This window comes from Calliphora vicina, chromosome 2 (assembly GCF_958450345.1).
Source record: "Calliphora vicina chromosome 2, idCalVici1.1, whole genome shotgun sequence".
NCBI classification, from domain to species: Eukaryota; Metazoa; Arthropoda; class Insecta; order Diptera; family Calliphoridae; genus Calliphora; species Calliphora vicina.
Genome location: NC_088781.1, coordinates 104400566 through 104544744, shown reverse-complemented (window position 1 = coordinate 104544744; position 144179 = coordinate 104400566). Strand labels below are relative to the sequence as shown.

The 144179-nt window shown below is 31.3% G+C and overlaps 4 protein-coding genes across 5 annotated transcripts; 3 read left to right on the top strand and 1 right to left on the bottom strand.

Annotated features, from left to right (window-relative positions):
• The first annotated feature begins 40350 nt into the window (after positions 1 to 40350).
• LOC135949865 (eukaryotic peptide chain release factor subunit 1-like) lies at positions 40351 to 43037 on the top strand. Its single transcript, XM_065499312.1, has one exon. The coding sequence runs from the start codon at positions 40401 to 40403 to the stop codon at positions 41715 to 41717; it is 1317 nt and encodes a 438-aa protein (XP_065355384.1). The 5' UTR covers positions 40351 to 40400; the 3' UTR covers positions 41718 to 43037.
• Positions 43038 to 51135: 8098 nt separating this feature from the next.
• prg (piragua) lies at positions 51136 to 53417 on the top strand. Its single transcript, XM_065501329.1, has 2 exons — positions 51136 to 51471; positions 51528 to 53417. Exons 1-2 carry the CDS (start codon positions 51235 to 51237, stop codon positions 53280 to 53282), a joined length of 1992 nt encoding a protein of 663 aa, XP_065357401.1. The 5' UTR covers positions 51136 to 51234; the 3' UTR covers positions 53283 to 53417.
• An 8431-nt stretch (positions 53418 to 61848) lies between these two features.
• On the top strand, positions 61849 to 141512 carry Agpat2 (1-Acylglycerol-3-phosphate O-acyltransferase 2). 2 transcript variants are annotated; one of them, XM_065501175.1, is made up of 4 exons: positions 61849 to 61867; positions 139305 to 139495; positions 139568 to 139701; positions 140551 to 141512. In XM_065501175.1, exons 2-4 carry the CDS (start codon positions 139320 to 139322, stop codon positions 141054 to 141056), a joined length of 816 nt encoding a protein of 271 aa, XP_065357247.1. In that variant the 5' UTR covers positions 61849 to 61867; positions 139305 to 139319; the 3' UTR covers positions 141057 to 141512. The 2 variants fall into 2 exon arrangements, with proteins under 2 accessions (XP_065357247.1, XP_065357246.1); XM_065501174.1 differs by lacking the exon at positions 61849 to 61867 and adding an exon at positions 127003 to 127108.
• LOC135950766 (uncharacterized) lies at positions 100684 to 105786 on the bottom strand. Its single transcript, XM_065500296.1, has one exon. It carries the CDS (start codon positions 105784 to 105786, stop codon positions 100684 to 100686), a length of 5103 nt encoding a protein of 1700 aa, XP_065356368.1.
• Positions 141513 to 144179: the final 2667 nt, after the last annotated feature.

The following is a 144179-nucleotide window of genomic DNA, read 5'->3' as shown; positions in this document are numbered from 1 at the left end:
GAGCAGCTCTTCAACTAATGCAGCTGATGTTCAAGCTGCAACTAATGACGATCGGACACCTGTTGTTAGGAAGAAGGCTAAAGTTAAAATTGGCAACAATGTATATAATGTTAATGAATATAAAAAATTGGTTGAAATACTTATTAGTATTTTTATTGAGGCCATACTCATCCTTTTTAATCAAAATGCATTGGGTAAAATTCAGTTAATTCTTGAATTGCATTAATCAATATCTTATTTGATTTTATGCAATATTTTATACTTTTTTTTTCTGTGTATGCTTAGCAAATAGTTAAACTGACAGTTTTCATACAAAAATAATTTTAACCGACAGTATAACTATTAGTTAACACCTAACCAGACTTCGTGTTAGTGGTTAGTGGGATTGGTAGTTTTTCCAAATCAAAACTCATATGGAAAAGAATTATTTGTTGATTGTACTCTTCTGTTAGGACATTTTTACACAAACAAAATTATTACCCAATCCATGCCATGCAGTTAAGCAAGTAGACAATGCATCCCTTATAGATAGTAATTGTCACTAATGTCTGACAATTTGGATGATTCCAATTTATATATTTTTGGTCATTTGATACGTATGTGCTTTTGTAGTGCAGATAGAAGTCAATTGGTTACTTTATACATCCCAGGTAATCTAACGTGTAGACAATTGTCACTTAAGTGTCTCTTAGTAATATAAGAAGCCAATTGTTCCTTTAGTGTCTGTAAGTATGTACTGCAGAAAATACTTATATTTCCCATCAGAAGTAATCTATTGAGAGTTGTCGGAGGTTGGTTTGTTTACAAGCAAGTTATTGGACTGTCTATGAGATGACTTTTTTCATGTAAAAATAATTAGTTACGTAGCCAAAAGACATTCGAAAACAAATTCCATCATAAAATTTTCATCAGAAATATTCTGATCAGATTCCCTCCCGAACAGTCTACAAAACAGTTGACTGGCAAACTCTTTAGTTTCCGTATCTTTTAGGCTTTGATAAATCGAAATATTTTCATTTTGTTCGAGTTCCTCATCTGAGATAAAATCAATTTCGTTTGAAGAGGATTTAAAATGAGTTTTCTTAGATAACTTACAAAAAAAAAGTGAAGAATTGATTTTCCAGAGCCCCACTCAAGGAAAACCAAAAATACGACTTTCCTTTATTAACTATGTTGTAGTAGGAGTTGAGCTCTTTGCGATATTCGGGAATGTAGAATGTCAAAATGCATGAAAATGGAACACAAAAACGACAATTTCCCCTATTTATTTATGAAAAACGGGATTTTGAAAATCTCGAAAATCCCGGGATTTAAAATTAAAAAACCCCGGGAACGGGATTCCCCGTTTGGCATCTCTAGTTGTTACCCTAAATGATAGTTAAAATCACTAGTTTGGGTCAGTCTCCCAGAACTGCTGGATATTTATAAATTTCTACCACATAGTTGAGTTCTGTCATCACTTCAACTCAAACTGCAGGTTATAAAATAACATAAATCCTCTATATTTGTGGTGAATACACAGCAGTGTATCACTCATTGTCTTTTACTAAATAAAATAAAAATCAAATCCAATTATATTTCAGTTATAAACGCTTATATAGAGGAAATTATTTTACAAATGCATGTGACATTTAATCCAATGGTTAAAAAAAAAATGTGGTCACAACTCCAGCATGTGGTCACTGCGGGATTTATGGAATCGTATAAACAGTTTTTTCTCTCTCTCTACTAATCGTATATTTGTTTTCAATGTTACGCAGGTGTAGAGATGGTAAAAATGCAGCCAAAAAACGTTTAGCTATTGATTGAACAGACATTTTTTGATGAGAAAATGTAAAAGAATTAATGTAATGTTAGCTAACATGACTTTTAAATAAAAATTGTGTGATTCTTTACACTGTCAAAGCTTTAGCTGTCAAACATTGATGGAAATTTACAACTATAATTAAGTAGTAGTTTAAGAATTTTGTTTACGTATAAATTAAAGATGAAGATTTAAAATGTACTTCATAAGTAGAGAGAGATCTCCACATTAATATTCAGTCAGAGTCAGAGTGGACTATATATTTTAAATTCATTTAAATTCACAATGCATTTTTAAGTCTGGCTATTGCAATGAAACGAACAGATTTAAAATTGTCCATTGGTTTTCGCAGATATCGCTCGATCAATCGATATGTATTTGATCAAGTTTAGGAATCACAAAGTGATACACGTATTAATTAAGCAATATATCCAAGTTCAATATTCGTGAAATTTAAAGATCAAAATGTTATTTCCAACTGTTGTGTGATATTTATTAAAACTACTAAACTAATTTAAGTTTTCACATCATTTCCAATACATCGCTCTGCAACATTATTACAGGATTACTGAACTATCAGATTACTTCTATGACTCCTCTCAGCAACAATTTAAAGTCAATGATAGGAAGCATATTTTGTAATATTATATTTCGTTATATTTTTATTTTATTTATAACCATCCTCCAAAGTCTAGATTATTAAGTGTTTTGTATTTGTCTGTTCTACTAAGTTAATACTCCAAGAAGTGCATTGCAAGATACCACAACTCATAATCGTATGTATCGCAAAGACAAGGTATTGAATTCTGCATTCCGAAGAGGCATGTGTTGACTTGTGACCACAGGAACTGGTTCCCTCAAACGCATACGAACATGAAAAGAGTGTGACACTTGATGCCAGTAAGAGTCTTTGTCGCTGTGCAATGAGGATTAAGTTTAATTTAATGAAAATGGAAGTTTTGTTGCAATTACATTAATAAACATTGACAACAAATGGCGGAGGATTAACAAAAAAAAGAACTGAAGAAGAAAAACCAACAAATGAATAGTTTGCAATTTTGTCTTCTTTGAAAAAGAGCTAAGCTGGAGGTAAAGTTAAGGACAATTATAACACATGAATGCAATCCATTTGCGAGAACAAATGGTATGAATGAATTCAAAATTATTTGTGATCATTTTGTAGTTGATGCCTTAAATTGGATGTACGAAAAAAGATATTTCAAACACTCATAATTATTTTTTAATTTAGCGTCATACTAAAACGATATTCTTTGTTTAGTACTTCCCTAATCTTTTGATTCCAATCAAACAATGAGATCTTTTGAAACATCAATGACTTCATTGTTATACACAGATCTCTATTTAGTCATAAATGTGAGTAAGTATATGTCTGCTTTGTAATGCTTTGTTTCTTAATCAGGACCTTAGTAAATAAATGATCTTTCATTAAGCACTTCATATCATATAATTTAAATAAAACAAAGATGTGAAATATTATCAATATTTTATATGCGTTTGAAAGGAATATCGATGTCATTATGTATGGAAGATGAGATCATGCAAATGTTCCTCTCGGCTTCGTTGTGTTGCGCTTACCCGAAATATCAAATTTCTATAACTCTGGAATTTCTTTGCTACTTAAGAAAACCCTCACAAGTCTAACTGGGTTAAATCGAACGATCTCGGTGGACAGTTCACATTATCTCCACGTGAAATGACCATGCCGTCAAATCACTCGCACAAAGTATACAGAGGCGACACGGCAAAAAAAATATATTTGTCTCTTTCGCTCGAAACAATTTCAACTGGTTTGGTTTTGTGCTTATTTATATAGTTGTTTGTTTTAACGCACTGTCTGTATTAAACCGCAAATTTGTTTTCTCTTTCTATCGAAACAATTTCAAAAAAAGCTGATTTTAGTGTTTTTGAACTGTCAAATTTGACGCCTCTGTATACTTTGTGTCGCTCGTGCAGAATGTCCAAAGTGACATGAGCTGTTTAGGACGTATCTCTGAATTGTTGAAACCGCATGTCGTTGGTGTCCTAATCGTTGGTGTATCATCCAATTCAGGTAAAGTTGGTAAACATCGACCTATAGCGCTCGCAGTCGCTCTCAAAGAAATGTGTACCGATGACGCAGACAGCCCAAGATCTACACCAAATATTGACATTTTCGGGATGCATTGTACGCTCTTGGATCTCCTATGGATTGGTAACATCCCAAATTCGATAATTTAGTTTATTAACATACCCGTTCATCCACAAATGTATATCATCTCTATAGATTTTCGATGAAAAGCACACGGAACGTTACCTGAACTGAACACCCATTTTGATGAAACAATTTTATCATTTACTTTCCTTTCGTGTCAGAATCAATGTTGACTCTTTCCATATACCCCTTCCCTATCTTAGTCCCACGTTACTTCCGTTTTCACCTTCTCCTCCAAGTCATAAATCAAATGCTTCTTCCAAGTTTTTTACCTTTCCTTACAAGTTCTAATCGAAATATAAACTAGTCGTGAACCAATATATCCTTCTTTCTGAACATATTTTTCCTCTCTTCTCTTTGTCACACTTTCTTTCGTTTTTACCTTCTCCACCAAGTCATAATTCAAATAAAATTTTTCAAAAAACTAAAATTATTTTCTTCCAACGATTTTACCTTTTCTTCCAAATTTTATTCTATATATAAACTAGTCGTGTCCTTCTTTCTGCACATATATACTTTCGAGTCAGAATCAATATATACTCTTTTTTATATATTTTTCTTTGTGCCACCTTCCTTCCTTTTTCGCCTTCTTCTCCAATTCAAAATTCAAATAAATTCTTTTCGGATTTCAGAAATTTGCTTCTTCCAACCTTTTTACTTTTCCTTCCAAGTTCTATTCTAAATATAAACTAGTATTCTTCCTTCTGTACATATTTCCCTTCTAATCAGTATCAAAGTTAACTCTATTTACATCGCTCTCTCCTTTCTTTGCTACATTATGTTTAGCATATATAACCCATCCTTCTATTTCGTAAACCCCAACATTTTGGGCTTAATTCATTATGAATTAAAACCCAAAAGTTCTAAATGATATAAATCCCCAACAAAAGGAACTAAACCCCCAAACCAAAATGACAAAAAAAAACCGGCTTCGCATACTAAAAACATTTTTGCATTGCGGGTCTTGAGGCAATAGAAAAAGTGAATCTTGGTCTTAGGCGGTAATTTTTATGGACCTTTATAATTGCTGACGTAAGTTCTCATATTATCGATGCTGATTTCTTGTGCCACTTTGATTTGCTCATCGATCTCAAACGAAAAAGGTTAATCGATAATTTAACCCAAATTAATTCGGTTGGCATTCTTACACAATGCAAAAAAATCCTCAATAAACGTTTTGCAATCCTCAACTCCATTTGTGGAAATTTTAAAAGATTTTCCAAATATTACACGGCTTGTTCAACTTGGAACACCTGTACAAACTTCTGTGGTCCACCGCATTGAGACAACAGGGTTCCCAGTATTTTCACGACCGAGGCGCCTGTCGCCCGAAAAATTAGAGGCAGCTCGCGCCGAATTCGAAAATCTTATTAAACTGGGTATATGTAGACCCTCAAATAGTTGCTGGTCTAGTCCGCTGCACATGGTGCGAAAGCCAGACGGAACCTGGAGACCATGCGGCGACTATAGGGCTTTTAATGCCATAACCGTACCAGATCGCTATCCTCTACCATATCTCATTTAAAACTAGTTTTTGAACGCCTACAACAACACCATTTGGCCATAAATGTGTCCAAATGTGAGTTCGGAAAATCCGAAATTTTATTTCTTGGACATAAAGTAACAGCTCAAGACATACAATCGCTGCTAGCACGTGTGGAAGTCATTAAAAACTATAAAAAGCCAACACAGATAATGAGCTAAAGCGATTTCTAGCTATTATAAATTTTTATAGACGATTTATACCACGAGCATCGAAGCCCAAGCGCCACTTTTAGCTATGATTCATGGGAATATAAAAAATGAACGTACACAATTGACATGGAGTGAAGAAACGACCGCTGCTTTCGATGAATGTTAAACACAGCTCGCCGACGCTACTCTTCTGGCACATCCTGCTCGCGATGCCTCCAATACAACGGCTGAAACAACGGGAAAGAAAACATTACCGCATGCTCTCTAGAATTTCAACTATTACAACTAGCCCGGCCATAGATTTTGAGGAGCTTGCACGTCTTCAAGAAACTGACGAGGAATTTGAAGCAATTCTATAAGGTAAATCGCCATATAAAATGGATTTAAAAACGTTCGCCATTCCAGGTAGTGAAAGCCGTTTGTATTGTGATTATACCACAAACTACACACAACTTGTCACACCCTGGTACTCGGGCAACGGCCAAATTGATGACCAGCAGATTCGTATGGCCAAATATTCGCCGACAGCATAGAATTTGCTCGCAGTTGCATTCAGTGTCAACGTTCAAAAATAACTCGTCACACAAGGTCTCCACTTCAAAAGTATGGTGAGGTCGACAGTCGTTTTACACACATAAATATCGACATAGTAAGACCTTTTCCCCCTAGCTATGGATAGCTCGATTTCGAATTCCGGCAAACGTAACATGTGACCAAGGACGACTATTTGAGTCGCATCTTTTCAACGAGCTAACAAGATATCTTGGCATTAAACATCTTCGAACTACATCATATCACCCTCAGGCCAATGGGATAGTTGAAAGGTGCACAGAACATTGAAAGCCGCAATTTTGTGTCACGACCCAAACCAATGGACAAAATGTTTGCCCCTCATTTTACTTGGTCTACGATCAACCTACAAGGAAGACATCAAGGCTTCTCCAGCTGAACCACGTTACGTATTCCATCGGAATTTTTTGCCCCACAGTCTGATTTTAAATAGCAACCAAGCCAGAGAATTTCTGAGATATTAATGTATGAATGGTGTATGTAAGTTATTTGGGGGCTTCGAAAAGTTGATTTCAACAGACAGACTGACGGACATGGTTTAATCGACTCCGCTATCTATAAGGATCCAGAATATATATACTTTATAGGGTCGGAACATTATATTGTGGAAATTACAAACGGAATGACAAACTTACACAGAAAAAAAAATTCATAATTGGTATGAATTTTGTAATAAATATTATTAATCGAACTTGACTTTTTTTTCCCAAACTTATTTCATTCAAAATAAGAACATGTTCATAAATATTATAAAATTTTACATGACCGAAATTTTTGCTTTTTTTACTTAATTTTTTTAATAAATTGCATTATAATTGTATTGTATAATGAATTAGTGCAAGAATATTTGCATAATAGCCATATATTGGCCAATATTTTAAGATAAAAAGGAGAATATCTGAAACTTAAAAATTATCATTAAACATAATAAAACATTCATAAATATAAAAGCATTTCATCCTCTTAAATCAATTTAATCATTTTCGCGCTTTTTATATCATTTTGTAGCTGAAAATCATAAAAAAACGAAAAATTTTCCATGAAAAATTTCAAACATTTTTGAACAACATAAAAATAAAAATGAAATTTAAATTATATTTTTCAAGCCTTCTAAATTTTATTTCAAACCATAAAATATTAAAAAAATCATACTATTTAGGAAATTATTTATAAATGTTATGAATTGAAATCAATGAAATCGAATCATAATATTTATGTTGAAACTTTTTTCTGTGTATATATACCTTTCTCACGAAGGTGAAGGGTATAATAATAATTCTAAGATTCTGATATTACCCGCTTTAGAAGGTGTATTAATATATCCCCCTTTTTAAGCCACATTTACTTATAAACAACTTAAAATTCTTGTCCACAGAAAATACTACACTAAATTTAAAAACTTGTCAGATTTGTTCAATAATGTTCATGAAAATTTATTAGAAATGTAGCTTAGACTTAAACACAATGTTGTACATCCCATGGAAATAATTCATGTTATAGACAACAAACAACACTTGGCAAACATCTAATTCATTAACAAATTCTTTGTTAGTCAGTTAGTTGCGATAGAAATCCCACATTTCAAAAAGTTTCAATAAATTTTGTTTCTGCCTTAGCTGCCAGTTTGGTATGATCAAACATTTGTTGTTAAATAAGTTGTTGCTGCTTGAGACAAAACTAGTTGTAAGGAGTTCTTATATGCACGATCTTCAGTTTTGGTTTTGCAAAGTAAACATGCAACAAATGTTTATGCATGATTTACGTGGCGAATTGAACTTTGAGAATACATATTTGTTCAACGTCAACACTTCAAATTGTATAATTTCAATTAACAATGAATATTTTTGTTTTGAAAATATAGAATCTCTAAAAACTTAGGCAAAACAAGGGGATCCTGAAACATAATTAGGTTTTATTTTCATTATACAGAAATCCAATAGAAAACTTGGTCTAAAATAACCGAAAGCAATTGAATTTAAGTAGGTTTATGTTGAGACTAGCTGACCCGGTTCGTTTCTCGACCCCAATCGTAATTAAAATTTTTGATTATAAAATATGAGTGATCAAAGATTGAGCATATTTTCGCTTACATCGTAGTATTTTCGAAGATATTAACGATTTAAAACAATTGAGTTTTTTATACTAAAATCGATTTTTGGTATAAAATACAAGTGAAATTAACTTCGTACGAAGTATTTACGAAGTTAATAAATTTGATGTCAATATAATATTTAACAAAACACTTTAAACATTTATTTATGTAGGCTTAAACAAACCGTTTACAACTGTATTTATTAAATTTTATTGCTTTTGTCGATAATGAATTGATACGATTACGAATGGCATCAATAAATGTATCGAATAAATACTGATAATAAACAGACAAACCAACATCGATCGATTTAACGATCATCATCATTTTGTTTATACAACTGAATGGCAGTGGTCGTCATACTGTTAAGTATGTAGGAACCAACCAACCAATCCAACCATCCTACTTGACATACAAAAAAAGAAAATTTTCAAATGGACAGCAAAGAATAACTTGTTTGGAATAACTTCAATTGGGTCTAAAGTACAGACAAAAAAACTGAAGAAAAATGTATTAAAAAAACTTTACACAAAAACGGAATTATTTTATTTAAAACCGGTTAAGGGAATCTCTAACTAGAAAACTTTTGCTTTTTAATTTAATGAATTTCAGTTGATATTAAAAATAACCCTGGAATAAAATTAAAGAAATATTCTGTATTTACTAAAAGCTGCTTTAAGCAAATATTGCAAAATTTTTTCTTATTTTCTAATAGGTTTTTATTTCATAAACACTAGATAACAGGAGAATTGTTAAATTCACATAAGAAAGATGAAAGTTCTTGGAGAACATTGGACACTAATACGAATGATCGCTAAAAGGGAAACCTGATAAAAAACAAAAAAAACATATTAATTAAAAATGCAAGCAACTTCAAAACCCTTACAAATTAATGATGATGCTCAGATATTGACATCTCATAACTAACAATTGCTTGGAAGGGTCAATTCTGAACATCGATATATCAATAAATCTCCAGGGCACAGTGGGGCAGAATCAAAATTTGCATTTCTAAACGGCTCATCCAAAAATTAACTTATCTAAACAATTATGATACAAATTTTAGTTTTAGAATCACAATAAATATGTAATAAAATCTTTATTTATTAACAGAAATCAATGAAATTTTCAACGTTTTTAAAAATTGTCATTTTAAATAACAAATTGTAAAAAAACCTGTCAAAAGGTCAAAGGGAATCCCGCAATTCCTAAAAAAAATCCAAAAAATTATATTTTTTACAATTTTACCCATAGGGTCCACATTTCCTTCGGGGCTGGGAAAATACTTTGGGGCTGAATAGGGAACACATCAAGGTTTCCAAAGCTGCTTTCCGTTTTTCATCCCAGCTTTGGGATTTTAGAACATGTGGCCCAAAGTTGAATGTGTACTATCACATTCCGAAGAGCGTAGGGGCGACATACTCGAAAAATGGGCCATGTTTTTTATACCAAAATGTTCTTCGTAAAGATACTTTACAAAAAATATAAAATTCTTATATGTATGTTCTTAAAGAAAGTTTATTTTTAACAAAAAAAAGAGTTAAGTCACCTTTTCTCCCAAAAAACAGCAAAAATCTAGTATTTTTTTTAATTTTTAAATTGAAAATCGTTTATTTTTGGATTCGTAATTGATATTGCTCTGAAATTTAGTTGTCTAACTAACAAAAAAAATCGAGTCCAATCGGTCCAAAAGTACGGCCTATATTTTTTAAAAAGGGGACTAAGGTATGGCAAAATTTTTTAATTTCAATTTTCAAATTCCTATAACTTGGTAATTTTAATAGATAAATGGAAAAATCTTAGAAATCGGATGGGAAACAATAAAAGGTACCCTAATTTGAACCCCCATATCGCCGCCGCTGGAGCAGGGTCTATTTTAATAACTTTGCCCCACTGTGCAACGTGCGAGAGAAGGTTTGTTCGCTTCAGAAGTGGTGATTTTGACACGGAAGACAAAGATCGCCCAGGACAGCCAAACAAGTTTGAAGACCAAGAATTGGAGGCATTACTCCAAGAAGATTGTTGTAAAACTCATTGGGAGATACTCAAGCAGCAATTTCAAAACTTTTGCGACCAGCCAGATTCATCCAAAAGCAGGGAAATGGTACCCAATACGAATTGAAGCCGAGAGACCTTGAAAGACGATTTTGCATGTCCGAAATGATGCTTGAACGCTATTAAAGAAAATAATTTTTGCACCGAATCATTTGCTATGAAGAATGGATCCATTACGATAACCCGAAGCGTAAGATATCGCATGGGAAGCCCGACACCAAAGCCAAACATCCATGGCGATAAGGTAATTCTCTGTATTTGGTGGGAGCAAAAGGGTCCTATATATTATGAGCTGAAATCTGACCAGACCAGCACAGATAACCCGTACCGAACGCAACTAATTCGTTTGAAGCGAGTATTACTCGAAAAACGCCCTGAATATGTGCTCAGACATGAAGCCGTAATATTTCATCATGACAACGCTCGGCCACATGTTGCAATACCTGTTAAAAAGTATTTAGAATGAAGTGGTTGGAAAGTTTTGCTTTACCCGCTTTATAGACCAGACCGAGCCCCGTCCGACTTCTATTTGTTTCGATCGATGCAGAACGCTCTCTCTGGGATATGATTCACATCAGAACAGATTATCCGAAATTGGCTTCAATCGTTCTTGTACTCAAAACATGAGCAGTTTTTTTGTCGCGGAATGCATATGTTGCTAGACAGATGGGAAAATGTCATGGCTAACCGCATTTTTAAGTCATACACCCAACAAAAGCAGTGAAGTGCTATAATTTAGCATTTTAACTAATTACTTGGTAATTAAAGTTTTTGACTTAATGTCTAATGCTCTGCCCCAGCGATTGTTATATGTTTCTAAATCAATTTTAATTTAATTACACATTTTGATACAAATATTTAAGGATAACCTTTTAATTGTTAACAACTTTTGCTGGATTACGTTATAAAACGTCAACTGATTGCTATTAATCCTAAACAAATTCACTGGGTTATATTACTATTTTAATGGAGTTTTTATTTGAGTTTAATTACTGCAGGATGAGAGCTGAAGAACAGCATGATCTCCAAATTAATTGGCTCAAAAAGTGTTGCTTACAGTAAATTTAATGAATCTAAAGTGCATGTACAATATCTGCAAGTTTTTTTTGTTTTTATGTGCTAATTTGAGTTTTTTTTTTAAGTATTTAATACATATTTAAAATGAATGTGCTGTTTTTCTATAGCGAACGAGTACTTTGAGTGGAAATTTAACATGTGTTTTGTTATTGTAACAAAAACAAAATACATGTGAAACGTCCACTCAAAGTACTCGTTCGCTATAGAAAAACAGCGCATAAAAGTTTTTTAATACTACATATTACGTATATTAAATAATAAAACTATTTGCAATTCAATTTACGGCTTCCTTGAAAAAATTAAACAATTTAGAAGTAACAATTATACAATATTATTATCATATAATCTCATATATAATCAAAGTGGTCCAAATAAAAGATAGTTTTATATAATAAAACAATTATATATATAGTATTATTAAAACCATTAAAATCTATTTAGCATCATAAATAGTTGAGGGTATAGAAGCAAAGGAAGCAAAAGAAGCAAAAACTTGTATCTCTAAAGATTCTTATATTTATTATATTGTATGTTTTATTCGAAAACAAAATTATTGATAATTAATTACACAAGGCAACAAAATCGAAAAAAAGACTTTAAAGACTTTTTAAACCAGAGTTTCAATCGGCTCAGTAGTTTCGGAGTTATAATAAATATTGAAGCAAAAAATATATTTTTTACGAGAAAATATAAATTTTTTTTGTTTAAAAAAAACTCATGAAAAATCGAAAACGGCAAAAAAATTTTTACTTTATCACAAAGCCACATGTAATAGAAACAAAATAATATATCAGTCATAAATATCGATTGATTCCTTTCGAATTTATTCACAATTAAGTGAATACACTCATTTTCGCAAAATTTTAGTTTTTGTTTGATTTTTATAAAATTTAGTAGTTAATATTCTTCTTTCGATTGATTACATTTTGAAAAGATTTTCCCCGTGCTATGTAGAAATTTTCTTATATATATTGCGTTTCAATCGTCTCATTAGTTTCGGAGTTATAATAACAAATTGAAGCAAAAAATATATTTTTTACATAAAAATATAAATTTTTTTGTTTTAAAAAATCATGAAAAATCGAAAACAGCAAAAATTGTTCAGATTTATTACTTTATCGCAAAGCCACATGAAATGGAAACAAAATAAGATATCGATCATAAAAATCGATGGGTTCATTTTGAATTTATTCACTATTAAGTGAATTCACTCATTTTCACAAAATTTTAGTTTTTTGTTTGATATACATAAAAATGAACAGTTAATGTTCTACTTTCGATTGATTGATTTAATTTTGAAAACATTTTCCCCATGCTATATACAAATTTTCATATATAAATTGCGTTTCAATCGGCTCAGTAGTTTCGGAGTTATAATAACAAATTGAAGCAAAAAATATATTTTTTACGTGAAAATAGCAAATATTTTTATATCAAAAAATCATAAAAAATCGAAAACGACATAAATTGTTCAACTTTATTACTTTATCACTAAACCACATGTAATAAGAATAAAATAAGATATCGATCATAAAAATCGATGGATTCATTTCGAATTTATTCACTTATTATGTGGAGAAACGTCCAACAAAATTTGTATTTTACTTAAAAATTAAAAAAAATATCTCCATAGCACTATAGTTCAAAGTATCACTTTTTCCGTACGAAATTAATAACTATTAAAGTATTCTACTGTTTGATACCAAAATTGGACCAAATAAGTATTTCTACCTATATATTTTCAATAAATTTAAGAATAAATTAACCCTTTGTCGACCATTAACCCATCAGGAGAAAAATAAAAGAAAATCCATTGCTTTTGATTAGAAAAACTTTATTTCATATTAGTTTTCAGTCGAATTAGTTGAATCAGTAATTCATTTTGTAAACACATTTGATTCAAAATATTAATTGAAGTATCAGATAAAACTTCGCACATTGGTATAGAAAAAAAGAGGGAAATAGGAATAAAATTGGAATAAAATTGGATTGGAATAAAATTTGACATGCGCAAAGAAGTGTTGACGAGTTTAAATTTAGAATTTTGACCGCATGGGCACACCAAGGTTGCGGCCAGGGGTCCCCATAGTAGGACACCTCGGGTATGTTCAATTTTTAAAACGATCCTATTTCTTCATCTGTGATTTATATCATCTGCTTCAAATGTATTAATACCGTGTGTACTGTGGATGTTATTGGTAACGGAAGATACAAATATGAAAGCATATATCACCATTAAGCAATATAGTGTTTTAATTTCGAAAATTATCTACCTTTCTTCTGAATTTTTGATATTTTACTTTTAAGTAATTGTAGACAAAATGAAGGACTTTTTCATCCAATAATTTCTTACAGCTCTTAGGAATACCAGGAGCACTAATTTTCTTCACAATATATTTAATAATAGCCAAATTTCAAAAAGTTAATTTTTTATAGAACAGTAACCTAGAAAAAATTTAATTACTCAGAAAGCGCAAAAATGCGCAGTATGAAATAAAGTGAAATGAATTCACAACATTTCAATATATTTATTTCTTTTTATTTCAAGTTTAACAAACGTTAACATTTTTTTAAAAGCTTCTATAAAGTTAAAGTTTTGTAATCAAAAGAAATTACTTTAAGGTTATGTTTAAAAATTGTAATTTTTAATATAAAGGGAAATAGTTTCCGAACATTTAGGAAAGAAAAATTATGTACTTAGACGTCTCATTCCTTTCCATTTTAAACTTATTTAAATTATAAACACTTTCCACAATTAACGGTTAAAAGTTACAATACAATATTGATACTATTCACAAATTTTTAAAAATGTATCGAACGAAACTTTGACTTTAAAGGCATGCTGTCAAGCAGTATTTTGTATTTTACAAAAACCAATTGAGAATTTGATTGCATTGGAGTTTTAGTAAAAGGGTGACAACAAAAAATAATGAATAATAACAACTTCGAAATTTTAATTTCGCACGGAAAAAGTGATACTTTGAACTATAGTGCATAGAATTGAACAATTTTACCATTTTTGTAGAAATTATGCATCAAATCTATATAGTGGTTATTCAAGCCTTTTTTTCTGTTGAACTGTATTATCGATAAAGTTAAATAAAATAATGTAATACTTCAAAACGAATTATGTAAAGTTGTATTTCAGTGTTCATTTGAAAAATAAAATATGTTTATTCATCGATCAAAGATTAATAGTCGAAAAAGTAGTTAATTTCGATTACTTCCTATAGCTGAAAATATAAACTGTAAAATGTTCATCATTAGCATGACAATGACTATCTAAAAAAGAAATAGATTTAAACCAAGGAACTGCATGTTGCACTCAGATTTGTTAGTAAGTTTAATAGAAGCAGTAGCACATGTGAGTTTTTCACAATCATTTATTTTATTACCATAAAAAAAACTTGGAAAGAGTAGTTTATTTATTTTATAGTTGCTTTATACTTCCAAATAATCTAGTAGAAAGTATGAAATGCGTTTGAGTATTGAAATGGGAAAAAATTAAGTTCTTTCAACTTCACAAACAGCAGTAATCGACAGTTACAATATTACACTGGTGAAAGTTCATAAAATAAGTTGTTATTAACCTTAGAACTATTCATTCACCTGTTTATGTATCTAATTGGGTAAATATTTGGCAAATAATATTGTTATGTTTTAACCTTTTAAAAACGTTTGTTTATTTCCTTTAAATAAACCGGATACTTTTGATTGCAAATAAAAGCCGTTTAGTAGTTTGAAAAATTGTAACAACTATTTTTAAAATGTACAACAACAGAATTGAATAGTCACTCAATGTTTTTTATACACGTTTATAAATTCGCAGAAATACAGACACACTTTACAATGTACACGAATTCAATTGAAAAACACAGCACTCAGTTGATGTTTATTCAAATAGCGTCTCTGATAAACTCACTAACGACTGCAACCTCTGCCATTATTTATAACACTGCCATTTGCACTCTAGATTTCTCTTTAACTGTCTAGAGGTTTCTAATACATACGCCATCTGTGGTGTACTTTCTACAATGTTCTTTAACTGAATATTCGAATTCGAATATACGGTCGCAGCAAACAGCGTTGCCAACTTACGATCAATGGTCAACTGAAAGCTTTTATTCAATGTTAATAATGCCCACAGATATGTTACAATTTGCTATTACAGCACTGTTATTTGAAAGCATTAGGCTACTTTATAATCAGCCGTTAAAATCGTTATATTTGAATTCAAGTACAATTTCGTAACAATATGCTGAAGTTCTTAACCGATTCCTTACAATTATATCACAACAATGATCAAAATGGTTTTATCTGAAACTTCTTCGGTTAATTTCTTTTCTTTTAGTAAATTCATACATAAATAACTACTGTTTGTATATCTTAATTAGTTGTTAAGAGTACTGCAGAATATTTATGAACTTTCTTTACTTTTCCGTATCTCAGCATTAATAAATTTCTGTACTCGTACGACTAAAACGCCATGACGCAGTTGAGTAATAAATTACGTACAAGTTAATAAAGGTTAAATATGGTAGTTTACAACAAAATAGGAAAAACTAAATGGAAAATAACTTGCACGAACGTAAAATACCCTAAAATTTTCTGTAAATACACTCCAATATTAAACGAGCAAATTATTAATAATAGATTAACAGGTAGCCGCCTACGATTTCCATCTTTTGTACAGCTTACGTGGATACATTTGATTGTTCCCTTTGTGTTACATGAAAATAGAATAAAATAAAAAAGAGAAGAGAAGAGAGCGATAAGTGAAATAAAGAGGGAGGGGATAAAATATATAAAATAGAAATTGTAGGTAGAAGTTTAGGTTTCAGAGATACTAGAGTAGAGAACAAATTGCGAAGAGCGAAATTAGTGGCCACTTGAGGTGCTATTTGTATGTCCGGCATTATTAACCATGCTCTGTTCCTAATAAAGGCATATATGCATCTAATTCATTTCCAGATAATTCAGAGAGGTTGCTAAAGCAGCGTTTCCCTAACAACCTGACACGCAGATCAGGAAGTTTTTTTTAAACAAACACAAACTGCGAAGCGTTTTGCTTTCCTGCAGCTACACCCAGAGTATCTGCTGGGAATTGAACCCGCAACCCTCAGAGTAATAGTTCAGCACGCTATCGACTGTTATATCGGGGCACCCAAGTCATCATCTTCAGACATCAATGCGCCTATTTTCGCCAAGTTATCAGCAATACAATTGCCTTAATTATCCCTGTGTCCACATATCCAAGCGAGTAAAACTTTTGAATGTCTTGCCCTCTCATTTAACGATGCCCGGCATTCCTGGACTATACTTGATGTTGTATAAACACCTATCAGTGATTTAATTACACCTTTACTGTCAGCATATATACGAATATCCCTACCAGATATTCTGTAATATCTGAGCCTCTCGATGCCTCGGCCTTAAGAATACTGCATCCATTTGGGAGTCTAAAAGTCTTCTTTTTCCCAAATTCAGGAATGTAGATACCTCCGCCTACTATATCGCTTTTTTTGGATCCATCCGTATAGATGGATAGTCCCATTATACCAGGGGAGAAACCATCATCTAGCTCCATACTGAACGGATTTGAAAAACCAAAGTTCCTCAAGAAAAAGGGTCTAGGAGTGCAGTAATCAATATGATCGGGAAGATTTTGTATACTTCCAATTATACTAGCGTGTCTATAAGATATGTAATTCCATGCGTTAAGCTTCTTGGCCATTCGATCCACTGGTAACCATTTCAGTAATGTGAAAAGCGACTTTGTCGTAGTAGTAAGTAATACCCCTGTTGTCAAGATTGCCATACTTCTTAATACTCTTTCAAAGAGTATACAGTTTAGTAACCGTATCAACTAGCCAGTTGACGTTCCACGTTCTACGGTCTAATACCCCATCTCGTACCTATGGCCTTCTTTCAGACATACATAGCCATTATAGACTTAGATATTCTTGGCTATCCTTGAGTTTACAGAATAATTTCCCCTCCAGTATTATGCCCAAGTAGTTTGCACAATCCGAGAATGTCAATTCAATGCCGTTCAGTCGGGGTATCGGAAAGTTAGGAATCTTACTCTTGGAATTACACTCAATAAATCCACTATCGATCGCTGCGATATCGTGCCCACATAAATCCCTGAAACTGTCACATCATCATAGGCGACAATTTTATCGTTTAGTAAATATAACGTCTTAAGCAGACAGACTAAAGAAAGGTTCCACAGAAGTGGATATAGGACACCCTGGGGAGTGCCACTTTTGGCAGACCTAGAGATCGTAGTCTCTCCGATTTTAGAACGAATGGATAGGACAAGTCCTAAATCATATAGGGATGATACTGTGGTTGCAGATTTCACGTTTTTGAAGGCCACGAGCGTGTAATTGCTGTATTCGATGGATCTCTCGATGCACCCTACTGATCTTCCTTTGGTGTAGGCATATTGAGAGGTAGATAATGATCAACCGACATTCATATGTGAGTGTCAATGATTCTCTCCAAGGTTTTAAGCAAAAGAGATGTAGAGTTATTGGTCTGAAGTCCTTTGCCTTAGTATTTGAAGCTTTTACTCCTTTCGGGATGAAAATCACATTACATTCGGTCGAACCATGACAGACAGGCATGATCAATTTCTATCAGTCATGGTGTGATTAGCTGTGCGTTGTTCTGCAGGTCAGCCGGTATAATATCGATTGTATCGATCAAAGCTCCGTATGGCCCAATGTACCTTATCTGCGTCAAACCTAATTGAGGATGAAGTCCAACTATACGGTTGGAAGTGAGAGCACAATCTCGCTAACACTAAGTGACCATTTGTATAATAATTGGCTATCTCAATTCCAGTTACTAATCTAGCTAAAGAGATTGAGACCATTTGTAGAAAAATGTATCACTGTTGTAAAAAACAGTATCGCGAGTCCAGACATTTCTTCAACCTATCCCAGTCCGATGGAAAACTGAAATCTCCACACGGAAATTTTTCGATAACTCTGGCGCATAAACCAGGCTAAATATAACCGATGGCATGGGTTATGTTGATTTTGAGGGCCGCTGTAGTTTGTGACTTATTCGCATAGACCTGAGACTTTAAAAAGCCATACAAGAAACAGTCTAACGGTGTGGAATCGCATGATCTCGATAAACAATTTGCATCATATCTGCGTGAGATGACCATCTCTCTTGCAGAATGTCCAATGTGGCTTGTGGTTGTCTGACACGTAGCAACGTCCTGATGAATCGACATGCCGTTGGTCAAAAGAATTTGGTAATCTGGCCACTTGGTATTTTCGACAACGCGAGCCAAAAATCCACAACAAACTGTGATTTTCTAGAGATGCATTGGACACTCTTGGATCTCATGTGGATTGGTATCGTAACAAATTCGATAATTTTGTTTGGGCTTCACCATAAAATGGACTCAACAAACTCAATAAATGATAGCCAATGTAGCATCAACAATACGACCGCTATAAGCTTCCGACAAAAGGTAAAGATATGGACTATAGGTACTAGGGTGATCGGCCCGGTTTTTAATAACCGCTTTGGTATTTACCCGGGGAATCGCAGTTTTCCTAAATAAAATATCAAAAATATCAATTTTAATTTCAAATTTGATCCGAAGACTTAAAAAATTAAAAGAAGTAATCAAAAAAGGCTTATTTTTTGTTATTAGAATGTTTTGCTATGTTTTTCCATGAACTGTTCTTGTTAATTATTTTAATAAATAAAATTAGGTTTCTTCTTATTTCTCCGGTTATTATTAAAAAACCGAAACCGATTTATATTCAATTGCAATTTTTCGAAGAAACCGAAACCCGGTTTCTAAAAAATGTCGAAGAATCGATCACCCTAATAGGTACCCATCTCCCTATGTAGATCCACTGAGAAGGGATTTTTGGAAATTCGAAGGTTTATTGAGTGAATTCCGTAAATATTTATCTTCTAAAATAATACCGAAACAAACAAAATTAAAAATCCATATTCATCTACATAAAAAGTGGTACGTTGCGTTACATTACGAAACAAATTTGTTGTGGAATAAAGATAATTTCAAATCCAACCATTAAAAGGATTTTATAACTAAATTTTTTGAAAACTTTTACTGAGAATCTTACTTTATAACATCACCAAAACCACCTGTAGTAGGGTAATAAAATAAATTCTATTGCAGGTTGTAATGTATGTTGAAAAATAAATACAAAATTCGTTCACTAACAAATAATTAAGAAAAACGTTGAATGGTAAAATATTTTTGTTCTCAAATTAATCTCATACATTCAACCTTCCAACTATTGTTTGTTTCTGGTGCAAACTCTTTGCAAAAATAAACGAAATAAGCAACTGTTTTAAAATACAAAAAAAGACAAGATACTTATTGTCATTAATGTCAAAGTGACAGCTGTTTTGACGGCATAAATTCAAAGAAAGAAAGAAACAACATTAACCTGTTTCGTTAAAATATATCTGTGTGGATTACCAGCCACGAAGATACAGCTTTATTGGATAGAAAAGTCATGTACGAGTAAGAATATGTGGGAAAGAATCTTGGTAACATGTGATGAAAATAGTTTAAAGATTATTTAAGTGATAGGGTTAAATGATTTAAGGCGGCAAATATAAAGTATAGGGTTTTACAGTTGTATTCATTAAGAAGAAACAATACTTTGAACCACAAGTGTCTAAATTTTATTGTGTCTAAATTCCCTTAAATAATATTTTCACCAGATGTTCAGAGTATGTTTTTTTGTTAAGAATAACAACCACGGTATTTAGATCAGTTTACCAATGATAGAAAAGGGCAGAAACTGAGAAACAGTTTGAATGTAGCCGGGTCGTATTATCTTAAGTAGCCAACCAACACACATATTCTTAAGTTTTATAAACTCAATGACAAATTAAATACACCTTGAATCCAAAAAATGTACATACATATACATTTATCAGATCGTGGTTAAAACAGCTTTGTATGATACTGACATGCCGTCTGTGACATCTCTAAAACAACACTTTTCACTTTAGTCACGCCACCAAGCAACATTTCCTTTATAACAAACCATCTCCAAGAACTCAAAAATATTTATAATAATCATTTTTGATTGCTGTTCCATGATCACAATAACAACTTCAACTTTCATTAACGACACTGTGCCGTCAAACGTCATACAAAATATTCATAAATTTAAAGATTGGAAATGAAGGTGGTCTTCCTTACGATTGGGTAAATGTCATTTCTCATTTGTTAGAATCAGCAGAATCTTTGGCAGCCATAATGGGATTTATGTGTCGGGTTATTAATGTTAAATTATTACACTGTGCAACAAGAAAAACCAGCCTCAGCAATTCCAATGGGAAATGAATGTAGACCATTAAGTAAACAAAAGTTAGCTCAAATTATAAAAATATAAAATATATAAAAATATTTAATGGAATGTCCATTGTGGAAAAATATATATTTTCCTTTACAAATTTTAAAAACACATTTTATAATGTACAAGAATACATTGGTAATGCAGTTGATGTTAAATTTGACTACAAATTTTTAAAGAAAAACGTAATCAGCTGTTTGCTTGATTGAAAATTGAAACACTAACTTGAAAGAGAAATTGAAAGCAAGTTCGTTTCAATTCATAAAAGTGTGAGTGAATTAGTAAAGACGTGTGAGTGCATTGAAAGGCAAAACTTGAACGTGTAACCCCCAAGTAACCGCGCCTTTGATAAACTGACTGCAATCTTCTGCCACCATCTTCTAGTAGCTTCATGAGTTATCTATGTAATTAGAATGTTATATTTCTATAGCTTTTAACAATTAATAAATAATGTTAATAAGAGCGTGTTATCAACATTGTTGACAAGTAGAAGTTTCTAATGATAGAAATGTTTATAAACATGATGAATGTTGCAAGCAGTTGTTACATACTGTTAAATTGAAATTGATAGTGCAATTTCGTAACAATGTATATCTTCTATATAAATAAAAATCAAATGTCGTTCGTTGGTAATTGCATCAGTTGAGAACGGCTGGGCCGATTTATAATTTTTTTTTTTAAATTGATGGTCATAGTTCAACTAAGTTTTTATGGAATTAAAAATTGACCACGCCCACTTTTTTGATTTATCCAAAATCGGAAAACGGCTACACCGATTTGGGTAAGTTTTTGTTTAAACTTAAATTGGATCGTTATCCAATTTAAGTTCGCAATAGCCCGCAAAAGTTTTTACATTAAAAAAAATTGTCCACGTCCACTAATACGCCCATTTATTAAATACATCTGCAAATATGTGACCAAAGGCAGTGACATGGCTGTGGTTGGAGTTAGTGTGGAAAATTCTAACGATGAAGTCACTCAATTTCAAATTGGCCGTTATGTTAGTAGTAACAAAGCTATTTGGCGCATTTTTTATTTGATGATAGATATCCAACTGTTGTTCATTTAGTCGCTCATCTGGAAAATGGTCAAAGAGGAGAATGTATTACAATGAGTTGATCGACCGCCATCTACAACATTGAACCGATTTTTTGAAATGTGCCGAAATGATAATTTTGCCCGAACTTGAAATCAATCGTCAAAGAAATTTTAACGGCGGAGACAATTAAATCCAGCTCCAGGTTTCCCCCATTTATTTTCCTACGACGCATTAGGTCCATCCAAGAAACGATGAGTGTTTTTATTTGCGTTTGCAAAGTTCACAAACATTGCACAAAATTACAATAATCACGATTGGTTGAACTGCAAAAAACATAGATGTCGACGAATTGAATTTTAAGATTCAAATTGAAATTGCTGTCGAATTGATGACGTACAAATCGGTGGATTCCAAGATGATGACGTCAACTATCCAATCGAGTTTTTAAACTCGCTGGAATTATACGGATTACCGCCTTACAATCTCCATCTTCAAGTTTGATCGGTAACCATAATGTTACGAAACATAAACCAACCACGTATTTGTAATGGAACCCCACTTGCGGTAAAAAACCTGATGAATAAACTCATAGAAGCAACATTACTTAATGGAAAGTACGAAGGAGAAGCCGTTTTGATACCATAGATCCAAATGGCTCCGACCTACAGGCCATTCGATTTTAAACGCTTGCACCATCAACATTATTTGTTTACGCGCCAGATTTTTTATATAAATATTTAAATTAGCTAATAACTTGGCCAATAAGCGTTTAATCAAGAAAAGGAGCTCGATCTGTGATCATATTCATACAAAAATCGTTTTTTTATATAAAAACTCAAAATATTTAAATTCGATTATAACTTGGCCAAAAAGCGTTTAATCAAGAAAAGGAACTCGATCTGTGTTCACTCATCTTCTGAACAAAAATCGATTTTTTATATAATGACTCAAAATATCTAAATTCGTTAATAACTTGGCCAATAAGCGTTTAATCAAGAAAAGGAGCTCGATCTGTGATCACTCATCTTCTGAACAAAAATCAGTTTTTTAAATAAAAACTCAAAATATCTAAATTCGCTAATAACTTGGCCAATAACCGTTAAATCAAGAAAAAGAGCTCGATCTGTGATCACTCATATTTCTGACAAAAAATCCATTTTTTATATAAAAACTCAAAATATCTGAATTCGCTAATAACTTGGCCAATAAGCGTTTACTCGAGAAAAGGAGATCAATCTGTAATCACTTTATATTTCATATAAAGGAGCTGTATTTATGATAATTTTTATACCCTGCACCACCATAGTGGGGAGGGTATTATGCGTTTGTGCAGATGTTGGTCTAACACCCACCTTAAAGTATACCGATCGAATTAGAATCACTTTCTGAGTCGATTAAGCGATGTCCGTCCGTCCGTCTGGTCGGCTGGCTGGCTGTCCATGTAAACCTTGTGTGCAGAGTACAGGTCGCAATTTTGAAGATATTTCGATCAAATTTGGTACAAGGACCAAGCCTATTGAAACTGGCTGAAATCGGACCCTTATTTCACCTAGCCCCCATACAAATGTCCTTCCGAAATTGGACTTTATCGGTCATAAATATTTAATTTATAAATGTATCTCCACAAATTCCGCCCCAAATAAGTTTTATATATACAAAATTCATGTTACCAAATTTTGTTACGATCGGTCCATAATTAGTCATAGCTCCCATATAGGCCTGCTTCTGAAAATCACTTTAACGTGCATAAATCGCTTAAAAATGTTGGTATACACACAAAATTCAACATAGTTAACTTTTATATAGACACAAATCACACGACCTAATTTCATGGTGATCGGTCCATAATTGGTCATAGCCCCCATATAAGGCCCACTTCCGAAAATCACTCAAAAATACAAATTATTGAAATTTTAAAAGAAAAATGTTTTTAGTCTTTTACTTAGTGTAGGGTATTATATGGTCGGGCTTGACCGACAATACTTTCTTACTTGTTTATATAAAATCTCAAAATATGTTTAAAAAAAATTTTAAATTTTAAATTTAAAAAAAAAATTTAAAAAATAAAATTTTAAATAACAATTCGAAAATTTTTTTCCAAAAAATTAAAAACAACTTTGGAAAAAAAAAATAAATTTTGTTTACCTAAAAATATTTAAAATTTTTATTTTGAAGTATAATTTGTTGAAGTGTATATAAGATTCGGCACAGCCGAATATAGCTCTCTTACTTGTTTTTATTTATGTCGTAATTTACGCTATTTGAAAATCATTTTTCTTCTCGAAACCGCTTGAAGAAAATCTCAAACCTTTGCCAAGTAAATCATTCGTCATCTAAATTTGTGTAGAATATGAATGCAACATCCTCCAAATTGTTGAAGCAATTTCAAACAGTCTACATGTATGAGTTGGCTTCATACAAGCAGCATTGTTGGGTGCAAAATAAATATCTACCAAGATCAAGGTCATGTTTTTGTGTCGAATTATTTTCGTGTATTGAGCCAAAATGTTATTAAAATAACAGCTTACTTCTGTGTCGAATTGGAATAACTGACACTGACCAAGATATTCCCTCTACAATGTCAATTCAATTGAGTCACAAAATGTCATTACTGTTAAATGTTTCTATAGCGGTATTCACTGTTAAGTGCGAATGGTCTAGCATCATTGCAAATGCAAAATTTTACCGTAATCCAATAACAAAATACACACAAAAACATTTACAATTTTGCATTTGCAATGATGCATTACCATTCGCCCTTAACAGTGAATACCGCTTATATAAGCTTAATTCTGTTTTGCATTTTAGGTACTAAATAACGGATTGTGGTACATGATTGTAAAGAAAAGTGAACTAATTTAAATCGAACTTGAAATTTGGTCGAAGTTAATTTTTGATGGCATTTTGAATGTAGGATCTGGAAGTGTAAGTACAACCCATTCCATAATTTTAAATTCTATTGGTTTTATAACTTCTCTTTGAATTGATAAATATTAAAATGTATTTGATCATTTAATATGCATTTCATCAAAGTTTTCATCAACCGTCAACTTCCTTATTCTTTCAATAACGAGCTACTACTAAGTTTAACAAAAATCTCAACAGATCATCATCGGATCCATGACGTCACATAAATTTAAAATTTTATCGTTAAATCTACAATTCAAATGGACAAGTTCTATAGTTAAAGGAAAAATATAATAAAACAAAATGTCAATAACAAAACAAACAGAATTTGGAAGAAATCTTGAAGCAAAATCCCACCTGCCTTGTTTTTAGACAAGACAATGAATAATGTAAAGATTTCTCTTGGCTCTATTATCAAGACTCTAGTTTGTTTAAACTTTAAAGTAAAATACACCCTTTTAACTTGGATAGTGGTGGGAGTTACAAATCATCGTTGTAGTGGAGCATTAAGAGCTACATATGATGACAATACTTCTTTTCTTGATCGTAAAGACGTTCAGTTAAATCATGAATGTTGTTGATGCATTTTAAATGGTGGCAATAAAATTGTTGCATTGCATGTAAAATATGTTTGCATTGTATTTATACCCTACACCACCATAGTGGAGAAAGTATAATGCGTTTGTGCAGATGTTTGTAACGCCCAAAAATATTAGTCTAACACCCACCTTAAAGTATACCGGTCTTATAATCACTTTCTAGTCCCCATACAAATGTCCTCCCGAAATTGGACTTTATCGGTCATAAATGTTTAATTTATATAAGTATCTACACAAATGTCGCCCCAAATATGTTTTATATATACGAAATTCATGTCACCAAATTTTGTTATGATCGGCCTATATAGACCCGTTTCCGAAAATCACTTTAACGTGCATAAATCTCTTAAAAATGTTGGTATACACACAAAATTCACCATAAATAACTTTCATATAGACATCAATCACACGACCTAAATTCATGGTGATCGGTCCATAATTGGTCATAGCTCCCATATAAGGCCCACCTCTGAAAATCAGTCACGAATATAAATTATTGATATTTTAAAAGAAAAATATTTTTGCACATTTACTTAGTGTAGGGTATTATATGGTCGGGCTTGACCGACTTTACTTTCTTACTTGTTTTAATTTGAGTTTTTTTTACAAATATTCAGTTTCCATTTCACTAACAGCTCTTGGCTTTGAAGCCAAGCCACACCCAGCAGTTAAGCAAGTAGTAAATGTATCCCTTATAGACAGTAATTGTCTCTAATGTCTGATCAATTGGCTAACTCCAATTTATATATTTTGGGTCACTTGACACGTACTATGTGCTATTTGTAGTATAAAGAGGAGTCAATTGCTTACTTTATACATACTATCTAATCTAGCGTGAAGTCAATTGTCACTTAAGTGTCTCTAAGTAATCTAAAGTGTAGGCACTTTAAGCGTTTATTTTGTACTGCACTTTTTTGTGAGTAATTCGTATAAACTGGTTTTATACAAATTGTATTGATATAATTCTCATACAGTTTATTTTCTTTTCGTTTATGTATGCTGTCAACCCATGTAAACTAGCGAAAAGTCAATTGTCACGTTAATGTCTCTAAGTAACTTAACTTACTGCACTGTTTAGAATCAATCGCTTATTGGACTGTCTATGATATGACTTTTTAACTGACTATTTGTGATCAATTAGCAACCGTACATGTTAAAATAACTAGTTATGCGGGTGATAAGTAACCAGTTATGTAGTTAGTAGGGTATTCAATCGAGTAACCGATTAATTTTGGTCGGTTAACCCTTAAATGCATGATTTTTACTTTTATTTTTCTATAAATTATCAAATATTAAGTTGATTTTTATTTATTATATTGTTACATTTTAACCTTTTCAAAACGTTGGTTTATTTCCTTTAAATAAACCGGATAGTTTAAAAATTTTAACAACTCTTTATTTATTTAAAATGTACAACAACAGAATTAAATAGTCACTCATTTTTTCTTATACACGTTTATAAATTCGCAGAAATACAGACATACTTTATAATGTACACGAATTCACTTGAAAACAAATAAGAAAGTATGGTCGGTCAAGCCCGACCATATAATACCCTACACCAAGTAAATGAGTAAAAATATTTTTCTTTTAAAATATCAATAATTTATATTCGTGAGTGATTTTCGGAAGTGGGCCTTATATGGGAGCTATGACCAATTATGGAACGATCACCATAAAATTAGGTCGTGTTATTTATGTCTATATGAAAGTTATTTATGGTGAATTTTGTGTGTATACCAAAATTTTTAAGTGATTTAAGCACGTTAAAGTGATTTTCGGAAGCGGGTCTATATGGGAGCTATGACTAATTATGGACCGATCGGAACAAAATTTGGTGACATGATTTTTGTATAAATAAAACTTATTTGGAGCGAAATTTGTGTAGATACATATATAAATTAAACATTTATGACCGATAAAGTCCAATTTCGAGAGGACATTTGTATGGGGGCTAGGTTAAATAATGGACCGATTGCAGCCAGTTTCAATAGGCTTCGCCCTTGGACCGAAAAAATTATATATACCAAATTTTATCGAAATATCTTCAAAATTGCGACCTGTACTCTGCGCACAAGGTTTACATTTAATCGACTCAGAAAGTGATTCTAAGTCGATCGGTATACTTTAAGGTGGGTGTTACACACATCTGCACAAACGCATAATACCCTCCCCACTATGGTGGTTTAGGGTATAAATACAGCACACTTTAAGGCACTCAGTTGATGTTTATTCGAAAAGCTAAAGACTGCAACCTCTGCCACTATTTATAACACTGCCATCTGCACTCTAGATAGTTCTTTAACTGTCAAAGCTAGTATATTCTAGATCTTTCGAACACACACGCCATATCTGGTAAACTTTCTACAATGTTCTTTAACTGTCAAAGCTCGTATATTCTAATTCGAATATACGAGTCCCGTTGCCATACCTACGATCAATGATCAACTCAAAGCTTTTATTCAATGTTAATAATGCCCACAGATATGTTACAGTTTGAGAGGTACTGCTGTTTGAAAGCATTATGCAACTTTAAATCAGCCGTTAAAATCGTTATATTTGAATTCAAGTACAATTTCGTAACAATATTGAGTTTAGCTTTAGTTTGATGTAGAATTTCTTTAACTGAAACTTGTCGTACTCCATTTGATTTTTCTGAATTAGTATCAAGGTTATTGTCGTCTAAAATTAATTGGAACTGGAATGTAGACAATTGGCAACAATATACATTAAAGGGTTAACTGTTTGAATTTGGAATTTGGAAATGACCTTTTTTCTAAAACGTTCTATGATGAATATATAAGTATACAAGTACACAAAGTTTGTGTTTTTCTTTTCAATTTCAAATTAAAATAGAAATTATTCGGTTAATCGAATAATTTTTTTAATTATCCGATTAAAACTAAACCCCCATTAATTATTTGCTCGATTAACCGATTAAACCAGAAACCCGATTAATTGAATACCCTAGTAGTTAGTAAGGTTATGTAACTAGTACGTAACCGGTATGTGTAGCCAATGCATTGACTACTTTGGACCAGCTATCAGACAATGTCATTGTAAACAAAAAGGGTTAATTACCCCCAGTTTAGGATATACACGTGTTAAAATAGAGAGGGAGGGAGTTAAAAAGGAAAACAGAAAAATGTTAATACAAAAATGAAAAAAAGAAAAATATAAAATAAATTTTACTTTATTTTCCTCCCCCAAATGGATGGCCTGGATCCGTGCCTGCCCTAAGTGATAGATCAAATCACTAGTTCGGGACTGTCACCAAGAACTGTTGGGCAATACTACATTTTATGTGCAACATGTATGTTAATGTGCTAATTATGAATTCATTTTATTCGTTAAAAATTCAGCAAAGTACTCATTAATAAATGTAAGTAAAAAAAAGTCATACATACATTAATGTATCAAGAAATGTTGGATGTGAAACAAACTCAAAACAAGTAGATTTACAACTTTATATAGTAAACTAATTTCTAGATTCCATGAGTAACATAAAGTAAAAGTAATCGACCCATTTTTGTAAAATTGTTATATTTCGTCAATATTCAAATATCAGGACTGATGAAAATTGATTATGCCGTTGGAAAGTTTGGGAATGAGCTTTATCAGATACAGATCTTGGAATTAATTAATTCAATTTGAGCCTAATTCACTAAAATCTTAAAAATGTCAGCCATTCGTTTCATAAATCCATTTTTTCTTTTTGTTTATAGGTACACCCAGAGTCTCTGGCGGAAATCGAACCTTCAACCCTCAGATTAATAGCACAGCATACTATCGTCTTGTCTAACGGGGTACCCTGAAACACAGGTATCTAAGATTGCTGATCCACAGGATTTCCTTATACCTGGGATCACCTTTTATCACTTTTCAATTTCCATCGAGGCATTGCAATGTACATACGTGATGAAGTTGCGTATCAGTGCCAGCAATCCTTAGACACATATGATGTAGAATTTAACTGTCTCTGTGTTAAATTCAAAATCAAGGTACTCTATTTGCACTTCGGGTTTCTTCACTATCAAGCTTCGATGCCCTTTCCAATTCCATATTGAAAATTCTTGAGAGTTGTCCGAGCAATGAAATTGTAGTTGCTGGTGATTTCAATGTTCACAAATCCTCTTGGCTCTGGCCACACGACTACAGAAGGCCAATATGTTGAGCTATTCGCCGCGCACAACCATCTTGCGCAATTAGTGAATGAACCAACACAGTTCATGTGTAGAAGGGCAACACTGTTGACCGTTTTCTCACCTCACACCCTGAATAATATGAAGTGGATGTTCTTGCACCTCTCGGTAATTCGGATAGGAACTTCGAAATGTTTCACAAACAGCTACGAAACATTCAATTTTTATCTAGGTTTCTATTGGAAACTTTGTTTCCTAGACAATAACGTTAATGCCATGACGAAAATGGTTGAGAAAGTAATCATTTTGGGAATGAAGACTTTCATTCCATCAAAGCAATCTTCGATTAGACGTAGACAAAAATCTTGTTTTAATCAGATGTGCAAAATAGAAATCAGATTCAGAGAGGAAGCATGCAGAACTTGGCGCAATAAGCAAAACGCAGAAACTGATTCGCTACGAAAAAAAGGAAGATATTCGTGATATTCGTGGAAAAAGCTCTATACGTGCAACGCCTTCGTATTTAAGTTCTTACTGCTCCCCGGGGTAGTAAAAGCTTTTGGTCATTCGTTAAAAGAGTAATGCTAGTTCCTCAATTCCGACTCTTTTAAAGGATGACGAAACATTCACTGACCATTTTGATAAAGCTAACTTTTTAGCTGAATTATTCGCAAGTAATTCTCACTTGCCGGAAAGTGATCAACCACTGACCGAACTCGAAAGAGTATTATTGACTATGCCAAGTATATTCTTTCGAGCTCGAGCTATTAAAAGGGTTTTAACGGATCTCAACGTAAATATCAGTACTGGTCTTGAAGCAGTGTTCTTCGAAGCTAGCTCGTCCATTAGTAAATTTTTGCAACACTTTATACCGTACCGGAAAATTTCCTGTTTGTTGGAAGGTTGTTAATGTAGCGTCAATTCCTAAAAAGGGAGAGACTAAAAACCCTGAGAATTATCGCCCACTAGCAATTTGTTCTGCACTTTCCAAAATTAAGGAGAGTATGGTTAATTACCATCTTGTGAAATATTTAGAGTCCAACAATCTACTCAGCAATTAGAAGTATGGCTTTCGTATAATAGCCTTCCTATCAGAAAAATGGTGTCGTTCTAGATATTTGCAAGGCGTGCGATAGAATGTGGCATGGTTCACTTTTATCAAAACATATTGCTTTTGGTGTCGATTATAAATTCTCTAGATTTATATCGAGCTTTCTCAGAGATCGCATTCCCGTTGAAGTTTTTCTTCTCCTTTTCAATGTTGTAAAGTTCAAATCGAATGTCCACAAAAACTACTCCCTCTTTCCTTCCTCCCATAACCTATTTTTCTAGTTCCAACACAATGCTTTGCATGAGTAGGGTTCATCCCCTGAGTGCTGGTCCAAGAAGAAAAAAAAATACTTAGCTTTACTCAAATTATTTTATTTCAATAGAATTCATTCATCGTTGAATTAATACAACCTTTGAATGATCCGATTTAATAAAAACTACAACCAATCATAATTCAAATTCATTATAATTTTGATTTTAGTTAATGGTGTGTGCATAAAATTCGTTGCTATCAACTCAAACAAAAACATTTATGGTATTTCTAGGACTTGTGTTTAAACATATTTTATAATAAGATAATATGACACGCTATTTTCGTTTAAGTAATTTTATCTTAAAAACATTTGCATTCTGCAGGCATATAAAGATGTGGTAGCCCATCAGACGTCACCAATCAGATTTGGTGTGATGATTTTTCACTTAATAGATCCGGTAATTTGCGTGTTGGATTCAATTATTCCATCAACTGTTTTTGAATTTGTATTTAAAGGACTTTTAAGCAACAGATATAAATAACTCATTTCACTCATGTGACAAAAAGTACATTTTTAAACAAGTTTTCACAATTCTGAGGGTTATATGAAATATAGGGTAAACTTTTTTAGGTACACAGAGAAAACTGATTCGTAGTAGCAACCGTATTTGTAGCCAATCGACAAACAACAAACAAATTTTAGAAGGAGTAACAAAGATTTAACCGAAATTCTACATTACCAACTGATTTGCAGTTGATAGAACCGAAATTTTCTATGTTTGCAACCAAAGCATACGATTGGCAACACATTTGGTTGCTACTACGAATCAGTTTTCTCTGTGTAGCAAATACAAAGATCATATCCTATACCTTAATATAGAAAGACCCTAACTCGAGTTTAAGTTGTTAAGTTTTCCCTAATTAATTTGCCACGTAAAAAACATATTATATATCAATGGATAGAGATTTTGTCTACTTTTCAAAAATGTATATGTATATATAACTTTTGACAATTAAAAAATTCATGCAAGACTTTTTTGAAAAATATGACAAAAAATGTTTTTTATTGAATTTTTGCATAGAAACAAATTTTTCAAATTGAAATTAAATTTTTATTTATGAATACTTTTTAGTGAAATTTCACAGTTATGCAGAATTTTCTATTTCAAATGGAAAAATAAAAACTAAAAAAAAGTGGAGAAATATCCCAAAAATGGGAATTTTTAGTTTTTTGACTATAATATCCATACCAGGATCGTGGTTATCGGAACCCTTTACAAAATAATTAAAAACATATTGGGCCATCTAAAATTGGTTACTATGTTTTAATATTGAATACATCCTCTTAGAAAGTTTTTGCGATAAATTAAAAAGAATAAAACGGATTTTTTCCCAAAAAATTTGCGAAAAATCGCCTTTTTAAATTTTTTTAAATTCGAATGCATCATTCTTTTTAAACAATTCTTTATCTATTTGACACATACATCTGTTGTTACTCCATTAATGGAAAAATTGGAGAAAATCGGGAAATATTTGGATCAGCTATTATTAAAAAACTGGAGTAGGGTGGGTAAAAATTTTGAATAACTCCTAAGCTATAAGAGATAGCTACGACGAGGTTTTTTGTAGTGCTCGATGAGGAGATTCTATATGTGTAATTTTTTTGAAATCGAACTCATACCAAGAAATAGAATCGTTTTAAAAATGTAACATGCCCGAGGTGTCCTACTTTTTTTAACCCAAATTTCCAATTGTGACTCAAACTAGCATGAGTTGGACCAAAAAGAGAATAAATTTATTTAGCCTGAGTACAATATATTGTCGTTTCTCGATGACTAGGAAAAATTCGAAGAATTTTTTGGAACTGGGGTTCTCGATTAATTAATCCTTCCTCTAGGACAGCTGTATAAAGTACTTGTTGATCGTATAAATGACTTAGATGTCGTATTTCCTGGTCAACCCATCTACTGGCAAACTAATCCTAGGAAAATTCATGGGGCCAATTCTCGCACTCGTAATCGAAATAAATTTCTATATATTTTATTCGATATCGAATAAGAGAATCCCAAAAATATAAAAAAAAACTCGCACGTTCGAATAAGTATTTGATTTCCAAAAAAAAAAAAAATAAGTCGTAATTCAATATTAATGCAAATATCATATGATCTGTCTGCCGACTATTCCTCTGTTCATTCGAATTTTCAAATTCCGATGAAACAAAATTGCATATTTCTAATTCAGATTTCGAACGACTTCTTCTAGAAAAAAGACAATTTATAAGAGTGTGGAAAACAATAGATCACCTGCTGCCATCTACCAAGAAACTGAAGAATGCCCTTCATTTGAAAGAGGATCGCAGAAATAAAAGTTACATTGAAAGTTTAACGAATACAAAATATACGTTTCCCTTTGACGAGTAGCAAGGAGCATAAAAACACCGATAAAGGGACAAACTCCATTGAGAAATTGTGATGTCAAGTTGGGCGCGAATTGCCGAAAAGAAAGCATTGATCTTTGCCGAACATTTTAGAGACATATTTAAACCGATTGTTTACAAAAATTTGAACAAAAACAAAACACATGCAAAATGTACACTCAAAGTACATAAAATTTTCAGAAAATTAGCGAATTCACCTAATCTATATATGGGGGATTTCATGTCAAGTGAACCAACTTTTGAAATCGATGTCTTCCGATCGGGATGAAATTTGCACCAAGGTTAGCTCTATTGGATAGTAACTCAGACACAATTTTTCAACAACATCGGTCGAGAACTCTCTGAGTTATAGGGGGTAAAACTTTGACAATTTGGTCAAACAGGGGTTTTTTCTTATCCATGTAACTTATTACCTATTGTTCTTAGCAAAATGTGTTCCAAATAGTATAGATAGCTATTTCTTCGATCTTTCGAAAAAAAATATTTAAAAAAAAAAATAAAAAATTTTTAATATTTTTTTTCCGAAATCAAAAACTTTTTTGACTTTTTTTTAAAATACGCTATTTTTTTTTACTTTTTTTTTTTCTTAAAATAAAGTTTAGATATTTTCCTTGAACACCTACTTGGTCGCTTAGTGGGATGCGAGTGGGATATCTATCAAAATAAATATTTTGTAACTCAAAACATAAAATTTTTGACTTTTTTTGCAAAATCAAAAACTTTGTTGACTATTTTTTTCAAAATGGACCCTTTTTTAATCTTTTTTTTTAGGTCAAACAAAAGCTTAGATATTATCCTTGAAGACCCTTTTGGTCGCTTAGTGGGATGCGAGTGGGATATCTATCAAAATAAATATTTTTTAACTCAAGACTTACAATTTTTGACTTTTTTTTTTGCAAATACGATTTTTTTTCCAAATGGGCCCTTTTTTTAAAATTTTTTTTGTAGTCAAAAGAAAGCTTAGGTCCATTCCTTTAAGATATTTTTAGTCCCTTAGTGGGATGCGAGTAGGATATCTATCAAAATAAATATTTTGTAACGCAAGACATACAATTTTTTAATTTTTTTTTGCAAAATCAAAATTTTTTTCCAATATGGGCCCTTTTTTAATTTTTTTTTTTTGCTCAAAAGAAAGCCTAGGTCCATTCCTTTAAGATATTTTTAGTCCCTTAGTGGGATGCGAGTGGGATATCTATCAAAATAAATATTTTGTAACGCAAGACATACAATTTTTTAATTTTTTTTTGCAAAATCGAAATTTTTTTAAAATATGGGACTTTTTTTTAAAAATTTTTTTTGCTCAAAAGAAAGCTTAGGTCTTTTCCTTTAAGACCTATTTTGTCACTTAGGAAGATGTGAGTAGGATATCTATTAAAATAAAAATGTTGTAATTCAAGACATTCAATTATTGACTTTTTTTTTGCAAATTCGAATTTTTTTTCAAAATGGGCCCTTTTTTAAAAATTTTTTTTTAGTCAAAAGAAAGCTTAGGTCCATTCCTTTAAGATATTTTAGGTCCCTTAGTGGGATACGAGTGGGACATCTATCAAAATAAATATTTTGTAACTCAAGATATACAATTTTTGATTTTTTGGCAAAATCAAAAACTTTTTTGACTTTTTTTTAAAATGGGCCCTTTTTGTAATTTTTTTTTTTGCTATAAAGAAAGCTTAGGCCTATTCCTTTAAGATGGTTTTGATCGCTTAGTGGGATGCGAGTGGGATATATATCAAAATAAATGTTTTGTAACTCAAGACATACAAGTTACATGGATAAGAAAAAACCCCTGTTTGACCAAATTGTCAAAATTTTACCCCCTATAACTCAGAGAGTTCTCGACCGATGTTGTTGAAAAATTGTGTCTGAGTTACTATCCAATAGAGCTAACCTTGGTGCAAATTTCATCCCGATCGGAAGACATCGATTTCAAAAGTTGGTTCACTTGACATGAAATCCCCCATATATAAAAATGAAATGGTCCATGTATGGCCATTTTGGCTGATTTTTTTTTATTCGATTCGAAATTTTCAGGAGATGGTTTGTAAAGAAAAAAAATTCAAAAATTCCGGGTAATACTCGGAAATTCTTTTTTTTGTGAGTCCAGTCAACTGTAATAAAAAAGCTCCCTAAAGTATGCAGTACAAATTTAGATATTGTATTTACAAATAAATAAGAACAGGCTGTGCGTGGGTTGGAGAAACTTGAAGAACTAACATTAGTAAATGCTACCGGGCGAAGCCGGGGCTATCAACTAGTTGTGAAAAAATAAAATCGATATCTCATTTTGTTCCTATTACATGTGGCTTTGCGATATTCAATCAATCGAAAGAAGAACATAAACCATGATACAATAATTGTAGAAGGTAGAATCACTAGGGAGAATTTTCAATATTTAGCCCTATAACGTCAAACTTTGATTTTGATTTTTTTCATATTTTTTTATATTTTCTTTTGTTTGACGTTACAAGAATTGTATAATTGAGAATTTATTTTCTACTGGGTGTACCTTATGTTGTTGTATCATGAACATAAACTACTCAATTTTATGTATATCAAACAAAAAAGTTAAACAATGTAATAAACCTGAACATGTTTTGTCGTTTTCGATTTTTCATGAGTTTTTTAAAACACAAAATTTTTGTATTTTCACGTAAAAAATATATTTTTTGCTCCAATTTGTTATTGTAACTCCGAAACTACTAAGCCGATTAAAGGTTATGCAAATTTGAACTTTTCTAAGTTTACTTTAATAATATCGGACTAAGCCTAAAATTTAAAATTTGAACCATATTTGTACTACTGGAACCACAATACATCAAAATTGTGTAGTGGTTTAAAAAGCCCCTAAAATTTGTTCGATTTTGTTGCCCTGTGTAATGAATGGTTACCATTCCGAAAACATCCATCTAATTAGTAAACAGATTCATGATTGTAACTAAATATTAACCTTGACAACAAATACCAAACTTAACTGTCACCGGTTACTTTACTTGCAGTTCAATCAAGTTTCTCAAGATTAATTTAATGTCATCTCGAGACAAAGTGAAAATACTATGACTAAAAAAACTAACAAACATCTTTTACGGCAGATGGCATGAGATTTATATGTTTTCTTTCAAATTGTTCGCCATCGAAATGATCGTAATGTGTACGAGAATCCGTTGTTACAACTGTGACATTCAGATTGTTGTGGCAACATCGCTGTTAAACGACTTTGTGTAGTTCATTCCAGACATTTCTCTAGTTAAATACAATTAAAATAGTTTAGTTTTCATTTGATTTATGGCGACCATTTATATGAAAGTAGGATTTTCAAGACATACACGTGGCATGTAAACTATTTAGTGTAATGTACACTTGAGAGGCAATGCTACAATAGGAGTACTTGTATGTGACATTCATCGTTTAACAGTCATGCTCCATCTTCATATGAGAATATAACAAGTAAGAAAGCTATATTCGGCTGTGTCAAATCCATAATCAAAAATGTTTCACAAATTTACAAGAACTAAAACGTGCGAAAAATTATTAAATTGTATTAATGTACTTAATAACAACAAGTATTGGCGATCTATGCAACAAATCTCCTTAACTCATCTTAAATTGAAATCCAACAAATGGCAAGACAAGCAGGAAACAGAACTAATTGTCCCACAAATTGTCTGCCATTAGTATTGGCTTCAAGATAAACCGTCAACATCATAGTTAACAACATGTCCCACGGGTTCGCAACTCAGTTTCCTATTAACCGTTTAAACTACTTTAATCGAATTATAATTGAATTCCCTTTATAGTTAGTATCAATAGATAGCATCAGTAACAACATTGCAACAAATGAGATGTGAATAATGATCAATGGAATTAATTTATGTTTTAATATTGTTTACATTAGAGGATGATCACAATCAATGATCAGATTTTCTGTAAATGGAAAAGTAAAATACTACCTATGAGGTAGTTTATTGGTTGTGGATTAACTGATGAATTAAACTTTGTTTAAACCTATAGGTTTAACTTTATCATATGACCACCTCATCCGCCGTCATCTGGCTACAGATAATAAGATTTTCGGGTGCGAAGTCAGGTCGGAGGAGGCCGTGCTTTAGTTTTGTCCGACACTGTATATTAAAATTGAGATCGAGATGCAATATAAAACAGATGTTTTAACGGGTTCAGTTAGTTGAAGTTATATAAGTTGTCTTTTAAATCTATGTATGTCCAACTTACTTAAGACAATTTGAGTAACAATTGTTGGAGTTACAAATTAAAAAAATTCTTTAAGAAATCTCCAATGACATTGTCATTTACGTCGAGTTCAAATGAATAATGACAACATAAAACAAAATTTGGAAAACAATTTATTTGCTGGCTCTTAGAAACATCTGTTTTATAATACATCACGATTTTAATATACAGTTTCGAACAAAACTAAAGCACAGATTCCCCCGACCTGACTTCGTACCCGTAAAACATATTATCTGTATCCAGATGACGGCGAATGAGGTGGTCATGATCAAGACATAACGGGAACTGGAGCTGCATGAATTCAAATGATAAGTCGTTGGAAATCATCGGTAAGAGTGGAATCAGCACGTCTTCGCCTTTGCATCTGCCACCGATATTTGTTGCCTCAATTAAATTTGGTGAACATTTTTATTGGTCAATCTTGTTCCGTTGCATAATTTTGGCGCATTATCGATGATCCAACCTTCAATGTTAATACATGTGGTGGCATTCCGACTTGATGTAATTAGCGGTATAATGTAAAAAAATTTGATTTTGCCATGCCCCTCCGCAACCAGACCGAAATCAAATCCAGCCGTTTTTGAGTCCATACGGAACATACATACCCAAATTTTTATATATACATACAGATTATGGGTTGTCGACTTTCATTACCCTATGTCTATACCTGATAAATTTGTGTCATGATAAACGTCAAAATGGTTGTCAAGATAAAATATTATCAGGTATAGTCTCCATTTATTAGTATTATTGCTTCGTTATGACAAAATTGTTAGTCCTTTTGCTCAGTCAACTTTGTCTTGACAACAAACGTGATTATTTGTTATGGTAAATATTTGACATTTATTTAGGATTTACAATCTCCAATAATTCTATCAGACATGCTTTCGAGAAGTATCCTACTTAAAATCGGTCCACAAATGGCTGAGATATGAGGAAAAAACCAGGACAACCTAGATTTTTGACTTATATCTGGATTACTAAATCATTAATACAGACAATATGGATATCTAATGATAGATATTTCAAAGACCTTTGCAACGACAAATATAAGACCATAGTACGTTAGACCTACAATGGGTCAAAATCGGAAAAATATTTTTTAATCCGAAATTTTTTTTTACCAAAAACAAATAATTTTTTTCTTAAATGTAAAAAAATAAAATTTAAATAACAATTCGAAAAAGAGGGGGTAAGAGTTTTATAAGAAATGTCGTTATATGAATTCCTGGCATATCATTTTATGATCCGATTCTCACAATAATCGGTAATTTTTGTTTCTAAAGTTTTATTAAAAGTACTGTATATTGAATTACACAAAAATAAAAAATACCTTTAAAATCCCGTTTTTCATAAAACCACATTTTCCAAATATTCTCTTCAAAATCCAACTTTTGCTGCTCCACAATACACTCCACAAAACATCTGGTTACGTTAGGCGTGGTACACAAGGATGTTTAGCACTGCTCAAGATCATTTAAATTTATAAAACGAACTACTGCTGTAAATAATGTAAAATATGTATAATAAAATTATTTTACTAAATCATTAAGCTTTTTATGTTATTAATATTTATTAACAACATTAAATAATCTCCCACGCATACAATTATTGTACATATTTTATATAATTTTTGGCGATTTTCCTAAACTTATTTGTATTCCAGATCACACAACATCCGACAACACTAAAACATAGAATGTGTGGATTCCATTTAAAAAAGTGGGGACGAGGCAAAAATATCAACCCTGTGTATTATATTAGCTTGATGTGCTGCCAGAAACACAAAGTAATCATGCCCAGTTTGGGAATGTTTAAACATTTTGGGAGAATAATATGAGTTGTTATAAAACTTTTAACACTATAAAGAAAGAAAAATATTAAAATTACTTGGAAGAAAAAATATAAATCTTATTTTTATTGCAAAACTTTTGCAATTTTTCTTCCACAATTTTTAGAATTAAATCTCACAAGCACATCCCAATAAGCAGGAAAGCCCCAAAAGTTAAAACACTTGAACATTTTGTTGGAATTTGACTTGAATGCATATATAATTATGTTTTAAACTTGAAACATATTAGAAAAAATTAAATATTTATCAAACAAAAAACATATGGCTTGAATTTATGTTTCCTTTTTACGGGAGAATGCTATTTTGATATAAAGTGTAATACGTTTATTGCACTTGCTTTCAACTTGAATTCCAGAACCTTATAGATAGCTGAGTCGATTAAGCCATGTCCGTCTGCCTGTTGAAATCAATTTTCTGAAGACCCCAGATATCTTCGGGATGCAAATAATTCTGTCAGACATGCTTTCGAGAAGTTTGCTATTTAAAATCAGCAAAATTGGTCCACAAATGGACCAATTTTTTTAAAAAATATTTTAAAAACTAAAATTAAAATTTAAAAAAACAATTCAAAAAATTTTTAGTTTTAATCCAACAATTTTTCTGAACTTGGTGATCAAATTGTAAACATAATTTATTGAAATTCGCTAGTTAAGAAATTATTTGTTAGTATATGTCAGTATCATTGATGTGAAAATATTCTCTTTAAATTGAGTTTATAATCAGACTGAAATTCTACAAAATTATAATTAAATTTTATAATTATTTAAATTATTTCATAGAAATAATTTTGTCTGCTTTAAAAACTACAAAATTTTTGTATTTATTAGCAAGTTTACATAATTTTTGGGCATTTTCGTCTACAACACAGGAATTAATGGCGAAATTAATTCTGGCAGCTCTACGATCGTTATGATTTTTTTTAATTTAACAATTGGCAACACTGATAAAATTTCTTTTTATTTTATAAACGACAAGTGGACAAAAGCAGCAGCTAACCATGTCTGGAGAAGAAACGTCAGCTGATCGTAATGTCGAAATTTGGAAAATCAAGAAGCTCATCAAGAGCTTGGAGATCGCACGCGGCAATGGCACCAGTATGATTTCATTAATCATTCCACCCAAGGATCAGATATCTCGTGTAAGCAAAATGTTGGCCGATGAATTTGGCACAGCCTCAAACATCAAGTCGCGTGTCAATCGACTGTCAGTTTTGGGTGCGATTACCTCGGTACAGCAGCGATTGAAATTGTACACCAAAGTGCCTCCCAATGGTTTGGTCATCTATTGTGGTACCATTGTTACCGAAGAAGGTAAAGAAAAGAAAGTTAATATTGATTTTGAGCCATTCAAACCGATCAATACGTCATTGTATTTGTGCGACAATAAGTTCCACACCGAAGCACTTACGGCACTTTTAGCTGACGACAATCGTTTTGGCTTTATTGTGATGGACGGTAATGGTGCCTTGTTCGGTACCCTACAGGGCAATACACGCGAGGTATTGCACAAATTTACCGTCGATCTGCCAAAAAAGCATGGTCGTGGTGGTCAGTCCGCTTTGCGTTTCGCACGTTTGCGTATGGAAAAACGTCACAATTACGTGCGTAAAGTTGCCGAAGTGGCAACGCAACTATTCATAACAAACGACAAACCCAATGTTGCGGGACTCATTTTGGCCGGTAGCGCCGATTTCAAAACTGAATTGAGTCAGTCCGATATGTTCGATCCTCGCTTGCAATCCAAGATCATCAAACTCATTGATGTTTCGTATGGCGGTGAGAACGGTTTCAATCAAGCCATCGAATTGTCAGCCGAATCTTTGCAAAATGTGAAATTTATACAGGAAAAGAAATTGATCGGACGCTACTTCGATGAGATTTCCCAGGATACGGGCAAATACTGTTTCGGTGTAGATGACACACTGCGCGCCTTGGAATTGGGTTCTGTCGATATATTGATCTGCTGGGAAAATTTGGATATACAACGCTATGTACTGAAGAATCATGCCAATGCCTCGGCGCCCACCATTTTGCATTTAACGCCCGAACAGGAAAAAGACAAATCACACTTCACAGACAAGGAGACGGGCGTTGAAATGGAACTGATCGAATCACAGCCTTTGCTCGAATGGTTGGCCAACAACTACAAAATCTTCGGCGCTACTCTAGAAATCATTACCGACAAGTCTCAAGAGGGCAGTCAGTTTGTGCGTGGTTTCGGTGGCATTGGTGGCATATTGCGTTACAAGGTCGACTTCCAAAGTATGCAGCTCGATGAATTGGATAATGAAGAATTTGATTTAGATGATTATTAGACAATTTTTTTTTATTTACAATTACCACAACTAAATACAAGACAAACAAAAAAGATGATAAGTTTCTTGGCTGAAAAAAACAAACTCAAAAGAGGATTAAGAAAATAGTCATATTCCAAAATTGGCTAAGCACATACAGCTACACATGCAATTTCCAATTGTTCTGGGGGAAAAGTTAAAGGTAAATAAAGATTGATTTTTTTTTTGTGTAAAACTACACAATTTATTTAATTTAAAATGTGTCGAAGTCAGCAGAAATTGAGTATTAAATAGTTTTTCTTTATTTATTGGCAAAGAAATTGAAAAAATTTGTGTATTTTTTTTTAATAATTAAATAAATTATAAAATGTTTAACTGGACAAAGTTTAATTTTAAAAAATTACACAAACTTTGAATATTTTCTGTTGTTGTATGGCCAAAAACGTTAAAATCTTATTGTTTTTGTTTGTTTATTTGTTTACATGCTAATTTTACTTGTTAACAATATTTTGTTTATTTTCTGTATTGAAACAGTAAAACATTAGCATAAAAATTATACGTCTACTACCATTTTTAAAAGAAATTATCTCATGTTTAAATCTCAATACCTCTGTCGGCCTAGCTGCTTTTTAAAATTTTGTATAGTATTTAAAAGAACTTTAACTTTTCTCTAACCATTGGAATTGTTGTGGTTACGGGCTAAAGGATGTCAACTGGTTTCAGAGGGACTAAATTTGAATACCAGCCTTTGACATCAACTCAAATCCTTTTAAAATTTATCATCTTCAGAACGGATTCTTCCATATTTCCAAAATAAAGAAAATTCATCTACCAGTCAACTATCTATATTACACAGCAAACATATTGATATATTATTAATACGAAAAAAAAACCAACAAACAAAGAAAAGTAAAAACATCATCTTAAATGATCATTAGTTTAAATTGGGTTTAATTTTAATTTAAGTGGCCTTTTATACCCTTAAAACTTGCTGATAAAAAGGAAATAAAATTGCTCCTAACTCTTTTGAAACTCTTTTGATCAAACTCAAGGATTGGTTGTCAAATTTTTTTTTTTTGAGAATATTTGTTTTTATTATGGAAAACTATATATATATGGCCTTTTTATACATAATAAAAGAAATATAAAATAATTTACAACTAAAAATCATGTGCGCCAAATTTATTTTATTTATTTTTTTAAATATTTTCAAAAATAACTCAGTAAAAATTGTATTTTAGCTAATAAAAAAAAACAAAACAAAATCGCCTTAAGAAACCCACATTTGTAATAAAGTTTTCTCTAAAATAAAATCCAAGAATTTGTCTAGAAAATAGTAAATTGTTTTTTTTTTTTTTTGCTGCAAATTGTTTCGTACTTAGGTTATTTCTTAGAAAAGGATATAAATAATGATGATTCAATTAATTGTATTTTATTATACTTATGTTTTCTTATAATATAAAGAGGTTGGCTGTTGGTATTCATGTTTGATTTACCAGTACACACCGGAATAGTATGGTTAAGCATGTTACAAACAATAAAATATATAATCAGTGAGTCATGCATCTTTGTGCAATATGTAGTACAAAGTGTGATAATACTTTTTTAATAGATTTAAATACTTAGAAAGGTACTAGCACTTATTTGTGAGAATCTATTGAATGATCTTCGGCGACAAACTATATTTTAATAGTTTTTCTGTAAATATGAGGGTATTCAATTAATTGGGTTTCTTGTTTAATGGGTTAATCGAGCAAATAATCTGGGTTTAGATTTAATCGGTTAATTTTAAATTATTCGATTAACCGAATAATTTCTATTTTAATTTTAAATTGAAAAGTAAAACTTATATAAGCATTTTAAAACAGGTTTTTTTAGGTTTTCAGGAAGATCTCAAATAATTTTTTTTTTTAAAAATAATATAATTTAAATGCTTTCCTTTTAAACGATTTTTTATTTTTAATAAAACTTGACTTGAAAAAACTCTCTCAATGATTGTAGATGTTGGAGAAATCGAAAGTAAGGTATGATTAAAATATCCAATTTTTCAGTAATTTTTTTAGTTTCTTCTAAGCTTATAAAATCATCCATCCATTGGAGTACTTTTTGGATTTTTTTAGATTTTGAATACTTTAATAAGTAGTTTCATTAAGTTCTGATAAAATACTCGTTTCAGTAATGTCTTCTGTTTAGTCTATTACCATATAGAACATTCTAGTTTCGGTTTTCGTTCTATTATATTTCAGAAAACTTGCTAGAAGAGAATGTTCAAGAGTTAAGAAATAAAATTTTGTGTGTTTAAAATTATATTTCTATATAAAGTGCAAAAAAATCGGTTAATCGTCACAAATTAATCGGTTTATTTGTTATTTGAGAATCGTCAATTTTAAATTATTCGAACAATTAATCGACCAAAGTTTATCGATTTAATACCCTAATAAATATACACTTTTTCTGAAAGTATAGAACAATTTCTTAATTCGGAATTAAAAAATATCAGCCGTAAATCTATAAATCATAGCATTTATTTAAATAGAATTCATTAATCGTTGAAATAAATCATAAGTGGTTTCATTTCAAAGTGGAATTGATATTTGATTGTAATTATTTGGTTTTCGAAAATTTTTAATCAATACCAAAACACTATCGGACAATGCAAAATACTTAGGAGTTATTCTGGATAGTAAACTATCCTGGAAACCCAATACCCTTTCATGGACGTCAAAAGCCTTGAAGGCTATGTATGTCTGTAGGAAGGCGATAGGTACGCAGTGGGGTATTAGACCCCAGTTCGTCAACTGGCTATGTGATACGGTCATTAAGCCGGCACTATTTTATGGAGTTTCTGTCTGGTGGAAGGCATTTGACAGTGGCTCGACGTGTATGCTATTCGAGAGAGTTTTAAGGAGAATGGCAATCCTGATAACAGGAGCTTTAAGAACGACCGCAACAAAGTCGCTCTTTACTATATTGAACTGGATCCCTGTGGATCTAATGGCAAGAAAAATGGCATTTACTTCTGCCTTTAGGCTAAACGCGATTGGTGCGTGGAAACACGCTCCATATGGTCACGCCAGCATAATAGGTAGTATTCAGACTCTTCCGGAGAATATCGATTACTGCATTTCTAGGCCCTTCATAGCGAGGAATTTCGATTTCTCAATTCCGCAATGAACGGGCCCTTACATGACACAACGGGTCTCTCAGTCTATACGGACGGTTCTGTGAAGGGAGATCGAGTTGGCGTAGGTGTCTATATTCGGGAACTCGATATTAGGTTATCTTTCAGACTTCCGAACGAATGTAGCATTATTCAGGCTGAATTATCGGCCATCAAAAGGGCGACTAACTGGCTTAGTTATAACAAGATATCTGACAGGGATATTTGTATATATACTGACAGTCAGGCAGCTATAAAATCCCTGACAGGTGTATACTAGGGTATTCGAATTATTCGATTTTTCTCTTGTTCGAATAAAACGAATAATTCGAATAAGAGATTTTAACTTGTTCGAATAATTCGATCACACGTTTAAAATTAATCGAATTATTCGAATAATTTAATTTTTTTTAAAAAAGTAAAGAATGAAGTTTTGATGTCGGTTTTTTAATATTTTATTGTTAAAGAAAAACAAAAAATAACGTTATAGTTAACAATTCAATTATCAAGTATTGATAATGTTAAAAAACATTCGAAAACAAAGTCCATCATTAAATTTTCAACAGAAATATTCTGATCAGATTAACTCCAGAACAATCTACGTAAAAATTGACTAGCAATAGTTTTCGATTTGGAGATATGCTTTATACAATATAAACGTATTAAGTACTTTTCTATGTCATTCATTAATTCGGGTTTTAAATTGAGTAACTAATTCTTTAGTAAATTAATTATTCACTTTTTCTAAATTATTTATAACAAATTGTATTATACATCAAGCTCTATCAACGTTGCCGAATCTTTGCTTAATAAACTGGTCTTGGGGAATTACACAATAATTTCATATCATTAAGTTTCATATCATTGTCAGTGAACGTGGCTAATTTGAAGTCAGGCAGTGCATGATTGACGCATTTACAAATACGCAAAAAGTTTATTACCATGTTATACAAAGATGTTCAAAATCATGTATAAGACGAACTTCATGCTTTTCTTGCAACAAAACGTTAGTTTGCAATATTTGTGTTTATCATTCGATTTATTAAATATTGTGCAACACTTACGTACGCGGTTAATAATATCACTTATATACATATATTTTAAGATCATGGCCTTCATCTATTTCAATGTAATCATTATAAATGTCATCCTCAATATCACTTTCGATGACCGTTTCAAAATCACATTCTCACATTCAACTCTACTTTAATCCAAGTTAATATTTTGACTATTAATTGCGATTCTTCTAATATTTCGCCAGCTAAATAACGAATAATTTATTCCGTACCTTTTATTTTCATTGGTTCAAGACCTAAGTTAAAAATTTTGAAAGATATGTTTTTAGAATTGTAACTTGCAGTAATATTTATATATTTATAGAAGGAGCAATCGGAACACTCATCTACTGTGATCGAAAGTCCCTTTGTCTTTAATTATTTGTCGAATTTCAGAAACAATACCATTTTTGTGAGTCATTATTAATTATTTGAATTTGAAATTATGAAAAATTTTAAGCAATTTAACAAATTTAAAAATAATGAACATTTATTCGTTTTATTCGATTATTCTACATAGAATTGTTCGAATTATTCGTTATTCGAAAATGGCCATTTTTAAATTGTTCGAATAATTATTCGTAAGAAATTATTCGATTAATCGAACGATCATTAGTCGAATGAATACCCTAGTGTATACACAACATCAAAGTTACACATACGAGTGTTGTTTTTGTTTTCACATATTTTTTTTTACTAATACATTCGCACCACTTAGGTTTTTGACAACTGAGTTAGGTCTTTGACAGGAGAGTTTCCGCACTATGTGTTTTCTCTATGACCAAAACCTTCACATTTGTTTTAATATGAAAAACGCTGTCAAATTAAAATTAGAAATACAGAAATATCAAATATTTTTGGAATTAATAAATAACACGGAATCTGTAGAACCTATAACGAAATCAATTAAAATAAAAACTACAGAATTGAAACCATTCCGAATAAAATGTGTGACAGGCATGTATGTTATTATTATATTAATACAAACCGAATTAAAATATTTGTTCTTCTTTCAGTTTTGTTTTACTTTTAATCATTTACAAAATTAATTGAAAAAAAAATACCTAAGCCTTTTTATAATAGATGTAAATTAAAATTTAATCATTAAATATATTTTTAAATCCTTTTTGTAATGATTTGAATTAATGAAAATTCGAATGATTTATTAAGGAATTAATTCGGCATTCACCGACAAGAAATTAAAAGTTAATCAACAGTTTTTTCTTGTATTATTTAAGATACATAAATATTCAAAATTAATTAAATTAAAGAGTTCAAGGCTTTCCTTAGTTACGATGCCGAGATACCGGACTACAAAGTTCAAGATCTCGTTTTGGTCAGTTGTGTTTTATTTCTAATGGCATCTTCTCATTACAATTTATATTTCTAAGAGTATTTGTGCAAATACACTCTTACCGCAAAACTTTTGCTACTACAACAGCTAATCATAAAATAAATGCAAAAGAGCAACAAAAAAAAACAATTAACGGTCAAATTTGTATTATCTTTTAACGATATTTTAGATAACGACACGCCAGACATTTATTCTCATTATCTCTACGCTGACGATCGCAACTGCTTGACATTTTGTATTTTAAAAAAAGGTTAATAAAATAAACTAATTTAAAAAACTCTGTTATTAAAGAAATAGTTAAAATTTTATATAAATTTTCCAAAATGTGTAGCGTCACGTCAGATATCTATTAAAAAAGAAAACACTAAAAGTAACATTAAAATTTAAACAAAATATAAAAAATTATGTCGTTTCTGTTTTTACAACTATTTTTATTTGTCTCCCTCCCTCACAACACACCAACTATATAGTCTCGTAGCATATGCTGGTTCCAAAGACCTTGATCATCCCGTTCAAATGTGGGACAGTGGGGTCGATCAAAAGAAAAGTAATAAATCTATCGATTGCAAGAGATACAACGTTGACCATCAGATGTCAACGTTGACCATCATTAGTTTGCAAAGCTTTGTAGAGCTCGTAACTTGTAAACTGTATTACAGATGGCAACTGATCAAATTCGCAACCAGAAATTTGTGGTTGGCTTCTGATAACGTAACTTAAGTTCTGTTGCCATCCATAATCGACATATAATTTATCTCTAACCCCCATTAACACAAAGCCTGGTTCTGGCCTAACTAATAGTTATACTGTCGGTTAAAAATATTTTTGTATGAAAACTGTCAGTTTAACCATTAGTTAATACATAACCATACTTCGTGTTACTGGGGGTTATACATTAAAAAATATTTAAGCTTAAATTTTCGATTTTTAGCTAGACTTTCTCGGATAACATTTGCGATTGTGACTTGAAATTGCAATAGAGGTGTTCTGTAAATCTATCTAAACAGCTAAACTGATTGTTTTGAAATATGAAGAGCATTTAGAAAAAATCTATGTAAAAGGTTACTTAGGACCTTTTACATAGATATTTGGTTAAATTTGGTTCTATAGGACGTGAGGAGTATTTATTTGTGTTCTTTAAAATCTAACGCTATGTGTGGCACCACACAGTGATATGTTTTCAATTTGGACGCACTACATAAAACCTCTTCGTAGCTATTAATTATCTCTTATAGCTTAGGAGATATTCGCATTTGAAAATTAAATTTTCAACATTTTTACCCACCCTACTCCAGTTTTTTGATGACGGCGATATTCCCGATTTTCACAATAGATGTATATATCAAATAAAGAAAGAATTGTTTAAAAATCATGACTGGGTCCAAAGTTACATGCATTTGAATTTAAAAAAATTAAAAAAGCGATTTTTCGCTATTTTTTTTTATTCTTTTTAAGTTAACTAAAAAATTTCTAAGAGGATGTATAATGAATTTTTACTGTTGAAAAGCTAACTTTACATCAAATATTTTAAATGAAAAAAAATTTATAATTTTTGATACCGAGGGGACCAGGTCCATTCAAAAAACGCCAATTTTTTATGTAAAATTCAGCTTTAGGGCAAAAATTCTCAAATCGCATAGTCGATATCAAAATATAGTAACCTATTTTAGATGGCCCAATATGTTCTTAATTATTTTGTAAAGAGTTCCGATAACCCCGGCCCTTGTATGGATAGTATAGGCAAAAAACCAAATTGCGGAATACTTGATTACAAATTTCAAAATTTGTTTTTGTTTTTCCATTTTATATAGAAAAGTCTACATACATAACCGTGAAATTTCATCGAAAAATATTCATAAATAAAAATTTTATTTCAATTTGAAAAATTAGTATCTATTAGGGTATTCAATCGATTAACCGTTAATCGGTTAACCGATTAATTTTTGTCGGTTAACTGTTCCAATAATTTAAAATTGACGATTTTCAAATAACGAATAAACCGATTAATTTGTGTCGATTAACTGATTAACCGAAATGTCTCTTTTTTGCACTTTATACAGAATTATTTTTTAAAATTTAATTTCTTAACTCGTGAACATTCCCTTCTAGCAATAGTTATTTGAAGTATAGTACGGAAACTGAAACTAAGGAATTTGGAAATGACATTTTTTCTAGAATATTCTATGATGAACTTTGTGATAATGAGTTGAATATGAGTAATAGACGAAACTAAAGACATTACTGAAACGAGTCTTTAATCAGAACTTAACGATACTATTAAAGTATTCAGAAAAATATGCTTAGAAAAAACTAAAAAAAGAACTGAGAAATTGGATACTTTTTATTGTGCCTTATTTTCGATTTTTCCAAATCTACAATCAGTGAGAACTGAGAAATTGGATACTTTTTATTGTGCCTTATTTTCGATTTTTCCAAATCTACAATCAGTGAGATAGTTTTTTCAAGTCAAGTTTAATTAAAACTAAAAAAAATCGTTTAAAATTGAAGCATTTAAATTGCATTCTTTTTTTAAAAGATTATTTCAGAAGATCTCCTTAAAATCTAAAAAAATAACACACATGTGTATATTTTTATTTATTATTTTGTTGAATTATTATGTTCTTGTTCTTTTTAGTAACAAAATGCTTATATACATAAGTATACAAAATTCGTGTTTTTCTTTTCAATTTAAAATTAAAATAGAAATTATTCGGTTAATCGAATAATTTAATATTAACCGATTATTAACCGATTAAATCTAAACCCCGATTAATTATTTGCTCGATTAACCGATTAATCCACAAACCCGATTAATTGAATACCCTAGTATCTATGCAAAAACTCAATAAAAGGCATTTTTTGTCATATTTTTCAAAAAAGTATTCCATGAATTTTTTAATTGTCAAAAGTTATATACATTTTTGAAAAGTAGACAAAATCCTCTATCCTTTGATATATAACATGTATACCTTATGTTTTTTATGTGGCAAATTAATTACGGAAAACTTAACAACTCGCAGATAATTTACCTAACAGAAAATCATAAAAAAGTATGTTGCCTACATAACAAGATTTTTATGAATGTAAATAACAGTGCTAGGTTAATTCTCAACGAGTTGTTAAGTTTTCCCTAACTAATTTGCCACGTAAAAACATAAGGTAGACGTACAATAAATACATCAATGGATAGAGGATTTTGTCTACTTTTCAAAAATTAAAAAATTCATGGAATACTTTTTTGAAAAATATGACAATCATTACGCCATGTACAAAATGTTTTCATACAATATACCAAAAAAATATAGACAAGTGGCACCACTGAACAGCTGACATAGAAATTAAAAAAAAAAACAAAAAAGGTAAACAATTAAAGTAACAGCGAAATCTAAATTATGGTGGAAAAATGGGAAAAAATAAGATTAATATCATAATTAGGATATTTTGGTTCTAATTTTATTGATAACTGTTCAATAATTGCAAAATCTCTGCCAATATCTTGTAACATAAACATTTTTGACTTTGTGTCGAACTTTTTTACTTGGTGAAGAAAAACTGATGCTGTTGTTAAATGAGTTAAAAACAGCTTCAGCTGGTTTTATATTTACAGTCGACTTTAACGTCAAAAGTATATTTTATCTTGTCTATGGTAGACCTAAAGTCCACTCTTAAGTAAAGACGACTTTTTTTCTCTTAAAATATGATTTATTTCTGACCATGATTATGGGCCATTTTTTGAAATTTTGTAAATAAAGTAAATATTTATATCTCAACAACCCTCGTTAAATTGGCAACGCCATTATAGTACCATAAACTACAACTCTGTTAAAACTGTCAACAAATCGTACGCAATTTCACAACTGTGTGGAAAAAAATATGCCAAACACATTTCACAGAATTTATAAAAGAAAAATATTGGAATTTATGAAAGTAAATTCAACATTTAAACGTAATTATATTTTAAAATAAAATATGGTGGATTTAGATAGTGTGGAGACTACAAAGCCCCCACCAAATTTAGCAGAACAAACATCACAGGAATTATCTAACAAGGAGACAAAACAACAATTGTGTCGTCTTTGTTTACAGCAAGAAAATGAAGCTGACGCCGATAAGATTGTGGACATTTATGAAGAACCAGGTGTCGATGAAAAGGGTGATAAAATTAAGGCTGTGGAAGAGCTTCTATATGAATTGTTTAATATAAAGGTAAGTTTGTGGTGTTTTTGGACAATTGTTCTAGTTATTTTAAGTTTGTTTTTCAGTATGACAAATCATGCACAAATCTGCCACACATTATTTGTCATCGATGCTGGGATATGGTGCAGGCTTTTAATAGCTTCCGCAGTTTAGTTCAACAGTGCGAGGAACTGTTGCAAAAACGTTTGAAGCTGTTACAAACAAATGCATTTTTGTTAGAAAATGAAGAAAGAAGACCTGGCTTAAATGGTAATCCTGGAGTGTTTGTGCCCGATGATGATTGTGAAATTGAAGAGGTCAATCCAGAACAAGATTTTGAAAGTTCTGAGGATGACTTTTCTATGGAATCGGATTCAGAACCCGAAGATGTGGTTTTGCCGGTAAAAGCAAATGAACCGAATTTACCCCCAACAAATGTTAACACAAAAGTTACAAAGGGCGCGGCGAAGAAGAAATCTGCAGTTGTTAATGCAACAGCAGCTGAGCCAATGGTTAATAATGATTTAAATGTTCCCAAAGAAATGCCGCCCGCCAACATGCTAATGGAGCATATGAATTTGGAGTTTTCCATTAAGAACACCTACTCCTGTCAATACTGCGATATGTCATTTACCACACAAAACGATTGTACAGATCATGAATCACGTCATGACCCTAAAGCGCCATTCCTGTGTAATTTCTGTCCCATGCGTTGCACCAGTCGCCAAGCCTTGATTGGTCACATTAAGGAGATCCATGATCCCGAACGGCCGTATGTCTGTGCCATATGCAACAAGGGTTTCTGTAGACGTTCTGATCTTAAGAAACACTCTATAGTCCACACAGGTGTTAGGCCATTTGCCTGTCCCATTTGTGCGAAAAGTTTCTCACGCAACACGAATCTTACCAAACACATGCGTATACACAGCAGTATTAAGCCTTATGTCTGTAAACAGTGTCCGCGATCATTTTCCACTGCCACGGAACTTTTGCGACATGGACGCACTCATTCCGAAACTAGAACTTTCAAATGTTCTAGATGTACGGCAACATTTGCGCGAAAGGATAAGTTACAAATGCATGAACAGGCTCATTATCGCAAAGAATCCGAATTTCTACTAAATCAAGCTAAACAACCGGGGCAACAAAATTTGGCTGTATTGCCACAGTCGGTGGAAAATATGGAAAATATGGTATTGCCCATTAATCCATACGCCAATGCAGATATTAATCAAGCCAGAACAACGGAAGATATACAGCGATCATTGTTTGCCGCTAATCAGTTTCCACAAACTAAACCAGCATTTCAGAATAATAAAAAATCCTCTCATGGTCGTATACATACCTGTGACATATGCAGCAAATCTTTTACCCGACAACGTGATCTCCAACGCCATCAGGCTTTGCATTTAGATACGCTCTTCACATGCAAACAATGTGGTGTTGGCTTCAGTCGTCGAGAGAAGCTGGCCCGTCACGAACTGGAGCATCATGGTCCCCAGTACCCTTGCGAAATATGTCGCATAACATTCCACAAACGCGAAGAATTGGAAATGCATTTGAAAATGCATGAACTACAACAAAATGCCGCATTGTCTGCCCATCAAGCAGTGCTAAATGCTGCTGGCGTACCACTTTCGCCCTTGGAATTAACACAAATCCATCATCATACGGTGTCACAATCATTGCAGCAACCACAACCTCCTCCACTACCGCCAGTGGTTCCGCTGGCTCCTCAACGTCCATCGGCTTCTGACATCTCCTTCTACAGCAACATGGTGCCAACCATGAATTTAGGGTTTTACAGTGAAACACGGCCCGAAGATCGTAATGGGATTTAGGTTGTTGGCAGTGTTAATTTTTAAAATATGGCTTGGAGTTTATATTATTATTATCATCTTAATTATTTTACTTTGTACTAATTCTTTTAATTTTAATAAATTTGTCATATATTTATTGATATTAAACATACTAAATTTTTCTTGGAATTTATTGGTTTTTTCTTATAATTTTGGGTTATTTACACAGCCCAATTATGAATAAAAATTCCCCGGAAGTTTTTTCCCTTTTCCCATTTTTCCTATTCAAATTCAATGGGAAAAAATTCCCGGGGAACAAACTCCCGCGGAATTTTTTATTCATAATTATGCTGACAGATTTCTTAGTAAAAATAAAAGGGAGGATAACATAAAAACGAGTAATGTTTTTGGAACTATTTTTGTTTATAGTGTAGTCGTTACTCCGACTAGATTTTCAGACAAATACATAAGTATATAGCCCAATTATGTGGGAATTTTTTCCCTTTTCTTATTTTTAACCAAAGTATACTTTTTAACATTGAATTTGAATAGGAAAAAAATCCCGGGGAACAGATTTGAATGTATTGGGGAGATCTGGATAGATAGATTTAAAGTGGTGTGTACTATAAGAAATACATTTCCACTCGGAGATCCGTAGAATCCATTGTGATACCCTTTAGAAATAGAATTAGGTGTGAACTAGACGTGAAGTGAAGAAATTATTTGAAAATGAAGAAGTAAAGTGATATAAAAAGAAAACTCAGTCTAAAAAAACAGGAAATAAGTATAGGCTGGGATTCTCAGAGTCCTAAATAGTCAGCCTATTCCCCTGATAAAGCCTAATAGATTACTTTTTTTTTATTAGACAAAGTACATAATATTTGTATTCTCAAAATGTTGGCCTCAGCGCCAAGAAGGCATTTTTGAGGCAAGTTGGCACTTAGTTCATAACTAGCTATATCCCTCAGTTCATCATGGAATCTTTCCCCTAGCAATTTTTTCCTGAGACCCTGTAATCTAGGACAGTTACAGAGAACTACTAAACGAATATTCAGATTTTAAGTGTTCAAATTGTATTAAACACCAAAGGAGGGGTATAGTATCCTCAATTCCTCAAAGGTGGGGTACCTCGGGTATGTGAAAAATGACAATAAAAATGAAAAAACTGTTTAGTAATTAAATAGACTAAAAAACCGAAATTACCGAATTATCTTTAAGTAAGACTGAAATTTTTTTCAATCTGCGCAGTCGTTTTAGAAATATATATTTTTTTTTGCAAAATTTTTGTTTTTTAAAACGCCATAAAACATTGGATTTCATTGGTGATTCCTTTTTAAGTTTGTAACCCCCATGTAGATACAAATCAACTCAAAAGTTTGAGTCAAAACACTTCAGCACTGATTATTTGAGTTTCATTAACGAGCTACAAAAGATTTCGAAATAATTTGTATTAACCTTATTCAATTAACCTTTATTCAATGAAATTGAATATAGTTTTTTTTTTTAAAAAAAAAAAGTTTTCATTCTATTTTGTCATCAATTGAACATGCAGTTTGTTTGCATTAAGTAATTTGTAATTAGTGACTTACACACGAAAAATAATATCAATTAAAAAATAGTTTATGACGTTTTCATCAGAGCTTCGAATTAATTAATTCAATTTCAGCTTAATTCGCTAAAATCTTAATTAAAAAAGGGCGGCAAATCATTCCATAAATCCATTTGCAAGAATCTAATTCTTTAGCTTCATACAAGTCTATATGAGGAGCCGTAGAACAAAATTTACTTTTTCGAATTTTTTTACAAATTGATTTTTTGATATTTTTATAATATTTGGGTTGAAATCTTTTAGAAACAATCAATTTCCCAAAATTTTCAAATTTTCAAAAAAGTATACTTTGTTCTGCGGCTCCTCATATAAAGCTACGTTTCAGCATACACCGTAATCGGCACCGAAAACGAAATTCCATACATTTGCACCGAAAAAAAATTCGTTTCAGAACATTTTTTCGGTGCAAATGTATGGAATTTCGTTTTCGGTGCAGATTACGGTGTATGCGGAAACGTAGCTTAAGTATATATAAAAGAGTTACGTTACTAACTGATTCAACATCGCACAGCCCAAAAACGATCTCGTTGGCTAGTTCAAATTAACTCCACGTAAGATGATCATGCACTCAAATCGCTCGTGCTGAATGTCCAATGTGGCATAAGCTGTGTGGCATGTAGCGCTGTTCTGTTGAAACCCCATGTCGTTGTTGTCCATATCATCCAATTCTGTTCAAAATAAGTTGATAATCAACGACCTATAGAGTTCGCCGTTGACGATGATGGCCTGGCCAACGTCGTTCTCAAAGAAATATTGACCGGTGGTGGCCAGCCCAAATCCAAGAGCGGGATGCATTGACCGCTTTTGGATCTCATGTGGTATCGTCCCAAATTTGACAATGATGACGGGCGTTCAAACGGAAAAGCAAAATTGGTGCTTATATTTCTAATGGTACTTACAGGTCCCCTTATTGTAGATTAATATACCCTTCACCTTCGTGAGAAGGGTATATAGAAGTTTACCATTCCGTTTGTAATTTCTACATTTTTAATTTTCGACTCTATAAAGTATATATATTCTGGATCCTTATAGATAGAGGAGTCGATTAAGCCATGTCCGTCTGCCTGTCTGTCTGTCCGTCTGTCTGTTGAAATCAATTTTCTGAAGACCCCAGATATCTTCAGGATCCAAATCTTCAATAATTCTGTCATACATGCTTTCGAGAATTTTATTATTTAAAATCAGCAAAATCGGTCCACAAATGGCTGAGATATGAGGAAAAAACCAGGACAACCTCGATTTTTGACCTATATCTGGATTACTAAGTCATTAATATAGACAATATGGATATCTAATGATAGATATTTCAAAGACCTTTGCAATGACGTATATAAAACCATAGTTGACCAATTAGTCAAAATCTGAAAACATATTTTTTAACCCGATTTTTTTTTCACCAAAAGTTTTTTTTCGCTAAATATTAAAAGAAAAATTGAAAAAACAAAAAAGAAATTTTTAAAATTTAAAAAAAAAAAATTTAAATTAAAAAACATTTCGAAATTTTGTTTTTTTCAAAAAATTAAAAAAACAATGGAAAAAATTTAATTTGCTTAGACCCCTTTCACACTAGGCAATTTAGTTGCGCAAGTCTCTTGTGTTTGTAGATGCCAGAGGTAATGTCGGGTTAAGGAGAAGAAAATTGTACATGCTGTTTGTTGTTGGGCTAGAGACTTGCGCAACTAAATTGCCTAGTGTGAAAGGGGTCTTACCTAAAAATATTTAAAATTTTTATTTTGAAGTATAATTTGGTGAAGGGTATAGATTCGGCACAGCCGAATATAGCTCTCTTTCATGTTTTTCATTAAATTTGATATTGTTTTTAATCATTTACAATTGAATAGAAGTGCATATACAAAATATTCAAAACTATTTGTAATAAATTTGAATTGTAGAAAAATTTAATGATTCAATAAATTGATATTAGCAATTTTGTAATGGATTTGAATTAAAGAAAAATTTAATGATACAATAAGAGGATTTAATACTATAGAGCAGTAATGTTCACGCCATACAACAATTGTTTGAAAAATTTACACACATTTGTTACGCTCTTTTAAAAACTTTTGTTCATTCATCGTTTAGCTCTCGATGAAAACACATGCGACGGACTATCGTCATTTTTTTCAGACATTTACTAAGCATTGTTGTTGGTTGTTTTTGGACGAAGCATAGCAAACACAAGCGTTTCAATTGCAATTGAACACAAAATAACAAAGTCAAAATTAAATAGAATTTAGGCCGTATAATGCATAATTTTTCTTTTCCTTAAAATTTAAATTACATTCATTAAATAAATTGGTTATATGTGACAAAAATTCTAAATCTAAACTTTCATTATTTTGTTCTTATTTTAAATGTTTGACATTATGTTTGCTGGGTAGCTCTCTCACCAATACATCTTCATTTTTATTTTTGAACATCACTGCTATAGAGAATGAAATATTTGAATTCAATTAAGAATTTATTCTTTTGAACCTTTGTTTTTCCTAAACCAACTTTCCTTCTAGGGTTAATTGCAATATTATGTAAGTTGCTAAAATTAAAACAACGTTGTTTCCGACATTCACGCACATTTTTATAAATGTTCATTGTACATAAATATGTACAACTGAACGTGACAAAATAAATGTTTTAAATGCATGCAATTTTATCATGATTATCACATTTTCCACTTTTCAAAATACCTACCACATACTCTTTAATGAAATAAATGTAGAGGAGGTTTTAGTCAACTTAGAAAGTACACTGTGGAGAGGTGAATTAGCTTGAATTGATTTTTGGCAAACTCATTAAATTACACCCCCCACACAACAATAGATATTGACAGGATTAATTTGCCATACATATCGTTTAAAGTTTTGTGCAATTTAGAAAAAAAAATTAAGTGGATCTACCAAAATTAAAGAATTGGAGAAGGAGATTCGTAAATAATAATTGCTTAAATTATCTAAAAATTGTGATTCATATTGCTACGTTTTAACCTTTTCAAAACGTTTGTTTATTTCCTTTAAATAAACCGGATACTTTTGATTGCAAATAAAAGCCGTTTAGTAGTTTGAAAATTGTAACAACTCTGTATTTATTTAAAATGTACAACAACAGAATTAAATAGTGACTCAATGTTTTTTATACACGTTTATAAATTCGCAGAAATACAGACACACAGAATACAGAATTCACTTGAATTCACAAATACAGAATTCACTTGAAAAACACAGCACACTTTAAGGCACTCAGTTGATGTTTATTCGAATAGCGTCTCTGATAAACTCACTCACGACTGCTACCTCTGCCACTATTTATAACACTCTAGATTGCTCTTTAACTGTCTAGAGCTTTCTAATACATACGCCATCTGTGGTGTACTTTCTACAATGTTCTTTAACTGAATATTCGAATTCGAATATACGGTCGCAGCAAACAGCGTTACCATACTTACGATCAATGGTCAACTGAAAGCTTTTATTCAAAGTTAATAATGCTCACAGATATGTTACAGTTTGCTATTATAGCACTGCTATTTGAAAGCATTATGCTACTTTTAAATCAGCCGTTAAAATCGTTATATTTGAATTCAAGTACAATTTCGTAACAATATTATCTGATATATTGTGTTGGAACTAGGAAAATACGTTATGGGAGGGAAGAAATAGAAAGTAGCGGATGTGTACATTCGATTTAAACATTCATACATTAAAAAAAAAGGAACACTTCAGCGGGAAGTTTGTTCTTCATACGTAAAGTACGGCTAAATAACGAATTTTCTCTGTAGCGTGTTGTGCGGTACATTGGCCAATCGACCACAAAGGGATGTGTTCTTGATGAAAAACGTGTATTACGTAAAAATCTGCGGATATCAGAAACTAGTTCCCTAATTTTATCACTACACATTCCATTGTAGTACCGATAGAACAGTGAAACGCAGCCAACATTGCGAAGGTGCTCCAGAGAATCATTCGGGCGCTCCGAGAATCCAATCATTGTTTTCCAAACCGATTCCGGTACTTTTATTGATAACATAAGAGAAATCGAAAAGTTAAAATCAATTAAAAACTTAGGAGTTTAGTTCGAAAGTTCCGGCTTTTGGGAAGCTATATGTTGATTAGTGGTTCTTGGTTCTTTTTAGGCGTAAGCCTCTAAACTGGGCATAGGCTGTCTATTAGTTGTCTCCATCGTTTTCTATTCGTTGGTAGGTCGTTGAGGTCACCGTTATTGTTAAACGTAAGTCCTAGCTTCTGGTTTTGCCCAAAGTTGTTCATTGGATATTATACAAGGCCAACCGATTTTTAGGATTCTTCGAAGACATATGTTATATTATCTTCGGTAACGAACCAAGTCTCGCATCCATAGAGTAATACAGCTAAGACGCATGATTTGTATATATGGATTTTGGTTTTTACGCTATATATATTACAGATCCAGACTTTGTTAAGTTGGGTGCTCCAATTGCCTTTCTTATTCATAGTATTTCGTCATCTTTGATTGTACCATCATCCTCAGTTACGACACTTCCCAAATATTGGAATTCTTCAACACGTTGGACATGTATTAAGGGGTCGCCCGATCTAGAGTTAATGCGGATCTCCTTTGTCTTTGATACATTTCATGAAAACGCATAATATGGTAATGCCCCTCCAATTGTTGCAGTCAGCTGCATCCCCGTTTTTGGGCAGTTTCACTTAATGGCGTACAACCAATGAATAGGAAAACATTCCGCATTCCATATTTTTTCGAAGAGGAGGTGTAATATTGTTCAGAATGATCCAGGGTTTACTTTTAAAGCTTCCGCTACAATATTGTCCACTTCAACAATTTCAAGTTTTGATGGTGCTTCTGTATTGATGGGTAGCAATCTGGTGGGGTTATTTATTATTGCGATTCCTTCGCGTTGGACGTTTAATGCACTCATAAATGCACGATCAGTTGATAGTCTATGTTTGTTGGTTGTTGAAGGTTTTTAACGGGAACGGACCTCATAAAAAGGTCTTTCAGGTTGTGTGCTGCAGCAACGTTTTCAGCTTTTTTATCAAAATTACCCATATGTTCTCTCTTATCATCTCTTATAGTTGTTAAGGGGATATTCTTGGTAAGCCTGATCTTGAATGTATTGCGGAATTCATCTACAAACCCTAATGGTAGTTACATTCAGCAACAATGATTCTATGAAGAGAAGGCTGATAACAGTCCTTGAATGTTAATTCATAACAATGGTGTTATGGAACGAATTTCTGATATATTTTAATTCTGAATTAAGATCTTAGTTAATTAAGCTCAATTTTTAAGCATTTTCATTAAGGACCAAAATATCAGATCTGTACCATTTAAGAGTAAACTGTGGGGATACTGGCTTCTGAAATGAAAACTTATTATCACATGTAACTTGACTACGAAATTATTTTGAATATCATGAATGAATTGCAGTCACCTCAATTGAAAAAGCTATGAACTCCATTCAACTTAGGGTTTATTTCAGATACAGAGTACTTTTAATTCGAATTGACCGCATGTATCACACACTCTCTCTCTCTCCATAGTTCTCTCTACCATGCTATTTTGTTTTGTTTGTTTTCATTTATAAATTCTTACTCAAAATGTTAAAAGTGAAATTGTCACTCTTCTACAATGTTACACACGCCAAGTAAAACTTAATATACAGTTAGATGTGCAAGTTACATGGCGAGCTTATGAATGTGTCACGAACTACTACTACTCTGTGATGGAGGAGAGAGCATGAAAAGGAATAAATATGTTTGTTATTGTTATGATTCAATGTAGAATACAGTGTATAATACACCGTATAAGTAGTAATTGTGGAGGTTTTTTTTTCTTGTTGATATTTTGTTGTTGCTGTTTTGCTTAGTACATATCATCAAGAGACAGACATGCTCTCTGGATTGTGAGTTTAATTGAATTTAATTCAGTTTCTTACTGACTTTTGGTCCAACACCACTCGCTTGTTGGTGGTGGTGTTGTCTGTCTATTTTATCTATAATCCGAACAATATCTATTCAACTGTCTGTCTATATCGTCAATTGACTCGACTGCGTTTTTCTAAAGCACAATTTTGTATTATTGTTATTATTTTTTTTTGTAATTTTTTATATGAAGATGGTCACCGACTGATTAGTGACCTTTTTCCCTCCTCCGCCCATTCAAAAGAAGGCGTACTTACCTACACATACGCGTTAAATAACTAAGTAAAAATAATTAAATTTTTGTACGAAATAATAAATCACAAAGAAATGCTTAAAAAATTTTAATTAAAATTGTTGGTTTTGTGTCATGTTAAATGCTAATTAAAACACATTTTTTTAATAATTTCCAACGAAAAGAAAATTTATATTTCATAAAGTGTAATTAAAAAAAACAAGAAAGGATGGTGATAAATTTGTGAGAAAAGTTATACTGTAAAAAAATACAACTTTTAGAAATGTTCTATGTTTAAAAAAAAGAAATATTAATAGTTTTTATTACAGCAAATAACAAAAAAAAATAAACAAAAAAGAAAATAAAAAACATAATTTGTATTTACATACATGTAACAAAACTGCAAAAAATTCGCAGAAAATCATTTGTAGTTTCTATGAAAAATAATAACAAATTTATTTGTCAATAAATAAAGGGAAAAATTATGTACATGTAACTCCAGAATAGCAGCAGCAACAACAAAACCAAACAATATTAACAACACAAAAACCACAACAATAACAGCTAATATAGACAAACTGACACATGCATTACATACTTACATTCGTACATATGTCATACAAATATAAATATAAATGAAAATATTAAAATAAAAACAAAATAAAAAAATACCCTGTTACACTTTACATACTAAACACTCACTCATTCATATATACTACGTACGTACATTTATACATATGTACGTACATACATTTAGGAAATTTACATAAATTTTTTATTAAAGACAACAAACAAGTAGCAATAAAATTTCTTTGGTTTTATTTATTTTTCCAAAGGATATTAAAATTTTAATTAAAATCCAAAACACCAGGTGAGTGTAAAATGTCTTTTTTATTTATTTATATATGTATTACTCGTATGTATTGGTATTTTAAAGTTCGGTGCAGTTATTTGAAAGAATATTTTGATTCCAAAACTAATTTCTTGGATTTTAAGGATAACCAGTTAAAAGTTAATGTTTTTGGTTTAATTCTAAATATCTATCACTGTTATCTTTCTACTGTTATCTTTCTACTATTTCATAATACATCCGGGTTTCGTTGATCCTATATGGATCATAGTTTAGGTTCATTGGGCGTTCTTTAAGCATCTTAATTGAGTTCATATGTATTTGATTCCATTACATTACCCGAGCGACAATTCAGGTCCATCAATTGATACGCATTGTTTCCATACTAAACCAACCAGATTCTCTGATGAGTAAGGAGATGGGTCCTATTATACGTGATATAGGTTAGACACGGTGTCTTCGTTAAACAGTAAGCTCCTGTCCTGTTATAGTTGATAACAATAACTTAATCTTGCGATGGAATCCAAAAACTAATATCGTCCTGTCAACATGTCGACCTAGCAATAGTACATGTAGTTTCATTAGATCACCAATTTAAACAAGTGATTCAGAATATGCCAGGGAAGAAGTCAATCATCTAATCTTCCCCATAGAATATCACGATATTCCGTTCAGAAACGGCCTGTATTCTTCGGCTAACCTAGATGTCTTACGCCATCCGTTTTGATCACATACCATAAAATGAAGATGCCGCCGTCAACCCTATTCAGCCTCTAGAAGCTATCACTATACAAGATAAGTGTGGATAATTGCAGCAGTTGGCATTATTATGGATATCTTCATAGTATTTCAAGATCTTGGCATGTTTAGTGTACTGTACCTCCAGATTTTAGCATCACCTCAGAGTAGGGAACCGAATGTATAGCCATCAAATATACTGACAACTTATCGTAAATGTTATCACTGCTGTTATCAGAGTAACGAGATGGATTTCACTACAGCTTTGAAGATACAATTGATACTTATCTGTCTAATCGTGTCAATTCCACTTTTCTATTAATATAGCCACATTTGCCCATTCTGAATGTTCTATCTATTATAATTCCAGAAACTTATCTCTATCCATAATTTTAAATATCGGAGAAAAACAGCCACTCAACCCGCACTGCCCGATATCGTATCCAGAAATTTACCTTTTGACCAATAAGAAGCAAAGGGCCTCAACAAATTAGTTCCAGTTATTTATAGTTGATGCCATATGTTCCAAACTTCTCCTTACTGTTTTACCTTTTGAGCAAGCTACATGTATGAGAAGGTGGACCAATATGTATAATTCATTGAGGGATTTAATCCTCTACTACATATCGTGTATTTCGATATGTAGTGGAACGTGTTCACTACTGGATCACAGTTGGGTTATTGATATGGTATTGGGCCCAAATTGTTGTGATATCGTCGTCTTAATATCACATATCGGCTTTGTCATATTCATACTAATATATTTAAAGTCTTTTTTCACCTTCCTCAAATTTGCGACTATGTTCGTGTGATTTTATAAACTTATAACGGATACAGGACTCATCCCTGGTGCTTTAAGTTTTCATAATGAAATGCGCGAATTTCCATAGAACTCCTACATTTCCACGTCAGACGGTTCTACGTACCGGAATGATGGAACAAAGATTTTCGGCCAAGGGCTGTAAAACCAGCAACAACAATATAACTCCTAAATTATACCAATCAGTTTACATCCATGGTAGGCGTTCATATTGTTCAGGTTACGATGATTTTCGTCCAACAACCCGAATGTGAACAAAAGAGCGTAATAGAGCGTAAAAATACACACAATTCATTCAGTTTCTTGATGTTGTTGTGGATATTTTATTTTTTACCCAAAAGAGCACACAAATTAAATGCCTCTTTTTGCCTACCAATGGTTTACATGGAACACCTTAACAAGAAATGACTCGGAATGGACAAGTGTGACTGAATCGATTGTTCGATAATTACTCGAATGCTGTTTGTGTGATCAATGTATGACTTCTGTGTTCGGTTTGTTTATTAACAGTTCTTCATTTTCCATGTCGCATGACTGCCTTTACCCATAGTTCATGAATAATGTTCTTTACTTTTAGAATTCCAAGGATTCTTTGAGGCATTCTTGTGTCCGATATTGTTATACACAATATCACACAATAAATTTTAACGCTTAATGAAATTGGATAAGTAAAGATTAACACTAGGTCTCACGAAATGTAGCTTCTCCACTGTTGTAGAGTAATATGGGTTCGAAGGGACAGCCGGCATTATTATGTAATTCAAAGTCAGAAATATTCGCGAAGAGTTTCTCAATTTTCCAAAGAGCTTCAAAGAGCACGAATGTCTCACAAGAGTCCTTGGAGTTGTTAAGAATCCCAAATTGATATGGTGGTCGCTTCATCAATCAATAGCATACAGAAGTGATCTTTGCAATATTGAGCTAATATGGCTACCCATAACACTTTTCAGGTTAGAGTTGTTTGACCCTGCCAGGACATCGAAATCTTTCATCAACAACAAAATATTTCCTCGTTTTACGATGGATATTATTCCAGTCAGGTGATTGTAATAGTTCTCATTCACAGTCATATCGGTCAATACTGTGAGTGCGTAACAATGTAAAATCTCTATGGGCTACAAATAGTTAGCTATTTTACCTAAATAAATTAGAGTTTATCCATCACAAATAGAATTGGAACTTCTTTTTTTTACATAGACCAATGCATGCTAATTTATATCTTACGTCCCTACATATCTATACAAGTTTAAAAGAGTTTCAGCCAGATGTTCAGCATTTCACCAGTATGTATCTTTATTCACAACCTATGATTACAATTAATATAGCTTCCCAGATGCTGTTAATTTTTTATTAAATTTTGTTATTGAAAATTATATGTAGATTTCCGATATACAATAAGTTATGTGGACCTCGAGTAGCTGTTAGTAGTATTCAATGAATCATGATCTTTCTGTGGCAGGTTATTATGATTGTTCCTTGTTTCGGTATTCCCACCATTTAGGGATTTAATAGCAGCTTAAATAGCATCATAAATTCGAATATCTCTGTCATAGGTTTAATTTTTATTAGCTATTTCCAAGTTCATAATAAAGCGCAAAAATGTTCAACTTTTTCTTAAATATTTTCAATCTAAAACTCTCGCCAATGAGAGAGGAATATTGTCTATTTTCGGTAGGTAAAGATCTTTTGCATCTTAAGTAATTTATACAATATATCAGAGACTCTTTTAAATATATTAAAATTTCGAACTATTCTCCATATGGGCAATTCCACGAGATTGACAAGATTTGCTATTATAAAATTGTTTATTGAAACCGAATGTATATTTTCTATTCATTTTTTTAGTTTTTGTATACATATATTTATAGAATATATATTGTTTTATTAAAATAAAAAAAAATTTGTCACGTACGGTATGTCACGTATGATATTAAATTTTATTTATTATAAAATCATCGAAAGATTGTTTTTATTTAAATATGATGCATTGTAAAGGAACAATATTTCGTTTAGTGTAAGAAATTAAAAGAATACATAACGCCTCCCACGATTCGAAAATGTTCGCATATTTCTATATGTACCTCAAAATGACTTCCGTTTTATGTCACGTACGATATACCCTTATTTCGCTCGATATTTTGGACAACAATGTTTCGAAAGAACTTATTATTTTTACAAAATATAGTACCCTCTGAATGGAACATATGGACCAAATTATTTTTCAGATACTCTTATTTTTGCAAAATCTATTCCACTCTATAGGCGTACAAATGTCACGTACGATGATATGGAATTGCCCATATATGACTGATTCAGGAAATATCAACTCTTTGGATATAACAAATTTATAATTAATTTAAAAAATTATTTTCTAAATAACAAGTACAAATCATTATATATCGTCACCTTAAATGCAAACGGACGTAACTACATTTTTATTTTTTTTTATAGGAGAAGCAAAAAAAGTTATAAAATCGATAATAACAATTTTGTTGAGTATGAATTTCTTTAATAAAGTTGTAATTTTTGATCGCAGAGGTCTAAAAATTTGCATGAACATTAGAGTGGCAGCCGATTTTTTTTTTTTAGATTTCAAAGAGTGCCGGGTGGAATATTGTGACACTAGGTCTAAATGTTAAGTGCTGAAAATTTGAGCCAAATCGGTCAACGATTTCTGGACGCGCATCGAGGTCAAAGTTCAGATATATGCAAAATTTTACTATTTATATGGAATAAACAGGTGAAACTCGTTAAATTTTTGCATTGTTTTCTAGAAATGTATAGAGCTATTTATATTAATGAATATTACATTAAAAAAAATTTTTTGGAAGTTAACCCTGCATCTCCTTTGGGTCAAAATTACCCAAAAACTGTATTATCGCCAAAATTCGGAAAAAATGCAAATTTTTCAGATATTTTAAAAATTTTGCTACTAACTAAATACTTTTGCAATTGAATGCAAAATAATCGAAATTTTTACGTAATTATCGTTGTAATGAGATATAAATGACATAATTTGGTTAAAAAATGTTAAAGTTATTACAAATTCGCCAGACCATTAACGTGTTTCAGGCCACTTGAACAAAAAATTTAGGAAAAAAAATTAACATATTTCGAGAAAAATTAAAATAAAATCTAATTTTTATTTAAAATATATCCGTATTTACTTGTGTATGAGTTTTTTTCTTCGTAGGATACCGTTAACCTATTCGAAGGTATGGCCAAAAAAAAATTTTTTTTTTAACGGCTGTTTCAAATCTCCATTTTCAAATTTTTAAAAATTTTGTTAAACAAATTTCAGATTTTTTCGATCATCACATTGGGGTTTATTGAGATCAAAATAGGGAATAAAAATATGAAAAAATTATGTCAATACCTCTTACAGTTTTTCCGTACCTGCGATTTAAATTTTGCGATTTTCAAGAAAAACAAATTTTTTGTCCATATTTAGGCGAATGAGTCCAATTTTCTTAATGTTATAAATTTTAAGTAAAACCTATTAATAATATTATAGTCCTTGTAATTTTAAATATGGTGTGAAAGTTTTACTAAAATCGGAAAACGATAACCTTAAATCGTGAAGGTCAAAGGTCAAATTTTTTAATATTTGGAATTTCTAATGAAAAGATAGCGAAATGTTATATATTTTTGGGCAGATTTTAATGCAACTTAAGGAAAGTATAACATAAAGTCCAGAATTTAAAATAATAGCACAAAAATGGAAATTAACCCTTAGCAGCACTTGGGGTCCAAATTACCCTCAACTTTTAAAATCACGAAAAACACACCCATTTTGACCCCAAGTCCTCTTAAAGGTTAAAATTAATTTTTGCACTGTTGTTGTAAATGATAGACCTCAATATATATTTTCCTCAAGTTTCATGAAAATCGGCCCAAAAATATATAACATTTCGCTATCTTTTCATTAGAAATTCCAAATATTGAAAAATTTGACTTTTGACCTTCACGATTTAGAGGTTATCGTTTTCCGATTTTAGTAAAAGTTTCAGAACATATTTAAAATTACAACGACTATAATATTATGAATAGGTTTTACTTAAAATTTATAACAGTATGGAAATTCGGCTCATTCGCCAAAATATGGCCAAAAAATTAGTTTTTCTCGAAAATCGCAAAATTTAAATCGCAGGTACGGAAAAACTATAGGAGGTATTGACATAATTTTTCCACATTTTTATTCCCTATTATGTTGACAATAAATCCCCAAGTGATGATCAAAAAATTCTTAAATTTGTTTAACAAAATTTTTAAAAATTTGAAATTGGAGTTTTGAAACTGCCGTTAAAAAAAATATTTTTTTTTGGTCATACCTGCGAATAGGTTAACGGTATCCTACGAAGACAAAAACTCATATACAAGTAAATATGGACATATTTTAAGTAAAAATTAGCTTTTATTTTAATTTTTCTCGAAATATCTTAATTTTTTTCCTAAATTTTTTGTTCAAGTGGCCTGAAACACGTTAATGGTCTGGCGAATTTGTAATAACTTTAAAATTTTTTAATCAAATTTTGTCATTTATATCTCATTACAACGATAATTACGTACATATTTCGATTCTTTTGCATTCAATTGCAAAAGTATTTATTTAGTAGCAAAATTTTTTCAAAAACTGAAAAATTTGCATTTTTCTCTAATTTTGGCGATAATACAGTTTTTGGGTCATTTTGAACCAAAGGAGATACAGGGTTAATTTCCAAAATTTTTTTTTTAATGTAATATTTATTAATATAAATAAATCTACATATTTCTAGAAAACAATGCAGAAAGTTAACGAGTTTCACCAATTTATTCCATATTAACAGTAAAATTTTGCATATATCTGAACTTTGACCTCGATGCGCGTCCAGAAATCGTTGACCGATTTGGCTCAAATTTTCAGCACTTAACATTTAGGCCTAGTGTCACAATATTCCACCCGGCACTCTTCAAAATTTTAACAAAAAATTTTTTCCATACAACTGATTGTCACTCTAATGAACATGTTGTATTATAAAAATAACCATAATCAAACAAAAACTCGATTTTGAATTTTTGTGTAATTACGTCCGTTTGCATTTAAGGTGACAATATTCAGCTTGTTAAAAAATATTTAATTAATTTAATAGCTGTGTATTAAAATTTTAAAACTAAAAGGTTTTAATATTTGTTGACAACCAGCAATCATTTCTCCTTATTATTACTAGACATGCATACATCAATCCATCATATCCTAACACGTTTGGTTATCCTGTTTGTGTTAACATGAGGGTTGCATATTTATTTAAATTTTAAATAAATTCCCTTAATTTAAATTAATTATTTAAAGGTCTGTTTATATTCCCAACATAATTAATTTTTTTTTTTTTTGGTATTACTTACATGCACATCTGTTGTTATGTTAATATTACACCCTCTTTTCACCCACGAAATTGTCCTTATGGGCTTTTTTATCTTTTTGTATTGTGTGTTTTACAAGCAAGTCTAGATAAAGTTAACCAAATTAATGATACTTTTTTAAAACTTCTTTAAAAGTATAAAATGCATAATAGTATATAATTGTGTATATTATATTGATTTGTATAATGGTTTTAGGATCGATAGAGTGACATGCAGAGAATATTATTTGGGGTATTCACACGGTCTGCTATTAGTCATATTATCATAATGTCCTAATATATTATAATATGTAATTGTTCTTGTGTTTTAAACAAAAAAAGTATTATTTTATGACAACATAATAAACATAGTTCAATTAGTTTTATTAGTTTAGAACCTTTTTGTTTGATACACAAGCAAAATTTGTTAAAACAGTCATAATAAGGTATGTGATGAAAAACGATTTAGATACAAAAACGATTTGAAAACGACAAAAGGTGTGATGTGTTTATTTGAATCGTTTTGTCATATTAGTTTCAAATTCGAATTTGTTTAAAAGGTAATTTATCAGAATTAAATTTTCACTTTAATTAAGGTAAACAAATGGAGAGTTGCTTATTTTGTTGTTTTTTGTTATAATAATGATACGGAATGAAACAAAAATTGAATATCAAATCAATCGAAATTCATCACACCTAAATCGTTTTTGAAATTGATTTCAGTTTTGAAAACGATCGTTTTTCATCACATGCGTGAATATATTAGGACATTTTATTGTCCTTTACATATGTTTACATTCAATTATATTGTTACGTTTTAACCTTTTCAAAACGTTTGGTTTATTTCCTTTAAATAAACCGGATACTTTTGATTGCAAATAAAAGTCGTTTAGTAGTTTGAAAATTGTAACAAGTCTTTATTTATTTAAAATGTACAACAACAGAATTAAATAGTCACTCAATGTTTTTTATACACGTTTACAAATTCTCAGAAATACAGACACAATTTATAATGTACACGAATTTACTTGAAAAACACAACACACTTTAAGGCACTCAGTTGATGTTTATTCGAAAAGCGTCTCTGATAAACTCACTAACGACTGAAACCTCTGCCACTATTTATAACACTGCATTACCATCTAGAAAGCTCTATTTCGACAGCGTTGCCAACTTACGATCAATGGTCAACTGAAAGCTTTTATTTAATAATGCCCACAGATATGTTACAGTTTGCTATTACAGCACTGTTATTTGAAAGCATTATGCTACTTTTAAATCAGCCCTTAAAATCGTTATATTTGAATTCAAGTACAATTTCGTAACAATATGTATGAAAATACCATAAATCGGCTGGATGGTAGGTCAGGCCTATGAAGCCTTACTTCTTCTCTTTTCGAGATAAAGTCTTACAATATCTGGATAAGAAATATACAAATTAGGTTTTGAAGAAAGATGGTTCCAAGGCCGAATATATTTATCTATAGGATCTAGAATCAAAGGCAATGTCTATAAGATCCTAGAATCAGAGGGCAAACTTTTATTGTCAAGGAAATATAATATATCTGCTAAGATATAAAATATTAGCAGCTTTTCGATCAACTAGACTCCATTACAGATGTCTACCTTTGGTATTAATTGATTAATAATAAAATAAAACCACTTGTTCTTAATAAAACAAAATTCAGTAATTTAAACATGAAATTTTAAATCATAAATGACATTTAACAGAAATAAATGTCATTCGCAATTATTTCATTGATTTTGATAGCTAACGTATGTGTTTAAATATGTCAATAAAAGTTTTGTGAAAAATCATTAAAGCATACAAATAAAAATAGTTTATTCGGTCAAGGTTGCTATTTATGTATATTAAAACCTTACATTTGCCACAATAATAAATACATTGTCTTTAATATAATACACTACTAAATGTAAAATGAATCAATGATTCGTATGTATTTATTTGTTTCTTTTTTTTAATATTTTGGAAAATACTGGGATTTATCTTGGTGATCATTTGTCCTTGGGAAATCAACAAAGGCCATTTTGCTAATCGAAAATGCCCAGTGTCATCCGGCGGAGAAGGACGTTATATATGAGGATGGATTTATTTTTGTGGTATACATGCCACCAAATGTGTATCCAATTATCCAACCGAATGAGTTTTTAAAAGGATTAAACCTAAAAGATGGCACTTCTATTCTAATGTCTCTATACTGTAGATGACATTGGAGAATGGAATAATATTGAAACGGTGCTTTCCAATACCGATTAAAACGATTTTAGTATCAGCACAGATAATGAAGATAATGATATTGATTGAAGTGCCATTAGAAAATGAATACTTTACAGCAACTCAAATTTTAATTTTTAAAATATTGTTACGTTTTAACCTTTTCAAAACGTTGGTTTATTTCCTTTAAATAAACCGGATACTTTTGATTGCAAATAAAAACCGTTTAGCAGTTTAAAAATTGTAACAACTCTTTATTTGTTTAAAATGTACAACAACAACAGAATTAAATAGTCACTCAATGTTTTTTTTATACACGTTTATAAATTAGCAGAAATACAGACACACTTTATAATGTACACGAATTCACTTGAAAAATACAGCAAACTTTAAGGCACTCAGTTGATGTTTGTTCGAATAGCGTCTCTGATAAACTCACTAACGACTGCAACCTCTGTCACTATTTATAACACTGCCATCTGCACTCTAGATTTCTCTTTAACTGTCGCAGCAAACAGCGTTGCCAACTTACGATCAATGATCAACTAAAAGCTTTTATTCAATGTTAATAATGCCCACAGATATGTTACAGTTTGCTATTACAGCACTGTAATTTGAAAGCATTAGGCTACTTTTAAATCAGCCGTTAAAATCGTTATATTTGAATTCAACTACAATTTCGTAACAATCAGGCATGTGATGAAAAACGATCGTTTTCAAAACTGAAATCAATCTCAAAAACGATTTAGGTGTGATGAATTTCGATTGATTTCATATTCCATTTTTGTTTCATTCCGTATCATTTATTAGCAAAAAACAACAAAATAAGCAACTCTGCATTTGTTTACTATGAAAAGTCTGTTGAAGTAAAATTTTGTAAATTATAAAAAATATTTATCTTGAAAATTAAATGGCATTCGTTCTGACGGCAGCAGTACTTTTATTGGAAGAAGAGCACACGAAAGAGAATGTGAGAAGAAAGCAATTGCGGGATAATTCAAATCCACTGGATTTGCCAGAGGACATGTATGTAAAACATTTATTTTAAAAGTGCAGTTTCTAATTTTTAGCTTATATGTATGTAGATTTATTCAGTGTTACCGCTTGAACAAAGAAGGATTTGTAATGGTGCTAAATATGATTGGTCACGATCTGCCGCATTCCTCAATTTCGTTGACATTGCAGTTGGCGGCAGCACTTAGATTCTTTGCAGAAGGTGGCTTTCAAAGGTCTATTGGAAACAATGCATCGTTCAACCATATCAAAATATTTATTAACTATTTATTAACTGCAAGTTTATTTTAGTTATACTTTTTTCCACCCATTTACATCACGTATCGGGGGACCCAAGCTATTTAACTCTGCTGCCAGATCCTTCCACAAATTTTCAATATCAATTTTATCGCTTCTTGTAAAACCCTTAGCAATATCGACGTGACTTTGCATGAAGTCAATAAGTGCGTCTTCCTGAGAATGAGAATTCTTGTGTTGGCCCCTGGAAAACCCAAATATAAAATACATACATATATTTAATTTAAAAAAAAAAATTTACTTACATTTCCTTGTTAATTTTTCAAATGGCGAGTTAAAAAAAAAACAGCTAACGCACGGTTGCTTTAAAAGCAATTTGAAACAGATATTATAACTTTACATCACATAGCAAAACAATAAATTCACTTTGAAACAAATTGGAAATTGAAACTAATATGACAAAACGATTCAAACAAACACATCACACCTTTTGTCGTTTTGAAATCGTTTTTGAATCTAAATCGTTTTTCATCACATACCTGAATATCTTAGTTTTACATAAATTTCGTGGTTTCGTGTACAAAACAAAGATTTGTTTGTTCCTTTGTAAAAATATAATAAAATATACAATTTTAACATAAAATTTTATGAAGTTTTTATTATTTTTGCATTTTTGCTTTGCATTAATTAGTTCACTCTATCCCGACTCCACTGAATTTTTTGAGATTATTGCGAAAAATTTTAAAAATACATCTGAATGATAATTACAAAAGTTTGGTTTGAAGAGCCTTTGATAATGTCTGGGCCGAGAACTATTGTATATATTAAATATATAAATGTATCCATGGGGCACTAAAACTTTATGAAAGCTATTACAACAATTCAAAGTCACAGCATAGTGCGCCATTTACCGGGCCCTATTATTACTTTATCCTGTGATGGATAAAGTGCAAAGTACTATGATCAACAATTATTTATTGCTTCAAATTGAAACAGTATTCCATATGGTTCCAACAGAACGGTCCTACTGCAAACTGACTTATTGAAGGATGCTTTGCCGATTTTGGAGATTTGCATCGCTAGATTTTAGCACCTCAAATTTCTGTCTTATGAGATTTAGAAAGTCTTTGCTTCTCCTGTAAAGTTTATTGTTATACACTTAAGACATTTTCGAGGTTATGGCTCGAATTGTTTTCCTATCCCAATAAATACCCTTCACCAAAGAATACTTTAAGATAAAGATTGAAAACAATTTTTGGATGAAGAAAAATATTTGGTTAAAAAATTTCTTTGGTGAACAATAGTTTTTCCCGATTTTGACAAATTTTCGGTCCGAATTTCTATGAAATGCTTATCGTTAGATATTAGGGTATTCAATCGATTAACCGTTAATCGGTTAACCGATTAATTTTGTACGGTTAACTGTTCGAATAATTTGAAATTACCGATTTTCAAATAACAAATAAACCGATTAATTTGTGTCGATTAACCGAAATTCCTTTTTTTTTTGCACTTTAAATATGTTTTTTGTATTTATTTTTCCGTTTCAATTCAAATACAAATTTCATATTAAAATTAGATTTTTTTTTGAAGATTGAACATCATTTTGAATAAACATGATTAGTGAGTATGTATAATAACTGACATATTTAATTTACATGTATTTGAAACTTTGTATTTACATGTATAGACGAAACTTTTTTTTGAATTAGTCTTTTATCATAACTAAACGAAACTATTAAATTAATCAAAATCTAAAACAATCCAAAAAGGAATATTCTTTATCATGCTTTTGATTTCTTCAACATATACAATCAGCGAGATTATTTCAGAAGATCTCACTAAGACCCTAAAAAACTCACACATCGCTCATTTGCTGCAACAACGTCATAATAAAAAAATTCGTTTCGAGAAAAACGTTTTTGAATATTTCATGACATTTTAATATTTCTTAAATCAATTTTCAACAAATCATGCGATTTCAGAAATATAAATAGTAGATGTTAATATCTTTCTAATCTGTATTTAACCTAAATATTTATTTATCAAATATACGAGAAAACATGAATTTTCATTTTGAAAATTCAATTAATTAAATTAATAACAGCTCGTATTTTGTAGTACTCAGTTCATAAAACACGAATTTTGAGTTATGACGTTGTTGCAGCAAATAGGCGATATGTTTACAAAAATGATCTCAAATACCTTATTTGCTGTTTTTAATGTTTTTGTACACAAAATTCGTTGTTGTATTTTCAATTTAAAATGAAAATAGAAATTATTCGGTTAACCGAATAAACCTAAACCTCGATTAATTATTTGCTCGATTAACCGATTGAACCAGAAACCCGATTAATTGAATACCCTATTAGATATACATATTGTATATGTTAATGACTTAGTAATCCAGATATACAGGTATGTTCTGCAAATCACATTTTATAAAAGTGGTTTGAAATCACATAAAAGGTGTTCTGTGCACATAATTTTGTGATTTTAAAACGTTCAGCAAAGTCACTAATGTTTTCAAATCACTTGGTTATTACTGCGGCTACTACATGGAAAATATTAAAATAAATTACTTAAGTATATTAAACAATATGTCCTTTATTAATTTTCTTAAAGAATTACTTGTTTTATTTAAAAAAAAAACACTTAAAATTTAATAAAAATCTAGAGACACCTATTCTGTTGTAAAAAGTTTTTTTGCTTGTGTGATTTCTTTTGTGATTTCAGGTTTGTTTTCAGTTGTCAGCTGTTTATGATTTTCGAAAATACATGGAAGCTTGCCAGACTAAAATTTTTTAATGGTTGTCTAAAATATGTTCAATATCTTTAAATTAATTATAGAATTCAGCATAAAATTTATAATATTTGTTAGATTATATTATAAGTTATCAATATGCGTTAAGTTTTTTGCGCTAATTGGAAAAAAAATGCAACAAAGTTGAAGCAAGTGGTAACCAAAAGCAATTGTGTACTGTGGCAGCTTTGCTGTTTTGTTTTCTTTTTGACATAGTGGTTGAGCTTGCGCCATAGTTTTTGCAAAATTTTTATAAAATGTAATTCCATTCTTTTTAATTCAATTAAAGATATAACAGAAGCTCCAGGCATTTTTTTATTTTCACTTTAATATTTCTACAAAATTATTTGCAAAACAAAACATTTAAAATAAACGAATCAGCTGTTTTCTTGTGCTTTCGAAAATTTAAAATCACACCGAAAAATACAATAACAGTGTGATTTACAGAACAGGCACAAATCACACGTGTGATTTTAAAACGGTATGTGATTTGAAATCACGTGGATTACAGAACATACCTGATAGATACAAAATCGAAGTAGTCGCTATTTTTAGCTTATATCTAATAATCTATAATTTAAAAAGCTATTGAACTAGAACTAAAGCGGATATATTGAAGTACCAATTATGTATATGAGTTATTTGGGATCTTCGGAATGTTGATTTCAACATACAGACGGATAGACGGGCATGGATATATCGACTCCGATATCTATAACTATTCAAAATATAAAGATAAAATTTATTAAATAATTAATCAATTACGAATTTCGCAATAATTTAAAGAATAATACTGGATATAGGAAAGATATTGCACCTATTAGATAATCTTTTATATATTTATATACCAATGTGGCACCTGTGACTTTCACTTACATTCGGTTAAATGTCAGCAACATTGCAGTTATAGTTTTATCCCAGTACTAATTGCTGACAACTATTTGATTGTGACCTATTGACATTTGAATAAATTTGTTTAATAATAATTCGCCCTACTGACATTTAACCGCATTTGTATGAGAAAATTATTCGGAATGTTCCAAGCTGTTAAAGTGCAAAGTAGCATTACAAATGGCTATATTAACATACATTGCTTACAAATATCGTGTAGGGTATAGAAACTGATATATGTGTTCATTATTATTATTACCCTATAATAAACAGTTGCAACATAATTTAAATTTTTGTTGTGTTTTAGATAAATCAAAGACATTCCAACACTTTGTTTTACATGACACAAATTCATACAAACATATTTCACTTAGGTTTACAAGTTTTTGTTGCTGTTTATAAAGGATTTATGATTTTTTAGCTCTTTTTCTGTGTCTCTCTCACTATTTTACGCTCTTTTCAAAGCATATCCTAATTTTTTATGTTTATTTGTTTATTATTTATTTTTTTTTTGTTGTAAGTTTTACCGCATACGGATGTGGTGGACAGTGGAGAAATATTCGTTCGTATAAGAGAGAATTTTCATTGCTTTCATTTTGTATGAACGAATCTGCGCAATATTAGAAAAAGTGTTTGTTTATTGTGTAATGCATTATTTATAAACTACTGTTATATTGTTGTTGTCATGTTAACCGGCATGTAAACATGTTACACTTAACATACATATACATATGAGAGGGTAGACTGAAAATTCTATAAAATAAAACTATTAAAAAAAACAATTGGCTTGTTAACATACACTCTTTCTTTCAAATATCCTCAAAGAAAACTGTCAGGAGCTGTTACATCCAGTAAACGTGGAGACCAGTTAAAATCGCGAAATAATACGTTCGTCGAATAATACATTCACCCTTACCAAAGCCATTGAGGCACCTGCAGTCTGTGCTGTGGCTCAATCTTGTTGAAACCACAAGTTTTGATGGTTTTCCACAGCTTGCCTAACAAAACTTTCCAACATCGTCCGATATTCACCACCTTTGACAGAGATTGAAACAACAATGTCATTTTCAAATTATCCAAGTGACCAGATATCATACTACAAAGTATGAAGAAAATCGGTCCATATTTGAACCTAGTCCACATATAGGTCCCTTTCTGAAAATAGTTTTATCGTTCAAAACTCACATACAAATAATAGTATCGTGATGAAATTCGACATAAACAAGTTTTATATAAACCCAAATCTATATGTTAAGTTTCATAAGGTTAGGAGCATAATTGCTCCTATCCCCCATATAAAAAGCAAAAGCCTAAAAGTATGCAAAACCTTTTATTGTAAATATTCATAAAAAATACGTGAGTTTTATCACAAAATTTATAAGTTTGTTTCAGCGATCGCAAAAAGTCGCAAATATTTATATGTAATTTAAATATTTTTTCTTTCCTATTAAATTTAAAATACTATATTTTAATAAAAATGCTCTAAAACTATTGGTAATTGAACCATATTTATTGTATAAACAACTGAAATGTAGTAAAATTTTCATAATTTTTCGTTGTATAAAATTTAGATAACTTTACCACACTCTTTTTTATAAAAAATTTTATTTTTTTCGAAAACAAATCTTGGTTTTATACTAATGAAACATTTCTCTACAATAGTAAAAAAAATAGACGTTTTGCCAAAAAAAATACCACTGTGCGCTGTGGTAACACAATGGATTGTTGGTTTGAAAAATAAAATTCAATTGATTTTGTTCGTTTGTATAGTTATTCATTATTAATTCCCCAAGTGTTCTTCACAAAATGCCGAAAAAAAAACATTGAAAAAATAAGAATTAAAAATGTTATAAAGAATTCAAACCATATAGTTCATTCTGCGCAACCATGTATTTAAGAGAGTTTCAACTGGATAATTCATTTGAGACTATAATAGAAAGATCCAGACACTAATATTAGCGCAGCAGCTAATAGACATAGTTTGGACTCATCTTACCTTACGCAGTCTTAACTATCAACAATTATCGCAAAGGAGGATACCTCAGCTCATTTATGAGCTTCGACCAATCTTCAGACTTAACTGATTGTTGAGAACTATCCGTCAGGAATCTAAAATAAGTCTGGCAGAAAGGGATAGGTCTCATTATTGAACCGTTAATGAACGATATTCGACCAATCGTCAGACTTTGGATTATTGAAGGTTTGGAGTTGAATTATTTCAATTGTCTCATGATGCACAGTGGTTTAGAAACTTTTTTTTTGGAAATACTTCGGTATCTTGGGAACTATTGGATATATTGTTACGAAATTTCACATGGTTTGAGCTGAGGTGTTTTCGAGTTAATTTACGTTTGTTCAGCTTTCTAGCGATTATGGGGGCCAGTGCGTAGCCCCTCAAAGTTGGACACCTTGGGTCCCAATTTTTTAAAAAAAAATCGCCAAAAATCCATTTATCCAACTGGGTTTTAATATAACTCCACTTTATAACATTAATTTTGAAATTAAAAAGGTTTCTCATTTCCTAAAATTGCTAACATAAGCCTTTGATTTAAATTGATATTAAAAATGAAATTTAGCTCGAATTGAAAAGTTTTTAAGTTTGTTTTGAAGCGACTTTTCCAATTGCCCTCATATGTGTATCTAATTTTGGCTTCATAGACTGAAGTCCATATACACAACTACGTAGTATTTTCATTTGTCAAAGGTACTGCATTTTTTCAAAAATACCAAGGACTTTATTTGAAAGAGAATATTACTCGAAAACAAAGACGTATTTAAATGTACTTATTTAACTAAAATGAGTATTATAATTTTACATAAATATTTATTGCCAACAATGCAGCACAAACGATTTGCTGTACTACGAGTACTCGTTAATATGTTTCTGTATATTTACGTTTCAAAGGTATTTTACATGATTTATGTAAATATTAGACCGCAAAGTATTATAAACTATTCAAAATTTACATTTCAATGCAGAAAATATTACGTTGGAAGTGTCTATACTGGCTACTATTACACGAATACGATTTGTACTAATGCCGCAAAGTAGATTTATTCCAAGTGATCAAAGTGTTTATACCCCATTTAATACTTTTTAAGAATTTTGTTTAGATTTTAGAGAAAAATATTGAACAAAAAAACCTAATGAGTTTTTATGTTTCCAAGTCTCAAATCCAGGGTCATCTGATTAGGAAATAACACATTAAGACTTTTTAAATCCTCAAATATTTGTGTTACAATTTGAACTATTCATAAAACGGTTTGATCTGAATTATAAACTATAATTACATTGTGTTATTGTTATGGCTATTACTCTATTTGATCGAAAAACTACTTGTATTTCATATCACGTGGGTAACCTACTTACTGTGCGTCTGAAACTAGAAAAATTTCTGATTTTATAGACTTTTCCAAATCCAATAATTTAAATATTTAATTGAAAATAAAGTACGAACTATCTTCTAACCATTCCCACGTGATTGTTAACCTATTACAGACACCCTTTAAGGACAGGAGACCTTAAAGAGAGTGGCAACTAATTACATTAAAACTGTAAAAAATACTAAGCACACATACTTCTCCTTCTTTAGAAGGATGATAGAAATATTAAGCAACCGGTAGAGGGGCAAAGTCCTTGAAGAGAAGCTGATGGCTTCTGAGCACGAACTGCAAATGTAGTTCATAATGTGTTTCAACGAAATCCCCCATGAATGAAATTGTATTAAAGGAACCACCATTATCAGACTCTGGAATAATCACAGTCAGTCCAGAGGATGTTTAGAAAACTATAAAGAATAACCTTACCCTAAGAAAGGTTATTGAACTGTCTTCAATTTTATTTGGGTATCCTTTTCGAATATGTTGCCCCTACGTCCTTCGGAATTTGACCTATTTTTATTAAAATTTAACCTTGGGCCACATATTCTAAAATCCCAAAGCTGGGATCAGAAAACCGAAAGCAGTTTTGGAACTCTTGATGTGTTCCCCATTTATTCCCAATGTATTTTCCCAGCCCCGAAGGAAATGTGGACTCTAGCCAAAATTGTAAAAAATACCATTTTTGGATTTTCGCTCATAGGGCCCATTTTAAAAACTTAAACACGAATACTACTTGGTTACGCCCACTTTTTATACCGATCGGACCAGCGAACAGTGGTATGAACAAAAAAAAATATGGAAATAAATCTGTAACTTCTAAACCCTTAGTCCAATTTGAATGAAATTTCACATGCGCAAAGAGGAAGTGTTGTCGAGTTTAAGTTTTGAACTGGGACCTCATGACCCCACCACGAGCAGGACCAGGGGTCCGTAAAGTAGGACACCAGTAGGACAAAATTGAACATACCAATTTTTAAAATGATCCTATTTCTTCGTTTGTGTTCCGATTTCAAAAAACTTACATATATAGAATCTTCTCATCGAGCACTACATAAAACCTCGTACCTATCAATTATCTTTTATATATCCCATATTGAACTGGTTTCAATTATTTCATAATTAAATCAAGTATTCATTTGCTCAAAAACAAAATTTCTTGATATTTTCTATTGAATTTTGAGTTTTGAATTTGATTATTTTGACAATTATTATACACTTAGGTCCATTTAAAAATCTGATCCCGTTGTGATACCCAAGAAGTAAACAGCAGGCCTCTCATTCGATACTCGTTGTTTCCATGTTGAAACAAAACTATTATCTAATGAAGGAATGGGATGTAATTTTGGTTCATCCTCGACAACTCTTCTAAACACGAGAGGAAAGGGGTTCCATATATACACTCCCTTCTGGGCATTGAAAGAATATGTGGGACACAGTCTCCATCTCTTCTTTGTGACAACTTCTGCAGTAATTGCGTTCCAATTATGAAGTGCCCAGTAATATTTGAAACAATTCACCTTATCTGTTCGCGACAGAATCCAGTGATTAGATTCATCTTTCCAGCATCATATAGTTTCTGTTGGACTATTGCCTTGCAATCGCCCTTTCATCCGTCATTGCAACCCGTCTGGCCAATTCAATTCATCTATGAATTACACATACATTGATGTCTTACTCTTCTTAACTGAAATGGCAACATTACTCCTGTCTTCAGTTGACTCCTGTAAAAATATGTATAAGCTGCGTCATTTAGTTTGTGTTTTACAGCCATTGATAGCAGACAACCGCGTGACTTGAGGAGAAAATGGAAAAAAGTAAATTTCGTGAGCTCAAACCAAGGCTAAGCTTGATAAATACTATGGGAACTCTGCACCATCAATTTCAATGGCAAAATAGTGGTTTACTGAATTTCGTACAAGCACGGAAGATGCCGAACGTACTAGACACCCAGTTGAGGTCTCTATAGTCGAAACAATTAAAGGAAATCACGATATGGTTATGGTTATTAAAAGTGCGAGAGATTGTGGAAGCCATAGGCTTCTCACACGGCTCAGTGATTTCAATTTTGAATGATCACTTCGTTCGCATTTCTTTACAATCGATTGCGTTTGTGCAATATTGTGACATCTTCGCAGTAGTGTTTGGCGTTGGTCAAACGCTATATGGACGAGGTTTTGCGACGTTTCGTAACCGTGTACGAAACGTTGATCCTCCACAACACACCAGATACCAAACAGCAGTCAAAACAAAGGGTTTCTCGGGGTGCCTATTTTGATGACTTCGATAAATCTTATTTTTTGGAAGGAATACAAAAATTGGAGAAACTTTGTACTAAGTGTATTGAGCTCAAAGAGGAGCCTATGTTGAAAAATTCAATAATATTTTTTTTTTTTTGAATGAAACACAGTTTTCATTCAAAAAGTCACGGACTTATTGACCGGACCAAGATTGTAGCACCATGGTATATAAGAAATGAGAACATTTGTTGAAACTTAGTAGTACCATTCGCTAAAAGACGAGTTTAGTAACATTCGTTAAAGATACATCTTGAAATTGTAACACCATCCGAAACCGTTTGCAAGAATACTTACAAGAACACAAACTCGAACAAGGTTTCATAGAGCTGATCTACCTCCCTCCTAATATGAAGGCCAGTTTAAATTGCATTTAAATTATAATTCAGTTTAAATATAGTTTAGTATTTCTGAAATTCAATTGTAGTTTTTGAAATTCTGTAAGAATTCTAGTAAGTAGTAATTTTTATACCCTTCATCTTCGTGAGAAGGGTATATACATCAACAGAAAGTCAGTTGATAAAGAAGAATTTCAGTTGAAGTAACCAAAATTTTGTTGCTGCTTCTAAAATTGTGTATCCACAACTGTAAAATTCGGTCACTAAGATAAAATCATTCGATTGGCAACAAATTCGGTTGCTATCTCTGTGTGGACAAGAATTTTAAGTTGTTTATAAGTAAATGTGGCTTAAAAGGGGGGAATATATTGAAAAGAAAAATAATCTAAATTACCGTTTAAAATTTCTTAGAATTAGTGTTGCTGTAGTCAACCTTTGGTTAACAATTTAGCTATGAATGTTTTTGTGTTTTTTCTTTCTTTCTTCTTGGTGTTGATTCGTTGAATCAAACTGGAGATTGAAAACTGATTTTAGTTAGTCTTTTATTGTGCCATGTGTATATTTTATTTATAGATTTTTGGTAATTATTCGAACTTTTTATATATATAATTTGAAAGTAAATTTTTAATTAGGCTTAAGTTCATTTTTTTATTATAATTTATTTGTAATAATTCAAAGAATATCACTGAATACTAAAATTTTTAGACAATTGGCAAATTGGAATGCATTTTCTACCCTGCCAAGGGCGTCATCAACAATCTTCATTGTCAAGGTCTATTTGTAAATATCATCTATTTAACTTACTATTATTAGGAATTAGAATATGGGAAGCCTAATTCATATTTATATTATTTGTAAATTAGGCTTCCCATATTCTAATTCCTAATAATAGTAAGTTAAATAGATGATATTTACAAATTGACCTTGACAATGAAGATTGTTGATGACGCCCTTGGCAGGGTAGAAAATGCATTCCAATTTGCCAATTGTCTAAAAATTTTAGTATTCAGTGATATTCTTTGAATTATTACAAATAAATTATAATAAAAAAATGAACTTAAGCCTAATTAAAAATTTACTTTCAAATTATATATATAAAAAGTTCGAATAATTACCAAGTTTCTTAGAATTATTATTATACCCTTCACCTACGTGAGAAGGATGTATATAAGTTTGTCATTCCGTTTGTAATTTCCACAATATAATTTTCCGATCCTATAAAGTATATATATTCTGAATCCTTATAGATAGCGGAGTCGATTAAGCCATGTCCGCCTGTCTGTCTGTTGAAATCCACTTTCCGAAATAACTTACATACACGATTCATACATCAATATCTCCCGAATTCTTCCTGCTCTGTTGTTATTTAAAATCGAGAAAATCGGAAAAAATAAGGAAAAAACCAGGACAACCTCGATTTTTTAACTATTTTTGGACCTATATCTGGATTACTAAGTTATAAATATAGACAATATGGATATCTAATGATAGATATTTCAAAGACCTTTGCAATGTCCATAATAAGTTGGACCTGGATCAAAATCGGAAAAAAATATTTTTTAACCCGAATTTTTTTTCCACCAAAAGTTTTTTTCGCTAAATATTAAAAAAAAATTTAAAAAACAAAAAAAAAATTTAAAAAAAATACAATTCAAAAAAATATTTTTTCCAAAAAATTAAAAAACAACTCTGGAAAAAATATAAATTCTGTTTACTTAAAAATATTTAAAATTTGTATTTTGAAGTATAATTTGGTAAAGGGTATATAAGATTCGGCACAGCAGAATATAGCTCTCTTACTTGTTAGTATTTATTTTGTTTAAAAACCTATACAAAATGGTAAACAATTTCATTATTATAAAACCAATTAAAAATGTAAACAATTACAAAATACAATGTGCATTGGAATTACTTAATACTCACTAAAGTGCTAATTAAATAAGTGTTTAGTTAAAGTTAATATGACAACTGATTATCATGGAGTGTACTATATATTTATTTATTTTATAATACCCTTTTGACACGCCTACTTTTATTATTTTTGGTTAGAATCCGTAAAAACCAGTAGTAACAAGAAATATTGATAAGTAGCGAAACGCATAAAACACACATGATACATATTATTAATCAAAATATGTTTTATTATAATTCCAAATGGGTAAAACAAGCCATCACCTCTTACAATAAATTAGCACATCATTATCAGTTTATGAAAAATATTCCTAATCATTAATTCGGAAAAAAAACTTAATGAAGGAAAAAGTGTGTATGCTCCCCAATAGAGATATTTATCAGCAAATGTTTTACAATAAAAACAGAGCAGAGTAAATAAAAATAGACGAAATCCAAAATAAGACTCATGCTTGATACTCACATTAATTTAATAAGATTATGGGGCTTTTTAGAATATAGCCACTTGGTTTTAAAATATTCATCTATAGCTGGAGAGAAAAATCCCCAAAAGTACCCTAATGTAGTTTTAAGTGGACTTTATATATGAACCGATCCTAACAAAATATCGTTTTGTGATTTATTTTTACATGGAACTTAGTTAGCTATTCCATATAATCTTATGTGTCATGGTGTCATATTCCGGGAAGAAATTTGTATGGGGGCCAGGAGATATCATGGTTGTTACTATTTCAGGGTTCGTCATTTTATCATGGGAATAACGAGTGCAAAATATCATCTAATAATATATTGTTATGTTTTAACCTTTTCAAAACGTTGGTTTATTTCCTTTAAATAAACCGGATACTTTTGATTGAAAATAAAAGCCGTTTAATAGTTTGAAAATTGTAACAACTCTTTATTTATTTAAAATGTACAACAACAGAATTAAATAGTCACTCATTGTTTTTTTATACACGTTTATAAATTCGCAGAAATACAGACACACTTTTTAATGTACACGAATTCACTTGAAAAATACAGCACACTTTAAGGCACTCAGTTGATGTTTATACGAATAGCGTCTCTGATAAACTCACTAACGACTGCAACCTCTGTCACTATTTATAACACTGTCATCTGCACTCTAGATTGTTCCTTAACTGTCAAAGCTCGTATATTCGAAGCCTAGAGCATTCGAATACACACGCCATCTCTGGTGAACTTTCTACAATGTTCTTTAACTGTCAAAACTCGAATATTCGAATATACGAGTCGCAGCAAACATTCAGCGTTGCCATACTTACGATCAATGATCAACTCAAAGCTTTTATTTAATGTTAATAATGCCCACAGATATGTTACAGTTTGAGAGGAACTGCTTTCAAATAGCATTATGCAACTTTAAACCCGTTAAAATCGTTATATTTGAATTCAAGTACAATTTCGTAACAATATTTTGAGAAAATATGTCAACATTTTTGGAGGTTGCCTTATATTTTGGCCCATAACTCCGGTTATACTTGATCGATATTGCCCATTTTCAATACCAAATAATTCTGGCCATCACTAAGTCCTTCCGTCGAGGCCCTATCGTTCCTTCAACAGACGGACGGACATATCTAGATCGTTATTGAGTTTTACCACGGCCCAGAATATATACATCTTCTTTGTCTACGACCTATATTTCGATGTGCTACTAAAGGAATGATACTGTTACGAAATTGTACTTGAATTCAAATATAGCGATTTTAACGGCTGATTTAAAAGTAGCATAATGCTTTCAAATAACAGTGCTGTAGAACTGTAACATATCTGTGGGCATTATTAAATAAAAGCTTTCAGTTGATTTAATCGTAAGTTGGCAACGCTGTATTCGATTTCGAATATTCAGTTAAAGAACATTGTAGAAAGTACACCACAGATGGCGTATGTATTAGAAACCTCTAGACAGTTGAAGAGCTTTCTAGATGGTAATGCAGTGTTATAAATAGTGGCAGAGGTTGCAGTCGTGAGTGAGTTTATCAGAGACGCTTTTCGAATAAACATCATCTGAGTGCCTTAAAGCAGGGATTACCAAAACTAAAACTGTCATTGTATTGGTGAGAGAGCTACCCAGCAAACATAATGTCTAACACTTAAAATAAGAACAAAATAAAGAATGTTTAGATTTAGAGTTTTTGCCAGATATAACCAATTTATTAAATGAATGTTATATACATTCTACGGCCGAAATTCTCTCAATTTTTTTTATTTATTTCTGACTTTGTTGATTTGTGTTCAATTGTAATTGAAACGCGTGTGTTTGCTATGCTTCGTCCAAAAACCAACAACAATTCTTATTGAATTTCTGAAAAAATGAGGCATTTGTTATGCTCTTTTAAAGAGAATAAGAGTATGTGTGTTGTTCGTCTGCACAATTGTGCTATGAAATGACAATCCCTGTTTTAAAGAAATAAAGAGTTGTTACAATTTTCAAACTACTAAACGGCTTTTATTTGCAATCAAAAGTATCCGGTTTATTTAAAGGAAATAAACCAGCGTTTTGAAAAGGTTAAAACGTAACAATACAATATAAATTTACCCCCATCATTTGTATGAAGAACATTTGTTTTAAAAATATTTTTAAATTATTTCGTCTTAGTTTCTTTCTGTTATTATGGAATTGCCAAGTAAATAATTTGAACATTCGCACCAAAGAATAATAACATTCGAACAGCGATTTTAAATTTGATATTTATTTTTATAAATTTAATAATTATTATTTATTTATTATCTTGTAGTAAGTAAATCGAGGTCAATATTAAATAACAATAAGAATGAAGTCCATTAAAGGAAATTCTTATCAGTATTTTCCAACTCTATTAACATTTAAACTTTATAATAAAAATATTTGCAATCTACTAGTGTCTAGCAAAGTCCAATGTTGATAGCATTGGTGGAAAGAGGCCAAGAGGCCTTTATAAAACAAACTTCCATTAAAGGAAAACATATTTTTTTAATACAGCATTTTAAGAAATATCCAAAAAAACAACTTAATTATTATGTAAAGTAGTTTAAAAATTGTGCACCATCTTATTCAAACCATTTTATCTTAATTTCGATTTTATTGTTCGAAAAACTCAAATCAAATTCTCTTTATATATTTTCATAAACTAAAATCCCATGATCTGGCATCCTGACATCATTTATATAGACATCCATAGCTACCGACTTATTTGTTCCCACTACTTAAAAATTTGTAATCATACGATGCATTTGCAATCGTGTGATGTTTTTAATTTTATTCAAATACTACTGACGAAGATCAAGTTCAACATACTCGTTCGTACTTACGGCTACGAGATGCTACGACAGACAATAAATAGTTTTTCTTGTTTATGTGTGCGGGCATCACGTCAGTTTTGAAAATTCATTCACAAAATTACTTTCAATTTGTATGTAAATAATGAGCGTACAATTACGTACATATTTAGTATTTGAGATTTTATTTACTAATTATCACTAATAGATTTTTGCATTTATTTTATTTTGTTTGGAGAATCAATAATGACATTAGCTTTTCTGTTAGTTTAAGTGTCTGGTTAACACTAGAATTGCCACAGCCAATTCAATTTTAAAAGTATTAGCCCCATTTTCTCGATCTATGGTTATTGTTTTTCGTAGCGATGTCCATTACGAAAACCCGAAGCGTAAGATATCGTATGTGAAGCCCGGCCAACCATCCGAATCGACACCAAAGCCAAATATCCATGGCGCTAAGGTAATTCTCTGTATTTGGTGGGAGCAAAATGGTCCTATCCAGCGTTGCCACTGAACAAATCTTATTCCTACCAAATTTTTGTCAAAAAACTATCAAAATCGTTTTAAACCTACCATTTTTTTAAAATCATATACATATGTCAAGAATAAAAAATAAGTTTTGATTTTATTAGACATACTTTCTGCCAGTTCTGCTGCTCTTATACCATTTACGTCATAAAAACGTGATATAAAATACAATTTTAAACTGTCCCATTGTTCTATAATTCTTGCAATAACACCTTCTAAAGATAACCATCTTGTTTGGCAAACACCTAATATTTAATGAGATTTTACAGAACAGTATTCCTGAAATTCTTTAAGCTCGTTAATTCTTTTGGGACTATGAGAGAAAAAAGTATATATATTACCACAAAGAAGCTCAATATTTGGCTCAATATATGCATAACTGGAGCAGAGTTGGAGTGAGTGACATGTGCACTTAATGTAAAACAAGTCAGTTTCATCATAACGTTAGCACCGTCTGATACCAATCCGATCAAGTTTTTTAAAGGAACGTTATGTGTAGGGTTTTTATCCCGGTACAAATTTCCCGGGAATTTTGCCAATTTTTCACTACCCGATTCCCGGGATTTTTAGTCGGGAATCCCGGGAATTAAAAACTGACGAAAATACATTGAAAACAACTAAGAACTCCATTTTTTTCGCCAACAAACCGTGAAATGTTTTTTTTACAGTTTTTTGCTTATATCTCGGCTTACTATTATTATTTATTTGTGGTTTTTCGTATGAAAATTTAAAAAGTGAATTCATTATTTATAGAATTTATTTCTTTTTGAATCATTCTAATTTCTTTAAATTTCTTCTTCAAATCCATAACAAAATAGCTTCTCAAATTTATTAATTGATTAAATTTTTCTTCAATTCAAATCTAATACAAAAAGGCTTAAGAAAATTTTTTTCAATTAATATTGTAAATGATTTGATTTAACAAAAATTTAATCATTCAAAGTTTGAATAAATTCTGTTATTAATTAACTTTAAATTTAATTCAGTTTAAACAAAGGCTTTGGAATGAATCTAAAAAATTAAATATTAGGAATGGATTTATGGAATAAAAGGCTGACATTTTACAATTTAATAATTATAACGCTAAGTTTTTATATGAAATTTGGCTATAATATTCCTAATTTACAGTATCATTATGTATTTCGGTAATGTAGAAAAAAATTTCCCGATTCCCGGGAATCAAAAAAGGTTGGGAAATTAAAAACCCTAGTTATGTGCCGAAAAGAAATCTGTTATAAGTTGGAAAATTGAAACTGCATCTGCCTTAGTGATCTCTAATAATGCGATAAATCTATCTTGTAAATAAATACACAGAGAAAACAGATTCGTGATAGCAACCGAATTTGTTGCCAATCGAATGATACTATCTTAGTGACCGAATTTTACAGTTGTGGCTACCATATTTTGGAAGGGGTAACTAAAGTTTGGTTGCCTCAACTGAAATTCTTCTTTATCAACTTAAACAAATTCGGTTGCTATCACGAATCTGTTTCCTCTGTGTACTTTTTGATCCAACCTACCAAAAATCAATTTAAACTACCTTCCTACCAAACGAAAAAAATCCTACCAAATTTGGTAGAAAAAGCCCAAAACGGCAACGCTGATCCTATCTATTATGAGCTGCTGAAATTTGACCAGACCATCGCAGGAAACCTGTACCGAATGACAATACTCGGCCACTTGTTGTAATACCTGTTAAAAAGTATTTAGAATGAAGTGGTTGAGAAATTTTGCTTCACCCGCCAGATGCAGAACGCTCTCTCTGCGCTACGCTTCACTTTGGAACAGAGTATCCGATATTGGCTTTATTCGTTCTTGGTCTTAAATTATGAGCAGTTGTTTTGGCTCGGAATCCATATGTTGCCAGAAAGATGGGAAAATGTCATAGTTCACAATGGCCAATACTTTGAATAGATTTATATTGTAGAAATGATTCAAAATTAAAGCTAAAAATGTTTGGAACTTATTTTCCCCGTTTTAGAAATTCCACTATTTAAGTGCTGACAATGGCAAAAGTTATCAATCCATATTTCAATTGTTTATTTATCTGAGTTATCTCTTATACTTTAAAAGATATATCAGATATTGGAAATGAATTGCCATTTAATGGTTAAAAGCCCGAAGCCTCCAATTAACTTACAAACATGATTCCGCACGAATATTGCACACTTGTGATTTTTTTAAAATCAATCAATTTTTCTCAAGAAATTTTACTTGTTGAATCTGTCAACGATAATTGTGCTCCTCAGATTATTTATTACAGATATGCAACAAATGACAGTTGTCAATGGTTGTGATTTGCAGAGGAAGAGAAAAAATAAAATTTTCAATATTCAACGAGTGTGAAATATATTTGTGCATCTTTTCAAACCACAACCATTTTGACATTTTCTTTTGTTATTTTTTTATTGAAACACGCTGATTCATATCTGTATAATTTGTGCTGTACTCCTTTATTAGCCTACTTTTCCAGGACAATTTCACATAGACCCTTGCAGTAAGTGTCATTTAGCCCACTACAGATGACTTAGAACCACTCAAGTAGCAATAAATAAAACATGCGAACTGACACTTTTAGGTCCATTTTGGAACAGTAAATTGTAATTTTAAAATAGATAAAGAAGGTGTGATTCATAAAGAAGCTAATCGAAAAAGAATCTAGCTAAAAAATGTTATCAAAAGGATATTATTTGCCCAACCAATGAATAATAAAGAGTCAATGGACCCCACAATAGATAAATGAGGATTGGTCATGTAATTCATTTGATTTATTTATTATTGAATTGTTATCGAAGCCGCTTTGAATAACCTTTTTAATTAGTATTTTTTTTAAATTTATTTATGCTACAGTTTCTTGGTGTCCAGTTCCAAATATCAATATATAGGGCACTGCTACACGTTCAATATATATTGTGATATTTGGATAGATATCTGGATTTCAGAATATTAGGCTGCCATAAATCTGTAACTTCTAAATGGTTAGATTGGTTTGCATGAAATTTCACATGCACAAAGAGGAAGTGATGTCGAGTTTAAATTTTGAATATGGACCACATGGACCCACCAAGAACGTGGACAGGGATCCCCAAATTCGCACACTTCAGGTACATATGTGTTTATAAAATTACATTTCTCCGCATCGAGCACTATCAATTATCTCTTTTAGCTTAGGAGATATTCACATTTGAAAATTCTACTCCAGTTTTTTTGATAACAGCGGGTCCAAATATTTCCAGATTTTCTGCATTTTTCATTTGTTGGACTAACAAGAAATGTACGTGTGAAATAAAACAAGTAAGAGAGCTATATTCGGCTATACCGAATCGTATATACCCTTCACCAAATTATACTTCAAAATACAAATTTTAAATATTTTTAAGTAAACAAAATTTATTTTTTTTCCAAGGTTTTTTTTCATTTTCGAATTTTCGAATTGTTATTAAATTTTTTTTTTTTTTGTTCAAAAAAAATCAGGTTAAAAAATATTTTTTCCAATTTTGACCCATTGTAGGCCCAACTTACTATGGTCTTATTTATATACGTCGTTGCAAAGGTCTTTGAAATATCTATCATTAGATATCCATATTGTCTATATTACTGAATTATTAATCCAGATATAGGTCAAAAATATGTCAAAAATCTAGATTGTCCTGGTTTTTCCTCATATCTCAGCCATTTGTAGACCGACTTTGCTAATTTTAAATAGGAAACTTCTCGAAAGATGTCTGACAGAATTATTAAAGATTTGGATCCCAAAGATATCTGGGGTCTTCAGAAAATTGATTGCAACAGACGGACGGACGGACATGGCTTAATCGACTCCGCTATTTATAAGGATCCAGAATATACATATATACTTTATAGAGTCGCAAAATTATATTGTGGAAATTACAAACGGAATGACAGACTTATATATACCCTTCTCACGAAGGTGAAGGGTATAAAAAGAATTGTTTAAAAATACTGACCTGTTTTAAAGTTATATACATCTGATTTTAAAAAATCGATTTTTCGCTAGTTTTTTGGGAAAAAAGTATTTTTTTTCTTTTTAAGTTATCTAAAAAATTCCTAAGAAGATATATAATTCGAAAAGCTAACTTTACATAAAATATTTTGAATGAAAAAAATTATAAAATTTTTGAAACCGTTAAAAAAAACTTGATACGCCAAATGGGTTTCATAAACATATTAGATACTAGCATATTACCCGCTACTTCGTTAGCATATATTTTGATATTAAAATAAAAGTATATCAATATACAATTGAAAAAATGTGTTACTTATTTGATTAGCTAATAACGTTTGTACAAAATTTTCAAAATAATCGTCTTATTCCATTTGATTTCGTGAAATAATAGAACCATTTACCATTCGAGATGTATAATATAACATCATTGTTTGTTTCGTTTCATTACTATATATTTATTTATGTATGTACATATATAATACAATAATACAAAAATTTATAATATATAAGTAATACTTATATACTGGATAGTTTTCGAGATTTATGGAAATTTGAAATTATTAATAAAATTGTGAATTATTTATATTTAAAGAAGAAAATGATATTTAAAAAAATTGATTATTGATTAAATATACATTTGAATTAATTAAATACTTCAAACTTTTTTTCTTATATATAAAAAGCGTTTTTTGTTTCAATAATTTGTGTAATAATGAAATTATATCTAAGGGTTTACGCTGGGCGTGGCTGGTAATAGGAAATGATAGTATGATGATTACTGGGAAGCTGTAATAGATATGGAAACATATGTGTGGGTTCGTGTATGTAAATCTCAATATGTATATTGTAAGATAGTGGTTTGCCTTGATGATGGCAGGAAATTGGGAGAAAGATGATTATGTATTTGATGATTTTCGCTAAGTACACGTCCAGAGAAACGTTTGTATGACTATTATTGGGAAGCATCTCAATTCATATGGAAACATATGTATTGGTTTGCACTGAAGATATGATAATGATTGGAAACTTGTGTATATGTGGAGTTTTGCATTGAGGGTAGCTCGTTCCAGGAAGAATTATGTTATGCAGGTGTCTATGAGTAGATTGTAAGGTAGTGGTTTGCATTGGTGATGACTTTTCTGAGAAAGGTAACATTATATGCCTTAAATTAAAAAATGTGAATAAGAAAACCAGTTATTAATAGTCAAATATAAATTAATTTTTGAAGTACGTTTTGTATTATGCAAATAAGTTTTAAAGTTGTCCGTATTTAAGATAACCTGTAATATAAGGAGTAGTTACGATAACGTGCATGAATAAAATATAAGGAATAGTTACGATAACGTGCATTAGAAAATAATTACCCGTTGTAAACCCTTGATCTGCAATGTGGATAGCCAGTTCTAGGTGTGATGATAATGAGGTAATTTAAAGTTGATGAAATTTGTCGGTTTGCGTTGAAGTTGGTCCGTCACAGGAAATGTTAACATTATTATGACTGTAAAGTTCCAATCAAAATGTAAACAAATTGCGGGTTTGTGCTGATGGTAGCCTTTCCCAGAAAAAACATTTGATGGTGAAGTCAATGTGTAGATGGTAAGGTATTGGTTTACATTAATAATCTTCGAGAAAAGATGAATATGATAAAGGCCGGAAATTGGGAGGAATATGAAAACGTAAGTCCAGATGTCAATGAGTAGATTGTAAGGTAGTGATGTGTTTGGGTATTTTCACCAAGTGGCCGTGTAGTGAAATTTGAGTATGATGATGACTGGAAAGTATTGGAATATATATGGAAACATATGTGCGGGTTTGCGTTGAAGGTGACTCTTACCAGAAAATCCGAGTATGATGATGACTGGAACGTTGTGAAATATTTGAAGTATATGTGCTGTCTTGTGGTGAGGAAATCTAAGTATGCTGATGACTGGAACTGGTTTTCCTGTCCCAAGAAATATGATCATGATTGAAAAGTTATGCAATAATGGAAGTACATATGCGGCTTTACGATGAGAGAAGTCCGTTTCAAGCAAAATTATGTGATGGAAATGTAAATGAGTATAATGTGAGATAGTAATTTCACTCTTCCAAGAATAGTATATTCATATAAGTGTATTTGAGTAGATATGAAAATATATGTTTGATGACTCTTCCAAGAAAGATTAATATGGTGAATACAGGAAATGGTAGGAAGATGTAAATGTATTTGGGTAGATATGGAACCATATGTGCGGTTTTACACTTAGAATTGCCCGTCCCGGGGTAGCCCATCAGTGAGTAAGTGTGAGTGAGGTGGTGATGGGAAGTATTGGAATAAATATAGAAATATGTGTGCGGGTTTGCGTTGAGGGTAGCCTGTCCCAAGATAAATAAACATGATAATGATTGGAAACTTGTGTAAATTGGAAGTATATGTACGGGTTAATGTTGAGAGTGGCTCGTCGCAGGAAATGTGATGATGATGTGTGGGAAGTAAAATTGATTTGGAAACTTGTGTACGGGTTTGCGTTGAGGGTAGCCCGTCTCATGAAAATTATAACGCTGATACAGTGTTAAAATAAAATTATTTAACACAAACGGTTTGTGTTGAGGTCACAGGATAATTGATGTGATGCAGATGCCTATCAGTAGATTGTAGCGGTATGTATTGATGATGACTTTTCCAAAAAAGATGAGGAAAGTAGGAGGAAGATGAAAATGTATTTGCGGATTTTTCCTATATGTCCGTTCAGGGAAATGTGCATCTGATGATGATTGGAAGTTACAATAAATATGGAAACATATGTGTGGCTTTAGCGCTGAGGGTTGCCCGTCCCATGAAATATGTTAATGATTGGAAAGACATGCAATAATGGAAATGTATGTGCAGATTTGCGTTGAGAGTGGCCTGTCTCAGGAAAAATTATGTGACGCAAATTTCAATGAGTGATGACAATGATTACGAGGTGAATTTCTTATGATGATAGCTTTATTAAGAAAGATAAAAAAAGCCAGGAAATATAAACATATTATAATAAGGGTTGTCCTTCCAAAGAAATTTATGGCGAAAAAGTGTTGTGATCATAAAGTTGTTAAGCTTTGTGTGTTTGTGTTGAGGGTATGTTATGCAGATGCTAATGAGTTGATTGTAAAGTTGTGGTTTGAATTGGTGATGATTTTTCCAAGAAAGAAACTGTTATAATCATAATGTGGGGATGAAACTGAAACTGTTCTGATCATAAAGTTGTTAAGCTTAGCGGGTTTGCGTTTGGGGTATGTTATGCAGATGCCAATAAGTGATTGTAAGGTTGTAGTTTGCATTGGTGATGACTTTTCCAAGAAAGGTAAATATGATGAAGTCAGGAAATTGGGAGGAAGTTGAAAATGTGTTTGGGTATTTTCGAAAAGTGTCCGTCCAGGGAGGTGTGAGAATGGTGATGATTGGGAAGTATTGGAGTAAATATGGAAACATATATGCTGGTTTGCGTTGAAGGTATCCGGTCCCATGAAAAATAAACATGATTGAAAACTTGTGTAATAATGGAAGTATATGTGCGGGTTTGCGCTGAGGGTTGCCCGTCCCAGGAAATATGTTATCTATTGTAAAGTTGGTAATATTTGAAGTACATGTGCGGGTTTATGTTGAGCCCGTCCCAGGAAATGATGAGCCCGTCACAGGATAATTGATGTGATGCAAATTCCAATTAGTAGATTGTAGTGGTATACATCGATGATAACTTTTCCAAGAAAGATGAGCAATTTGGAAGGAAGATGAAAATGTAGTTGCGGATTTTCGCTATGTGTCCGTTTAGGGAAATGTGCGTCGGATGATGACTGGGAAGTTACAATAAATATGGAAACATACGTGCGGGTTTGCGCTGATTGTTGCCCGTCTCAGGAAATATGATAATGATTGGAAAATTGTGTAATAATGGCAGCATATGTGCGTCTTTGCACTGAGGGTGTCCCGTATGTGATAATGTTGATTACTTGGAAATTGAAAAAAGATATGGAAACATATGTGCAGGTTTGTGCTGAGGGTTGCCTGTCCCAGGAAAAATTATGCTATGTAGATGTCAATGAGTAGATTGTAAAGTAATGGTTTGTATTGTTCATGCCTTTACCATGAAAGTTAAAATGAGTTTGGGTATCTTCGCTTGTGCCAATAAATGTGATTATGATAATGACTGGAAACTTCTGCAATGATTGCAGTATATATGTCGGTTTGCTCTGAGGGTGTCCCGTTCAAGGAAATGTGAGTATGATGTTTACTGGGAAAGTGAAATAGATATGGAAACATATGTGTGGGTTTGTGCTGAGTGTTGCCAGTCCCAGGAAATATTATGTTATGCGGATGTCAATGAGTAGATTGTAAAGTAATGGTTTACATTGGTGATGACATTACCTTGGTAAATATGATGAGGTCAGGAAAGTGGGAGGAATTGAAAATGTGTTTGGGTATTTTCGCTAAGTGTCCGTTCAGGGAGGTGTGAATATGGTGATGACTGGAAGTGCGGGTGTGAGCTGAGGGTACTCCGTCCAATGAAAAATAAACATTACAATGATTGGAAACTTGTGTAATAATGACAGTACAGCGGGTTTGCGTCAGGTTTGCGTTGAAGGTGACTCTTCCCAGGAAATCTGAGTATGATGATGACTGGAAAGTTGTGAAATATTTGAAGTATATATGTCTTGTGCTGAGGAAATCTAAGTTTGCTGATGACCTGTCCCAAGAAATATGATCATGATTGATGCAATAATGGAAGTAATTTGACTCTTGAAGACTGTATATTCATATAAATGTATTTGAGTAGATATGAAAATATATGTGCGGTTTTACGCTTAGAATTGCCCGTCCCAGGAAAAAAGATGTGTCTGTGGTGACAATGAGTAAATTATGAAGTTGTGGATTCCCTTTGATGATGCATATTTGAATGTTTGTGTTGAGGTTATGTTATACAGATGCCAATGAGTAGCTTGTAAGGTAGGGGTTTGTAGTGGTGATCACCTTTCCATAAAACGTGAATATGATGAATGCAGGAAAATGGGAAGAAGTTGAAAAACTGTTTGGGTATGTTCGCTAAGTGCTTGTCCAGCGAAGTGTGAGTATGGTGATGATTGGGAAGTATTGAAATAAATAAGGAAACATGTGTGAGCGTTTTCGTCGAGGGTAGCCGGTCCGAGGAAAATTATAGCGTTGATACAGTGGTTAAATAAAATTGTTTAACACTAACAGTATATGTTGGGGCTAGCCAGTCACAGGATAATTGATGCATTTTTCACATTAATGACTTTTCCAAAAAATATGAGCAAATTGGGTGAATATGAAAATATATTTGTGAATTTTCGCTATGAGGGATATGTAAATATGATCATGAATGGGAAGTTACAATAAATATGGAAACATACGTGTGGGATTTCGTTAAGGTTTTCTGATCCCAGGAACTATGATAATGATTGGTATATGCGGGTTTGCGATGAGGGTAGCCCATGTCAGGATCATTGAAGTGATGCAGATGTCAATGTGTACATTGTAAGGTTACGGTTTGCATTGGTGATGAGTTTTTCATGAAAGGTAAATATGATGATGGCAGGAAATTGTGAGGAAGTTTTGGATATCTTAGCTAATTGCTCATCCAGGGAAGTGTGAGTAAGGTGATGATTGGGAAGTATTGGAATAAATATAGAAATATGTGTGCGGGTTTGCGTTGAGGGTAGCCCGTCCCAAGATAAATGAACATGTTAATGATTGGAAATTTGTGTACTAATGGAAGTATATGTTCAGATTTGCGCTGAGAGTTGCCCGTCCCAAGATATATGATATTTATTGGAATTTTGTGTAATATTTGAAGTATATGAGCGAGTTTGTGTTGATCCCGTCCTAGGAATTTTGAGTATGATGGTGACTGGAAACTTGTGTAATAATGGCAGTATATGTGCTGGTTTGTGTTGACGGTAGCCCGTCACAGGATAATTGATGTGATGCAAATGCCAATTAGTAGATTATAGTAGTATACATCGATAAGATGTATGAGCAAAGATGAGCAAATTGGAAGGATGATGAAAATGTATTTTCGGATTTTCGTTATGTGTCCATTTCGATAAATGTGCGTCGGATGATGACTGGGAAGTTACAATAAATTGCGCTGAGGGTTGCCTGTCCCAAGAAATATGAGAATGATTGGAAACTTGTGTAATAATGGCAGCATATGTGCGTTTTTTCGCAGATGGTGACCCGTCTCAGGTATGTGAGTATGGTGATTACAGGGAAATTGAAAAAGATATGGAACATATGTGCAAGTTTGTGCTGAGGGTTCCTGTCCCAGGAAAATTTATGCTATGTAGATGTTAATGAGTAGATTGTAAGGTAATGGTTTGTATTGGTCATGACTTTTCCATGAAAGCTAAAATGAGTTTGGGTATCTTCGCTTGTGCCAGGAAATGTGATTATGATAATGACTGGAAACTTGTGTAATAATTGCAGTATATATGCGGGTTTGCTTTGAGGGTGTCCCGTTCCAGGAAATGTGAGTATGATGATTACTGGGAAAGTCAGGAAAGTGGGAGGAAGTTGAAAATTTGTTTGGATATTTTCGCTAAGTGTCCGTCCAGGGTGGTGTGAATATGGTGATGACTGAGAAGTATTGGAGACATATGTGCGGGTTTGCGCTGAGGGTTGCCCGTCCCATCAAAATGAACATATAGTGCTTGGAAACTTAATTAATAATGGAAATTTATGTGCGGGTTTGCGCTGAGGGTTGCCCGTCCCAGGCAATATTATAACTATTGGAAAGATGTGTAATATTTGAAGTATATGTGCGGGTTTGTGCTAAGGGTGGCCCGTCCCAGGAAATGTGAGTATAATTATGACTGGGAACTTGTGTAATCATGACAGTATATGTGCTGGTTTGTGTTGAGGGTATCTGGTCACAGGATGCACGATGTGATTCAGATGCCAATCAGTAGATTGTAGTGGTATGCATTGATGATGACCTCTCCAAGAAAGATGAGCAAATTGGGAGGAAGATAAAAATGTTTTTAGGGATTTTGGCTATATTTCCGTTCAAGGAAATGTGAGTATGATGATTACTGGGAAGTAACATTAAATATGGAAACGTACGTGCGGGTTTGCGCTGAGGGTTGCCCGTCCCAAGAAATATGATAATGTCTGGAAACTTGTGTAAGTAGATGAGCGGGTTTGCGCTGAGGGTTGCCCGTCCCAAGAAATATGTTGATGTCTGGAAACTTGTGTAAGTAGTTGAGCGGGTTTGCGCTGAGGGTTGCCCGTCCCAAGAAATATGTTAATGTCTGGAAACTTGTGTAAGTAGATGAGCGGGTTGTGGATTGTATTGGTGATGACTTTTTCAAGAAAGGTAAATATTACGAAGTCAGGAAGTTGAGAGGAAGTTGAAAATGTGTTTGTGTATTTTCGCTAAGTTTCCGTTCACGGAAGTGTGAATATGGTGATGACTGGGAAGTATAGGAAACATATGTGCGGGTTTGCGCTGAGGGTAGCCCGTCCCATGAAAAATAAGCATAACAATGATTGGTAATGATGGCAGTACATGTGCGGGTTTGTGCTGAGGGTTGCCCGTCCCAGGAAATATGATAACTTTTGGAAAGTTGTGTAATATTTGAGATATATGTGCGGGTTTGTGCTGAGGGTGGCCCGTCCCAAGAAATTTGAGTATGATGATGACTGGAAACTTCTGTAATATTGGAATTATATGTGCTGGTTTGTGTTCAGGGTACCTCGTCACAGGATAATTGATGTATTTCAAATGACAATCAGTATGTTCAGAGAAATATTAGTATGATGATGACTGGGAAGTTACAATAAATATGGAAACATACGTGCGGGTTTGCGCTGAGGGTTGCCCGTCCCAAGAAATATGTTAATGTCTGGAAACTTGTGTAAGTAGATGAGCGGGTTTGCGCGGAGGGTTGCCCGTCCCAAGAAATATGTTGATGTCTGGAAACTTGTGTAAGTAGATGAGCGGGTTTGCGCTGAGGGTTGCCCGTCCCAAGAAATATGTTAATGTCTGGAAACTTGTGTAAGTAGATGAGCGGGTTTGCGCTGAGGGTTGCCCGTCCCAAGAAATATGTTAATGTCTGGAAACTTGTGTAAGTAGATGAGCGGGTTTGCGCTGAGGGTTGCCCGTCCCAAGAAATATGTTAATGTCTGGAAACTTGTGTAAGTAGATGAGCGGGTTTGCGCTGAGGGTTGCCCGTCCCAAGAAATATGTTAATGTCTGGAAACTTGTGTAAGTAGATGAGCGGGTTTGCGCTGAGGGTTGCCCGTCCCAAGAAATATGTTAATGTCTGGAAACTTGTGTAAGTAGATGAGCGGGTTTGCGCAAAGGGTGGTCCGTCCCAGGATATGTTGGTATGATGATGACTGGGAAGTTGCAATAAATATGTAAAAATATGTGCTGAGGGTTGCCCGTCCCAAGAAATATGTTAATGTCTGGAAACTTGTGTAAGTAGATGAGCGGGTTTGCGCTGAGGGTTGCCCGTCCCAAGAAATATGTTAATGTTGTTAATGCGTTGAGGGTAGCCCGTCCCATGTAAAATGATGTGATGCAAATTTCAATGAGTAATTTTAAGGTAGTAGTTTTCGTTGATGTTGACTCTTCCAAGAAGAGTGTATTATTCGTATACATATATGGAAATGTATGTGCGGGTTTTCGCTGAGGGTTGCCCGTCCCAGGAAAAAAGATATGTCTGTCATGACAATGAGTAGGTTATAAGGTTATAGCTTGATGCATTTTTCAAGAAAGATATAATAAATGCTAGAAATAGAAACAAATTTGCAGGTTTGTGTTGAGGGTTGCCCGTCCCAATTTATAGCGAAGAAGCTGTTCTGTACATAAAGTTGTTAAGCTTTGCGGGTTTGTGTTGAGGGTATCCCGTCCCATTAAATATCGATAGTATCAATTAAAATTTCATTGGTAATGATGGTTATGACCTGACATTGAACTTCTTAATGATTGTGATTATCCATTGAGTTTCTCATTCCAGTTGGTGTTGTTATAATTTTCTATCTTAAGACCTCTTTATATACAATGTTGGATGTTTTTCCATCAGGCGTGAGTATAAACAAATCAGTAGCTGAACTTACTCTTGAGCAGGCCACATAAAATTGGCCATGGGAGAAACAGTCTTCATTTAAGTCAACACCAGCAACTTTTAGAGACTGACCTTGTGATTTGTTTATAGTAATTGCAAACGATATTTTTAAAGGAAATTGCAATCTTTTGAATTCAAAAGGGTAGTCATCTGATTTGAGAGGTATACGCGGGATGAACACTGACTCACCTTTGCCACAACCTGTTAACACAGTAGCTTCTATAACGTTCTTTTGTAGTGTTTTTACCCGAAGTCTAGTTCCGTTGCATAGTTTTGGTGGTCTGAAATTACGTAGAAGCATCACTGGGGTTCCTATTTTGAGGGTGAGTTTGTGAGGTGGAAATCCTGAAGGATTTAGTGAATTGAGAAATTCTACTGGATAATGAACAGCTTCTTCTATTTCTACAACGGAATCTATAGACAGATATTCCATTTCAGGTGAATCAAAAGATTGTAATATAGTGTTGTTAATTATTGTTGCCCTTTCATTCTTCGGTGTTAAAATGGCACGTTCGCATAACCAATCGTTTGATCTGGTATTTATGTTTGCAATGTCGGGATATATATGTTCAATAAGTTCAGCCAAACTCTTTACAACGACACCAAGTTCTACCGGCACAATTAATCGGTTTTGAACATTAGGAAACTCTCCATTTCCAATTTTGAGCAGAATTTCTGAGAACTTTTCCGCTGAGCTATCTCCTTTTAAATAAACACGCATATTTTTTTTTAAAGAAATCTTGGTGATTAGATGCCACAAGTGGGATGATTTTAGGCATGCTTTAACTTCATCGGCTCGAGTTCCTCTTGGAACTACTGGAAGAGTTTGACGAAAATCTCCAGCTAGCAATACTGTAATTCCTCCCATAACAAAATTATTTGATTTGATGTCCTGGAGAGTTCTATTCAGTGCTTCAAATCCCCCTTTATGAGCCATAGTGCTCTCATCCCAAACAATTAATTTACAATCACGCAGAACTTGCGCCAAGTTGCTTTGTTTTGATATTTTACACAAAGGCATATCAATGTGGTTCAACTCTAGGGGAATTTTAAATGTAGCATGTGCGGTTTTCCCACCTTCTAATAAAGTGGCAGCGATTCCTGATGATGCTACTGCTAACGCAATGTTACCATGACTTCGAACTTTGGTAAGAAGAAGATTTAACAGAAATGTTTTCCCAGTACCTCCAGGAGCATCAAGGAAAAATAACTGGCCAGTTCTATTTTCAACACTTTGCATAACCTGATCATATACTTTTTGTTGTTCGTCTGTTAGAGAATTTTCTCTAATGACAGCTTCCTGTTGTAAAATATTGACATCGTAGTTAATTTCGGCTATATATTCCGTATTTGGGTGAGTGTTGTTCAGTCTTCGCGGTGTGGGTAAACCATAATCTGTTAAATGGTGACCACCTATTAAAAGAATTGCATCCTCAATTTCTATTAAGCATCTGTTGTATACTTCATCCAAATTTTGCATTTCTTGTTGCAATTCTATCTCCAATTGCCTTTTTATGTCCTCTGAAAAATTATCCTTGTGCTTTTCCCAAAGAATTAAAGCATTTGAGATTTGACAATTTTTCAACATAACGACGAAAAGATCTCGCAGCTTTATTGGGTGGTCGCTCATAGCTGCTTCTTCGAGAGTATTATCCCAATGCTTATCATCTTCCAGCAAACCCAAAGCTAAGCATGTAGACTGAAAGTTAGGATAAGTTTCACCATTTACAGTTTTTAAATCTAAATATGATGTTGGACCCTTTACAACATGGAGAAGCAATCTCAGATAAAAGCATTCAGAATTGTTTGGATGAATAGTATAAACTCTTCCCAATACGTCATCTTTTTTTATATTCACCCATCCATCAACATTTTTCCCGCGCTTTCTTCTTTCGAACTTATTATTTTTCCAAACATAATATTGTGGTACTTCGGAATAAAGAAGAGTTTTAGCAAACTCATCTGACTTACACAGTTCAAAAAATCCTAATAGAGTTGTTTTAGGTGGGTTATTAATTTGTTGCATAACATTGGTAGCTGTGTAATAGACACGCTGCCCATTTTCAAGATGTACAGCCAAATGAAATACGGGGGGATATCTTTCATGAATAGGGAAACATAATATTCTCCACACAGCTTCCGAGCTGCTTATGTATCTGCCACATTCATACATTGCCACTTCGTCATTTTCACTTTCTAATGAAAATGCTGCCTGGTCGCTACCTTTGTTCACGTATTTACAAATATATTTTATTGACTTCACAGAGTTGCATATTTCAACATTCATATGTGCACCGAATGTACGTAACAACACTGGATTATAGGGAACTACCCATCGGTTGTCAATTTCTTTGTCATTTAGTTTTAGAGTAAAACCGCCGGCGTAAGGCGCCCTTCTTCGGTATTTTGGGTAGCCATCCTCGCCTGTTTGTGTTTCACTTGTCAATTCTCTGGGATACTTTTTTGTGCATTTACCATCTTTCATGCAAGGTGAATTGGAGTTCATTGCACCGCAAGGACCGTGAATCATGTTGTTTTTGACAATATCATAAAGAATTGGATCTGTTTCTAAATTTGGTATTTCTGCACATACCACCTCGTCGATCAAGTTAGGTGAGATCCGTTGATCTAACCAAAGCAATATGTGTACATGAGGCAGACCGCGTTTTTGCCATTCTACAGAGTACATATAGCAGCGTGTTTTACCAAATATGTTTCCTTTGGTCAATAGAGCCATTAGTTTTTTTATTTTTAAGTGAAAAACTCTTCCAATAATGTCATGTCGATCATATGGTTTCTGTGATAATAATAAAGCATTTGCTATATCTTGCCATTTAGGATTACAAGTAAATGTTATAAACAGATCAGGACGACCAAAATTACGAACATAAGTCATGGCGTCTTGTGTTTTTTCATGCATATACCGCGGACCTCCAGTAAATGTTGATGGTAGTACTACCATTTGGCCAATATTTAAAGCATTTGCATCTTGTCTTCCAACGGCATCTCGCAAATGAATATAATTTTCCGATCGTAGCTCTTTTTGGTGGGATCTTATGTAGTTTAGCCTCTCAGTTTCAATTTTAGCGTACATATCAACTAAATATTGACTGAAGAGGGAGCGAAAACGAAAAATGTAGTCCTCGTCAGATCTTATCATTAAACGGTATGCATAAAAATTGGCTGCTGATACTGTCTTTTTTGGAATTGGTCGTTTGGTTATAGGATCGCGTAAAGCAATATTTATTGAATAGCCATCCTCTCCACGGCAAAACATAAGGGGATACTGTAAAGTATCATATGATTTATGGAGTTCGCTTATTCGCTGCAATTTGTTATCGTGGCTTTTGAGAATAATATCTCTTTTTTCAAATTGTTGACCCACTATGACCAAGGCCACTTCACTACATGATGGCTCATTAAAGCGACCCGAATGAGCTTCAGCTGGTTTTCTATCAGCACGAATAACAATCTGATATGTTTCACATCCTTGTGGAACACTTTCTATTGTTGACTTAAGCTGTTTAACGTATGCGTTTACTTCATGTAACATGCGTTGAAGTTGTTTCACTAAACCACTTTTAACACCTGGAAAATTTTGACACCTTATTCCAACTTCTCTCTCATCTTCCCCTACAAAATATATTTGTAGGAATTGTGGATTATTTTCAGGTGGTAGCAAACTACCAACCAAATGGTATACCTGACCTTGGACTTTAAACGTTGGCATAAAACCACGTTCAAAAATTCGGGTTGCACCAAATGATGTCATTTGAAAGCAGCCATTATATTTTCGAATATTATCCACAAAATGTTTATGATCTGGATGCCTGTCCATTATTAGGCTATCTAACAGATCTGGCAGTTTTTCTAGCGGGTCCAACTGCACTTTACCACTACTACAACAAAGTCCAACTGATTCCTCTTTCCACTTGAGAGCATTGCAGTATGAGCACCTATGGCTCATTTTCCCTAAATCTATTATTTTATCCTTCTCATAATTAATTTCAGGATTGTATTCGAAAGCAGAATTTAGCTTAACTCTCCAAGATATAGGTTGCCTTTCCCTATATTGTGATTGCGATAATATACAGAGATCTGGATTGTTTTGTTGATAAACAGCTACCGCAGCTCTGTGCACGTCAGGATTACTCTTTTGGTAGGAGGCCACCGCAGCTCTGTGAACTTCAGGAGTACTTTTCTGGTAGGAAGATACCGCAGCTCTGTGCACTTCAGGAGTACTCTTTTGGTAGGAGGCCACCGCAGCTCTGTGCACTTCAGGAGTACTCTTTTGGTAGGAGGCCACCGCAGCTCTGTGTACTTCAGGAGTACTCTTTTGGTAGGAAGACACCGCAGCTCTGTGCACTTCAGGAGTACTCTTTTGGTAGGAGGCCACCGCAGCTCTGTGCACTTCAGGAGTACTCTTTTGGTAGGAGGCCACCGCAGCTCTGTGAACTTCAGGAGTACTTTTCTGGTAGGAAGACACCGCAGCTCTGTGCACTTCAGGAGTACTCTTTTGGTAGGAGGCCACCGCAGCTCTGTGAACTTCAGGAGTACTTTTCTGGTAGGAAGATACCGCAGCTCTATGCACTTCAGGAGTACTCTTTTGGTAGGAGGCCACCGCAGCTCTGTGCACTTCGGGATGTGTTATCGCATACTTCTTGGCAGCTATATTAATTTGTTTTCTCCTCACATTTGGTGTGAGTCTTGCACGTCGTTTACGAGAAGATTCTGGACGTATTGATCCTAAAGTTGACTCCTGTGCATTACATGGTTCATAAATATCAAAATGTCCTCCGGAGAGATTTCCCGTAAATCGTAGTCTTATTACAGGATTATCTTCGGAGCCATATCTAATGTAAAGCTTTCCCTCACGATATACTTCAAAATAGTATGGATAAACCTGTGCCGCAGCAATTAATTCACATAAACTTCCATATGTATATGAAAGAGACATTTCTTTGATGTACTCATTTTCATTAACATAATTATTTCCGTAATTGTCGTAAGTCATAATTTTAAAGTATTCCCAATTATTCACCACGTGCCTTATAATTTCATCGCGAATTTCCTGAGCAAATATATCATGACCATATAACATATATGATATCGCTCCAAACAGACATGAACCATCCTTACTAATTTTGATAACTCTATGGTCTATATTTATCCCATTGATATTCAGAATTTCAACATCCATAATGAAGCTGATGTATTGAACTAAAATTGAAAAGTATGTACTAATTTCTAATCAAGACTAAATTTTTAAGGCCGTATTCATAAACAATTTTTAAATTTAAGCTACGTTATAAAACATTGTTTAAATAAAATTTTTTTATGAATATGGGCTTTAAAGTTTAATATATTTAATCGAATATTTAAACTATCCGTAATTTTCAGTGCTATTCTCAAATTCAGTTGTTATTCATAAATTATTAATAAAACATTTCTTGTCGTTGGTGTTTCAATTACCTTTTCTGAATTGCTATGATGGAATGAGACACTAAAAAATAAAAAATAGAACAGCATTTTTTACAGAAAATCCTTTGTTGCATATATTTGCCTCATGTTAAAATGAATAATACGTGATATTATAAACTTGATAAAACGCCAACCTTTAATATGCATATCGGTTAAAATATACTTACCCAACTTTGAAATCAATTAATTTTAAAGTGATTTATTCCATTTATTAATTATAGGAATAAAAATAAGTAATCGGTGAAAATTAAAGAAAAAAAGGGTTTGATATTTTTATTAAAGTAATTTATTGAAAAATATTTATTAAAAAAATTTTATCCTTGCATTATTCCGCACAAGGAGAACAAAAAAGTTTATTTATGGAAGTCATTACAGCAGGTTTTCGTATTGCTTAGACAAATTGGAATATTGCAAGTAGAACATATTCACCGAGTTCATCTCTGGTAACCCATCTACAGTTGGCAAATCTACGTAGTGTGGTTCTTTCTGGTGGGAGGATGAGGTTCGCATTCTTGGATCTACAAAAGGTTTATTTTCTTTATGCGAATTCTGTGCCACCATTTGCGGCATAGAATGTATTAATTGACTGCAATAATGTGACCAAAAAGTTCCAGGATATGGTTCTGATTATCAATGTCTTCGATGTCATCGACAATTGATTCATCATCTAATGGGATATCATCAAAATCCACTTCATTTTCGATAGTTTCCAATATATAAGAAAAATATCACTATCCTTTAGTTTATTGTTTTTTACCATTACTATAATTGCGGTCTAATACTTTGCCGTTTTAATTTTTTTTGGTGCCACTTGTTTTAGACACGTTTATTACTATTTTATTTATCAGAAAATATAGCAATACAAAGTTCAATGCAAGTGTTTTATTTTAAAAATAAATAAATTTATCATCAGTCCTTTTTCACTGGGCTGATGATATTCAATTTAAGTTTAAAAAACCCATATCTATGTTTTTTAACCCTGCTGTTAGGTTAAACCTATTTGGTCCAATTTGTTAATTGTTTCATACAATAACTCGGCATCTTGAAACTATTTGATCAGCTCGAGTCTCACATTAAAATTTTTATATGATCCGGAAAGTGAATTTAATGCAAAGCATGTAATGTGAAACTTGAATCAGTTAAGTGGCTTTTGCCCCCCCAAATCTATCCAAAGATGGCCAATTTTTAAACAAATTTTTAGGTTTGAATTAAAAATTCTAAAAACGCAAAGCACCGATCCTCGAAAAAGTTTCATATTTGTATTGCCCCATATGTTACTGAAATACGTACAAAGAGATTTTACTATTACACGGTAAATAACGTAATGGGCACATTTATAAAAAAAAACACAATTTTTGAAAAATATTTTTCGTTTTAGAAATTTCGGTATTTGAGAATAAAATGATATAATGTCATTGATTTAAAGACATTTGCATCTATATTAGTTGCTAATTTTGTTATGATAACTTTTACAGTTAAAATTTTACATCAATTAAAATATTATATTTTTCTACATGGAAAATACCTATATTTTTTTTTTGATTTTAAGGTAAATGGCGTCCAAAAGGTTTATAAAAGAACTTAATTTCACTAAAATATTAATTTCCAAGTCCTAGTCATCAATACCAAGTACTTATAGCTAAAACTTGTGTTTACTGTTCATAAGCAACCTGAATACCGCCATCAAACTTGTTAACGTTTTTTATATAATGAATGCAGAATATGATACTTTCATATTAAATGTAACTAATTAATACAAATATAAACTGACTTAACATGAATATATCACATTTAGCATGCAATATATGAAAAAACTTTAATATATTTAAAAGGGCGCAATGGTTTGTGGAGCTTCCGAAGAATAAATATAAGTTTTGTATATATAAGTATATTTGATATTGGTAAAAACATTAGTACCTGAGGATTGATTTCTTAGTAAAACTGAATAACTTAATAAATTTTGCGGATGTAATTTACCTTAAAAACTAAAAAAAACTAAAAATTAAAAAATGTAATATAGGGATTTTCCATGAAGAAAAATATAAAATTTGAATTAATATAAAATTGTAGAGTAAGTTCGGGTAATGTAGTATAGGCGGGTAATGTGGTATAGCTGCTTTTCTCCAAAACTAAGAGCATTGGAGTAGCGGTACCAAGCTTAAGAGTTTTATGATCTCAAAAAATTAATATTGGGTGAATGTACTTCATTTTTGCAGGTCATGGAAATAGTCAGTTGTAAAAAATCAGCATTATCTTGTGGTGGACTTTTTTTGTGATCTGTTAAAAATTAATTTTTTCTAAAGTCACGTGTTTTAAACTGCATTAATTTAATTTTAAAGTCAAATAGGAATATTTTGCTATTGAAGAACATATGTAACAATATAGCATATTTAGTGTTTATGTTTAATTTTATAAAGATATGTGAAATATGAATATGGGCAGCGGAAGATTTGAAGAACGCTAGCTGAGCTATTAAAAATAACAAATGGAAATTTTTTTCGCATCAGTCATTTAATGTCTCCTACGAAGCGAAGAAGGTATCGAGGAGCTTCTGGTAAGCTCTAACTTTAACCGAACCCATATAATATAATTTAAATAAAACGCAACTCATTTACAAATTAAAATAGTATGAATCGGTTATGTGGTTTAGCATACAATATTAACAGAACATGGTATACCACATTACCAGCCAATTTTTTCAATGACTTGTTTATGGACCTTTTCTCTTTTCTCCAAATTTCACTAAAACTTAAACTTAAAAGACTTTTTTACTTTCATGGATGTAAACCTAACACTGGTAGTAGAACACCAGCTAAGAATTGTTCCAATCGAATTAAAATTTTAAACATTATAGTCAAATAAAAAATAGGTATACCACATTACCCGAACTTACTCTAACGGTAAAATATATCATATCAAAATTGGGAACTAATATAAAATGTCCTTAAATCATGGCATTACAACTGTTACCATTCTTTGTTTTCAAAACTGAGTTTTTTTTTAAATGCCAACATCGTTTTCCGTTTGATAGTAGAAAAACTTTGTTTGCATTTAAACCTTTCATGATCTAAGACTACTTAGATAAAAGTAATCATTTTTTCTATTTAATATGAAGCAGTTAGCGCAAAAAAAACATATTTTGAAATTAAAATATTTTAACGGATTTAATGGAATTTTGGTCGTAAAGTGCAAATGTTCGTTCCACATACTCATGTTTATTGACTAAGGACTGAGATCGTAAAATTCTTAACACATCGTTTTTCATTAAAAATTTTAACCCAAGTATTTTTTGATCAAGTTAAAATTTTTTGATCAAGTTAAAATCTGGTTCAGGTAGAAGGAATGGTCCACATAATGTTTCTAAAGCCAAACAAATTTAAAGTATTTTCAAAAGAGCTCCCAACACCTCCGGTAAAAAAACAGGCCTGTTAGGTCAGTACTCGGACTATTTGGTGCGAAATGATAAAGCCAATGTAGGTTTAAAAGTATACAAAGCTCAAAAAGTTTCAGAGAGGAACTTTGCTAAAAATTTAGAGTCCAAAGACAGAGCGCGGAAATTGAAGTGAAGTTTTATACAAAAATATACCTGCTGCATAATGGATGACGAAATCAAATTTTGTTATGTTGCATATGCTTGAGGGAATGTTGAAGAAAAGTTTAGGACCCAAATGCAGACAAAATTTCCAAAAAGTTCTTGGTATGGCAAGCAATATTAAGTTGCGGTAAAAAAGCCAAACATTTGTTACAAAGGGCTCTATAAATACCGAAATCTACATCAAGAAATGTTTACAAAAAAGGATGTTTCCATTCATAAGACTTCTTAATGTGTCCACTTATTTTTGGCCTGATTTGGCAGATGTGACTATGGTAAGAAAAGTATTGAGGGGTACAAGAATATAATGTGGTATTTGTACCAAGAGGGGCAAATCCTCCAAACTGCCTGGAGCTGAGACCAGTGGATAGGTATTAGGCTCTTGTTAAAAGAGAATTGTAGAGCACAAAAAAGTTGTCCAAAAGTGTGGTAGATTTTAAACGGAGATGGACAACCTTTTAGAGGTTGTGACATAAAGCACTACAAAAACCATAATGGAAGAGTTTCAAAATTTCATAATTAGTGGTTAGAACTATAAAAATAATTTTGTTTGTAAATTGTAATGATAATTTCAATCAAATAGAAAAGATTTAAAACTGTAAGTTTAGTGATTTCATTTTTATTAACATATATGGGCAATTCCAGAATGACTACCACGACTGAAAACCCAAAAACCTTTGAAACTTTTTTCAAGATGATTTGAATAGGAGAAAACACTAAAATATTACTAAGTGTAAGTATTTAGATCTTATTACAACATTTTATTGGCAAAAATAATAGCTTAAACCGACTATATTTAATTTTTTAATTTAATTGACATGTTTTAAGCTAAAATTGCGGTTAAAACTAAGCTCCCAATTAGCATATAGTATGAAATGAATTTGACTCTGATTGCTTATTTGCTATTATGAAATTGTTTATTGAAACTGAATGTATATTTTCTCTTAATTTTTTTAGTTTTTGATTACATATATTTACAGAATATATTGTATATTGTTTTATTAAAAGAGAAAAATCTGTCACGTACTGTATGTCATGTACGATATTAAATTTGATTTATTTTAAAATCATCCAAAGATTGTTTTTATTTAAATATATAACGGATTGTAAAGGAAAAATGTTTCGTTTAGTGTAAGAAATTAAAAGAAAATATAACGCCTCTCACGATTCGAAAATTTTTCGCATATTTCTACATGTACCTCAAAATGACTTCCGTTTTATGTCATGTACGATATACCCTTATTTCACTCGATATTTTGGGCAACAATGATTCGTAAGAACTTTTTATTATTTCAAAATATATGAATGGAACATAAAGACCAAATTATTTTTGGATACTCTTATTTTTGCAAAATCAATTCCACTCTATAGGCGTACAAATGTCACGTACGATGATATGGAATTGCCCATATGTATGTTAAAAATTTTTCGATCTCAGTCCTTACATGCAACATGAATAATGATTTAATAACTTTATGTAACAAAAATGCACTTACCAGGTCTAATATATATATCGCAATATAAAAAAGTTTTATACATTTATAAAGACTTTGGCACAATTCATGAACACAGTACCAAAATAAAACTGTAAATATTCAAAGACTATAAAAAATAAATGCTGTAACCGAACTTGTTTTAATGTAAACACATAAATAAGAGACATGTCTACGAACTAATTAAAATTAAAATGGCAACCATTCTTTTTTTCGTTATTTAGTTATTCAATATTTTTGTGTTGGGACACCGGTGTCCCCGTGGTCGTCAAACGGTTAAATATTAAATAGGGCTATACAAATATGGAGCTTTTTCGAGGATCAGTACTATGCGCTTAAATGAGCCAACTTTTATTTTATACGCTTATGTATTAAGTTCTATTTTCGGATCATATTTAAATTATACGTAGTCCCGATGAAATTTTTTGTCTGTAAAAGAAAAAATATAGGGACTTTTTTCCGAAAAAAGGTAAAATATACTGCCTTTAATTTATTCAGAATTTTATGACAAATAAAGCTGGTATTTAAAAAAAAATTTGACCGTCTGTATATGTAGGAAACCAAAAAAAGATTGAACAAAATTAAAAAATAAACAAATGAATTAACCCAAATATCACTTAGAACTAAAACAGATAACCTACACATGCAAGGGTATTTTTAGTTGATCTTCTCAGGAAATATTTAATTTTGATCATAATTGGAGATTTGTTTAGAAAATGTGAGATCCGAGGTGATCAACTTGCCCCATGTCTCCAGCGATACTGAACATTTTTTAATCAACTCGAAACACCTACGCTCCAACCTTGTGATATTTCGGTACGATATATACAAAAAAAAACGTTTCACCACTCTATGGTGAATTATCGAATAAAATACAATTAAAACAGTTCTGCTTTTGCTCTTTTTAAACATCATTCTTAAACTCTCTTATATTATTTTCAGTTTTTCAAATAATACCATGAATATGTAATAGTTACTACTAAACAAATATCAATATTTTTGTATAATTAGTATTTAAAAATATTAATAATATTAAATAATTAATAGCTCTGTTTTTACCAAGGCAAATATATTTACAGGTATACCCAATTCTGCAACAAATACAACTTTACCAAAAACAACATGTACTTTGTTTTTGTAAAATTATTTGCTAGCTGTCAAACAGCTAAACAACAGCAGACTGCAAAAATCAAAAACAGGGGTAAAAATAAATAAATACGTGAAATTTACTTTCAATAAGTACTCCATTCACTCTTATATTATCAATTATTCACTTTTCTACTATTTTAAATTTTTTATTAAAAGAAACAAAAACGTTAATTTAAATTAATAAAGAAATGTAAACAAACTTTGACAGCTAGAAATGAAGGAACAAATCGAGCAAAAAATAGTCAGCTGGCTTTTCAACGTCACCTTATTAGATACGCCTTCGTTTTTACCAGAGACTAAAATAACTAAAATAACTAAATTGTGATTTATATTTTCCGATTAAAAATAAATCATTGGAAATAAAAGTTACAAAATTATTTTTGTTTACATCGTTTAATATGATCTTCGTTCGTTTTTGTTGTTTTTTAATGCTTTAGTGAGAAACAAACAATTGTAATTATGATTGCTTTTAATCATCATTCTTTCTCTCTTATTTACAAAGAATAACATATTTTTTATTAATTCTTAACAAATTATAGAAAGAATATGATGAATATCATGTAATGCATTACATGATAAAAAAGGTCGAAAAAGTAACAAAATTTCGAATTGGTTTTTTAATATAAATTGCAAATTAAATTTGTAAATTTTTTGCAAAATTGATGAATTTTTATGATTTTTTAAAATATTTATGATTTAAAATTGTAGATTTTTTGAAAAATTTTCAATTTGTAGAAAAATTTTCGATTTCATTTTATAGAAATGTAGATTTTTTGCGAAATTGAAAATTTTACATTCCTTAATTTATTAGTTGAATATTTATTCGTTATTAAAATAATTCTTCGTCATCTAAAAATCAAATGCTGAAAATTTTAAAAAAATCGGATAACGTTTAGAGGTATCACATTTTATTTTCTTCGTGTTTGCGTCGAAGTAGCTAAATTCACAACAAACAAATTAAAGAATTTAATGTTTGTATTTCATGTTTCATTCAATAGATGTTGATATGTGCATATATAAAATATAGAAAAATTGATACCAAAAATAAACATAAAATTTCGTTTATATCTGAAATCAAATTTTACATTTTCAATATTTAAAAAAGTAACAAAAATGAAATATCAATTTTTTTTTTGGATTCTAATAAACACTAAATGATGATAAAATTTTTTAAATTGCCGGATTTCGAGGAAATTTTGGTTTTGGTCACAAATTTGTTGAAACTATTTCTTACCCAACAAAAACTTTGCTTACAAATAAGCCGAAAAATAAGGGGAATTTGCCGATTAGACTACTTATTTTTCGAATAAGTACTTATTTTTGTTCGCCGAAATAAGTCGTTTTGTTAGTAACTTGTTTATAGAATTTGCAAACAATAAAAAAAATAAGTCGCAGCCACGAGTCCGTTTGCTAGTCTGTTGTTGTACTCACTACAAGAAATAGGCATAAGAAATATTTCTTGACCTACTTTTTAATATGTTCATATGTAATTTTAGACTGCTTCTTTGGATTGTTAATTTTCGATTTTGTAATCTAACCCTTATATATAAGTGGTTAAAGCTGACATCAATGATAGACTTCTAAGAAAATATTAAAAAATCAAATCGATGAAACGTTTTTTTTGTGATAAACAAAACAAAATTTCCTAGAAAACCACCAATATAATTAAATTTTACATTAAATCCTAGTTTAGTGTTTATTAAAAGTAAATAAAGTAAGAGTGCTATATTCGGCTATGCCGAATCTTATATACCCTTCACCTTTGTTGTGGATGCATTATTATTTTTTATAATTAGTATATATGTATGTACATTGCCCACTTTCAGCGTACAGCATCCTAAATTTATCAAGAACACAAAAAACAACAACAACGCCAAACGAAACAGAACACCGAAAGAAAAAACAAAAACAAAATACGCAAGGCAATGAAACCAACACACATCCAAACATACTTTTAATTGAATAAAAAACAACAACAACGCCAAAAGAAACAACACACAAAAGAAAAACAAAATACGCAAAGCATGCACATCCAAACATACGTTTTGTTGCTTTTTTGTCAAAAAACCAACACACAACCAAACAAACGTTTATAGTTGTATAAAAAACAACAACAACGCCAAAAGAAACAAAATACGCAAAGCACGCACATCCAAACATACGTTTTGTTGGGTTTTTTGTCAAAGCATGCAATAAATTGTCTTTTTTTGATGAAATTTTCAGAGGTTGTTATTTATGGACGGAGTTTGTTGATTTTAAATAGGAAACTCGAAAGCATGTCTGACAGAATTATTGAAAATTTGGATCCCGAAGATATCTGGGGTCTTCAGAAAATTGATTTCAACAGACAGACAGACGGACATGGCTTAATCGATTCCGCTATCTATAAGAATCCAGTATACAGTGAATGTCACTTAAAATCGTACACCATCGTAATCAAATTATATTCATTTGTTTTAGAAAGTTGATGTTTTGGAAATATTTTAAAATGCTATTTTTATATTGTGTGTGCTATTACCTATCAGAAAATTGGGTATAATTTTAATTTTATAATTTTGTTTAATGGGTAAAGTTTTAATTATAATTTAATATAATTGTACGATTTTAAATGAAACATGAATTTTGTGATGTTCTTTTTTTAACGAATTGAGGTTTTGTTAACTTTTTTGTTGAAATACATATTTTTTGTTCCAATTAATAAAATGACTTTTAATTTTTTATATAATCATCTATTATTGCCTGTATAATTTCATAATATTAAAAAAAAAATATGTTGTACGATTTTGAGTGACACTCACTGTATATATACTTTTTAGTGTCGGAAAATTATGTTGTGGAAATTACAAATGGAATGACAAACTTATATATACCGTTCTCATGAAGGTGAAGGGTATAAAAATAAATCACTCAAAATAACAGTTTTAAAATTCTTCTTTCCATCATTTGGTATGATCTTTATTAGCTTTCTTATAGTTTTTAATGCTTTAGTTGGAGACAAACAATGTCAATGGTTAACTGTATGGTATGGTAACTGTCACCATTCTTTTTCGTTTGCTTACATACTAATAACACATTTGTAATAATTTTTAAAAAATTATTGAATGAATATCATTAAAATAAAATTACGATATTCGATTAAAAATATTAAACAATTTTAAAAACAGAATTTATTACAATAAATAACAATAACTGGTACAATGTTACCTTTTATACAATTTATTTTGTCCTTATATATTTTTCACTTATTAAGTATTACACTTTTTTAAAACTTTACTTGCACTTTTTAATTTTTAAAAACACTACTTTCACTTTAGACAGATGAAACCAGAAAGAAAGATGTTAATAATTTTATCAGTAATATAAGTTAATTATTGTATGGTAATACCATATCACTTTGTTGTATTTTATTTATGTATGTACTCTGTTCTAAAAATTATAATGACTTTTGAAGCTTAATATGGCAACAATGTAATATCTATACATATCAGCGTTGCCGATTTGGTCCAATTGGACCAAAATTGGTAGTTTTAAGTTAACAAATTGACTTTTGGTAGTTTGGTTGGTTGGTTCCGATTTTTGTCGCATTTTGGTAGGTTTTTTGAATATGTATTTTTAAGAAGAAATTAACAAAAAACAAAAAAATAATAAAATTATTTATAAAATATGAAGACGGAATTATCTTAAATTTTTAGTTTAGTCAAGTAAATGTGTACGTATTTAGTAGTGTTCAGTTCAAAAAATGCCAAAGGCCTTGCAATACTAAAACTTTTAACGTATTATAGATTTAATTTACACATTTTAAATATTTTAAAATTATAACACATATTATTTAAATTTTGTGTATTCATGTTAAAAGAAGTAATAAGTAGTGAGCAAAAACATTTTTCTTTTAAAATTTCAATAATTTATTTTCGTGAGTGATTTTCAGATGTGGGCAGCTATGACCAATTATGTACCGATCGCCATGAAACTTATTTGTGTTGAATTTTGTTGAGATACCAAGGCTTTTAGGAGTTTTAGCACCTTAAAATAAGTTTTAGATATGGGCCTTATATGGGGCTTGTGGTCAATCAATTATAAAACGATTCACACATAATTTTTAGATGTTACATATTTATGATTGTAGTGTAATTAAATAATATTCATCCTCAGGGTAATGCTATAGCAGCAATAATATAATTTTAATTTAACTATTCATTTTGAAAGGAATCCAATAGCATTTCACAAATATTTAAAATTTGGTAGGTTTTGGTAGTTTTTAATCAGAAATTTGGTAGGAAACATATTTTATGAGTGGCAACGCTAATACGTATACATGCCATATTAAGCTTCAAAAGTAATTATAATTTTTAGAACAGAGTCAAATCAATAACAGTCATGTATTTACTTAAGACCAGCTTCTTTTATTTATTTAGTACCACTAAATAATTTATGAAATTAGACACAAATGATTTTGAACGCATTATAACTTAAATGCATTCAGCACCATATGTGTTGATTATTACAATGTATTAAAAATTTAATGAAATTGATAAGGAATTTATGCTTATATAAGCCAAATAAAAGATGTTGATAAAAATGGCATTCTGCTGTTTTACAAACTTGGTCCTATATTCAAAACCCTCTATCTTTAATATTCACGAAAATTACTTTTTGGTGGTAAAATGTTCAATAAAACAGCCCTCATCTATGGTGTGAATTTCTTACAAACATATTCTTTTTGCTGCTTTATTTTCATTTCTATCTTATACAATTAATTTTTTCCGAATGCAAAGCCTCTATCTTTTCAAATATTTTTTTTGGAATAATTTCCTCTTGCAACTCATGTTTTCTTACTAATTTTTGAATGCTGAACATGAATTTTACTATAATAATTGTAGCATACCGAATTTTAATAACTCAAGTAATACGCGAAAAAACAGTTTTTTGGCTTTCCTGAAAAGTTGTGTTTTTTAAGATAGATAGTTTTGAATATAGGCCCTCGATATATTGAATAATAAAAATAAACCTGTTTCAATAAGAATATATTATCATTTTTGTACAAGACTTTGGATACGGTAATTTTACCTAAAAAACGGTAACTTTTTTAGGGCTGTACGGTAATCGAAATTAAAAAGTTAACATCACTGCTTAGAATAAAGAAAAAGTACCATATTGTCCCACCTTCAATTCTCTCTCACTTATGACCATATATGCTTAATTTCGTGTTTCTACGTCCATTATTATAGAAAATTCAAAAAGTGTCATTGGAATAAAGACAAAGTACCATAAGTTCCCCATTTGTGGATTCCCACTCACTCGGGTCCATATAATATTTATTTCATGTTTCTAGTTTCTTTGGCGAAGAAATTACAAAAAGTACCATTTGAATAAAGAAAAAGTACCAAAAAGTCTCCCCTTTGAATTCAAACTCACTTAGGACCATATATTCTTAATTTCGTGTTTCTAAGTCCATTGTTATAGAAAATTCAAAAAGTACCATTATTATTATTATATAAGAATAAAAGAGTACCAAAAAGTTCACACTTGTGGATTCCCACCCACTCGGGTGCATGTAAGCTTTATTTCATGTTTCTAGGTTCATTGGTGAAGAAATTAAAAAAAGTACCAATAGAATAAAGAAAAAGTATCAAAAAGCTGCCACTTATGGATTCCCACACACTCGGCCCATGTAAAAGATTTATTTCATTGAAGAAATTACATAAAGTACCATTCGAATAAAGAAAAAGTACCAAAAAGTTTCCCCAAGAATTCTCACTCACTTAATTTCATGTGTCTAAGTCCATTGTTAAAGAAATTTCAAAAAATACCATTAGAATATAGAAAAAGTGGGAAACCACTTATGGTTTCCCACCCACTCGGGTCCATATAACCTTTATTTCATGTTTCTAGGTTCATTATTGTAGAAATTGCAAAAAGTACCATTCGAATAAAGAAAAGGTACCAAAAAGTCTCCCCCTAGAATTCTCACTCACTTAGGACCATATATGCTTAATTTCATGTTTCAAAGTCCATTATTATAGAAAATTCAAAAAGTACCATTAGAAGAATGAAAAAGTACCAAAAAGTTCACACTTGTGGTTTCCCACTCACTCGGGTCCATATAACCTTTATTTCATGTTTCTATGTTCATTATTGGAGAAATTACAAAAAGTACCATTCGAATAAAGAAAAGGTACCAAAAAGTCTCCCCCTAGAATTCTCACTCACTTAGGACCATATATGCTTAATTTCATGTTTCTAAGTCCATTGTTATAGAAATTTCAAAAAGTACCATTAGACGAATGAAAAAGTACCAAAAAGCAGCCACTTGTCGTTTCACACTCACTCGGGTCCATATAGGCTTAATTTCATGTTCCTAAGTCCATTGTTATAGAAATTTCAAAAAGTACCATTAGAATATAGAAAAAGTACCAAAAAGCCCACACTTGTAGTTTCCCACTCACTCGGTTCCATATAAGCTTTATTTCATGTTTCTAGGTTCATTGGTGAAGAAATTACAAAAAGTACCAATCGAATAAAGAAAAAGTACCACAAAGTCGCCCCATAGAATTCTCACTTACTTAGGACCATATATGCTTAATTTCATGTTTCTAAGTTCATTGTTATAGAAAATTCAAAAAAGTACTATTAGAATAAACAAAAAGTACCAAAAAGTCTCCCCCTAGAATTCTCACTCACTTAGGACCATATATGCTTAACTTCATATTTCTATGTCCATTATTACAGAAAATTCAAAAAGTACCATTCGAATATAGAAAAAGTACCAAAAAGCAGTCACTTGTAGATTCCCACTCACTCCGGTCTTAATTTCATGTTTTTAGGTTCATTGGTGAAGAAATTACAAAAAGTACCATTCGAATAAAGAAAAAGTACCAAAAAGTCTCCCCCTAGAATTCTCACTCACTTGGGACCATATATGCTTAATTTCATGTCTCTAAGTCCATTGTTAAAGAAAATTCAAAAAAGTACCATTAGAATATAGAAAAAGGACCAAAAAGCCCACACTTGTGGTTTCCCACTCACTCGGTTCCATATAAGCTTTATTTCATGTTTCTAGGTTCATTGGTGAAGAAATTACAAAAAGTACCAATCGAATAAAGAAAAAGTACCAAAAAGTCTCCCCCTAGAATTATCACTTACTTAGGACCATATATGCTTAATTTCATGTTTCTAAGTCCATAGTTATAGAAAATTCAAAAAGTACCATTAGAATAAAGAAAAAGTACCAAAAAGTCTCCCCCTAGAATTCTCACTCACTTATGACCATATATGCTTAATTTCATGTTTCTAAGTCCATAGTTATAGAAAATTCAAAAAAGTACCATTAGAATATAGAAAAAGTACCAAAAAATCCACACTTGTGGTTTCCCACTCACTCGGTTCCATATAAGCTTTATTTCATGTTTCTAGGTTCATTGGTGAAGAAATTACAAAAAGTACCATTCCAATAAAGAAAAAGTACCAAAAAGTCTCCCCCTAGAATTCTCACTCACTTAGGTCCATATATGTTTAATTTCATGTTTCTAAGTCCATTATTATAGAAATTTCAAAAAAGTACCATTAGATGAACAAAAAAGTACCTATAGTACAGTTCACACATTTTGGTACCTAAATATTATCCCCTATTCCTAACACTAACTTCACTCAAATACATATCAGCTAACTTTAATGTCGATAACTGAAATAATTTAAAATTTTAAAAAAGTACCATTAGGAGAAAAGTACCAATTTCCCTTTTCTTACTTAAACAATTTGAAATTTAAAAATATTCCATTTTGCCAAAATTGTTTATGCTACAGGCATGTATAAAAATATTAAAATCTGTGTTAATGTGCCCAAGAATAAATATATTTTAAAAAAGTACCAAACTGTTTACCCGGATTTGGCCCAATATACACCTTGGTACTCGAGTTCCAAATAACACCCTGTTAGTTAATTTTTGTATGAATCCAGGAACCAACGTTAAAAAAAATTATCAAAATTGGCTTAATAATTTCAAATATAATGTATTTTTCCGATTTTATCCCCGTTTTTGGTACCTTTTTTATCCCCATTGAGGTGGTACAATTTTATTCAAATAAATTTCTGTAACGTGGTGGGAGCTCATAATAAAATATTCGTATGTCTATGTCAAATTATAGAAAAACATATTTTATGAAAAAGTACCAAAAATTAACACAATTTTTATCCCCTAAAGGTTCGAATTTCCAAAAAGTACCAAACTTATATTTTTTATTTTTTGTTAATTAAAGAATACGATTTAAAATTTGTTTCTATGTTTATTGGTTTAAAAGATACATAGGGTGCAAAAAAAGTACCAAAATACAGTTTTTACCCGTTTTCTCCCCTAAAAGTTTCGAATTTCTAAAAAGTACGAAACACCTGTCAGCTTATTTTTTAAATGGAGTAACATGCTATTTTAAGTTTTTTTGTATCTTTATTAGTTTTGAAGATATAAGGTTACCGAATTTACCCGTTTTTACACTTTTTTACCCCCTAAACGTTCGAATTTCCAAAAATCCCTTCTTATCGGATCGTTTTGGGGAGGGAGGAACACACAGTTAAAATTTCGTGGTTCTAGCTTCAGCCGTTTGGGCTGTGCGATGATGAATCAGTCAGTCAGTCAGTCAGTCAGTCAGTCAGTCAGTCAGTCAGTCAGTAACGTTACTCTTTTATATATATAGATGTTCATTAAGCAGAAGCTCCTAAAATTCAATACTGTACTACGCAAAATAATTCTAACAAAAAGCTATTACAAATAGTTTTAGAATAGCTTCAGGTAATATCTAGTTACCGAGCAGACTTATATGCAAAAAAGTTCATTCGCTTTAACAATAACTATCTGTTGATCTTTGAATATTTCAAATATACAAATTAGCACAATACTCTTTTTTTAAACATATACAATGAATTAAATTTAATTAGTATAAATAAATTCTGCATTAATTGAACGATTTATAAAGTGTTAATGGAAACTTATTAAAAATTCTAGGAATAATTTATTGAGTCGTGAAAGTTGATACAGCATAGTGTGTTGAAAACAAATAAAATATGCATTTATTAAGAACAATTGCAAAATAAAAACAAATAAAACATTTTATTAACACAGTTTTGCAAAACAATTTTTTTAATATTGAATTATTATATTATATTTTGATTTCTTCAATTGAAAATTACAATCTTATAGTTCTAATTATGACAGATCTAAATGAATTGGCTCTTTCTTTATACAACTACTAAACAATGACTGGGCATGATTTCGTAGAAAATCTAAAGTTGACTATGATAAGATTTAATTTGATTTAGATAGAGTGACTATTGACTACTACATATTATGTAGGCGTCAATCACTCTAACTAAATCAAATTTACTCTTATCATAGTCGACTTTAGATTTTCTATAAAATCGAAATTGATTTCTTATTAAATTTATTCCAGTTATCGATTTCTTTGAAATGAAATTGCATAATTCTATTAACCACATAATATTTACAATAATAATTTGTATAAAGTACATAACGTCACCTAAAATGCAAAATAGCTTAACATCACTTTTCATAAGATTACAGTAGAAGCAAAAAACTATATAAAATATAAACTAGTTGAGATATTGAAACAAAATTTTCAAATCTGGATTAACATTAAACTAGAAATATATCTTAGATAAAAAAAAAACTGTTTTTAAAGTACACTTTATGTTATGTATCTTACGTTATTTTAAATTTTTGTTTTCAGCAACCAAAATAACGTATCATCAATGTGAATTTGAATATATTTTTTATTTTATATTATTTTTTAAAAATCGTAATCGTAATCAATAAAAATCAATTTCGAATTTTTAGTGATACTTTATTTTGCATTTTAGGTGGGAACTAAAACGCTATTTAAGGAATGCATTTTGTTAATTTACTACATATGTATGTATGTACATTTGCACATAAGTAAATATTAGCTATTAATAATTAAATTTATTTTATTTATTTTTTTATACATTTTTTACTAATATCTACAAATAAATACAATTGTTTGTCACAAAGTTCAACGATTTTAATCCGTTGAAGTTGAAGTACACTTAGAAAAAATCAGGAATAAATGACTTGCTATACATACCCAACAACATCTTGGTAATGACTTGCAATTACTGAAGAACCTAATTTTCAATGATTACTACATACCGTCGGCATTACTTGGAATTAGTTCGACTACTAATGAATTATTTATTATCTGTTATATAATAAATTAGTTTCTAGTCATTACTTGTAACTAGTTTAAGTGTTAAAACAGTAAAGATTTATTTATTATTTTGTAAATGAAATAAAAAATGTGCCTCAAAGCTATTCTTTTAAATGTTCCATTGGCAATATCTCCATATAATATTTGTATGATCATTTTTTAGAAGTAAAATTGGTGAATATTGTCATAATACTAGGGTATTCAATTAATCGGGTTTCTGGTTTAATCGGTTAATCGAGCAAATAATTAATCGAGGTTTAGATTTATTCGGTTAATAATCGGTTAATTTAAAATTATTCGATTAACCGAATAATTTCTATTTTCATTTTAAATTGAAAATACAACAACGAATTTTGTGTACAAAAACATAAAAAACAGCAAATAATGTATTTGAGATCTTTTTTGTAAACATATCGCATATTTGCTGCAATAACGTCATAACTCAAAATCCGTGTTTTATGAACTGAGTAATACAAAATATGCTCTTTCATATAGTTTCATCAGATTTCAAAAAGTCAATTATTTTTTGTGTGAGAGTGTTTTTTTGTTGTAAACATCAAAATTAAAATTCATGTTTTCTCGCATATTTGATAAGTAAAAATTTGGGTTAAATACAGATTAGAAAGATATTAACATCTACAATTTATATTTCTGAAATCGCATGATTTGTTGAAAATTTATTTAAGAAATTTTTTCTCGAAACGACTTTTTTTTTAATTATGACGTTGTTGCAGAAAATGAGCGATGTGTGATTTTTTTAGGGTTTTAGTGAGATCTTCTGAAATAATCTTTTATAAAAAGAAAATAATTTAAACGATTTTTTCTTTAGATTTAATAAAAGTTTTCTTGGAATATGTTGGAGATTGTATATGTTGGAGAAATCAAAAGCATGATAAAGAATATTCCTTTTTGGATTGTTTTAGATTTTGGTTAATTTAATAGTTTCGTTTAGTTATGATAAAACTAATTTCAAAAAAAAGTTTCGTCTATACATGTAAATACACACAAAGTTTCAAATACATGTGAGTTAAATATGCCAGTTGTTATACATACTCACTAATCATGTTTATTGGATGTTCAAAAAATATCTAATTTTAATTTGAAATTTGTATTTGAATTGAAACGGAAAAATAAATACAAACAATTTTTTAAAGTGCAAAAAAAAGGAATTTCGGTTAATCGGTTAATCGACACAAATTAATCGGTTTATTTGTTATTTGAAAATCGGCAATTTCAAATTATTCGAACAGTTAACCGTCCAAAATTAATCGGTTAACCGATTAACGGTTAATCGATTGAATACCCTACATAATACCCTCCTAGAACATATCTGACAATTGTATTAATTTGTTTCTATACTAGTCAGAATAGCAGAAATAAATCAGAATTCACAGAAAGATTATCTTCCCTTAAAAAACATTCGAAATGTTTCAAGTATTGCAATAATACCGCGAACACGCTGTAGTTGGTACAATGTAGAAGGTACAATTTATACAGGTATCTCGCGAATTACGCGATTGGTCATGGTCTTCACCGCTACAGCCTCAATTCTCCCTACAACGGGCTGGAATGGTCAATTCGGTCGCGTATCCAATGACGTAAACTGAGTGTCAAATTTGGGAATGGTATTGCCAAAAATAAAAAGACAGTATTCACGCGTGACATGTGAAAAACAAATGAAAGAAAACCTCTAAAATAATCACCATAAATATATACATACATGTATGTATACAGTTTGCTATTTCCCCTTTCCCGCACCTAAAGATCTTACCAATCCACAAGAATAAAAAACAGTTTTCTGTTATTTTAACATCACTTGAAGCTGTCGCAAAAATTCGCAATATTTGTATATAATATTCTAAGGGCCGTTTTCTCATTAGGTGATTATCATTTTTCCCAACGAAAAACTGCAGATTAAAGAAATTTGGTTTTCTCAATGTCTCATTTGCTTCTATTCTGTCGCAAAGATAACCCGACCTCATCTGCCAATTATTTATTTATCGTACAGATAAATTCAATCAGCTAACTTCTGTTTTTATGTGTTTGTAAACGAAATTAACTAGATTTTATAAAAAAAAGTTTAATAGAGGAATTAACATTAATTTGATGGAGGATGAACTCGAAGAACATGAGTTCCAAGTGAATGCTGAAAGAATTTATTATCCTTGCAGACATGCAGGATAATTAATTTTTCAAAAGATTCCGGCAGTCGATGGCCACATTAACAGCTGATTTATGTAAACATGTTGTCCCTTGAAGGCAGGGTTCTCAACTTTCACATCTATTTTGAGAGGCATTGCCATCCAAAATTGTTAATGGACATTTTATCGGCCTAATAAATTTATGTCGACATTTAGTAACAGGCACTTTGTCGATACATTGAGAAAACGGGCCTAAATCTACTAGTTCCATGATTTGTGAAAATTTTAGTCGAATTTGGTAAACATTTATTATATTATATCCTTCACCTTCGTGAGAAGAGTATATATATTATTGTTATTGAAGCTCCGAAATTTAACCAGAACTTATACCATTGTAGTATCTATTAGAGCCCTGCATGAGTGACTTAAATAATATTTTAAAACATTTAATTTTTTTCAAGCACTGTTTTTGACTCACTAATTGTTTTTTGAATGAATATAATAATTTATTCAAAACAAAAATGTATTTGACAAAAATTTCAAATAAAGCAAAATACATGAATGTAAAGAGTATAGCATTATATGAGTATTGAGAGTGTTTCTGTGTTTCTAATCGAGTGCAAAACAGCGAGTGAATCGAATCATAGAGGGCTTTATTATGTGATTTAATTATAATGAAATTCTTCGATCGAATTACTATTCTTATGAATTTTTATAGCGAGATTACAAATAAAATGCATTATTGATTACATGTATATTTTATTAATCTAACTCATGTAATAATTATATTTAAATGTTATTTAGAGATGTAAGCAAAACTACTGTAAATTGAAAAATATAAAATATAAGGACCACAAGAAGAGAGCATCTACTTCTTGTGGAACTGCATTTTTTGTGATTCATGTGTAAAAAAATAATTTGATTTACCGCAATATCATTTGAGGCAATCGAGCATCGTTTTCCAGAAATTACGTTACGGGTACAAGAGAAAACCCTTTCTGAAGGTGCGCTACTTGCAGGTATTGCTAAGATTCGGCAGCTCAATTTGTGTAAAAAGGGGAACTCGTTTTTATGCGAATCCCACCACTTAAGTGTGTCGAAATCATCAAAAAAGGACACTTCGGTTGTTTAGTATCGTCTCAACTCTGAGGCCACTGAATCCTCGTTGGTATGAAAATCAGATGATCGAATAAAATCTGACAACAGTTCTAAATTTTTCGATGAGATTGGAGCTACTGATTGTTATTGTGGTTCTGTCATAGGCTCACAATTCTGTATTAGGCTTTGTATCAACTCAATACATTTCAATTTTATAAGATTTCGATCTTCTTCAGAGAAACTTAGCAATTTGTTTGCAGGTGGGAACAGAAATAGTGCAACTCGATGCCAGATGGTCAAATTAGAAAAAAACACAGTTTCCAAGTAGTGCCTAAGCTCGTTTTTCAAACCCTTGGCAATACTTATATCCTCATTGTTTTCAGCGTATTTCTTTAGAAGGCTGTTTACATAAATGTAGACCAAATGAATTGTTGGAGGGAGAGAAATACCCTCTAGTATCTTCGAGGCTTCTTCAAATGGTCGAATTATGTCGAAAACAGCAGTTATATTTCTTAAATCAATATTCTGTATACGATGGATTTCCAACGTGCAAATAGCTGATGAGCAATTATTTGTGTAGAAAAACATGAAAACTGAATCATTGCAGTGTTAAGGCAGATTTAAGAGAATTGAAAATATATTATTTGAATAGATTTCTTGTTTGAAAAAAACTCTCTGTTGACAAGGTTTTCCTGGTATTGAAAATGAACAATATCGGTCCATGATTTCAACAAAAACAACAATAGACAACTTTGACAGTTCAACCATCTTTTGCCAAAAACAAAGTACCTGTTGTTTTTGTACATGTTGTATTTGTTGTTGTAGTCCTGTCGTCACCTTCTATGAATTCCCCTTGCCTGTCACCGTACTAGTACGTTTAAAACAATTGACAAAAATTTCCCACGGGGATATTTCGGGTTAAACTTACTCCCTTAATAATTATGTATTTCAAACCATTTTTTTAAGTGTACAAACAAAAAACAATCCAACGAACGTACACATTAATCGTTCATACAGTAATAGTTGATAAGAACATTTTTGTTTTGGTTTCGGCACTAAAGTTTCAGGCAAATTCAAAATAATCTACAACAGGTGGATTTTAGTATTGTTTAAACAGCCGATACATAATCAACAACAACTCTATCCAGTAAGTTAAGACCTAAGGTCCCTTAAGAACATTTAAAAATGTAAATCAACAGAAAAAAGTGAAATTAGCAAAAATTGCGAAATTATTTTCTCAGTTGTAAATAAAATGCTGTGTGTAAACAAAAAAAAAACTAATGGGAATTACAAACGAAAATCATTTAAATAAAATTAAGAAATTATAATCGCACAAAATGATGATGATTGAAATGTAAATAAAAAGTGATTTTGAGTTGCAAGTGGTTAAAATTATTCAATTATTAAACATTAATCTTAAAAAAAATTATAAACGAATCATTTTAAATGAAAATGAAATGCAATGAATATATTTAAATTACAGGCTCTATTAGCTTATAAAGAAAATAAAACATAATGTTTGTATATTAAAGATATCATAAAATAAAAATTTTGCAAATATGTGAACTATTAGTTTTAAAATTAATAAAAATCGAATGTAAAATTATATACGCAAAAAGAACTTGGTACCACATAAAAATTAAATGAATAAACCTTCTTTTTGGTAACTTTGAGAAAATAAATATTGAAACTTGTTTCAAAACTTAAAGATTGGAAACGGAAAAAACTTTACATTTTCAAATGTAAATATTGCAGTAACTGTAGACTATTAAATGACTAATTCCTTTAGGTTTATCGGGAACTTCAGTACTGTAAAGAACTTAATATACTAATACCTATTGAATGGCTGGCTATCTGGGAGAGTTTTGAAAATTTCATTGGTAAAAATACAAGTAAAAGTGTTATATTCGGCTGTGCCGAATCTTATATATCCACCACCAATATAATACTGACACCGATTTTTTACATTTTGTATTGTATAAAATTTATTCTTCATCAGATTTTGCCCATTTTCATTACCAAATTTTCTATGGATATCACATTTATGTATCATAGAGTCATATTTCGGCAATAATTTTGAATGGTTGCTATGGGAAATCATGGAATGATTTTTATAATATCAACTTGAGGTTGTCTGGTTCTACTTGGCCGATTTCGTCCATTTTCAATACCAAACATTTCTGATCAACAATAAATAGTTTAGGAACAAGTAAGAGAGCTATGTTCGGATGTGCCGAATCTTATATACCCTTCACCAAATTATACTTCAAAATACAATTTTTAAAAATTTTTAGTTAAACAACATTTATTTATTTTTCCAAAGTGTTTTTTTTCGGTTTTCGGGAAAAAAAAGTTTCGAATTTTTATTTAAATTTTTTAAATTTAATTTTTTTGGTTTTTTATTTTTTTTTGTGAAACAAAATTTGGGTTAAAAAATATTTTTTTCGATTTTGACGCAAAAAAAAAACACATGCTGCGAAGCGTTCCCGCCTAGAGTCTCTGGAGGGAATCGACCCGCAACCCTCAGATTAATAGTTCAGCACACGATCGACTGGTCTATCGGGGCACCCGATAGGTCTTTGCAAAGGTCTTTGAAATATCTATCATTAGATATCCATATTGTCTATATTAATTAATTACTTAGTAATCCAGTATAGGTCAAAAATCGAGGAAAATCGATTTGTTGACCGATTTTGCTGATTCTTCTTCGAAAGCAAGACTGACAGAACTAATGTAGATTTGGATCCCGAAGATATCTGGGGTTTTCAGAAAATTGATTTCAACAGACAGACGGACATGGCTTAATCGATTCCGCTATCTATAAGGATCCAGAATATATATACTTTATAGGGTCGGAAAATTATATTGGGGAAATTACAAACGGAATGACAAACTTATATATACCCTTCTCACGAAGGTGAAGGGTATAAAAACAGAATGACGAAATCAATATACCATCCATCTTTTTGGTGGTGGATATAAAAATAGAATTTTCCAGACATTTTGGAATTGTTTTATTACAAGAAATTATTAATAAAACACGACATTATAAATTCAACAAAAAATATATAAATTTTATCGAGTGCTGATTTAAAATTAAAGAAAAATATAAGCTGTGGTTATAAAGATTGGTTAAAAATTTATCAATCCATAACCATGAAGTTCATACCGATATCATAGAAAGTCTACAATTGTATTCTAGAACTTGTATTTGCAATAATAAGTATGAATTTTTTGAATTGTGTTTCCCACAGCCGAAATTCATCGGTTTAAAAATTAATCTTGCTAATAATGAACAAATACACATTTTCAATTATATATCAGAAGTTTTCAATTGTGTTGCCCACAAATGAAGTATATAATCATACATGTCACCATACATGTGATCCATGTTTCATGATGTATGGCTTAATTATACCCTTCACCTTCGTGAGAAGGGTATATATAAGTTTGTCATTCCGTTTGTAATTTCTACATTTTTCATTTCCGACCCTATAAAGTATATATATTCTGGATCCTTATAGATAGCGGAGTCGATTAAGCCATGTCCGTCTGTCTGTCTGTCTGTCTGTCTGTCTGTCTGTCTGTCTGTCCGTCTGTCTGTCTGTCTGTCTGTCTGTCTGTCTGTCTGTCTGTTGAAATCAGTTTTCTGAAGACCCCAGATATCTTCGGGATCCAAATCTTCAATAATTCTGTCAGACATGCTTTCGAGAATTTTGCTATTTAAAATCAGCAAAATCGGTCCACAAATGGCTGAGATATGAGGAAAAAACCAAGACAACCTCTATTTTTGACCTATTTTTTACATATATCTGGATTACTAAGACATTAATAGACAATATGGATATCTAATGATAGATATTTCAAAGACATTTGCAACGACGTATATAAGACCATAGTAAGTTGGACCTACAATGGGTCAAAATCGGGAAAAAAATTTTGAACCCGAATTTTTTTAAAAAAAAAAAAAAAATTTTAAAAATTTAAAAAAAAAAATTTTAAAATTTAAAAAAAAAAATTTTTTAAAATTTAAAAAAAAATTTTTAAAATTTTAAAAAAAATTTTTTTTTTTATTTAAATTTAAAAAAAAAAATTTTTTAAATTTAAAAAAAAAAAATTTAAAATAACAATCGAAAAAATTTTTTTTCCAAAAAATTCAAAAAACAACTGGAAAAAAAATGTAATTTTGTTTACCTAAAAATATTTAAAATTTTCAAGTATAATTTGGTGAAGGGTATATAAGATTCGGCACAGCCGAATATAGCACTCTTACTTGTTTTATTGTAGTAAGGAACAGAATATCAAAACAGACTATTTCTTGTCCAAATCTATAATTTTTTTAAGAATATATATAAATAAATCGTCTCACATATTTAATTAAGTTTTATTTTACCAAACACATACATATGTAAACTAAAATAATTTTAGCTGCAGCTGCTAAGTGCAATAATTTATTTATTCATGTTAAATAATATGGAAAAACGTGATTTTTGTACACTTTTGGTATTGCAGTACATAATAATTCAGAACAAGTTGTGCTACAAAAATAAATTATAGGAATTCATTTAAGAGTAGTAGCATCCCAGCGGGGAAATATTTTAGGTTTTTACTTTGTAATCCTTTTAAAATATCTGTTTGCACATTCTATAAGATCCGATACCCGTTACACCCTGCCTACTCCGCGAAAATACACATTCAAAATTGCATTGCAAAATCAGGTCTAACAAACATTTATTTAAAATTCAAACATGCTTGATTTTGCAATTATTCCTATATGTTCTCTCTCTATAATAAAATTTATTTTGCGCTCTTTATTATAAATCATTACGCGAAACCAGAAGAAGGAACAAAATCTTCTAAAAAATTTAGTCTTTGAAGTTCGCGTGAAGTAGTTTTTTATACATAAAACTTCACACGTGAGACTTTAAAGTACATTCTTTAGGTTTTATGCTGAACTCATTAAGAATATTTTCTCTAAAAACCATCTTTAATGGCTTGATTCAGCAGTCCTTTAATTAGGCTCCTATGTAGACATTCTGTGAGGCATTACAGACCTTCAACGGAAGACCTTCTAATATGCCTTCTTAAGTAATCCTTCTATGAGCGCTGTAACAGAAGCGAATATGCATGGCCTTGGCTCATAATGACACGCTGTGTAAAATTTAAAAGATTTAACAATGCGGCTTGGTGTCATTGTGTCTGCAAAATAAGGCCTATAGGAAGGCCTCTTTACTGCATCTTTTTCCCGCTGGGATTAGAAAAGAAAGAATTGATACTTACATGCCACTGGCAAATAATTTGGTGGGAAACCAGAAATTTTGTGCAAAAATACCACAACTGAATTTAAAACGCATAATAAATAATTTATTACAACAAGGTATTATTTATGTTGTAATTTCAAACATGTTGATACAATTGAATGAGGGAATGGAATTTTATAGCAATTTAACTCGCTACTTCATCAACGAAGTTAGTTCAACACATGCCTAAATATTCACGAATTGCTGTTTAAAGTACCACTATGTAGAATTTCTGGAAGTTAAAAAAAAATATAAGAAATTTTATGTTTATAAACCTATCAATAAAATAAAAAAATAACCTCCAAGTCTAAATTCGTCAAATTCATATTATATGTACATCCGTTGTTCGATTTGTATATCGGATTTAGGATAATATACAAAACGACATCAAAAATATTAAACGTTAATGTTGACACGCCTTTTAATTCTTAAATATCGGAAAATATCTACTATTAATATGTGTCTATGGTCCCATTGATTGTACTAAAATTATTGAGTTATGTGATGGAAATCGAATTCGAAAACAAAACGATAATTTTCGTTTTGTAAATTATTCAAACATTAATATTCATCACATTTCTTCCCTAAATTCTGTTAAATTGTTTACTATTTGTCACCTGGGCTTGATTTAGCTATAGTCCGTATAAGATTCTAAGACAATCTTGCTATGTCCGGCCGTCTGTCTGTTTAAAATACGATAGGGCCCAAACGAATACTCTACCAACATATATGTTGATAAGGTTTGTTTGGTATTGAAAATATGCAATATCGGTCCATGATTTTACCTTGCCCCAAAATAAATCTCCCCCCGGAATACTGTTTGACCAGGCATTAATATGTTGTTTATGCGGCAATCCTGTTAAAATTTTGCCCAAATTAGTTCTATTTACTCTAAAATTATACTTTAAGGTATGGCGAAAATCGGACAACATTTTCCCTAGTCCACATACAAGGTCTCCCCCAGAAAATGAATTGAACATTCTTATAAAAACACTGTGCTAGTTGAAAAAACTGTCAAGCGGGGCACACGGTGGATAAATCTAATTCGAATACGGTGAATCCAGTGGAGCTAATCTTTTTTTTAGCATAGCTCTTGTTTTAGAGATATACTGTTATTTCGAAAATGGAGGAGGTCGCTTATTGAATAAACTAGAAAAACCGAAATTCCGCAATAAAATTGCCTTTAAGAAAAGCTGAAACTTTTTTTTTAATCTGTGCAGTCGTTTTAGAAAAATATATGTAAATTTTTTTGTCAAAAATTTTTTTTTAGCAAAATTTCGTATTTTTTGTTTTTTTAAAACGGCATCAAAAATTGGAAAATGCAGCTCCGCTGTTAACATTTTCGAAAATTTCTGGCCGTATAACGAACCAGAGACTTCACCTTGCCCCACAGATAATAATCGAGAAGTATCAAATCGCACGACCTTTTATTCCACAACAGAAAATAAAGACTCCATTTGCGATATCTTGATTTTGATAAATGGACCTGTCAAATGGCCTAAAAGGTCGTGCGATTTGACAGGTCCATTTTTCAAAATCAAGTTATCGCAAAATTATTATTTCAATAAATCGATGGCACATAGCGCCATCATGTTGAAACCACATCTCGCCCGGATCAATGCCATCCATATTTTAAAATAAAGAATGATTGATCACGGTAAAGATCTCCATTGACCGTATCCCAAACTCCGGCTTAATTTTTGAAGAAATAAGGTCCGATGATGCCGCACCAAACAAAGCATTTTTCTGGATGTAATGGAGTCTTTATGGTCTGTTGTGGATTGGTCTCACTCCATGTACCGCAATTTCGTTTATTAACACACCAGTTAAGCCAAAAATTACCCTCATCGCTGAAAACATTTTGCGATAAAACAATCGTTTAAAAGTTGCGCGAATCGATGACAGATTTTCAAAGTAAATTTTGATAATTTGGTAGCGTCAATATGTTCATGATAATTTTCCAGAGTATATTGATCATAAATGTCAATATCTGAGCGCAGTATAACAGTTCATTTGATACCCTTTATTTGTACGAATTGTCTTAACGTCTAACATTTCATTATGTGGTAGCATCTTTGGGTTTAAATATGCACATATTTATGTATGTATATTCATTTCTAGGAACTATAAAGATATAATAATATCAGTAAGATAATAACATCGATAACAGAATGTCGTTTTATTACCTTGAGTTGTTTGCCATAAATGATAAATAAACTAATCTTATAAGTAGTAAATTCGTTTAATTTAATCGCTAAAATTATTAAAATTGTTTGTTTCTATATAAAACTTTCAGTTTTACTTGTACTAGGGTTACGCCAATATTTTTCTTTAACTAAGTAGCATTCCTGCTGGTATGTATTGAAAAACACAACAATTTATTAATATATCTGTTTGCAATATTTTCCATTGTGCAGTCTAATATGTAGAAGAATTTCTGCATATAGTTGTAATCATATCATTTCAACTTAAAAATAATGCATTACGTCAAAAAACTTTAATATAAAATGTATAACATGTTCAAGCACGAGTATAAGGAGTGAGATCGAAAAATTCTTAACATACATATATGTTTATAAAAAAGAAACCACTAAACTTACAGCTTTAATTTTTTTTTTATTTGATTGAAATTATTATTACAATTTACAAAAAAAATTATTTTTATAGTTTTAATCACTAGTGATGAAATTTTGAACCTTTTTCGGAAACCCTTCCATTAACGTTTTTATAGTGCTTTCTGTCACTTTGCTCGCACATGTAGTCCATCTCCGTTTAAAATCTACCACACTTTTGGACACCTTTTTTGTACTCTTCAATTCTCTTTTAACAAGAGCCCAATATCTCTCCACTGGCCTTAGCTCCGGGCAGTTTGGAGGATTTGCCTCTCTTGGTACAAATACCACATTATTGTTCTTGTACCACTCAAGGGCTTGTTTGCCATAGTGACAGGATGCCAAGTCAGGCCAAAAATAAGTGGACACATTATGAAGTCTTATGAATGGAAGCAGCCTTTTTTGTAAACATTCCTTGATGTAAATTTCGGTATTTATAGAGCCCGTTGTAACAAATGAGTGGCTTCTTTTGCCGCAACTGCATATTGCTTGCCATACCAAGAACTTTCTGGGAAATTTTGTCTGCTTTTGGGTCCTAAACTTTTCTTCAACATTCCCTCGAGCATCAGCAACATAAAATTTTTGACCTGGAAGTTGCGAAAAATCTGCCAGAACATACGTTTCGTCATCCATTATGCAGCAAGAATATTTTTTTATAAAACTTGACTTCAATTTCCGTGCTCTGTTTTTGGCCTCTAAATTTTTAGTAGCGTTCCTGTCAGGAACTTTTTGAGCCTTGTATGTTTTTAAACCTGCATTAGCTTTAACTTTTCGTACCAAATAGTCCGAGCACTGAGCTAACCGGGCTGCTTTCCTACCGGATGTGTTGGGAGCTCTTTTGAAAATGCGTTCTATTTTTTTGGCTTTAGAAACATCATGTGGACCATTCCTTCTACCTGAACCAGGTTTTCTATCAACTGACAAGTTCTCCCGGTACTGTTTAATAACATTGGAAACAGTTTGACGGCAGACCTTTGTATGCTTGGCCAACTTTTTGTAAGACCAAGTTGGGTTTTGTTGAAAATATTTAATAATTTCAGTACGCACTTTTTTCTGGTCACTCATTTTAATCAGATTAACAAAAAAATTAATATAATTGACATTACACATAATAACTGACATGTTTTTCAAAGGTAACTTGATCAAAAAAAAATTCAAATAATACTTGGGTTAAAAAATGTAATGAAAAACGTGTGTTAAGAATTTTTCGATCTCACTCCTTACATGATTAAAACACATACCAAAAGTGTATTAGTAAGTACTAATGCTAACTAGTACCAGAGTACTAAGCAGTACGAGTACAATAAACCTCAAATTGTTAACGATTTGTTTTTCTTTTATATTTATTAGATTAATTTTCTTTGCTTTTCTATTTTTATGTGCAAGACTTGATTAAAGTAATAGTATTATTTAATGTTTTCTTTTTTATAGCTTAGAAACGATAAAAAGAAATTAGAAGTTTTGACATCAGCAACATTTGATAGTGATCGCATAACATTGATATTGATTAATTGTAGCAATTATAAATGTGTCGGCATTTCGAAAAAGCTATTGATTTTTTAGTGTATTTAATAAAAACGGTTTAAACATATAATTATGGAATTATTTTTAAGATAAGCTTAATTTAATTTGCCAACATTTATTGCTCATTAAAATGTTTGACATGCTACAACTAAGTATACTACTTGTAATTATATTTAATATTTAAATTAATCTAAATAGCAATTGTTTGTTTAAAAAATTGATTTGAACATTTAGGGATATTTAATTGAAGGCATACAGTAAACATTTATTGTACTAATGTAAAATTAGAGACTTCAATATATAGGGGGTTTCATCTCAAGTGACCCAACTTTTGAAACCGATGTCTTCCGATCGATATGAAATCGGATCGGTCAAGAACTCCGTTTAAATAATCTCGCGATTATTTAAACACACCCTTGGTACAGTAAAAAGAGACAAAAATGAGAAGAAAATAATGGTGGCTAACCTTGGAACGAAGTATTAGTCAAATTACAATTTGCTCCACTGTAGATTACTTGTCGTCAGTCAAATAACTCGAATCTGAACAAAAAACAAAATTATTTTCAAACTCACAGGGACAGGGATATATGTATAAATGTATATATTCTAGATCCTTATAGATAGCGGAATCGATTAAGCCATGTCCGTCTGTCTGTTGAAATCAATTTTCTGAAGACCCCAGATATCCTCGGGATCCAAATCTTCAATAATTCTGTCAGACATGCTTTCGAGAAGTTTCCTATTTAAAATCAGCAAAATCAGCAAAATCAGCTCGATTTTTGAGCTATACCTGGATTACTAAGTCATTAATATAGACAATATGGATATCTAATAATAGATATTTCAAAGACATTTGTAACGACGTACTATATAAGACCATAGTAAGTTGGACCCACAATGGGTCAAAATAGGAAAAAATATTTGTTTAAAATTAAAAAAATTTTAAATTTAAAAAAAAAGAATTTTAAAACTTAAAATAAAACAAGTTAGAACGGTATATTCGGCTTTGCCGAATCTTAAATACCCTCCACCTGCATACATATTTTTTAGGTTAATATATATGGGAGCTATAACCAATTATAGGCCAATCATAGAAATAGGTATAGCGATTTTGGTAAGTATGGGGATTATTTATGACGAATTTCAACTTAATAGCGATATTTATAAGATATTTATGCTAATTTAAGTGATTTTCGGAAGTGAACTTTATATGGGGGCTATGGTCAAATATGGGCCGATCCACAAAAAATTTAGTGTTGTGATTTCTTTTAGCACGAAACTTATTTTTGCTGAATTTTGTATGGATACTGCAATTCTGAAGGCATTTATAGACCATAGAACCATATTTCGGGAAGAAATTTGTATGGGGGTTAGGAGAAATCATGAACCGATTCTTATAATTTTCATCAGAGTTAGTCCTTTTATTATAAAAATGACGTGTGTAAAGTTTTATGGTATTATCTGCAATATATTTACACAAATAACCGAAAATATGTGAAAATTGTAAATTTTTTTTAGGTTGTCTCACATTTTGGTTCATAGCTCTGGTTCTACTGAACCGATTTTGCTGATTTGCAATACCAAACTGCTTAGGACAACAATAAACATATTTTTTGCAAGTCTACAAATTTTGTTTGCGTATTTTGGACGTGAGCGTGTTTTACACAGACACACAGACGGACAGATGGACAGACAGACGGACATGGCTCAATCGACTTAGAATTTCATAAGGATCAAGAAAATATATACTTTGTTGGGTCTCAGATGAATATTTCTCAATGTTACACACGGAATGACAAACTTATATATACCCTCATTCACCACTTGTATAAAAAAATTTAAATAACAATTCGAAAATTTTTTTTGGCAAAAAATTAAAAAAACAACTTTGGAAAAAAAAATAAATTTTTTTTACCTAAAAATATTTAAAATTTGTAATTTGAAGCATAATTTAGTGAAGGGTATATAAGATTCGGCACAGCCGAATATAGCTCTCTTACTTGTTTTAATTATATATATGTAGTTACTTGTCCCTAAAGTGAAATGAAGACAACAATTTAAAATAGACTACACTCCAGAAAACAAATATCTTCTGGTGAATAAACTTTCTGATAAAGTAGATTACTTAGGAAAACCTAAAGTGATAATTTGATCTTCACTAGAATTTATAGTAGACAATTAAGTTCCTCCTTTGTATCACAAAGAACACATTAGCCGCAAGTTTCCCTGAATTGACTGACTCCGACTTACAAATATATTTGAATAATCGAATTTATTTGAACACTAACCTTGGTAATATGAAAAGTGTCCGAAACTAGAAGATAAAGCAAATCTATCGTCTAAAATTTTGAGGTAAAGGCAAATAATTAGACTTTAAGACAAAACAGTAACAATTTAAGTTCAAGTTTCCTAATTAAAACGGACTATTCTAGCTGGAATACAGCACTATTAGTTGTTTTAAGAAGTTTTATATTAACTTTCTTCAGGATGTCCACCATACTATCGAGGTACACATAAGAATTGGTCGTATAACGCCACTCAATGTATATAGCTAGGATATATATTCAAAATTTCCCATAGAGCTATCTTAGTGGATCTAATCTTAACTTAGGCATGTTGATAACATTATATTCGCTCCAAGGTTTTCAACAAGAATGATATTAAGCTTATGAACATATGTATGTATATGCATTTGGATTTCCGCAGCTCTCCTTTAATTGCTTCTATACAGGATATTAGCAAGTGATATAAATGTTTTCTGGTTTGGTTTCCATAGGATTGCCGAGTGGATATGATTATACTAAAAAACTAGATGACCGCCAACTCACATAAACCTGCCTGTTCTTATTTATTTGCAAATAAAATATCTAAATTTGTACTGCATACTTTAGGGAGCTTTTTTATTACAGTTGACTGGACTCGAAAAAAAAATCCGAGTTTTACCTGGAATTTTTTTCATTACAAACCATCTCCTAAAAATTTCGAATTGAATAAAAAAAATCAGCCAAATCGCTCCAGTCGTTCTCACGTGATGACATTACATATATGGACCATTTCATTTTTATATATATAGAAGAAGATGTATATAGAAGATTAGAGTAGCTCGATTTAGAACCGAACAAAACGTTATTTTCGATGATAACTTTATCAGTTACAATTTTTAATTGTACTTTTCTCAAAACATTAGTAGTAACCTTCGCATTTTTCATTGAACAATGTCAATTATGTCACTTATCCCCCAAAACAAATTCCCTCCTTTATTATTTTTTCAAATTATTATAATTTCAAACTGCATTTAATTCAATTACGCTGAGTATTATTTTACGAGTGTTTGGGTAAGTGTGTGTTTCAATTTAAATGGACTTAAGGGAAATGTTATCAAGCCATTAGATATATAAACGTATAATTGTATTATTTGCATTTCTATGAAGAGGGACTACTTAGGAAGTTATAACTTTGTATTTATTATACCATAACATGATATCAAATATGTACTTTAAATTAAAAAAAAAACAAGACAACTAAATACATTTGGTTGCTAGACATGAAAGAATTATGAGTTTATATAGGTAGGTAAGTTCCATTAGGTTGCTTATCTACAAAAATATCTATATAGCAAAAAATATTTATGTAGAAAGTCCAATAACAAATCCCTAATATTATAGTTGTTTAATTAATAACTAAATATATATTTAACGTAATTTGGTATTGAACATAAAAGTTATCTGATTTTGGAAAATTAATAACGGAGTTCTGTATTAAGTTCGAAATGTCTTGCAACATTGCAAATGCAAAATTTCAAATATCTATTAATATTGAACTCACTCTGAATCAAAAATACTTAAAACTTTATAAAATTATAAATAATACTGAATTTACTTCTTACCTTCTTTAATTTTTCTTGCAGATTTGTCCAACAAAAATGGCCTGTTTTTGTGAAATGATAGGGCTCGCCTGTTTAGTGGCGCTCCTTATGAGTTTTTCCAATAAGGCACCATATCAGCTGAAAATGGCCATATTTTTAATTGGTTCAGGAGCCATTGTACTTATTTGTATACCATTTATGATATTTAGACCAAGAGATTATAAAAATGGATTGTAAGTTTAACAAACTGAAACAATAACTTATATTGATTTATTAATTTATATCATTTCTTTTTAAATAACTAGTGCTCCCGCCTGGGCTTGTCGACAGCTTTGTAAAGGCTTAGGCGTAACAATGGAAGTCAGGGGGCTAGAAAATATACGCAAAAATTCTGGTAGTGTAGTTTTACTAAATCATCAAAGTGCTTTAGATCTTTTAGGTAAGAATAGAAAACAAAAAAATATAAATGAATTGTTTATTATATTGAACAAATATAGTTGTTTTAGAAAGACAAGTCTCTTTAGTATAAAGGCACCTATATTTAGTATAAAGACAACTTGGCTTTAGTATAAAGACAACTTGGCTTTAGTATAAAGACAACTTGGCTTTAGTATAAAGACAACTTGGCTTTAGTATAAAGACAACTTGGCTTTAGTATAAAGACAAGTGCCTTTAGTATAAAGACAACTTGGCTAATAGTATAAAAACAACTTGGCTTTAGAATAAAGACAACTTGGCTTTAGTATAAAGACAACTTGGCTTTAGTATAAAAACAACTTGGCTTTAGTATAAAAACAACTTGGCTTTAGTATAAAGACAAAACTGTCTTTAGTATAAAGACAAAACTGTATTTAGTATAAAGACAAAACTGTCTTTAGTATAAAGACAAAACTGTCTTTAGTATAAAGACAAAACTGTCTTTAGTATAAAGACAAAACTGTCTTTAGTATAAAGACAAAACTGTCTTTAGTATAAAGACAAAACTGTCTTTAGTATAAAGACAAATCTGTCTTTAGTATAAAGACAAAACTGTCTTTAGTATAAAGACAAAATTGTCTTTAGTATAAAGACAAGACTGTCTTTAGTATAAAGACAAAACTGTCTTTAGTATAAAGACAAAACTGTCTTTAGTATAAAGACAAAACTGTCTTTAGTATAAAGACAAAACTTATGTCTTTAGTATAAAGACAAAACTTATGTCTTTAGTATAAAGACAACTGTCTTTAGTATACATAAGTATTTGAATAATTGTTTATTATATTGTTTTTATTTTTCATTATATTTACAGTTTTGGCTTATCTGTGGCCGGTAATTGGTCGTGCTACAGTTGTTTCTAAGAGAGAAGTTTTATATCTACCCTTTTTCGGTTTTGGTTCCTGGCTTTGGGGTACATTATTCATTAACCGATCTCGTAAATCAGACTCCATAAATGCTCTGCAGAAAGAATCAAAAGCCATAAACGAAAGGGGTTGTAAATTATTACTCTTCCCCGAAGGTACACGTAATTCCAATGAAACCTTGTTGCCTTTTAAGAAAGGTTCCTTCCACATTGCCCTCCAGAGTCAGTGCCCCATACAACCAGTGATTATCTCCAAATATTGGTTCTTAAATAGCGAAGAGAAAACCTTCCGGTCAGGTCACGCCATTATTAATATTTTACCCGAAATTCCTACAGCTGGCAGCACAAAAGACGATATGGATGCAATAATCGATAAAACTAGAAATATAATGCAATCAGAATATACTAAACTTAGCCAGGAAGCTAAGGCCATCAATTCTAAAAAGCAAAATTAAGTGGATTCAGCTTTACACGATCAACAACATTATTAACTAACGAAGTAAATGACAAACCAAAAAATCTAGTTTTAACTCAGGTATTGTGGCATCAATTTCCTAAACAAACAAACAAAAATTAAGCAAAAACCAAAAATTATTTTGTATTGAATACAAAAAGCAAACAACTAAATCTAAAACAACCAACTAAAGTATTGCTAAAACAATTAAATTTGTGAAACAGTAAATGATAAAAAAACGTTTCTCGGCGATAAGTTTTAAACTTTTTTCTTCTGCTTACCGTATCGAAGTAAAGACAATGTACAAGTACTTTGTTTGTAAAGAATTTCTTTATTTTTTATTATTGTTTTAAGTTATTAGATATTGTATTTATTCTATATTTGAAATATATTCATAGTAAATTTAACTAATTTTAATAAATGCGTTTGAAAAAACACTCACAATTTATGAAGTAAATGTGCGTTTTATTTAAAGAAAACTGCAAGAACTAATGAATTCTGATTGAAAGTAACTGAAGAGTGCGCATAAAATATGGTACTGAGCAATTTAAAAGAAAATTACTTCCCTTCATACAATCACAATCGTATTTGTAAAGTACCACTTAATCGTATTGGAAGTGACGATATCGGACCAGAATACAATAATTACCTACGAATATTTTAATCAGGGACATAACTGTTATAACCAATATTGGAAAAAATCCTGAAATAATTGTTTATCAAGAATTTTTGAAAAATGGTCCCTGAATAACAGTTAAAAATAACCAATATTATTTTGGTCTTTGGTAACCATTATAAACGATTTTTATTTCATTTGGTCTTCAATAACTATTATGAAAGATTTTTATTTTTTTAGGTCTTTAATAACCATTATAAAAGATTTTTATTTTTTTTGGTCTTCAATAACCATTATAAAATATTTTTATTTTTTAGGTCTTTGATAACTATTATTAAAGGTTTTTATTTTTTTGGTCTTCCGTAAACATTATGAGTACCAACAAAGTTTTTTGGTCGCATGGACCTGGTTTTCTTGTATTTTAAAATTTTATAAGAATCAAGAATATTTATGATTATAAACAGTTTTCTTTTAAAATGTGCAATATGTGATAGCTATGACTAATTATGAACCAATCGGCATAAAATTAAGTGACAAGTCTTCTGTATATATGAAAGTTATTTGTGCTAAATTTTATTTGAATACCAAAATTTTTAAGAAATCTATACTCGTTAAAATGCTTTTCGGAAGTGGGCCTTGTATGGGAGCTATGACTAATTATGGACCAATCGTCACAAAATTTAGTAGTGAGAGTTCGGCTTATATAAAACTTATTTGTGCTGAATTTGGTTTGGATATCTATATAACTAAGATATTTATGAGGGATTATCTATTTTCAGATAGGACAATCGTTTGGGGGCTAGGAGAAATAATAGACCGATTTTAACCAAATTCAATAGACTTCGTCCTTGGGGCACTATACGCTATATCACTATGGTGGTGTAGGGTATAAATATTTGTAATGGCTGTAGTCTATCGAAGACCAAAAAAATTAAATTTTTTTATAATGGTTATCAAAGACCATAAAAATAAAAATCATTCATAATGGTTATTGAAGACCAAAAAAATAAAAATCTTTCATAATGGTTATCAGAGACCGAAATAAATAAAAATCTTTCATAATGGTTATCAAAGACCTAAAAAAATTAAAATTTTTCATAATGGTTATCATAGACTAAAATTTTTTTGAGTTATTTTTAATTGTTATTACGGGACCTATTTTTTTGCAGTTATTTTTTCTATAACCAATTGCTTATTTAAAAAAAAATAACAGTTATTTCGGGTCCCTGATTTTAATTCTACAAATCATCTATATAGGTCTCTTGATAACATGTTTGGAAAATTTCTGGAAGTTGAAGTCTCAAAAAATACTTTCTATGCCACCAAGGATTTCTACATATGCTCACTAAATCCCTTTACATTTTCCAACTAAAAAAATATATGTATATTCGGACACACCCTTGCTTGTCTAGTCATTTTTGTAAACGAGCAGCCTTATTCTATTTGGCGTTGTCGACATCGTCGTCAATATTGAGTCAAAAAATGGTATATGTTTCGTCGATATCGATAACAATTGGTAACTTTTGACAGCGTTTTGTACTTTAACACGACTTATAAAAGTATAAAATTCTGTCAATAGAAACCATTTCAAGGTGTATTCAAACAAATTCTGTTTGAAAGTTTACATCATTTTAATCAAGGTTGGCTACCGATTCGAAACGCTAGTCTCTTGCGCAACAATAAAACAACTTGAAAAATTATCATCTCCTTATCCCGACCTTGCCTCTCACATATATAAACACAAAAATTGCGCATCTAAATTGCCTAATGTGAAAGGGGTCTTTACCACCTGGACGAATGAGGAATGTAAATCTCAATCTTGCCATCGTAGTTGATGGAGCACAAATTCCGACAGTGCACCACCCAAATATGTTTGGGGTCACCTTTTACAGCCTATTTACTTTCTTAGCTTATGCCAATGCAATCACGTACATGCCGGCTATCGCTTTGAGAATCATGCATAAAGAAACCTAGTTGGCTAACTACAATACGATTTGTTGGTCAGTGGTCAACTTCGCTGATTGATACCCAGTAAAGAAATAATCAATGATGCCTTAAGGACTGTCACAGGCTGCATTCAAATTACCTCGGAACACCATCTACACGACAAAACGAAGGTTTTCCAGTAAAGAAACACAAGGCCATGTTGTTGATACAGTTCCTACTGGGATGTCATCCCAGCTTCAACATCACACAGCTGAATCATCCCCCGAGGCTTTTCAGGAAGGATCTTCGTGTATATGAGTTAAGCATACAAAGGTATATGCAGGATCTATTGAACTGCATTTTGTATACGTCAGCTTTGAACGACATTCATAAGCAGGGCAACCAAAAATATGCAATATCATATTTTTTGCTGTGCGTCGTATAAACATATGAGTTAGTATTTATCCGTTTCAGACAATTTTAAGAATTTTGGCATCGATTTGTTAGCGCATATTTTTGCATATTTTGCCCTTTACTGCATATTTTAGCATATTTTGCGTTTTATAGCATATTTTTGCATAT

Bases quoted from the DNA above. Each gene is read 5' to 3' on its own strand.
- LOC135949865 (XM_065499312.1), top strand. From the start codon at position 40,401: ATGTCTGGAGAAGAAACGTCAGCTGATCGTAATGTCGAAATTTGGAAA.
- prg (XM_065501329.1), top strand. From the start codon at position 51,235: ATGGTGGATTTAGATAGTGTGGAGACTACAAAGCCCCCACCAAATTTA. The intron at 51,472-51,527 runs GTAAGTTTGTGG...TTTGTTTTTCAG, and splicing joins ATGAATTGTTTAATATAAAG to TATGACAAATCATGCACAAA.
- LOC135950766 (XM_065500296.1), bottom strand. From the start codon at position 105,786: ATGACTTACGACAATTACGGAAATAATTATGTTAATGAAAATGAGTAC.
- Agpat2 (XM_065501175.1), top strand. From the start codon at position 139,320: ATGGCCTGTTTTTGTGAAATGATAGGGCTCGCCTGTTTAGTGGCGCTC. The intron at 139,496-139,567 runs GTAAGTTTAACA...TTAAATAACTAG, and splicing joins AGAGATTATAAAAATGGATT to TGCTCCCGCCTGGGCTTGTC. The intron at 139,702-140,550 runs GTAAGAATAGAA...TTATATTTACAG, and splicing joins AAGTGCTTTAGATCTTTTAG to TTTTGGCTTATCTGTGGCCG.